Raw genomic sequence first — 120,557 nt, forward strand, 5'->3', positions numbered from 1 at the left:
GCTTTTATTTCAATAGCAATCTTTTTAATGTCTAGAAAGCTCTATTTTGGTTCTTTTCCTAAGTTTGCCTGCTCCCTTTCTAAACATCCTATTCTTTCTTCATGGTTTTTCTTTTTCATATTTGTAATCACTTCAAACATAGCTCTTTTGAAGTCTCTTTCAAAACAGGTGGTTATGTTACGTTACTAGGATGCTAAACTAGTTTGATATGTTTGCTGACTTCCCCCAATGGCATATCATTCCCTCATATGGTTCGTAATTTTTTTTTATTGTTGGTACCACTTCAAAGAAGATTATATTGTGCTGTGAGAAAGTGTTGCTCTGGGGCACATTCCTCCAGAATAGCCTTGTACTTCCTTCTCTTGATACCCCTGGAGTTTAACTGGTCGGGGGTCTATTTTTACATTAATTTCTCAGCTTGGGAATTCCAAACAGTGGAAATTCAGACACTGTAGTTACATGTGACTTAGACCTGGAGCTTCTACTAGTATTTCTCACGGGAGACCTATTTCTAGGCAGAGCCACGGTAAGGACAAGCTTACTTGTCACGACCCTAAGGCTGAGAGTGATATTTTTCAGTCCTGGTTTCTCTGAGGACGCATTCCTTACAGAGTTCCAGATGTTGGAGAGGTCACAGTTTCAGCTGTCTGCCTCTTACAAAATAGAGCTCGTGTCCCCTGTCCCCATGGCGGCGGCAAGACCACCATTCCCAGCACCAAGCGCTATCTCCAATCTGACAACCCCATGGGGCCATCGTCATGGCTTCCGCTTGTGGGATTTACCATTGAGACTTTAAGAGCTAGTTGAGCCCTAACCGATTTGGCTCAGTGGATAGAGCGTTGGCCTGCAGACTCAAGGGTCCCAGGTTCGATTCTGGTCAAGGGCATGTACCTTGGTTGCGGGCACATCCCCAGTAGGGAGTGTGCAGGAGGCAGCTGATTGATGTTTCTCTCTCATCGATGTTTCTAACTCTCTCTCCCTCTCCCTTCCTCTCTGTAAAAAAATCAATAAGATATATATATATATTTTTTTAAAGAGCTAGTTGACCTACTGGTAACCTTTCACAGGGCTTTGCAGTCTAGTTCATGAGTTTTTTCAAATAGACTAAGTACTTCCTGAAAAGCAGGTCTGATCATCTTTGTTTCTCCTGACGTGCCTAGCACAGTGCTCTGTCCCAAGGCCCCTCCTTACGTATCCACTCAAACCTATGAAAACCTTCGACACCCACACATGACCCTTTCATCTGTGCAGAACCCCACCAACCAGGGGGCATGCAGGGCAACCGAAGGCAGAGGGTGGCAGAAGGAAGCCATGGCTCTGGAGTCCTACTCGGACACGTCCTGCTTCTTCCAAGTTACGGCTTCTTTCTTAGGATGCAGTGAAGGTCATACATAAGTGAACATTTGCACCAGTTAGGCCTGGCTCTCACCTGATCTCAGGCACTTAGGAGCTGGGGGAACTTATAAAAGTCACTTCAACTATCTGGGCCGTCAGATTTTGCACATGTAACGTGGCGGGGGGGGGGGGGGGGGGTGGCCTGGGTGATCTCCAAGATTTTTTCCAAGCCCAACAGCCTCTGAACCTGCAAGGTAAAACATCCAGGCTCTCACTCAGGTGTCCGCAGGTTTCCCCCACCCCAAATCACCCCTGGAGTTTCTCTTCCCTCTGCCCCCACCTCTCCTTTCTTCAGCACCGAAGCCTCGTCTTTCCACTCAGCTCCCTTTCACCCTCACCGGCTGCTCCTCCAAGTGCCCTCCCTGCTGAGGACTTCGTCTATGTCTGTGTCAGAGGCTGTGGTGGCAGTGAGCGTCCCCTCCAGTGGTGGGGTGATGAGCCTGCGGGGGATCAGAGGGAAAAGCAGATGACAGTGACCCGGTGCCCCATCTGCCCCCAGCTTGAGGGGTTTCCTGAGCCTTAGACTGGGGACCCTGCAGCTTAATGAGCCTCTTGAGCTGGTTCAGAAACAATGAATCAAAACCACCTGGAAGCTGCCCTCCGACCCAGCTAATGACTTGTTTATTGTCAGAGCAGCAGTGCGTCATATAAGGGAATTTCAAAGTGTCACTAATTGGCAGAGGGCCAGTAAATAGCACCATATAAATCTGAAGGCTCTTCCACTCGGGCTGAAGGCTGTGGACCAGACACAGCAGAGGGGAAGTGGGGAGGTACCGCCAGCCCAGGGCAGGGGTGCAGCTGAGCACGTACCTTCTCGTTCAGCAGAGGCAGAGGGAGCAGGGACGGCTAGCAGCATCTCCTCAGCTGTTGCTGCGGCTGCCCTGTGGAGAGTGGGGCGTTTGTTCTGTGATTGGGGGAAGGAAGGAAGGAAGGAGCCCTATGATGACTTAGTCCCACCCTTGGTGACATTGTACTGCATGTCCCAAACCCCAAGATGCCCAACTTCTGACTGTGCTATGGGAGAAAGTGCCCTCTTTCTGAGGAAAACCCTGAGGATCTCATTTGTGGTAGGATCAATGGATTCTGCAGACAGAATTGAAAGCCTTGTTCTCCGTTACACAGACACGTTCTGCTTCCAGAAGGACCTTGGCGAGGCCCTAGCTCCCGTGGGCCTCCTAGGGACCAAGCTAGGAGGGCCAGGAAGGAATAACGTAGGACCAAAAGGAGCCTCTTCTCGTTCTGCATAACCCATGAGCTCCTACTGGGAGCAGGACCAGAAGATGGGCCAGAGGTGGGTGATCAATGCAAGGAAGGGATGGTCCTCCCATGCCCGCCCCAACTCCTCTCATGCACACATCCCTGCTGCCTGACCCTCACTCATCTGCAGATTCGAGCCAGTGATTTATCTGGACAAGAGAAAAGCAAGAATGAAGGAGAAAGGAGGAAAGCATAAAGTGGGAAGTGAAAGGTGGGTAGGAAGAGAAGACGTGAGGTCAGAGGGGCAGTCACCTGCTCACAAGTGGGTGCTCCAGATGGCATCCTCATGCCAGACCTCCAAGCACTGCCCCTGAGCAAACTTGGAGATCACCCAGGCCACCACCCCCGCCTCCCCTCAGCAGGTGGGGAAGCACCAGGAAGGTTTGCCTCCGAGAGCGATGGGGGAGAAGGGCCAAGGGCTGATTCCTGGGGTGATACTCCATGTCTGGGTCTAGGAGCTAAGCTCAGGCCCTTGTGACATCAAAGAGCCCAGCTAGTGTGGCTCAGTGGTTGAGTGTCGACCTGTGAACCAGGAGGTCAGGGTTCTATTCCCGGTCAGGGCACATGCCTGAGTTGTGGGCTCCATCCCCAGTAGGGGGTGTGCAAGAGGCAGCCGATCAATAATTCTCTCTCAGCATTGATGTTTCTATTTCTCTCTCTCTCTCTCCCCCTTCCTCTCTGAAATCAATAAAAATATTTTTTTAGAAAAATTATTTAAAAAACAACAACAAAAGAAGCTAGTGGGGAATAGTAGGAAGGCAAAATCTCTACACAGTAGAGCTGACAGAAAGTTCCAGGACACCTGTGGTCTCAATGAGAGCTGGTACTGCCCAAATTGATTAGGCATCCACCAGGGCCAACGGTACACCCGAGTCTCCTAGCACCCCCAGCTGATCTCCCACCGCTGGGCTCCACTATTGCCATCCCCATTTTACAGATAGAAAACTGAGGTTCAAAGGGTCAGAGCCCGTCTAGGAGGTCGGTCCTAAGGCCTAAAAGCTCCTCTCTCACGCACCCACTCACTCACTCACTCGTGCATTCACAAGCGTGGATGGAGAGCTTACCATGGGCACTGGGCTAGAGAGTGAGCTGGTCCTCAAGGGGCTTTCAATGACTGGCCTGCAAATGACTAAGGATGACGTCAACACGGTGGAGGACAGACGTAGAGAGAATAATGAGCAAACACCATGGGAGAGGATGGTGGGGGGATTCTCATTTGTAGAAACCAGGCGGGCTTCACAGAGGGGTGGGATCTGGGCTAAGCCTTGAAGAGAAGACTGGCTTTTAACAAGCGCAGGGGAGAAGGCTCAGTGAGGTGACCTCCGGAGGCGGGGCTGCCTCCTCTGGCCCAGCCAGCACAGAGCACTCCCCGCCCATGGGCAGTGAGGGCTCGTTCCAGCTTGTAAAAGGAGGTGCTGGGCCCAGTTGGTGTGGCTCAGGGGTTGAGCATTGACCTATGAACCAGGAGGTCACGGTTCGATTCTGGGTCAGGTTGTGGGCACATGTCCAGGGTTGCGGGCTCAATCCCCAGTGTGAGACATGCAGGAGGCAGCTGATCAATGATTCTCTCTCATCATTGATGTTTCTATCTCTCTCTCCCTCTCCCTTCCTCTCTGAAACCAATAAAAAACATGTATTTTTAAATATACCTCCTGCAAAACTGGACAGATAAATGCAAAAAATCCACAAAATTAGACCACCTCCTTACACCACATACAAGAATAAACTCAAAATGGATTAAATAAAAGACCTGAAACCACAAAACTTTGAGGATTTTTTAAAAATATGCTTTTATTGATTTGAGAGAGAGAGGCAGGGAGAGGGAGAGAGCAATAGAAACATCAATGAGAGAGAAACATCGATCCGCTGCCTCCTGCACACCCCCTACTGGGGATGAAGCCACCACCCAGGCATGTGCCATGACCAGGAATCAAACAAGGGACCTCTTGGTGCACCCCTTGATGCTGAGCCACACCTGCCGGGCTAGGAAGGAGATTTTGAGAGACCCACCATCCCTGGAGGCCTGGGCAATCCCCCCACACCCACAGCCACGTCGCACTACAATCCCAGGGGACACGCCCTGGTCTCTCCGAGGTCACAAGGCCGGGTTTTCCCATGTCTCGGAGAGGCCTCGATGCAGACAGGCTTCCGGGAGGAGCCGGGCCATCACGCCAGACAGAAATGATTGTGCTAATAAGGAGAGAGGTGGCCTGCAAGAGCCTCCAATTAATGAGACTTCACAGGGAGGGAGCACGGCTGGGGAGTGGGAGTGGGCCGGAGGGGCCAGAGCAGCTGGACGCCAGGAACCCGAGGCTGTTTATTAGGAGACAAAGAAAGGACTTTGCTCCCTGCACCGAGGTCACACTCAAGGTATCCCAGGGAAGTGGCAGGGGAATTTATGAAGTGAGGAGGCAGCAGTTTGACAGCTGTCTGCTGGCCCTGCTCCAACACAGGGCTGCCTCAACCCCAACCGTCCTGAGAGCATCCACCTGGAGAAGCAAGATGCCGTCCAGCAACTGATTCCAGATTCCAGCTCCCTCCTCTGTTTCTATCCATAATCATGAAGTTTAGATGTAAGTCCCCCTGGGCTTCTGGGAGAGGGTGCGCACGCAACAGCACAGGTCATAGGGTGGGTTGGAAAGAGCCTTGACCGTGACCTACTTCCTGGGTCTCCACAAAAGTCCCAAAGCACCTGCCTCACTTCCCAACTCCCTCAACTCAGATACATGCAGATTTTGCTCAGAGCTAGATGACCCTCCCCTGCGCCCCCCCCCCCCCGGAGAAACGGTACAGTGGTGGGCGTCTCTGAGGACAGGCAGCTGGGCCCCAGTTTTGTGACCACGAGGCAAGAACAGGCAGGACTGCCCCCCCCCGCCCCCGCCCCAATTCCATCCTGCAATTCTCAGACATATAAGGAAGCGCGGAGCCTCTGTGGAGAGGGTGGGCTCCCGGGAGTGAGCAGGAGCAAGTTCGAGCATTGCATCTTAGGATCCTGGAGAATCGGGAGGGAGGAGAGACATTATACACACCCAAGAATGTAAATTTGGACACTTTGGTTATATAAGTGGCCAGGTTTCCATGGAAATCAGATTCCTCTTTTTTTTTTTTTTTTAAGAAAGGGCGGTATTTGCGTGTGCATGTAGGTCTGGGATGGGGCAAGGATGCTGACAAGACGGACGGCTGCCTTACAAGCACACTGCACTTGGACCCCATTCCTCCCAACACAGCACCCACACAACTCCAGGCACTTTGTAAGACTAAAACACAGCTCCAGACTGTCCTCGCTGGCCGTGTTTCCCCAAGGGTAACGTAGTCCCCTCCCCGCATGGGACCTGCTTTTTCTCCCTCTGTCCCAGATTCTCAGCTGGGAAAAACGCGGACACCCTCCTCCCATCCCCAGCCTCTCCTAACCGCCTCTCCGCCACCCCCTCCACGTTTCAGCTATCAGGAGCCCCTTCGCCCTCAGCCTGACCTTACCCTGCAGAGCCAGGGCCCCAGACCCCCAGCAGGGTGGCTGGAGCGGCTGCCAAGGCCCATCCATCAGGCCCTACGCAACCCTCCCTCCCCGCCAGCCCCCGACTCCCACCCCAGCCTGTAAATGACAGCGCCGCCATCCGAGGGCCATCGAGGAGCGACTCCCGGGGTCTATCTGCCGCCAGTCCCCCCTGGCAGCCCCTTCCGCCTGACAGCTACTGGGCAGGGGAAAGTGAGGAGCCCTCCCCTCCCACCCCATCCTAGCGCTTCTGAGGCCGACAGCCCCCCTCCCACCTGGTGACCTGCTGGGACCTGCGGAGACCAAAGCCTCCAGTCAGAGATAAAAAAAAAATGCCCGGCTATTGACAAAAACACAATAAAGGGCCAATTTGCATGTTATTTACATAACCAGTTAATGCCAACACGGTCTGGGTGTGCCCAGCCCCTCCGCCGCCGCCTTCCTCAGGGACCTGCTCCCCAGCCTTTTCTCCCCAGGGTTGCCCCCACTTTCCCCACCTGCAGCGTGGGCTCCGGCCCCCCCGGGGCAGGGCTCTGTTCTTGGCATCCCGCCTCCTCCCATACGTTTTCACAGCGCCCCCCCAAAAGCCAAGCCCCGCGTGCCCACCTCTCACCCCTGCAGACCCGCAGTTCGTGCAGTACCCCGTAATGAGAGGCTGGTGTCCTGCCGCTGGGCTGGGCTGAGGGTGTGGGGAGGGGGGCGGCAGGGCAGGCCCAGAGAGTGGAGCGGGGCCAGGAGGACAGCAGTCACAGCTCACACAGGACTTTTCTCCCCACAGGGCTCTCTGCTCCAAGCCTGTGGGCCCAGAGTCGGAAGCCAGGACTGTAACAAGCCTTAGTTTATACACAAACAGCTGCGTTTTCCTACTACTGTTTACTGCCCAGGGAGCGTCCCGGCATCCTCCCACGCCACGTGGTCTCAGCAGTGGGTTTAAGCTCGCTTGGCTGGCCTGGGAGAGCAAGGGCAGCAGAGCCCAGGAATGGGGAGCATCCAGGTGGGGCACCAAACTCCAGGGTCCATCTCCTCATCCCTCCGGACCTCAGGCTCTCTCCAATGTCCCTCGCCTCATGCACTTCCAGACGCACACATGAGGGATAAAGAGCTTAGGAGCGGAGACCCGTCATTTCAGACTCGGTGACATCATCTGTCAGGCGAAGAGACCACATGGATGGACGCTATGCCTCAGTGTGTTGTCACCTCCGTGCGAGGTCACATATGTACCCCTCCACACCAGCTATCACCGGGGCCCCACAAATGCCTGTGCCCGGGGGCACCTAGAATGCCCTGGGGCAGCTGTAAGCCGGTGGGAATCAGTGCCTGTAGCGATGAGCTAAGGAGGCTCATGGCCCAGGACTCCTGGCCACCCAGTCCCCCTGCTGCAGGAGGCCCAGAGGGGCACAAGGCGGGCTCACCTTACCCTGATCTCAGGGCTGCCAGCAGCCAAGGGGGTGATGCTGCGCCCGGGGACCAGAGAACGATGACCCTCTCACTCCCTCCCCCTCCACCCATAGCAGAGATGCCTTTGGAGAGACAGGGAGGTGGCCTTGGAGGTGGCAGGAAGCGTGCCCCTCTGGGTTGCGTTGCTCAGTGGTTAGTGCGCGGCCCCTGGAGGCAGAGTGAGTGAACCAGTTACGTAGTGGTGCCAGCTCCAGCCTCCCTCTTAAAATCGGGTGAGGACCCCCTCCTGTGCTTGTGGCCAGACTGAATGTGTTACCCATGTGAAGCACGTAGAATGGGCCTGACCCATAGTAGGTGCTCAGCGATGGTAGCTGCTGATACCTGCACCCAGGCCAGGCATCGGGGGTGCCCAGGAGGAGGGGACTTGGAGGCTCAAGATGGCACTGCTGCTTCTGGCTTCACACTGCTGGTGACCAAGAGTCACTTTCAGGAATTTCTTGTCTCTCTTTACTACCTCGTTCAGAAAAAAGGTGGGAGAGCCGAATGTCCTCATCTCTCACCTGGTCCCAAAGCCCGTCTCCCTTAATCCCGTGAATCTTCCGCCTGTGGCGTAAGGGGTCGTGCAGCCTAGGAGCAGACCACCTGGGCTGAAGCCCCAGTTCTGACTGGAGCCGGCTGTGTGGCCCTAAGAAAGGGACTTTCATGACCGCACTGTCCTTGGCGATAACGTCATGGCCCGTGGTACCTGTCTCACCGGGCGAGACCCCGCACATGAGGGGGGCACCTGACGCCAGCAGGCTCTGTGATGCCCTGCAAGGACCTTGGCCTCTTGAACCTGGGACCCCACTCAGGTAATAAGCACTAATGTTCACAGGGACCTCACATGGGAACAGGGACCACGCCGGGCCTCGGATTCACACAGCTTTTACCTTGGAGAGGTTGAGAGCCATCAATCCCCGGCTCCCAGGCCCACTCTTCCAAAGGTGACCTGGGCCAAGACTGCAGGTTCTCATGGCTCACGGGAATGGCGTCTGTGCCTCCCAGGGAGAGAGAGATCAACAGCATTTCTCAGGCCGCAGTAAATCACACTCCCACCTGCCCACTCAGCCACCTGGCAGGTGGGCTCCCCCATCACAATGTCCTGACATAGTATCTCTCACGTGCCCAGAGGCGCTCGTGACCCTGCACGGGACCTGCACACCCTGAACCAGCTCCTAAGACCCAGGCTGGGGCCCCAGAGCGCCGCGTGCCCAATGGACTGGAGCTGGGACAGTCTCCGAGCCAGTTCCCCTCCCGCCTCCCCTCAGGGAGCGTGGAAAGAGGGAGGGGCAGCTCAGAGAAAACAAACTTCAGACTCATTATCCCACAGGCCCCCGCTCTGCTCTCGGCACAATGAAAGCTCTCTAATCCAGAATGAAAAGCAAAGCCAGCGCCCCTCTTGTCCCGCTTCCTCTAATCAGGGCCCTGGGCCCTGGCTCCTGTTTTCAATACAAATATTCAATTAAACTTTCCTGGAGGTTCAAGTAATTGGGTCGCAAAGGGGGAGGTTCCCACAGAGAGAGCAAGACCCAGAGCCAGTGAGAGGCAGGAGGTGCAGACAGCCTGAGGCAGAGGAGATGGGGTGGGAAAGGGGCCTCCGGGGGCTTCAGGTCTGCCCTAATGGCAAAACCCACTTTTCTAGAATTCTGTGCCCACAGACTCCAGTTTCCTCCAAGTTGATCTCCAAGAGCTGGCTGAAGCCTGCCTGGACCCGCCTTGGACCCGCCTGGACCCACCTTGGACCAGCCGTAGACTCTTGACTTCCTGTTGGTCCCTGTCTATCACAGCAGCTTCTCCAATCAGCAGCTCTCGACCCCAAGAACCAACATCCTCCTGTGTTTAAATAAAAACACGATGGTCCAGCTCCACCACTAAGACCCCCTCACCTTTGACACAAATTGCTGCAAGTGACAATCACTCCTTTTTCCCGTGGGCACTGGGAGACCTTTCAAAAGCCAAGTGTTCTCCTATTCCTATGAAGAAAATGAGACCCAGCCCGGCCAGCTGCCCAGCGTGGCTCAGCGGTTTAGCGTCGACCTATGAACCAGGAGGTCACAGTTCGATTCCCTGTCAGGGCACATGCCTGGGTTTCCAGCTTGATCCTCAGTAGGGGGCAGGCAGGAGGCAGCCGTTCAATGATTCTCTGTCATCATTGATGTTTCTCTCTCTCTCCCTCTCCCCTCCTCTCTGAAATCAATAATATATATATGTTGTTTTTTTTTTTTTTAAGAAGAAAGAAAATGAGACCCAGAGAGGAGGACAGTCTGGACCAAGGTCACCCTGCAAGTTGGGGCCTAAGCCTGACCAGCCCCCAGGTGTGAGGATGGGTGGGCTCCAGCCCAGCCCCACGGCTGACCTGCTGTAACACAAAGGGAAGAAACTTCCACCTCTGACAACTCCTAGGACTCAGTTTCCCCCTCGGAAACTTTCTCCGCAAATCCTAAGGATGCCAGAGCGCCAAGAAGCCAGGATCCAAGCAGAAAGAAGTAGGGCCTGGCACATGGCAATTGTGAGAACACAGGGGAGGAGGTGGGGTTAGCCGTTTGGCTCCCTTTTCATTTTTGGTTCCATGTAAGAAGTCAAGTTACCAGACAGGCTGGGGGTAGGGAGGGGAGAGTAAAGAAGGACCCCAGCTGGTTCTCCTAATTATAAACCCCAAAGCCCTCTTGACAGATCTGCCTGACAGTGTGGGACTGACCCCTCTTATCCCACACAGGCTGCACCTGGAGGTCTCTGCGCGTGACCTCCAGACGAAGGACAAGGTTGACTGGAAAAGGAAGAGGCAAGGGGAGGGGCTGGGGCCCCCTCATCAGAATGGGAGAGAGACAGACAGCTGGCTGGAAAGGGGTGGGGGGGGCGGGACGGGGGACTAGCAACCTGAGATTGGGCCACAGAAGGAAGGGATGAACTTGGGTGCTGGGGCCTCCACTTGTGGAAAGGAAACTGTAGGTAGATTTCACCTTCACTTTTCCTGGTTTTCCTCCTTTCTTATCCCCCATGGGTTGGGCCGATGCCCGGCTGGGACCTCTCCAAAACCTGGTCTGTCGGACTTGAGGCCTACAGTTCAGCCCAGAGGTGTTCTGCCGTCATAACCGGAGCAGGCCGGAGGCCTCGGCCAGGCGGGTGGGGCTGCCCGGCCAGAGCCACAAGTCAGTGTGTAAAGCCCATGGGGAGCGAGGGAGAGCAGCCTGGGAGGTGTTCCCCGTGGCAGGGAGCCCAGGAGGCGAGTGCCGCGCCAGGACCTTCCGAGGGCGTCTGGCTTGGGATTTATGAGCCTCTTGTTCCTATTTAAAACGACTCTAGGCCTCAAGTGCTCTGGAGAGGATCGTCCCTCGGAGCCAAGACATGGGCGGAGGAAAGCTGGCTTTCCTGAGAGGCACCATCCCGTCCCCACGAAGGCCACAGCCAGGGCTCCCTGATTCGCTTGTCCCGGGCTGGGGCTTGGAACTTCTCTGTCTATGACTTAGGACTAAAGACCCGCTGAAGCGTGGGACAGGGTCTTGGGCCCAGGGAGGAGTCAAGTTCTGGAAGAGTCAAGTTCAAGGGAGCCCAGGAGGCAAGTGCTGCGCCAACCCCTCCCCATCAGAGTGGGAGAGATCAGATTCGCCAAGATTCTCAGGCTCAAGCTTGGAAAAAGTCACCATTTGTCACCTCACTGTCTGTCCAGGGTCACTGTCCTCAAGTCGTTCCAGAAGTATCTCCTCTGTGACCCAACTGTGCTGGCCGGTCCCCTCCCTCCACAACTCCTTCTGTCACTCCGCACACTGAGATTCTGGTGCCATGGAAGTCCTTTGGCTTAGATTCCCCATGAATCCTGATCGGGAGATGTCATTGTCAGAAGACACTGGCCTCTCTGGTGTCCAAGCACGGGCCATGCATAGACAGATGCTGATTGGTTCATCTTGTATTTGTGGGAGTCTTGGCTATTGATTCTGCTTAGAGACCATCTCAGGACGACTGGGACTTGAGAGAAGAGACGACTGAGGCCCTACTGACCAGTTCTATCAGGAATAAGCAATGTTAGTGGAGGAAAAAGAGCAATCCTAGGAGGCTCTGGACCAAAAGTGAGAAGAACACTTTGGGGATCCGTTTATGGGAGCAGGGGGAGGAGCAAAAATGAGGGAAATGAAGACAGTGGGGGTGAGCAGATTAACAGGCTCCCAGCCATGGCCTGTTGGGTAAAGGGAAAATCCAGCAAGAGACCAGAGCAATGGCAGGAGGTTGTTTCCAATGAGATAAAAATGCCTGGAGGTGCTTGGAATTCATCTTACAATTAACAGGTATTACTGACTCCAAGATATGTGCAGGAGTCTTTCTGTCTGTGACAGAGAAAAAGAACTGCAGGTTTGGCTCAATGGATAAAGCGTCGGCCTGCAGACTGAAGGGTCCCAGGTTCGATTCCGGTCAAGGGCACGTACCTCGGATTTGGGCTCCTCTCTGGCCTAGGCCCTGGTCAGGGCTCGAGCAGGAGGCAACCAATCGATGTGTTTCTTTCACACCGATGTTTCTCTCTGTCTTTCCCTCTCTTGCACTCTCTCTAAAAAAAAAATCAATGGAAATATATCCTTGGATGAGGATTAACAACAAAAACAATTTTTAAAAAATAATAAAAAGAACTGCAGGAAGAGGCATATAGATGCCCAAACTCAACTTGGGCCCTGTGCTTCCTCACCTTTGCACATGCCATTCCACCTGCCGGGAGTGCCCTCACCTCCCTTATGTACCTGTTCCTCCTTACCACTCCCGCTAAGTTAGGTGGTCTTTCTCTATGCTCATGAGCTGAAGGTGAGAATTAAGTGAGTTGATTCATATAAAATCCTTAGATGGAATCTGCAACATAACACTCAAAGATTAGCTGTTATTGTTACTATTATTCTACCACAGTGCCCTTGAGAGACCTCTGCATTGATCACGTGGGTGGGTGGTCATGTGCTTGTCTGAGCGCCCACCTGGCTGAGTTCTCTGCCAGCAGGAACCATTCACTAAATGCTTTCGTGGTCTAAGAACCTGGGATATGGGATAGTTTAGCGCCTGGTATATGCTAAGTGATCATTAAATGTGGAATGAGTATGTAAATGAGAAAATGCTTATGCACTTTGAGATGTGTTATGAGCCAAACATGTGTCTGCCTCCAGAGGTGGTCAGATTCCCCCGGACGTGTGCTCCTTCACCCCTCATCCACTGGTACAGGCCCTCGGCCAACAGCCTGCGGTCCATTCTCTTAGGAGAGAGTTCGCTTTGCTCTTTTCCAAGGCACCCGACGTCAACAACAACGTGGAGATGGAAAACAGACCAGGACCAATGAAAGCTGTTCCTTCTCCAGCTGATGTTCCGACTGTTTTAATTCTGCGGATGAGACTCAGCTAGGAGTAATCGGGAAACGTCTAAAATTAACTGTTTTAATTTGAGCAAAAGGGAAAGGGACTAACAGCGTCTAGTGGAAAGAGCAGGATCCCAGAAGACTCCATGAAAACCAGAGCAACATCTGGCACCAAGACAATGCCCAGGAGGGACTCAGGATCCCTGTGCTCCACACGTGGTCACAGATTAGAACAATCCAGTTGTCACTTGTCCCAGAATCCACTGTGTTTCCAGTGGGAGGCCGTGGCTACCACCTGGAAAATGTTAGCTGGAGTTGGATTATGGGAGACCTTTCTCCTAACCCAACTAACCACTTTCTAACTTCATTATTTGGGTTCTCATTTCTCACCACTGAGTTAAGCATAGGGTAGGTGCTTCGCTGCCTTTGTCACATTTTTCTGGACCATTCTGGCCCACAGGCACCCCTACATCCTCTGAACTAGGAGAAATTTACAGTCTTTCCCATTCGTTTACTAATCCATCCAACATTTATTGAGCACCTAGTGCAAGCTAGAGACTGAGGTAGGGAGGAGGGATTTACAGGAAGAGGGAAGAGACACAGTTCTGCTTTGAGGAGTTCAGTTGGCTGAGGAGACAGAATGGAAACAAACAACTTCATATCTCCAGATAATTGCTGTGTGGAGTGACAGTGTGCCGGGAGCAAGGGGGTGCAGGCAGAGAACAAAGATTCTATTTGGCACTGAGCATATATTGCCTTCTGTTACTGGTTTCCTTTTTTATTTCCTTACTCCCCAGATATGAGCAACTTGCAGCCAACGAATGTGTTCTAAGTTTTTGGTCTCCTGATCTGCACAGAACTTTTCACATAGTAGGAGTCCAATCAATGTTTTCCATTGGTGATTGCCCAGCTATGTGGAAATCTTTCATTGCAGTAAATGGAGGCTGTTTTCATTCCTATGAGAATCTACAAAAATAAGTTGAAACCGTAGAGAAAAAGAACTGGGAGGAGGCCCTGGACCAACCAATGGCTCAGGATCTCCTGTAAATGTTTCAAAACCAGGGAGGTCCCTCCTGTGTCCTGGGTAATTAGGACGGGTGCCCCCGAAGGACATGGAGTGGATTAGATGAACTTCCACGGGCCTATTGGCCCCAAGGATTCTCTTGGGTACAGGGACCCCCCAACAAAAGGCAAAAGACCAAGTCCTGTGAGGAGAATTTACAAGTTAGGGGGTGATTCCAAGGATAAGATTCAAGTCCTTCACTCGGCTTCCACAGCCCTTCCCTGCTGGTCCCTCCCGTCTCTCAAGTCTCACCCTGGTCATGGCTGCCACGCTGAACTTCCCACTGTTTCCCGTGCTCAGTGGCCCTTCACATCCTGTGCCCGCTCATGCCCAGGGCACCCTCTTCCTTCACCTGCGAACATCTACTCCTCCTTTCAGCGTTCCCCGATGCTCCCCGCGTAATTGGTCACTCAGTTCTCTCAGCAGCTCTAGCATTTTATTTACATCCATGTTGAATAGGCCAATAAGCTGGACAACGTGGATGAAATGGACAAATTCCTAGAAAAATACAACCTCCCCAAACTGAATCAGGATGAATCAGAAAACCTGAATAGGCCAATAACAACTGAGGAAATAGAAGCAGGAATCAAAGAACTCTCAGCAAATAAAAGCCCAGGTCCAAATGGCTTCACAGGGGAGTTTTACCAAACATTCAAAGAAGAACTAATACAGATACTCCTCAAACTATCCCCCCCCCCTCCGCGAAAAAAAAATCCAAGAGGAAGAAACACTTCCAAACTCTTTTTATGAGGCCAGCATGATCCCAATTCCAAAACCAGATAAAGACACGACAAAGAGCCCTAACTGGTTTGGCTCAGTGAATAGAGAGTCGGCCTGCTGACTGAAAGGTCCCAAGTTCGATTCCGGTCAAGGGCACACATCCTCGGTAGGGGGTGTGCAGGAGGCAGCTGATCGATGTCTCTCTCATCTCTCATCGATATTTTTAACTCTCTATCCCTCTCCCTTACTCTCTGTAAAAAAATCAATAAAATATATATTTTTAAAAAGACACGACAAAGAAAGAGAATTACAGGCCAATATCCCTGATGAGCATAGATGCTAAAATCTTCGACAAAATATTAGCAAAGCCGATCCAGCAATATATTAAAAAGATCATACACTGTGACCAAGTGGGATTTACTTATATCCCGGTTGTGACACTGGCCACATTGTGTTGTGAACGAACCTATTACTTAAGCTGCTTGGGGCATGGGGACAAAAGTGATCTAGACTTTGAAACCTGGACAGTCTTCAGGCCGCAGCTGAGCTCACATACTCAGACAGAAACTCTGACGCCGCCTAACAGTTTCTCCTAAAACTCAGAAGTCCCTAGACCCCTTATCTGCGGACTCACCCCTAACATCTCTTGCTGCTCCCTCTTCATTCTCAACTCCTCCCTTCCCCCTCCAGACCAGTTGGCTGCGTAGGTAACTGAGCACAGCGACCTTTCTGAGCCACAGTTTCTTCTCAGAAGGTGACTTTGAGCAGAGAGGTCCACTCCTAGAGAGTGGCACGGGCATTTAGATGCCTGTCTTCCCACCTTTCACGAATGCTTACGGAAGAGGATCATGATTTGTTTACCTGGTACCAATCCCTATGCCTGATACCAAGTGATCAATGTACTTAAATTTTTTTTTCTTTTAATATGTCTTTATTGATTTTAGAGAGAGGAAGGAAGAGGGGTAGAGAGATAGAAACACCACAGAGAGAGAAACGTCGATCGGCCGCCTCCTGCATGCCACCTACCGGGGATCGAGCCTGCAACCCGGGCATGTGCCCTGACCGGGAATCGAACCAGTGATCTCTTGGTTCATGGGTTGACACTCAACCACTGAGCCACAGCAGCCACAGCCATTTACTTTTTTAAAAAATGGGATTGGATGTCCTTTCCGGATTCCTACGCAGACCCCTGCCTGGAGCTCCATTCTTCTGGTATTTGGGGGACTGGATCACCTCCAGCTTTCCCCAAACTGAGCAGTTACAGCTAAAGAATTGTGACTTTCTCTCTCTTCCCCTCATTAAAAAAAAAAAGCAGAAAGCGAGTTGGACATCAAAAGCCTCTTTAAAACCAACATTTTGATGACTTAAGAGTAAATGAATGAGAAACATACGGCTTAGATTTCCTTTATGATACACAAGGGCTCCTTCTGGACTCACTTTCTGTGGCTGCCAAACTAATGATGAGCGGAGAAGTTGCCCAATTCTCACATCAACAGATGGCTCCCCATATTTGGAAATTTTTCATGTGGCCGAGGAAGAAAAATGCCAGCTCCTCACACCAATGATATGCCTGGTGGTGCTTTTGCCCGCTTTACGTCCCATCCCAGTTAGAAAGAAACGCCTCGCCCGCCTGGCACTTAGGGAACCGCCTTCCTGCAGCCGGCAGCGGGCGGGGCAGGAGGGGCACTGGGCCCAGCACAGACGGGGAGGCCTGGATGCTGGTACTGATTGCCACTAGCAAAGCCACGTGTCCTCCTGAGCGTCGGTTTTCTCGTTGGCAGGATGGAGATATCGATCCCCATTCTCTCTATGACCGAGCTGTAAGGGTCAGTGAGATGACGTAATGTAATGTCTGTCACGCAACAGGGTCAGCACGAATGGGCTCAGAAAGGACACAGATGTCAGGCCCCAGGAGTCCTAACATTCTGTGAGTGTATGAACAGCTGGCAAGCCCGGGCTGGTTTGGTTCAGTGGATAGAGCGTTGACCTGTGGACTGAAGGGTCCCAGGTTCGATTCTGGTCAAGGGCAGGTACCTCAGTTGCAGGCCTGATCCCCGGCCCTGGTTGGGGCATGTGATGGGAGGCAACCCATCAATGTCTCTCTCTCACATCGATGTTTCTCTCTGTGTCTCTCCCCCTCCCTTCCACTTTCTCTAAAAATCAATGGATGAGGATTAACATAAAAATAAATAAACCGCTGGCAGCCTAGCTCCCTTCTGCAGGGGATTGAGAAGGCCTTCGTGGGAAGGAAGGGGAACCAGGACACGTGGCCCTGGTTTTGGTATCAGAACAGAACGGCTGTGCGGAGGCAGAGTTTGGGTAGTGACTCCCAGGAGTCTCAATGCAGTGACATCCCCCATGTCCCCGAGGCCCACCCCACATTCAGAGTCATTTGTGAGTGGCTGTGGTTTCAGGGTCATTTTAAAACCTTCCCAGCGCTGACTTGTGCTGGCAGAACAACCAAAGTGCTAGCCAGACCAGGCGGACAGGGCTCGGCGAAAAGCACTAGACACCCCCACCCCAGCTGAAGGCCGGCTGCATTTTCACACGGGCCACGCCCAGGCAACACTGACCTGAACTCTGTGGGCCCTCCCTCCCGCTGGTATTTGTTGATAGTGAAACCATTCCGATGAACGTCAAGCAGTACTCAAGCAAGGGGGTGCAGGAGAGCTGGGGAGAGCTGGGGAAAGGTGGGGAGAGCTGGGGAGATGTGGGGAGAGCTGGGGAGAGCTGGCATAAAAGAGCTGAGCAGCTGGGTGTCAGGAGGCGTAGGAAAGACTTGACAGTGGCCTCCTTCCTCCTGCCTCCTCCTACTGCTTTCAAGCCTATTCATTAATTTCCTTTTTTAATTAAAAAAATTTTTTCTTAATCCTCACCTGAGGTCATTTTGTCCATTGATTTCTAGAGAGCGTGGAAGGGAGAAGGAGAGACACACATAGAGAAACGTCAATGTGCGAGAGATGCATCGATTGGTTGCCTCCTGAACACACCCTGACCAGGGCTAGGGGTCGAGCCTACAACCGACATATGTGCTCTTGGCCGGAATCAAACCCAGGACCCTTCCGGCTGCGGGCCGATGCTCTATCCACTGAGCCAAACTGGCTAGAGCCACTCATTGGTTTTCTAAGAAGAGCCTGCTGTGGGCCAGGCTACGCGCTGGGTCAGAGTGGAGACCATGACAGCTGAGGTCCCTGCCTTGATGGAAACTGTGGTCTAGCAGGAGCCGGACCAGATGAGTCACTAGGAGGGCGCTGAGCATTTAGGGGCTGGGAAGCTGCTCCAGGAACACATACCGACTGGACTGGGTAATCGGGGCAGCTTCCTGTTAAGAGTGATATTTAAGCTGAGACTAAAGGGTCAACGGGCATTGGCTAGGCAACAGGAAGGAGGGCTGGGAAGAGTGTTAAGAGATGCCCAGGTAAAGAGAACTGTGTGTGGAGCGTCCTGGTGAATACATTCCTGTGAGAGATTTTTTGTAAATATATTTTTATTGATATCAGAGAGGAAAGGGGAGGAAGAGAGAGATAGAAACATCAATGATGACAGTTAATCATGGATTGGCTACCTCCTGCACGCCCCGCACTGGGGATCGAGCCCACAGCCCAGGCATGTGCCCTTACCCGGAATCAAACCTGGGACCCTTCAGTCCACAGGCCAACGCTTTATCCACTGAGCCACACCAGCCAGGGCTGTGAGAGGTTTTTTAAAGTTCTATTTCGCCTCCTGCGTTTACAGATTTGCAGGTGGATATAGGTATCTGGGAAGATGTCTGAGTTCTTCTGCCTGGGGTTCCTAGGTCCCTTGCAAACCGGCATATGCGGCAAGAAGCAGCTGGACAGACAATGTCACCTCACCTCACATGCTAGTTAATGTGTTAGAATTCTCACTCCGAAACAGGGAGAGCCCTACTTATGCAAGCTTTTCCACGTTTGCTTTTCGACAGTCTGTACTTTCCATCATTTCAGTGAGTCATTTGAATGAAAACATGGGTTTCATGTCTCTGTAGCAGTTAGGAGCCTGTGTGGGAATGAGGCAGACCAGTTCACATCCCTGCTCCACAATTCGTTAACTCTTGTAACCTTGGGGAAATGAATTCGTCTCTCTAATCCTCAGTTTCTTTATCTGTAAAATGGGGCTAATAGAAGTGCCTGCTTCATAGGCTGCTGTGAGGCTTAAGGGAGGAAAAAGTCCATGTAAAGTGGTTAATTCAGTCCTGGCACATGCTAAGTACACGGTACTCGGTGGCTGTGCGGGAGAAGGGGTCAGAGACGGGCATGAGGCTGGCAGCAGCTGAACACGCCTCGGTCAGGAAAATCCAGGTCTCAGTGGGTTTCCATCATTGATGTTTCTCTCTCTCTTTCCCTCTCCCTTTCTCTCTGAAATCAATAAAAAAATGTTTTAAAAAATGAAAATAAATAAAAAGTCTTGTCTTCAAAGTAAAACTGTGGTGTTGGCCCAGGCTCCGCCTTCAAGGCTGACAGACCCACCGCCCAGGTGCTGGGAACACGGGGGGGCTCTCACCCTCTCCCTCACTAGGACGGCCTCACCCAAGGCCTCTCCTCTAGCCAGGATGACCTGATGTGGGGAAGAAAGGCCTGGCCTCCTGGCCACGTCTGGGACAACTCTGAAGAATCTGATGGGATCAGATGAGGCCTCAGTTGCAGCCACAGTAGGCCCATAGTTCTCATCTTCTTACAGGATGTCTCCCCAACAGAGTCTGGCCAGTGGGTGGATGCAGAACAGGAAGCGGGCAGCTACTACAACGGTTGCCGGGGCTACAAATGGGGGCAGCACAGGTGCTGTGGGTGTACCTGACAGGCACCTAACCCAGAGTTGGGGCGTCCAGGAGGCTTCCCAGAAGAGGTCATCTGAAATGACATTGACACGGGACATGGCTGGGGCGGGGAGAATGATTTTTAACCTCCAGCTTGTCCTAAATGGAAGAGGAAAGACCAGGGTCTTCATCAAGGTCAGACAGACCGCCACAGGGGGGCAGCGGGCAGGGGGCAGGGGGCAGGGGGCAGGGGGCAGGGGGAGGCTCTGCACAGCCTCTGCTCCTCCAGGCCTCTCGGATCTCCACCCAGAGCCCAGGTGAACAGGGCCCCTGGTTTTTAACTTCCGGATGCCACCCGCCCATCCGCGTGCCCCAGGGCAGGGAGAAGGGATCTACTTTTGGGGATTCAGTTTTCCTGCTCTAAACCCTCACCCCACCCTAAATGAGGTTGAGCTCAAAGATTAGAAACTCATTTCCTTATAGGAAATGAAGAGCTATTGCCAGGACCGCCCAGCCGGGAAAATACAAACAAGATGCCTGGTGCTGCTGCTGCTGCTCTCCCAACGCAGGGCCTCCGGGAAGGCAGAGAGATGGGCCGCTGTCCCAGGCACTCCCATCGTTGTTTCCAACTGGGCTTCATCCGAGTGGGGGAAGTCCCTGGCCGTGGTCACATCCGCAGCCATGAAATGTCCTGGCTCCCGTGGCTGTCGTTGCCCCATGGGAAGGGGCAGAGAGACATGGCATCGACATGGAGAGGGCGCTGGTTCCTAGACCAGCCTTGCCACCAGCCTCGGGTGAGTCTGTTGATCTCTTTGGGCCCTGGTCTCTTTCTCTGTGCAATGGCAGATACATAGTTGGGCTTCTGGACTTCCGAGAGTTCTTCCATCTAGTCCTGATCTCTGAGGGAGGGAATGGAAACATTTACCAATGGGGCTGAATCTCACTGCCCAGAGGCTGAGCTCTCTAACCCTCCAGTGCAATTTCTACTCCCCTTTCTCTGAGGAGAGGGAGGGCCCGAGGAAATCAGTGTGATGTCTCTTCAAAACCACGCGGGTGAGTCCCTCAGGCCTGCAGGTCCAGGTGAAGGCCGGTGAGAAGGCGGATTTTTCCATGCAGGCTCGGAAGCCAACTTGGACCATCTCCCACCTGGTTCCTCTTGCCTCGACTCCTCTCTCCCCATTCTCAGCACCACGAGCACCCTTTGCACCAACATTGGCCCCACCCTTTATGTCAGATGAACTGTCCCAAAATGTAGGTAACAGGTGTCCTTAATGGGGTCTGGAACTTCTTCATCAGCCCCGATCTTAACTTCAGGAATGACGGCACCAAATGAACATTAATATTTATTGAGTAACTACTAACCACAAAGCTCTGTACCAGAGACTGTGGGGATAGCAAAGATTAGGAAACAGTCCGTACTCTGATTGGGGGCATAGGGAACTCTGAGGTTGAGTTTTCCCTTGCCCTTCACTGTATGCCCATTGCCAACTATCAATCCCTCGGTGTTTCTCCCTCTGCTGGGGCCATCCAGGTGGCCACCTTTTCCAGGATGCCTGGGTAGCTCAGCCAGGACAAGGGTCCCTCAGACAGGTGCTCCCAGGCCAGGGTGCATACTTCTGCAGATGGTAACTGACAGCATTATAGCTACGAACAACTGGGAACATGCTCCATTGTCAGGGAAGAACGTCCTTTTCGAAAGACCGAGACAGCGTCAAGAAGGACTAACATGAGAGGTGTATTCGTTATCCTTTGCTATATAGCAAGTTACTATAAACTTATGGCTTAAAGCAACACACATTTATTATCTCACTAGAGGCCCTGTGCACTCAGGTTGGGGGGATGTTCCTCAGCCCGGCCTGCGCCTTTTTGCAGTCCAGAAGTCCTCAGGGGATGTCTGACTGATGGCTTAGGCCTGCTCCCAAAGCAGTCTGGCCTTCCTCTGTGGGAGGTGACCAGGTGGCCAATCAGGGGACAGCACCAGCCCCGCCCCCCTCTGCTGCAGCTGGTCACCGCTGCCCCGTCCCCCCCATCTCTGTCCTCGCCCTCTGCCCACTGGCACACGCCTTGGCTGGCCTGGTGCCGCCAGCTCACCAGCCCTCCTTCCCCCCCTCCCCGCCCCCCACTGACCAGTCGTTCCACTGTTTGGTTGGTCAATTTGCATATTATACTTTTATTGTATAGGATGGTTTCTGTGGGTCAGGAATTTAGGCACAGGTTAATTGGGTCCTCTGGTTCAGGGGCTCTCACAAAGATTCAATCAAATTGTTGGCCAGGGTTGGGGTCTCATCTGAAACTCGACTGGGGAAGGATTCACACCCAAGAAAGATTGTTGTCGGGATTCAGTTCCTTGTGGGCTGTTATCTGAAGCAGCCCTCAGTTCCTTGCCATGGGGGTCCCCCCAACATGGCCACTTGCTTCTGTGCGAGCCAAGAAGGCAATAGGGAGGCTGCTAGCAAGAGGAAAGCTACCATCCTGGGTAATATAAGCAAGGCAGTGACGTCCCATCACCTCTGCTGCATTCTATATGTTAGAAGTTAGGTCACAGGTCCTGACCACACTCAAGGGGAAGGGACTACACAAGGTGTGGACACCGGGAGGTGGAAGTGACTGGGAGTCATCTTCAAGCCTGTCTCCCACAAGGAGGAGGCAGAAAACACACACCAGCACTGAGCTTTCGTCAGAATCCACCCTGCAGACAGTCTTGGTTTAAGCCTGTTGTCCTGGGTGATTATTGAGTGCCACCTTTTGTTCTCAAAAGTGTCCTGGTTTGTAGGAGACATTTAGTCATCCCCGTACCTGATGGGGGAATGGCCATGGTGCACTCTTCAAAACCACGTGCAAGCACTTCAGTGGTCCCGAGGCCACCATCTGCCGGAAGGAGGGATTCCCAGCAACCTTGCTCAGCAATTATACATGAATATTCGACTGTTCAGGGGCCGGTACCCTAACCCCTGCATTGTGCAAGGCTCAACTGTATTGGCTGCCTATTTGAAAGGTGTTTTATTAAGCCCTTCCTGTGAACAGGCCTGCGCAAGGTGCTGGGGATGCAGTCACGAGCAGCACAGGTGTCTCTACCTGTGGGGCCATCTTTAATCATAAGCCTACAGCCGGCCCAGACTACAGATCACAGTGAGGCAATGATTTCTTGGTTCCTATATATGGATGCTCGGTGCTGATGGTGACCTTTACACAGGTCAGTAAGGTGATGGACGGCATCTGCTTAACCACAAGCTTTTCCACAGCTCAGGTCTGTGTCTCCCCGGGCAAGTTATTCCATTTCCGTCCCACCTGTGAAATGTAGGCCATGCCCTCTGCCAGCAGGACCATGTGGAGGGCCCGAAGGGACAATGGCTGTAAGCACTCGACATGGGGCCTGATGCATGGGGACACTCGGTCAGCAGGACCGATGACCATCCCAAGGGTTGGAGTTTTCCTATGCCCAGTGAGCTGATGATTCACTGCCAGCTGGCAATGCCATGTGTTGGCAGACAGTGGTTGTTCAATTTCTTAGTTTAAGAATCACCACGGAGCCCGGCCAGTGTGGCTCAGTGGTTGAGTGTCAATCTATGAACCAGGAGGTCACAGTTCAATTCCCAATCAGGGCACGTGCCCAGGTTGCAGGCTTGATCCCCAGTCTGGGGCGTGCAGGAGGCAGCCGATGGATGATTCTCTCTCCTCATTGATGTTTCTCTCTCTCTCTCCCTCTCCCTTCCTCTCTGAAATCAATAAAAACATATTTTTTTAAAAAAAAAAAGAATCACCATGGCCCTAACCAGTTTGGCTCAGTGGATAGAGTGTCATTCCATAGACTGAAGGGTCCCGGGTTCGATTCCGGTCAAGGGCACATACCTTGGTTGCGGGCTCGAACTCCAGTGGGGAGGGAGGGGGGTGCAGGAGGCAGCTGATTGATGTTTCTCTCTCATCGATATTTCTAGCTCTCTATCCCGCTCCCTTCCTCTCTCTAAAAAAGTCAATAAAAGTATTTATTTTAAAAAAGAATCACCATGAAAACTTTTTAAAAACACAGATTTCTGTGTCCCCTAAACCTAACATGCAGAAACCCCCAGGACCGAATGGGGCTGGGGAATTTGTATTTTTAGAAGTTTCAGGTTTGGAATCAATGCCTCCTAAATCCAACCCTTCCCCTTGCGCGCGCGCCCCGCCCCCCCCCCCCCCCCCCCCCGGCTTCTGTTTTCCAAAGCTCTTGCTAGGGAGACTGGAGGTACAGGGCTCCAAGGAACCCCAGGACCAGCCTTCCTCTCTCCTCTCCAGGGCTGAGTGACCCCCAGCCAGCCTTGCCTGCCAGGCTGTGGGGGGTCCCTTCTGAGAGAGGCAACTGCTGGAGCGTCCGATGAAAGGCCAGACAGACAGGAGGTCAGAGTTCACACAAGATGCTCCGCCTTCTGTTTCACTTACAAGTGGCAGTAACCTCATTAAATCCAGTCCCCCACCCGCACCCCTCACCCACAGCCCACCCCACACAAGCCCACGCCGGCCCCTCCTCCCTGCAGCCTGGCCAGGCGTCTACCCAGACACTCGGCTGGAGAGCAAGGCAGATGGGCACCGTCCTGGAGGTGCCCACCGGACCCCTTTGGCAAGTCCAGACCCCAAGATGCCCAGCACCTGGTGGGACAGTGTGCTCCACAGAGATGGTTAAACGCAGGCATCACACATGCATCCACCTGCCACTGCAGCCGCCAGAGCACAGCTGGGCAGGGAGATGGTGCTGATGCCACCAGGCCGAGTTGTGAGAAGAGGGGGGGCGTCCTGAGAAGAGGAGGCTGTGCAGGAGGCAATGCAGAGAGCTGTTGTGTGCCCTGGCGGACCTGTTCCCTCTCTGATCTCCTCCGTAAAAGGCAGGCTAACTGAGATGATCCAACGAGGTCAGCCATAAGAAATTCCCAAGTTTCATGACCACACACGGTAGATTTTCAGCAAACGGTCCTTCCCTGAACCCACAGAGGGCAGAGTCTAATGGGGACATACACACCACACAGTTAACTTTTTTAAAAAATTGATTTCAGAGAGAGGAAGGGAGAGGAAGAGAGAGATAGAAACATCAATGATGAGAGAGAAACATTGATCGGCTGCCTCCGGCCCACCTCCTACTGGGGATCCAGCCCACAACCCGGGCATGTGCACTGACCGGGAATCAAACCCTGACCTCCTGGTTCACAAGTTGATGCTCAACCACTGAGCCACACTGGCCTGGCAGTTAACTTCATTTCTGATGGCTGCATCACGGGGAGCCCAGGCCGTCAGGCCATGTAGAAGGACCGAGTCATGCAAGGATGGGGCGGAGGGGGGTGGGGTTCCCCCGAGATAGGACGTTCAAACAGAGACCTGAAGGAGGGGCTTTAGCCAAGCAATGGGGCTGCAGAGCAACGCCAGAGGGAAGGTGAGTGAGGCCTTGAGTAGGGACAGGGCCAGGCCACGGTCTGGGGAGAAGGAAAGTGGAGTGAGGAGTGAGTGAAGGGAGATGGTGCGGGCCTGAAGGAGGTGAGCTGGAGGCCCCTCTAGGGCAGAGCGAGGGGACAGGTCTGGGGACATTTGCAGAGCCTGCGTTTGTTCTTAGATTGTCTACCTGGTGGGGAGTGGGTGGGGATTATCACTAAAGGCTCCGCCCCCCTCCCCACCTCCACCACAGAGCCCCAGGTTCGGGTACCAGCGAAGAGAGCAGCATTCCCGCTGCCCCTCTGGGAAGGTGTCTGGCTGGGACCCCGAGCCACCACGGGGCCTCTCCCAGGGAAAGGGGCAGCGTAGAGGATGCGCAGAAGCTGCCACCCAGCGGAGAGCAGGGGCATGGACACAGGGAAGGCAGACTCAGGACTGAGAGGATGGGGAGGGGAGAGGGCAGAGAGAGAGTGACGGGGTCGAGTGGGGGTGGGTCTACAGTCTAAGCAGAAAAGAAAAGGCATGAGAAAACAGCAGAGGGCTGGACACATATGAACCCAGAGGGACACGCTGAGACAGAGACAGGGCGAGAGAGTGAGAGAGAGAGACCACAGAAGTGGCCACAGAACGCAGATGACCGGCAGCGGTGGCATTTGGGAGCGTGACTCAGGAGAATGCCTGGCCCGGATCCTGGGGGCAGGTCAGGAGTGTGCCTGTCAGCAAATGCCTTCCTCTCCCATTTCCCTGCCGGAGCCTGAGGCAGCTCCGTGCCTCCCATCCTCCCTGTGAGGTTCCAGCGGCAAGCCCACCCCTGGGACAGGCTGGCTGCGCCCCTGGGTCTGTGAGCGGCCCACCCAGAGCCACCTGGGAGCACCAGAGAGACCCTCCAGGGTCCTTCCTCCCAGGCCTGCCGGGGACACAGCATGGCTGAGTGGGAACTTTGGCTTAAGAGAAGCCCAAGATGGGAATTTCTGGATGCTGGACACTGAGCGGTGGTTTGCTGCTGCTGCTGCTGCTGCTGCTGCGAGTGTGGCTATAAAACTCCCAGTTCGGGAAACACGCCCTTTAGTCTCCAGCCGAGAGGCCGATCCAGGGGCCTCGGGCTCCTGGTCCCCAGTCCTGACCGCAGCAGCCTCAGCTCTACGGCAGCGCTGGGCTGCGTGGCTTCCTCTCCCGCTCCCTGGCCTGCAGGTTGGATCAAGCTCTCTCTCCCTCTTCCGGCTGCCCCTCCCATCCCAAGCTCTGAGCTCCGGGTACACCCGGCCACCTGTGGACCTGCGGGTGGACCTGCCACTCTTTCCTTGGGCAGGGGGTCCTTTCCCTTCCTTCCTCTGGCAACACCCCACTCAGGCCCCTCGTGGCCTCTTCCTCCTGGCCTCACATTGCCTGTTCACGTCTGAGACATGGGCTCGAGGTGGGGTTGCAGCCTCGCCTGCAGTCACCACGCCCAACGCAGAGCCTGGTCTTGTCGGCATCAGCGCATGGATGATGGGCGAACGAGGAGCCACAGCCCCTTAGACGCCACAGCTCAGCAGCTGCTCGTGTCTTGCTCACTAGATTGCACGCCCCTCCGTGCAGGGACTGTATCTCGGCTCCTGATGCCTCTGTTGCGCCTCACACATTTGTTGACATGAAGACTGTGTCCCCGGGGACTTGCCTGAATTCTCTGAGGTGTCCCCAGGGCCCCGGGCTTCTGGGGGCCAGGCAGGCGCCAGGTCCACCTGGGGCCTCATCCCTTTGCAGGACCGCAAGGTAAGAGATGCCCTCTCCTGGACCTCAGGCCCTGGCCTGGCGCCCCTCCTGGGTGATTTCAGGACGGGCCGGAGGAAGGTGGAATCGGAGACTGGTGATGGGGGCCCTTCTCTTTGAAAATTCCTGCAGTGATCAGGGGAGGCAGAGAGCCATGCACATGTGTGCTTCCCGCTGAGATGAACCCCGCATACCACCCCACATACCAGTGAGGGGCCATTGGCAGCTGTGGCCTGTCACCCACCCTGTCACCTGCCCACCCGCAGTGGCAGTTACCCGGCCTTATGGTTTAGAAATGAGCTGGCTGGGCCCAGGGCCTCGAACCTTGGTCCCCAGTGCTTCTCAGGAGACAGAAACCCGAGCTCAGTGAGGCCACTTCTTGATGCGGGTTGGCAGGCCAGCCCCCCCGCCCCCCACCTCCTGCAGGACTTGGCTGGTGACCCCGAGGTGTTTGCTGTTCTCTCTGGCTGGGCTCAGCTCCCACCGCTGCCAGGATCCCTCCCAAGACGGGCGGGCAGGGCCCTGGGTGCCGCCTGGGCATCCTACCCATGAAAACATCTCCCACCCGTTCGCACCTGCCTGCCTCAGCCTCTGGCACCTGGCAGATGGTTGGCACCTGCCCCACAGAGGCTGGGAGGATGGGGAGGACGGGACCAGACCCAAGGCACCTGGTGTCTCCTTGAAGCTCACCCCTGTCCCGTAACCCAGGACAGCTCTCCAGAGAAGCTCAGTGTCTGGCCCTGAGGGAGGGCGAGGGGTGAGGGGAGGGGCAGCGGGTGTGGGGGGGTGTCACAATGTTCAAAGTCCAAGTGTGGGGGTGCAGAACAGGGACAGAGCCCCCGCCAGGAAACAGCTCGGGCCAGTGCTGGTCAGGGGCACACAAAGGCTGCTGTGTCCCAGCTGTCCCCTCCCGGCAGGCCCTGCACCCCCCTGTTCATGCTGTCTTCCCAGGTGTCCTGGCTGCCCGCGTGCCAGCGATGCTGGGACAGGACGCCAGCACTGACAGCTCCCGTCACAGCCCCCGGGCCTCGTTCCTGCCGGAGGTGAAGACAGCTTAATTCCCTGGCCCAGACATGGGGCGCTTGCCGGATCGGGTGGGGGCCACCGCCAACCTCTCCTTCCCTAAACGGTGGGCGAGGGGGAACAAAGCTGCTGGTGTCGCCCAGGCCCAGGGCTCTCCCTCCGCTCTCCTTCCTGCTCGCCCCCCGCCCCAGCCCCTGCATCGAATAGCAGCCACACTGTGGCCGCTAAATTGCCCCGGGTGAGTGACGCGGGCGCTGAGTGAACCTGCTTGGGTTGACAGAGCCACCTCAGCCCTCCAATTTGAGGACAGGGAAAGGAATTGATGCCAGATCTTGGGGTTCCCTTAGCCCCGGTGTCCTGGGATTTTTCAAATCAGGAACCAAAGAATCCTGGCTTCATGGCCGCACCTTCAAACCAGCCCACGCTCCCCAGGAAAGCTGGCCCCTCCGGGCTGCTCGATGCTGTCTCCATAGCTGCTCACGTCCAGGCCAGGCCACGGCTGGGCCGGCCACGTTTCTCCCTCCCACGTCCTGGGCTCCAGCGCCATCCCGCGTGTACAAGCCAGTCTGGGGAATACCTGCCTTCCCACCCTGCTCTCAGGGCGATCTCCTAGGCGACCTTGGGAGCTCCTCAAGGTCACTCCTGGGCCTCTAGCCACTCAGGCATTGCCCCGCAACTCCCAGTACGGCCACCACACATCCAGCTGGGAACTCCAGGCTGACACGCAGTGGGGAGGACCCGATCCTTCCCTTTCCCACTTCACCCTCAACTGCAGTGAGGATACCACAGTCGGGGCCATTCTTCATCCCTGGGGACTCTGGGAAAACGGCCTCAAGGCCCAAAGAGCTCAACCTGAGACCTGCCTCCCCTCTAGAGAAACCAGTGGGAATCTGAGACGGCACCGACATGGGCAGCACCCTCGTGTGAGGGATAAGGATGTGCGCTCAGACCTCAGCCCCGCCCTTCCTAGCTGCGGGCCACCAGGCACATTGCGGCACCCCCCTTCCCTGTTCTCCGAACACCTTCTCTGCGGAGCTGCTGGGAATCAAACCATGACCTCCTGGTTCATAGGTCAAGGCTCAACCACTGAGCCATGCCAGCCAGGCTCATCCCAAACATTTACAGGCGGGGACTCCGAGGCCTAGAGACCGGGGCACAGCTGGCTAGCCAGCAGCAGAATGAACATGCAGCCTTCCTCTGTGAGGTGCTTCCCTCTGTGAGATGTTCCAGGCACACACCTCGCTCTCCTTTCAGGGCCGCGGTGTGATCTGGGACGGCTGCATGAGGACACCTGAGCCACACGGGGGGGGGGGGGGGGGGGGGAGCAGGGGAGGTAACAGAAAGGCTGCAAAGATAGCCAGGCTTGGGTCACAACCTCGTTCTGCTGCCAGGAGGTTCCTGGAACCCCAGTGCAGGAGGGGGAAGGGAAGGGTCAGCTTTGGGTATGCTCAGAGGCCCTCTGTCCTGCCCTGTCTTTCTCTCTTTGCCTTTCCTTCCCTAGGTCAGAAAAGGGGGTGGAGTGGGGGTGGGGGGAGACAGGGGAAATCTGGTTTATAACTCCAGAAAAAGAAAACCAAACAGGGAAATTTCTGGAAAATTCTGTAATTTTAGACAGGAAAAAGGCCAGACTCCCGGCTGGGGCAGGATGGGCTGGCAGCCTCTCAGGCCTGGCTGAAGGAGGTCCTGGTGTGTGTGTGTGTGTGTGTGTGTGTGTGTGTGTGTGTGTGTGTGTCCCCGTCCGTCCTCGTCCTCCATCTCCTCTCCCTCCACCAGCGAGGTTGCACCCCAGGAGATGCTGGGTCCTTGCTGTGAGTGTTGGCAGCTGCCTGTTAGCAGCAAAGGCAGAGACAGCCCCGCGACCTCCACGGCCCCTCCCCACACTGAGATCCCTGATTGCACAGGGACAGTTCTCCCGACTCTCAGATCTGGGAGTCTCCTGAATGAAGTAGTTACCGCACACCCCTTAGAATGAAGTCGATGGTTTGGCCCCCGCCCCGGGGGGCTCTCTTGCCAGCACCCCTGGTCCCCAGCCACCCCTCCACCATGTCCCTCATTCCCCCTCCAAAGAGGTGTGTGAGCGGGTGATGGGTCCACAGTCAGCACACAGGCTGGAGTTTTGGGACAAGGGCCCGGAGCAGCCTGGATGCGGGGGGAAGATCAGAGGCCCCAGGAAGGGGCAGGGACAGAGGGGAGAGGACAGGCTGGCGTCTTCGCTCCTGGAAGCCTGTGATGGGAGAGGAGATTGTCTGGGCAACCCGCCCCCTGGCCCTCACCTCCTGCTCCCGCTCCGCAGATCTCTGCTGACATCAAAGTGGGGACCCGCTCCCCACGCTCTGCTCCCTGAATGGGGCCAGGTCATCACTCCTGGCTCCTGGAAGCTGCTGATGGACGGATGGGAACAGCTCCCAAGTGCTGAAAGACAGGCTAGCAGAGCCTCCTCGCTCAGCGCTGGCCTGGCCTGGATCTCTGCGTGGGGGTGGGGAGGCTGACCCCTGCTGCCCCTTCCCTGCCCCCACCCTCACAGCTCCCAGGGCAGGCTGGGTAGTTGTGTCAGGAGAGGGTGTGTGCAGTTCGCTCTGTCCCTGGGGTTCAGAGGCCCACACATGCAGTGGGAGGTGGGTGAGAGGTGAGGGTCTGAGGACGCCTAAATCCTCGTCAGAAAGGCGGTGGGAGCAGCAGAGTCCTGTGGGAGGACGGGTGCGCTTGCCCTGGGTGAGCACCATCCAGGAGGGACGGAGAAGGGCAGGGCGCCAACAGACGCAAGTTGCTGCAACTCTAACACGTTATTGTGGCTTCCAAACTTGTCACCCTTATTTTCCTCCATTATTTATTCAGTAACATTTCGACCTGTAAATTAGTCAAAATCACTTCAACTATCCATCAGTGCTTCTGATCAACAGAGGAATGGACCTTTTTACTACACTGAGCCCAAATAAGACCAGCCCAGAGCTAAGAACTCTTGGCATTTTAGCGAAGCTGTGGTAGGTAAGTGCATCTGTTCATGAGGCTTTTTGATAGTTGAGCAGCCTGATTAGGTGTCCACATTCCTGTCATGAACGTGTAGTACTTCTACAGCTGAGTGTTTGTGAATCACGTTCTATTTCAAATCCACTCGGGTGGGGAGTCCAAACCACAACCGGAAGCCCTCCTCTCTCATTCCACCAGAGAACAGAAAACGACAAGTTTTCTACTAAAAAAGCAGGGACCGAAATGGACTTCGCTGGGGTAGCCGAAGTCAGGGTCATGAGGAGGTTAGAGAAAGACAGCACAATCCTTTTGTGTAGGTACCCTATACTTGCTAAAACCTGGTCCCACTTAGATTAGCTCCCCAGGAAAGGGGATCAAACCTAGGAGGTTGCTGCCATCTCATGGCCAAACTAGGAACTACCGTTATTTCCTGTTTTGCTTCATTCACATTAATAATACTCAGAAACTAAAATATGCCCTATAAAACTATTTATATTAGACCCAGCACAACCCTAAAAAATGTCAGCTTGCCCTCGCTGGTTTGGCTCAGTGGATAGAGCGTCTGCGGACTGAAGGGTCGCAGGTTCGATTCTGGTCAAGGGCACATGCCAGGGTTGTTGGCTCGGTCCCTAGTGTGGGGCATGCAGGAGGCAGCCGATCAATGATTCTCTCATCATTGAGGTTTCTCTCTCTCTCTCCCTTCCTCTCTGAAATCAATAAAAATTTATTTAGCTGGGACCGGGTGGGACCACGGTCCTCTTCTTTTTTTTTTTTTTTTTTTTTAAATATATTTTTATTGATTTTTTACAGAGAGGAAGGAAGAGTGATAGATAGTCAGAAACATCGATGAGAGAGAAACATCGACCAGCTGCCTCCTGCACACCTCCCACTGGGGATGTGCCCGCAACCAAGTTACATGCCCTTGACCGGAATCGAACCTGGGACCTTTCAGTCCGCAGGCTGACGCTCTATCCACTGAGCCAAACCGGTTTTGGCTCAATAAAAATTTATTTAAAAAAAATAAAAACAAAACAAAAACCTAGCTCTAGATAGAGAGAATAGATTGGTGGGTTGTGGGGTGAGGGTTGGGCAAATGGTGAAAGTGTCCAAAAGTACTAACTGCCTGTTATAAAATAAGTAAGACATGGGGATATAATGTACATCATGATGATTACAATTGATAATACTGTATTTATTACATATTTTAAAGTTGCTAAGAGAATGGATCTTATAAGTTCTCATTATGAGAAAAAAACATTTGTAACTGTATGGTGATGGATGTTAACTTATGTGGTGATCATTTTACAACAGACAAATATTATGTTGTACACCTGTAACTAATGTTTTATGTCAATTATTCCTCAATGTAATAAAAATATAATGAGAAAGCACTTCACATCCACCAAGATGGCTTTAATCAGAAAGATGGGTGATAACAAGTGTTGATGATAAACTGAACCGTGATGCATTGTTGCTGGTAAGGAAAATAGTGCAACTGCTTTGGAAAAATCTGGAATTCTACAAAGTGTTAAGCAAGAACTATTGTATGACTAAGAGTTACCATATGGCCCAGCAATTGCACTCCTAGGAGTGTACTCAAGAGAAACGAAAACATGCATCTACATAAAAATTTATATATGGCCCAGTCGGCGTGGCTCAGTGGTTGAGCGTCAACCCATGAACCAGGAGGTCACAGTTCGATTCTCGGTCAGGGCACATGCCCGGGTTGTGGGCTCGATCCCCAGTGTGGGGCATGCAGGAGGCAGCTCATTAATATTTCTCTCTCATCATTGATATTTCTGTCTCTGAAATCAATAAAAATATTTTTTAATTGCTTTAGTTAGCAACATATGGGGAGATTTCACATAAACATCTGGATTTCCTGACTCTGAAATAATTGTAACAGCTGTTCCCACACAGCCACACCCAGATGGAGCCATCAAACACCCTCTTCAGACAGCGTGTGCCCTCACCACGTGTACACCTGCCCGTGCCACTCCTCCGTTACCTGCCTGCGTCTCTATCAGCTTTCCTGCTGTCACACAGCCATCCCGGGTCCCGGACCACAGGCGACGCATGGCTCACAGGCTGGAGCTGGAGGGAATCCCTGAACTGTGTGTCTACAAAACCTGAGACGGAAAACGAAGCAGAAGGGCTTGCTCATGGTCCCGCAGCTCCACGAAGACAGTGACGGGCTGCTTCTGACGTTCTCGTCCGTCAGTACCAACCACGCGCGTCCCAACCACAGGAGCCTTCCTGGTGGACCAAGAACTTTATTGTTGGGTGAAAAGTGCCTGCTCACAGGTTCTGTGCTGCAGCTCTCCGTTTCCAGTCACTGATCCCCACCTGCCTGGTCCTGGGCTCTCTTCCATTTTGGCAAGATGACCCCGAGGCCGGGAGACTTCCCACGGGCTTTCCCAGGATGTGGCCCAGTATCAGAAAATACACTTCAGTTTCCAGTAAAAGCCCTGAGCAGCTGGGGTCCTTCAACTCCTCGCTTGGCTCTTCTGGAGTCTGTCCCACAGGAGAAGTTAGCCGCGTCCATTCAACAAAGGTTAGAATTCAAGGCCAGTGCGCACTGTCCAGCCGTCTCCCCTGAGCTCCCAGGGGCCCCGGTGTCTCCCCTGAGTTCCCAGGGGCTCAGCTTTGTTGCTCGTCTGGATCCTGACTCGGCAGCTCTAAGCCCAGGCGGCTCACGGAGCGTACAAAGTAGCGAGGGAGCCTGCAGACCAGGTTGAGCTCCTCCTTCCTGGACCCCAGGGCAGGCAGGACGAGCTGGCGGGCATGCAGGTGCAGAGGGAGGTGGCGGGCCTTCGACTGTGGCAGCCCCAGCTTCCGCAGAATGCCGGCAGACAGCTTCTGCACAAAGAACAGACGCCTTGTGAGAGCGGCGCCAGCAGCAGTGCACCCTTGACCAAATGCACGTCAGAAGCCTGGCATGGAGGCCCCGGACACGAGCACCCCCGGGAGAGGCAGCATGGCAGCCTCCCACAGAAGCATGAACAGGAAGGGCTGGGGACCCAAGGGGGAGCACCCCGCCACAGCAGGGAGGCCCAAGTGGCCAGTTCTCTGCCCTCCAAGGAATGGGCTGGGGCACCAGGACCAGAAGTGCCCAGCACGGCTCTTCAGCAGCATGAAAGGTGACTATGAGCCTTCAGAGAGCCTCCTTTCCCCACAGCCTCCTGACAAAACCGGAGACCTGCCCAGCCGGCGTGGCTCAGGGGTTGAGCGTTGACCTAAGAACCAAGAGGTCACGTTTCGATTCCTGGTCAGGGCATATGACTGGGCTGCAAGTTGGATCTCCAGTGTGGGGCGTGGGGGAGACAGCCAATCGATGATTCTCTCTCATCATTGATGTTTCTATCTCTCTCCCCCTCTTCCTTCCTCTCCCAATAAAAAAATATATATATATATTTTTAAAAACCCCAAAGTCTAAGACCAATCACACAGCAGAAAGGTTTGCTGAGGCCCTGCAGGGGCATGAGGGCAACAGCGGGCTGCTCCTGTTCTCCCTACACTGGTAACTGGTGCTGCTGCGTCTGGCGCCCCTCAGCACGTCCTGCTGTGTCTCACTAGGGGCTCACATGGGGAGGCCCAAGTTCTGCCCCATAGTCGGCTGCATTTCGGGTCAAACCCAGTTACCTGGGGGGCCAACTTATTCCAGTCCGAGTACTTGTGATCGCCAAGGATTGGGCAATCCAATCCAAAAGACAGGTGAACGCGAAGCTGATGTTTTACCCCTTTAAGAAAAAGAGAGAGAAGACTTGTGAGTGGTTACAGAAACAGTGCCACTGGCAGCATCTGCTTCTAACCCATTAACTCAAAGCACAGTAAGCTGGCAAAGCCCCAACTACTAGTACATTCAAGTATAAAGGACAATATAACAACCTAAAAGCTATTAGGGAGTAAACATTATAAATACTGTTACACCCCCAATTTCCCCTCCCCCTCACAGTCCCCTCTCCACCATAGATAACCATTAGCATCAACTTGGTGTCTATTTCTGCCATGCTGGGTTTTCAAAAAACAATTTTATTATATAACACAATAGTATTGTTTTACATTTCTTTTACATTTACTTTTTATTGTGGCAAAATATATATAACATAAAGAGTTACCATTTGAACCCTTTTAAGTGTACAGCTTAGTGGCCATAAATACATTCATACTGTTGTGCAGCCAGCACTACCATCCATCTCAGAAATTTTGCATCGTCCTGAACTATAACTGTACCCATTAAACACCAGCTCCCCGCCGCTAACTGGTTTGGCTCAGTGGATGGCGTGTTGGCCTGCAGACTCAAGGGTCCTGGATTCGATTCCGGTCAGGGGCATAAGCTATGGGTTGCGGACTCGATCCCCAGTGCGGGGCGTGCAGGAGACAGCCGATCAATGATTCTCTCTCATCATTGATGTTTCTCTCTCTCTCCCTCTCCCTTTCTCTCTGAAATTAATAAAAATATATTAAAAATAAAAAAGAGCCGAAACCGGTTTGGCTCAGTGGATAGAGCGTCAGCCTGCGGACTGAAGGGTCCCAGGTTCGATTCCGGTCAAGGGCATGTACCTTGGTTGCGGGCACATCCCCAGTGGGAGGTATGTAGGAGGCAGCTGATCGATGTTTCTCTCTCATCATTGATGTTTCTATCTCTCTCTCCCTCTCCCTTTCTCTCTGAAATTAATAAAAATATATTAAAAATAAAAAAGAAATAACAGCTTTATAAAAAAAACTAGAGGCCCGGTGCACGGATTTGTGCACCAGTGGGGTCCCCCAGCCTGGCCAGCGGGGATCAGTGGACCTCTGCACCACTGCAGCACGGCCTTGCCTGCCAGCTCTTTGGGCTCCAGCCTGCTGCCTGCATTGATCCCACACAGCACAAAGTAGTGTGAGGAGGAGCCCAAGCCCCGGCTAGGCACTGTGCCGCTCCCGCTCATCCAGGCCAGGCTGCGCCTGCCGCCGCCACCCCTGGGACGCGCAGGGGGAGGGTCTGCGGGAGAGGTTCATGCCACCGCAGCTGCGCTTGCCAGCTGTGAACCCAGCGTCTGTCAGCTGAGCAGCGCTCCTGCTGTGGGAGCCCACTGACCACCAGGGGGCAGCTCCTGCATTACGTGTCTGCCCCCTGGTGGTCAGTATGCGTCATAGCGACCGGCTGGTCATCCAGTCACTTAGGCTTTTATATATAGAGATAGCCTCCCATCTCCTTCCCCCTCTAGCCCTTGGGACCACCAGGACTCTATTAGGTCGACTCTAGGCATCTCATATCCCTGGACTCATACAATATTTGCCCTTTTGTGTCTGGCTTATTTCACTCAGCATAATGCCCTCAAGGTCCCTCCTTGTTGCAGCACGTGTCAGAATTTCCTCCCTTTTTAAGGCTGCGTGGATATACCACATTGCTCATCCATTCGTCTGTCAGTGGACACCTGGGAGGTTTTCATTTTGGCTATTGTGAATAGTGCTGCTAGGAACATTGGTGTGCAGGCATCTTTTTGAATCCCTGCTTTCAATTCTTTTGGATGCATACCCAGGGGTAGAATTGCTGGATCACATGGTAATTCTATGCTTAATTTTTTTGAGAAACCACTTGGCACTATTTTAAATAAGTATAAACAAACTATATCTTTCTGCTACCTACTGTTTCTTTTTGTTGTTTGTTTTTTAATATATACTTTTATTGGTTTCCAAGAGGAAGGGAGAGGGAGAGATAGAAACATCAATGAAAGAAAATCACTGATGGGCTGCCTCCTGCATGCCCCACAATGGGTATCGAGCCCACAACCCAGGCATGTGCCCTTGACCGGCAATCGAACTTTGATCTCCTGACTCATAGGTCGACGCTCAACCACTGAGCCACGCCGGCCGGACAGCTACCTACTGTTTTTAACTATTATCCCTCCTGGAGCTCCCCGCCTCTCCAACAAGTCAGCTGCAATTCCGCCCCCACCATACCAGCTGCTCAGAAGGGCAGAGCCCAGCAGCACTGGGCACCCTGCGGGACAGTGGTGCCTCCCACCGTGGAGTGGCAGCACCCTCACCAGTAACAGGATGGAGCTCCAAGAGGGCGGAGGAGACGGTGCTGCTCAGCACCCGGTACTGAGTCACAGCCACGTGCGCGCTCCGGTTGGTCCGCACTCTCACCATCTTCCCATTGTCCATGCGGTAGCTCGGGGACAGCGTCATCTGAAGCCAAAGAAATCCAGATGTGATTCCGACGGACAAGCAGAAAACCTGTCCCCCCGGGAGGCGGCTCACCCACCTTGTGGTGCTTCTGCCCTTGCGCCTCCTTCTCCACGATGGGGATATCCACGACGCCTGCTGAGGGCATGGGGACGCGCACAGTGATGGCCCTGCGGGGGGGGGGGGGGGGGAGGGGAGGAGACACAGACCCTGCTTAGGCCACAAGAGTGAGGCATTCCTCGGATTTGGCTGCTTGGAGGTTTTCACAGCGGACCTGCTGTGGTCCCTTCCTAAGATCAGAGGGTCCCAAATGATCTCTTGGTAGAGTGCTTGGCCTGAGGGCTTGATACGATTCTTACAACCCTAGCTCTTCTACTCCTCGAGCAATATATGTCCATTGCAGAATATTTGGGGAGGGGAAACAGAAAAAAATTATATCGATAACATGGTCTTTCATTCCAGCCTTTAAAAATGAGTATGGCCCTAACCGGTTTGGCTCAGTGGATACAGCGTCAGCCTGCAGACTGAAGGGACCCAGGTTCGATTGCGGTCAAGGGTATGTACCTTGGTTGTGGGCACATCCCAGTAGGGAGTGTGCAGGAGGCAGCTAATTGATGTTTCTCTCTCTCATCGATGTTTCTAACTCTCTATCCCTCTCCCTTCCTCTCTGTAAAAAAATCAATAAAATATATTTAAAAAAATAAAAATAAAAATGAGTATGTACAGTTTAAAGTAAAATTAGAGTAGTGTGGTTTTCATATCCTCTTTTCTTTTCATAAAGATGGTAAATCCTGATTGCATATGAAACAAATAAATGAGCTGAATGAAAAATTCGCAGGCCCATTCCTGCCCTATTTGCCAGGCAGATAAGATGGGGAGGAACTGTGTTCAAAGAAGTCGCGGAAACCACAGCCACAATTCAGTAAGTCGTCCTGAATCAGTTCTGCCAGAGGCCGCCCCCTGTCACGTCACAGTCACAGTCACAGTCGGACAGAGGGCTATTTAATCTGTCCTTACGCTCAAGCCTCTTCCAGGTCAATCACAGGAGTCCCCTGGTTCTAGGTGGCCTACCCCAAAGTCGCTGACCAAGGGAGGCAAAGCCCACTCAGACACAACATTTCACATCCTGGACGCCCACTTCAGGCTGCCAGCCGTCTGGGCTGCTGTGACACATGTCATCCTACTTACACCCGAGTTGTAACTACCAGAGCATCCTTCCTGATGACCTAACATCACTGCTCAAAAACATCCCCTCCACATTCCCTGAATGTGAACAGGCCCTGATTCAGATGGGTACGAATCTATGCAGATGGACAAGACAGAAGTCCCTGCTCCCAAGGAATTCACAGTCTAGTAAGAGGAGTCAAACAAGTAACTATAACATAACAAGTTGCTATTGGCAAAAGCCAGCCAATAGTTCCTACTATGGTCTACTTGCAACTTCTGCTTCCTGCACCTTCTGGCCTACCTTCCCAGCTCTATCTGCCACCACCCACCACCCACCACCCGACTGGACTGTATGCCTCACTCCTTTGTGCCTGCCAGTCCCACAGTCTAGAACACATTTCTTCACCTCGTCGATCAAATCCTATTCATTCATCAAGGCCCAAGTAATTGATTTCAATTCTTCTATAAAGCCTATTACTGAGAATGGTTACCCATTCTGAACTTTCGTGGAGGATTTTCACAAATAATACAGCAATTTTTTATAGACTTACATTTTGATTACTTGCATACATAATAATAGTCTTCGCTTTCCATCTTTCAGCTTTTCCCATGAGCTCGGTACTGTGTTAAACACTTCACATGCATTATCTCACCCAAAAAGAATACTTACAAATCAAGTAGAAAATAATAAACAACCCAACAGAAAGCGAGCAAAAAGAAAATAAAGTCTGTTTACAGAAAGGGAAACTCAAAATAGACAATAATAACACGAGAGACAGTCAACAGACAATAGGGTGGTGAAGGCCTGGGGTGGGGTGGGGTGGGGCCTGGGTGGACGGGGTCCACGTGGGAGAAATGGGGGCTTTCTGTAATACTGCCAACACTAAAAAAAAAGTACACAGGCAAACTGAAAATAAAACACCTTTTAAAAAATTTTTTGTTTTTTTACCATCTGAGTGGTAATCCTTTTAAAAACACTTCGGTCAGACATGAGAGGAGCTGAACACTCACTCCTGGGGGAGAGAGTAAAAACTGACAAACCCAATTTGGAGAGCAATTTGGGCAGTTAAGTCTTCGAATTTTAAACTGTATGTACTTTCAACTCAGCAATCCCATTTCTAGGAATTTGTCCTGAAGATATACTCACATATTCTCCGCAAAAGGTCTGAAGAGTGGGATATTCCTAAACATCTGTCAATGAGGAAAGGATGGTATGCCCACACCATGGAATACGATAGAGCCATAGAGGTGCCGGGTCTAAATGCACACCACAGATCGCTCTCTGAGATATACTGTCCCAGTGGAAAGGGCAGGATGCAAGCAATGCGAAATACGCTGCCACACAGTAACATGCTTCTCCATGCCAGTGTAACTCGGGAAGTCCATACGGGACTCTAGTAATAGAGGCTGCCTCTGGAAAGGGAACAGGAGTAGATGGGGGACAGGAGTAGTCTTCATTTTTGCTCCTGTTATCTTCCTTCTAATAAAAACTGAGGTGACCCTATATGCACTAACAAGGAAAGATCCCAAGACACAGAGTTAAGTGGGTAAAGAAAGTACAATGTGATATACATATGCGCACATACATGTGTGTGTGTGTGTAGATACACATACATACATACTGTACATATTACATATATATATGTGTGTGTGTATATATATATATCCATAAATATGTTGACACAGGACGGGAGGAATAAAAAGCAAACTGCCCCGAGGGAAGGGACAAAAATGACAGAGTGGATGGATTCTCCAGGAGTTCTGTGCTTTATTTCTGTCATTTGACTATTTGATCACAGAAATCATGTATTACTTGTATAAATTAATTTTCAATGGTCTTCATGTATAGCCATTATTAAGAGCGACTACCCTATTAGACTCTAATGCTCAAAGCACTAAATCTGCTTCCTACACCTTTCCAGTGCACCCGGGTCCTAGCACACGGCCTCCTGTTAACAGGAGTGGCCGCTGTACGAATGCACGAATAGAAGAAAGGGATGCCTTCACGCCGACCACCGCTGCCACGGCGGGCTCCATACCAGTACTTCTTCACCACCTGACGGGTCCTGAACAGCTCTTGGACCTGGTGTGCCACCTCCTTGTCCCGAGCCAACACCATGACGCCCGTAGTCTCCTTGTCGAGCCGGTGGCACAGATGCAGGGGCTCTGCCTTGTGGCCGTGAAGCACCTTTGCCAGGATAGGGAGGACGTCACTGATGCAGAGCTGGACCCCAGGGCCCCCTACGATGGGAAAAGACAGAGGCTTGAGTGGCCAGGAAAAGCCCCACCAAAGAACGCTGCTTGGGAAAGAAAGCCCTCACTGGATTAACTGCCAACGCTTTCCAGGGCCTTATCCGGGGATTCCCAACATCCTTACGCCAAGGAGCTCGCTAGAAAGGAACCTCAGGCCCCCAGCTATTCACCAAAATCTGCATGTTAACAAGATGTCCAGCCCTAGCTGGTGTGGCTCTGTGGACAGATTGTCGACCTGCAGACTGAAGGGTCCCAGGTTCGATTCCGATCAAGGGCACATGCCTGGGTTGTGGGCTCGGTCCCCCGTGGGGGGCCTGCAGGAGGCAGCCAGTCAATGATTCTCTCTCATCATTGATGTGTCTATGTCTCTCTCCCTCTCTCTTCCTCTTTAAAATCAATAAAAAATATATTTTTTTAAAAAATAAAAGGTGTCCAAATAACTCATATGCATATTAAAGTTTGAGAAGTACTATCTTAGAGCATGAAGCTTTCTCCACGGACACAAATATTCTTTAATCCTCTAGTATATGTACTCACACTAAAATCAGCAACTAAAACGAGGAGGCCTGATCTTTTACCATATAAACAAAGGCTTGAGAATTTGCTAAGTAGGGCCTGGTGAGAAATATAAGATCATGAGGCCCTCCCGAAGCATCACAGGAGAGCTGAGAGTTGCTGGGGTGAGACATTCTTAGTTTCCACCCTATGTCCTCTCCTAACTACCATGACCTTGGACAGGTTGCTTAACCTTCCTAACTTTCAGTCTTCTCATCTACAAAATGTAAATGTCCAAATTATAATTATCTCATGGGAGATGAGGAGATAAGAAACTGCTGTGAAAGTCAACAGAGAAAAAAATCCACACAAAGCACCTGGCAAGGTTTAATTCCTTCCCTTTATGTACAACCTTCTCCATACCTTCCAAAAATCATTCTTCTTCCCACTAAAAGAGGCCTCCCCCTCTCCCGCAAACTCGTGGGTTTTTTTTCTATCTTTCCTGACTCACTCCAGCTGTCTGACACATTCAACATTTACTCAAAAACATTTGCGTGTCCATGAAGTTCTAGGTCCCCTGGGGTTTTGTTTTGTTGGGTATCCCGCCCCCCAACACACACACACCATATAATTTTTTCTTATATGTTATTTCCTCTTACCCCGTTTTGGTGGAAAATAACCTGAAGACAAGAATCACACAGCCTTTATATTCTTCTACACAATCCCTGTGGAGGTCTGCACAGGGATTCCATAAATCACTGCTGACAGCCAGTTGTTTGGAAGCTGGGAACTGTCTTATTGATCTGTTTCCTCAATAGTGCCTTATATAGGACAGTACTCGACAAAAATTTAAATTACTTTGAATGCAAGGCTGCTGAGAGCCCCCGAAGTGATGTCTGAGTGTTGCCCCTAATTGTAGCAGAAAGCAGCAGCGGCCTTCCTCCCTTTCCCACGTGGTCCTTACCATGCACAGGGAGACCATAGGGCTTATTGATGACCACAAGGTCCTTGTCCTGGTGGAGAATCCCTCGGCTCAGTGCCTTAGCGAGCACGTTGGGGTGGACTCGTTGCAGCTGCTGCGTGAACCGCACTAGTTCGTGCACTCTCCGCTGGACAGGGTTTCTGAGCTCCTACGGGGAGAGAAAAAGCGATGAGAACATGCCTGATGGAGAAGATCTTCAAGAAGTCTGGGTGAGCATCTGGGCAGGGAGGGCATCACTGTATCTTTGCAGGAGACTCGCGCCTTCCCCAGTAAATTGAGAGCGGGGATGCTTAGCACCGAGCCCGCAGGGCCCAAGGACCAGCCCACAGGAAGGCACCGCAAGCTGCAGACCTCTCCCTCCGCTTTCTCCCCATTCTCCACCACCGACCAGGACCTTCACTTGCATTCTCTCAGAGGACCCTCGCCCGCCTGGGGACCCAGAGCGCACTGCCTCTTGGGAACTGTAGTTTTTCCCTCCGGACTCACCGGCTCCTTCTTCGCCTTTTGTTCCTGTTTCTGGGCTCGGAGCCTCTCCGCTAACTGTTGGGCGTCCAGGGGCTTAGAGGCAGCAGCGGCGGTACAAAATGGCTTTGGGACGAGACAGAGGAGACTGCCCACACCCGGCCCGGAACCCCGAACCCGGAGGCGCAGCACGCCCCAGCTGGGCGCCGCCATCTTGCCGAGGAGGGCGGGGCGAGTCGAGACCCACTGACTAGGGAGGTGGGTTGGGCGGGCTGTGCGGGTCACGTGGGGCGGAGGGGGCGGGGGAAACCCGGGCCGAGTCACGTGAGCGTGCACGCTGAGTGCTCCTGCGCTGGCCGTTAACTGCAGTTAGAGCAGCCGGCGTTTGGAGAGGACGCGGTGAGTACGCGCGGAAGCTCGGCCGGGGCTGGGAAATGCCGGCTCCTCAAGCGTTAACTTCGCGTCGCAGGATCTTTGTCTCGGAGAGCACTGCCTTGGGAGACCACGTCTCCCTGCGGGAGACGATACCACCCCAAACCCTGTCCGCCTCCGCGGAGCGATGCTCCCAGACGCTCTCCGCGGAGCCTCCTTAGGCGCCGGCTCGTTCGTCCTGGCAACCGCGTCCGCGGGGCTTGGCTGTTCTCCCGGGGCGCGTCCTGCCCCTTACCGTCCATTTCCTTACCGCTCGACCTGCGGAGATGCCCGGCTGTGTCTGTCACCTCCCGGCTCCCAAGCCTCTTGGTCATACGTAGTAACCTGTTCTCTCCCTGGGATGATGGGGGGTGGGGGAGCCCTCGCGTTATCCTGGGGCCCCAGACCGATTTCCTCCCTAGGGAACCCCTTGAGTTTCTTCTGTTCTCCCTCAAGAATGCATTTCTTGCAGCCTCCTCTCGCCCTACCCTTTCCCTGCTCCTTCCGAAGAAGAGGCTGAGACTGTCCCCTTTCCGTTCCCTTCATTTTTTCCTTCCATATTTCGCAACCGCCCCAAACCCTCTTCTGTCCCCCTCTTCCTTAAGTGTAATGTGGGGTTCTCGTGGCCAAACTGTGCGCGACTTTCTCTGACTTCGCTACGGGGTGGCCGGGAAGATGAACGGTTGGTGGGGATGGTGATGTGAAAAATACCTTGGGACCCACCTGCCGCTGGGTAGGGCGCAAGCGAATGCCGAGTTCTGAGAAAGGGGGGGGATCCGCCCCGACGACCGAGGGAGCCGTGCGTGAAGATGGCTTCGAGTGGAGGCCGCCCGAGGAGTTGGGGTGAGTCGTGGAATCGGGTTCGCGCCCTACCTACCCCTCCAAAAGGGATTGGCAGAAGGGAGCCATATTGAGCTAGAAATAAACCTGAGCAGGTCAGTGGGGCCAGCCCGTGGACGACTTGAAGTGGGAGAGTTTGAGCGACAGGTGATAAGTAGGGAGGAGTCTGCAGCTTCTTGAGCAGGACAGAGACTCCGTGCAAGGGGAATTGTAGAAATTAATCTGGACAGGTTGGAAAGGAAAGGGCTTGGGTGGCGGGGAAATCAGCGGGGAATGCTGCAGTCTGGGCGGTCGGTAGCAGCAGACCCTTAAGCTTCTTCATTCAGTGGCCTTCTCTCCCTACACTGTCCTGTCCTCTGAGTTTGAGTTGGGGTTGAGTTGTACAAGTCAAGATGTACCATTGGCCGCTGCTGTTGAACTGTGAGTCCCTTAAGGACTCATTCAGTTTTTTATTCCCACATCTGGCACAAGGGTAACCTCGAAGATTCATTAGATGAAGTACATCATAGACATGTGTGGGGTGTGTCTGAACATTTTGATTTGTCTTCGTTCTGTCATTTTTTTGATTTGCAGAATGGAGGTATCTGTAATGAGTAGGAAAGAAGGTGTGTGTGTGTGTGTGTGTGTGTGTGTGTGTGTGTGTGTGTGTGTGTGTGTTTCTGTAATAAGACAGGGGATTGGGATCGAAATGCAAAGAATTAGGAGGGAGTTTGGGAAGCAACTTCTCTCTCTCCTTCTGCCCGCCCCTTCCCCTCTGCAAATTCACAGGTAAGACATGATCTGTGAAAGTTGAGACGTTCCACCCTACAAGAAATATTATGTTTTACTGATATGCTCCAGACCCGATTCTAATTTCACTGAAAGGTTGCACATCACATATTATTTAGGTACGTGAAGACTTTTTTCCCCCGAAGGACTCTGAAATTTGGACGTCAGGACTTTAATTCACATCACTATACTAATTACCATGACCCCTTTGGGTATAGGACTTTTATGGGGGCTGGGAAAAACTATTTCTACCTTAATTTGTCCTTGATGGCATTAAAGAAATGATACCTGTTCTTGCAGAATTGGCCTTCTGTGGCAGGAAACAAAATGAAGAACCAACTCAGATGTCATTGCTGGTGACACAGAGCTGGTGTTCTTGGGTTTCAGTTTAACGCAAGACAACACTAGCACCCAAGAATAAAAACACTGGTCACTTTTTTCTGGAGAAGGAACTTCTAGATTTCTTTTGTTGAAACATCGTAAGAAAACTTTGAAGAATTCACAGTCCTTGTTTGCTTGTTACCAGTCTTACTTAGCCAATATGGGTACAGAAATTACAACTTCCCTAATGTTTCTCCTATGAGTCTAGGCCTCTGGTGATTTAAAGTAGAGTTGCTAAGTGCAGAAGAATTTATGCAAATATGATGTCTATCTTTTGTTTTTTAAAGCTATTTTGCCTCCTTCCTCAATCAGCTGATCCTGCCTTAGGCAGTTTATTTGTTCCACTTCTGCAGCAATCTCACATTCTGTTTTTGGTTGACTCATCTGGACTGTTTTCTCAGTACAAGGAAGAAAATTCTATTTGTGCTGTTTTCATTCTTATAGAGTTCAAAGATGGCATATTTACATATATTTTCAAATTTTATTTATTGGGGTAACATTGGTTAACAACAAGTTTCAGCTGTACAATTGTTTTTTAAAGCAATGGAGTTTATTGATTTTTCTTAAGGGAGAGGAAGGGGGAGAGAGAGAGAAAGAGAGACATCGATTTGTTGTTTCACTTATTGCTACATTCATTGGTTGCTTCTTGTATGTGCCCTGATCAGAGATCAAACCCGAAATCTTGGCTCATTGGGATGATGCTCCAACCAACTGAGCTACCTGGCTATGGCAGGTGTGCCACTTTTTAAAATGACATCTGTGGACTCCATTTTGTGCTCATCACTCAAAGTCCAGTCTCCTTGCATCACCATATATTTGTCCTCCTTTATCCTCTTCCCCTCTGGCAACCACTACTTACAGATTTTGCTATATCATAATATATCGAGTGCCCCCAAAATAACAATATATAGAACTTAATTCATTTTTTTCCTTTTTTTTTAAACATTTTTATTGATTTCAGAGAGGGAGGGAGAGGGAGAGAGAGATAGAAACATCAATGATGAGAGAGAATCATTGATTGGCTGCCTTCTGCACACCCCTTATTGGGGATCAAGCCCACAACCCAGGCATGTGCCCTTGACCGGAATCGAACCTGGGACCCTTCAGTCTGCAGAATGATGCTTTATCCACTGAGCCAAGTGGGCCAGGGCCTTAATTCATTTTTAAGGATATTTCCTGATCTATGCAAAAACAAAGCTGCCTTTTTATTTCACAGATATAAATAAGGACTACTAATAAAGGAACTTGTATTTAAATATCACAAATTTAAGTTTAATTAGTGGCATAAGGTTAAATGCTGGCTTCTCAAACAGTGATTTGCTAGTTGCATATTAACCAACAATTCAGTTTCGCTGAGGAGCAGGAAGTACTTGGACATTGTTTTATGGTTTTAGAGAGAGTCAGAGAAGCATTAGCGGGAGCTCTGGAGGTGTCCTAGAAAGTGCATTTGTTGGGCGGGGACGGTGTGGCTCAGTGTTGAGCATTCACCTACGAACCAGGAAGTCACCGGCTGATTCCCGGTCATGCCCAGGTGGCGGGCTCAATCCCCAGGACTGGAGATTGAGCCTGCAGGAGGCAGCAGATCAGTGATTCTCTCTCATCATTGATTTTTCTATCTCTCCCTTTTTCTCTGAAATCAACAAAAATATATTACTAAAAAAAAAAAAAAAAAAAGTGCAGTTGGGAGCCGGAGATCTGGGAATTGGTACCAGTTCAGCTGCTTGGGAACTTAAATAATTTGGGCTTCAGTTTTTTGTCTTTTAAAAGATCCTTATAGCTCTAAGCTTGATTCTATAAAGCTTTTCCACTGACATTTAAGTACTTCTCTTTCTTAACAAGTGGAATTTATTTCAGACTTATCTTGAGTACATTTAGCATTGGCATAGAGAACCATGATTGCTCTTTACCCCAGAATTTAAACTTATGCCAGTGAGCTAACATTTATATTTGGAGGTTACTTTATTGAGGGTTGTTGGAATACACCTTAAGATTTCCTAAGTGGGGCATGACAGAGGGAGTGCAGACAGAAATAAAATATATGAGAGCCCTGGCCTGGTAGCTGTTGGTTACAGCATCGTTCTGATATGCCAAGGTTGTAGGTTCGATCCCTAGTCAGGGCACATACAATGAATGCATAAATAAGTGGAACAACAAATCGATGTCTCTGTATCTTTCTCTCCCCAGAAATAAATAATAATTAAAAGAATATTAGAAATCGGTAGTATGAACCTATACATGGCTGTTGGTGTTTTTTTCCATACCAGCATTTTAAAGAAATTCTGTTGTACTGATTCTGTTACCCCTACATATTTTTAATCTTTTGATTGATGATCAAAGCAGGTCTGGCTTAAACCAGTACTTCCTGAACTTCTTCATATCATGACACATGTGGAAATAATTGTTGCTTCAAACAGGAAAACTGGAGGCAGCCCACAGAAGACAGCTGGCCTGGAAGCGGTGGCTGTGCCCAGTCCCCACATGACCAACCTCAGCCTGTTTCTTCATATGAGCAGTGGCATTAATAATCCGTATCTAGTAAGATGGCTTTGACGAGCCACGAGATAAATATACGTGGTGTCCATATACTCAAAGTATTAATAACATTTCCTGATTATAAGTTAAAAAAAGATCATTACATTAGAGCATTTTCAAAACTGCAAAGAGCTGTTTGTTTTATGGCATTTACATAAATGAAGATGACCAAGGTATCTTATGGGAAAAGGAATATACACGGGAAGGGTGAACATGGAGATGATGCTTCCAGAACATGAACAGTGATACTCACCAAGTACACAGTCAAAAGCCAGAGGATATCAGGATCCTAGAGAAATTCAAGAAGGTATGTGCAACATACAGTTGCTTAAGTTGAATAAACCTATTCTTTGATTACTTGAAAATTTAAACAGGAAATTATCCATGTGGATTGTTGTGTTTTCATCGTTAATGATTGGAACATGCTCTGTTGGCTCTAAGGATCCTGTTAATTTAATGAAAATAATTTCCAGTAGCTGGTACAAGCAGAGCTGAGCTGTCAGCTGATTTAGAAAACCAGATCCACACTGAGTTTACTGGTCCATGCTAAGACTGTGCTGTGGTACCAAGCAAACTGAAGCTCCTTCTCCAGAAAAAAATTGACCAGGGTTTTTTTCTTAGGCACCAAGCAAACTGAAGCTCCTTCTCCAGAAAAAAAAGTGACCAGGGTTTTTTTCTTAGGCACCAAGCAAACTGAAGCTCCTTCTCCAGAAAAAAAAGTGACCAGGGTTTTTTTCTTAGGCACTGTAGTGTATATGTTGGGTTAACCTACTTGTCAGCATTTCCCCAACTTGCTTGATGGTAAGACTCACCTGAGGTACTTTTAAATGTACAGAGCACTTCTCTAGAAATGTTGAATCTGTAAATTCTGAGTGGGCCCAGGGATCAGTTTCCCTTGGTCTTTCCTGCCTAGCAAGCACTCTGGGGGCCTGGGCTAAAAGTTCTCTTGTTTATGAATATACTACACAAAGGTAAGGTTACTTGAAAATGTAGAGAGAAACATGGCAAATTTTAAATGTTGCCATTTTCCCCCCTTTTTTTTGGTTAGTCCTCACCCGAGGATATTTTTCCACTGACTCAGAGAGAGTGGAAGGGACGGGGAAGGACGGAGAAATATTGATGTGAGAGACACCTTGATTGATTGAGTGCTTCCTGCACGCACCAGGGATCGAGCCTGCAACCTAGGTATGTGCCCTTGACAGGAATCAAACCCAGAACCCTTCAGTCCCCAGGCTGATGCTCTATCCACTGAGCCAAATGGGCTAGGGCAGGGTCAGTAAACTCAGTCAACAGAGCGGCAAACTGCGGCTCACCACTGGGCTAGGGCTTTCCCTTTTTTAATTTTTTTATTTTTTATCAAAATAATTCATGCATATGTTTTAAAGTCAGATAGTATTAAAAAGGAATAAAACAAAAACCATGCCCTCCATTTTCCTCACCTCATAGTCGTCTCATTTCTTAGAGGCAACCACTCAATTATTTCCTTCTTTCTGCAGGTGTTAGCCTCATATTTCACTATCATTTGCTATGTTATTATTTCTCGTCTTTCCCCCCAGTGTTTGGCTTGTTGATTTCTGGCTGTGGTAGATTAGGACTTCATTCTTCCACTCCCCCATTTTCCACATCCTCCACCCCTGTCACAGCTATATTGTAATTTTTTATTAAAACAAGCAGTTTTCCTGTGTTTATACCTCTGCCAATACCATTCAACCATTGAGGCAGGTGACCGATCTCAGCTCCGCTCTTTCTTGTGTTTAGGTTTACCTTTGCCTGCTTTTCTCACATTTCTACTGTTGTTGTTTTTCCAACACTTCAAAATATTTGTCACATTCTTATCAGTAACGTTTCCTGCAAAATATTTGTCACATTCTTATCAGTAACATTTCCTGTGAACTGAGATGTATCACTTCCATTTTTTTTTTTTTTTATTTGAGCTCTGCATCTTCCTCCTGTTCCTCTCTCTACTCTTTTCTATCAGGAACTACTGCCCAAATATAGTTTGGGAACTGCCCTTCACTCTCCTGGGCTGGCACCAGGCCGTCCCACTTCTTGGTATACACCCTTATTTACTAAGAAGTATTTGAGTAACTTTGTCTTACCCACAGACTTGCTTGATTGTTTGGAAATGTTATAGAATTCTAGGTGGGAAACAATTTTCCCTCCGAATTTTGAAGGCATTATGTACCGCCTGGTATCTGTAATTGCTCTAGAGGCACAGGGATTCAGATCCTTTTTATGTGACCTTATTTTGTTGTTTTTTTCTTTTCTTTTCTTCCTTGCTGGAAGCTTTGGGTGCATTCTCTCTATCCCTGGTGCTAGGGCATATCATGATGATGTACCGTGGTGTGGTCTCGCCTCATTTACTGTTCTGGGTACTCAGTGGATCCTGTCATTCTTAGAAATGTGTGTCCTTCAGTTCTGGGACATTTTCTTCTATTATTTCTCTGATTTTTTCATCCCATTTTTTCTTTTTCTTTGATCCTTTTTCATAATATCTATTTTTATTATGTGGATATGATAGCTTCAAAGAAAGCCCATTACGGTGTTTTAGTTTTCTGCTCTGCATTGGAGCAGGTTTGAGTGTCAGCCATTAAGTAAAGGCAAAGCCTTATTTATGTGTGGTGAGAACTTAGTGCTTTGTCACAGTGTTATAGGCCCCATTAGGTCATGTCTACGCGGCCAGGGGTGGACCTGGGCCTCTGCTCACTCCGGGTGCTCTGGCTCCTTCCCTGCCCTTTATGTATTTCCTGCACTGCCTGCATGGACCCGTTTCTTTTCCAATCTGTGAGGATAGGTTGGTCCCTTGGGCCCAGGCCAGCCCCTGTTGCTGGTCCTGGTCTCACCCTTGGTCTTGTACTCACCTCCTTCGTTCTTTTTTAAAAAAGTGTGTTAGTAGGTCTCCTTAACCTGTTTTGCTCTTCACCTATTTTTTTCCCTCAATTATTTTTACTGGTCACTTTTTAAGACTGGTGCTATCTGTTCAGCAAAGCAATGTTTATTAATTAATTAATTAATTTATTTATTTATTTATTTATTTTTTGAACTTCCAGATTCTTGTTTCAGGTCTAAACATTGCTTTTATCTCTCAGTTCATTTACAGATCAAAGAGAATACTTTTCAGTTTTTATTTTTAAAAATATCCTGAATAGAATGTGAAACTAAGTAAAGGTTTCAAGCTTAAATTAACCACTTTCCTAAATTTCCTTTGGTCCAACATTCTCCTGCTCTTCAAGGAATTGTTGGAATTGATGCGAGGAATGTGCTTACAAGTACAAGTGCATTGCTAAAGTACCCGACAGTCTTTCAAAGTCAATAAGTACTTGTGTTGGTGCTTGAAACTGAAAGAGGGAAATAACCACCTGTAAACCTCTCACCCAGAGATTATTTCTGCCCTGCGGAGGCCTATATAATATATGATAAGGAACTGGTTGTGGAGCTGTTTTTTGACCTTTAAGTTTGAAGTAGTATCTTGAAGTCCCTTTGCATGTGAGGTGCTGTGTAACCAACACTTTTGAGCAGGTGTCTCCTGGGTCTGAAACACAGCAGAGATCTGAGCTGAAGATACAGATTTGGGAGTCATTGACGTTTAGTTGGTATTTGAATCATTTGGAGTAGATGGGGTGGGCAGGGGAGGGAATGTGTAAAGTGAGTAGAGTGGAGCGCCTAAAGTAGACTGGACTCTCAACATTTAAGGGATGGACAGAGGAAGAGCTTTCACTAGAGGGATGGGAGGAAAACAGAATCCAAATGAGATGAGGATGAATTAAATGTCAGATGCTTCCAACAGGTAAAGGAAGATAAGTACTAAGGATTTCATTGAATTTTGCCTTAAAGGTGTCCATCTCCCGTAACACTTTCCTTGATCTTCCTCAAGCAAAATTGTTAATCTTCTCTGTACCTCATATATACATGTTAAACTTAGCACAAATATGCAATAAATATTTGGTTATAAGTTCTATTTCCCCTAAAAAGTAGAGACTTTTTAAGAATATGCGCCTTATGGGTATACTTACAGTCTTAGTCATCTTTGGTGAGACAGTATTGCATTATGTCTTCACAACATGGACTCAAGTGAGCATCCTATGTCTACTGTGTAATAGCTGTGTGATCTTTAGCAAGACACTTAACATCTCTGTGCTTGCATTCTAATATCTGTGATATGAGATGATAATAGTTTCTACTTCAGAGAAGAATGAACACTTGTAAAGTACAGAAAACAGTGCCTGCCTCATTATAAATGTTAAATGGTGTTTGGTGGATATGGTAATAGGAGTATTCTTAAGACAGTGTCTGACACTTAACAGATACTTGAACATGAAAACTCAACAACTTTTTGGGACTAATACAGTTCCTGTCATTTTACTCTACAAGCATATCCTATCTAATAAAAGCATAATATGCAAATTGACCGTACCTCTGCTCTACCCACAAGCCATGCCCACCAGCCAATCAGGAGTGAGTATGCAAATTAACCCAACCAAGATGACTGCGGCCACGGAGAGAGCAGGAGGCTTGTGTTGCCCCCGGCGATGGAGGAAGCCAAGCTTTCCGCCTGCCCTGGCCTGCCTTGGCCTCTGCTCAAGGCTACAAAGTTTCAATTATAGAGAATAAGTAAATCCCAACAAAAATGGCTGCGGCCATGGAGCAAGCAGGAGGCTTGGCTCTGCTCAAGGCTACAAAGTTTCAATTATAGAAGAAATAAATCCCAGATACCAGGGCCACTGCTTGGGGGCGGGGGTGGGGAGGCGGCCTGCAAACCACCACAGGCCCTGCACCCAGGCCACCCCACGCCCGAAGGGGACCCCCACCCTGATCCGGACACCCTTCAGGGCAAACCAGTTGGCCCCCACCCATGCACCAGACCTCTATCCTATCTAATCCTAGCTAATAAAAGAATAATATGCAAATTGACCATCACTCCAACACACAAGATGGCTGCCCCCATGTGATCAAAAATGACTGCCCCCATGTGGACACAAGATGGCCGCCACAAGATGGCCAGCAAAGGAGGGTAGTTGGGAGGGACCAGGTCTGCAAGGGAGGGCAGTTGTGGGTGATCAGGCCAGCAGGGGAGGGCAGTTGGGAGGGACCAGGCCTGCAAGGGAGGGCAGTTGGGGGCAATCAAGCCTCAGGGGAGGGCAGTTGGGGGGGACCAGGCTGGCAGAGGAGGGATGTTGTGGGCAACTGGGCCTGCAGGGAAGGGCAGTTGGGGGGGACCCAGGCCTGCAGGGGAGGGCAGTTAGGGGAGACCAGGCCTGCAGGGAAGGGCAGTTAGGGGCAAACAGGCTGGCAGGGAAGCATTTAGGCATCAATCAGGCTGGCAGGGGAGTGGTTAGGGAGTGATCAGGCTGGCAGGCAGAAGCAGGGGCAATCAGGAAGGCAGGCAGGTGAACAGTTGGGAGCCAGCAGTCCTGGATTGTGAGAGGGATGTCCGACTGCCCATTTAGGCCCGATCCTACCTGGATCGGGCCTAAACGGGCAGTTGGACATCCCTTGAGGGGTCCCAGATTGGAGAGGGTGCAGGCTGGGCTGAGGGACTCTCCCCTCCCCCCCTCCCCCGTGCACAAATTTCGTGCACCGGGCCTCTAGTATGGAATATAATCATGGCCAGGCCATAGGGAAATTACAGAATAGAAGTGGACTGAGTTAAATGCATGCAGCTCTGTTTTATAAAACAAATCTGTGGACTTACCACAAAGTACTTTGTGATCTTAGTTTCTTTTCATGTAGTTGGGAAGGAGAAAGCAAAAAGCCAAAGCAGACTGCTCCAAAGCAGATGAGAATTTTTATGTGTAGAGATAAACAGCCTTAAGTAGGTAAGTGGTGGCTGAAAGTCGCAGCGCCTATTTGTTTGACTTAAAAGAAACAATACTACAACGTCACCCATTTATCCTGGTTCTTTTCTTCCCTTAAAAAAATTTCTAGTACAGCCCTAGCCGGTTTGGCTCAGTGGATAGAGCATCAGCCTGAGGACCGAAGGGTCCCGGGTTCAGTTCCGGTCAAGGGCATATGCCTGGGTTGCGGGCTCGATCCCCATTAGGGGGCGTGCAGGAGGCAGCCGATTAGTGATTCTCTCTCATCATTGATGTTTCTAGTTTCTATCTCTCCCTCTGCCTTCCTCTTTGAGGTCAATAAAAATATATTAATAAAAAATAAAAAATATTTAAAAATTTTTTCTAGTACAGTTAACAGACAATATTATATTAGTTTCAGGTGTACAACATAATGATGAAACATTTATGTAGTTTACAAAGTGGTCACCCTGATAGGTTTAGTACCCATTAGACATCATACATAGTTATCACAACAATATCAACTATATTCCCTATGCTGTACTCTGCATCCCGTGGTTATTTTTATAGCTGGCAATTTGTACTTTAATCCCTTCACCTTTTTCACCCGTCTCCAACCTTGCTCTCACCTGGCAACCATCAATTTATTCTCTGTATCAGTTTGTTCCTGTTATGTTTGTTATTTAGCCTCCACATTTGTGTGTTTTTCAAGTTTTTTTCTTGTAATTGATTTGTAGTTTATAACATTGTGGTTGGAGAAGATGCTTCATGTGATTTCAAATTTAAAATTTTCTTTTTAAATTTAGAGACTTGTTTTGTGGTCTAACTTGTGGCCTATCCTGGAAAATGTTCTATGTGCACTTGAAAAGGACGTATATTCTGCTGCTTTGGGGTAAAATGCTTTGAAAATGTCAATCAGATCCGTCTTATGTGTCCTTCAAGCCCTCTGTTTCCTTGTTGATTTTCTGTCAGATGATTCAGCCATTGATTTTCTGTTCAACTGGCCAAGGGCTCCCAGGGTTGCTTATGTGGGATGTGTGTGCTCTCCTGTTGTAATTGATCCTTGATTGCTGTTGTCACATCTGAGGGTGGAGTTGACCCTCAAGCTTATCGGCTGTCCCGGCTGGCCATGGCTACAATGAATGAGCTGTTGTATAGGGGCTGAACCTATAAAGATGAGTCACTTTAGTGGGGCTCTGGTGCCATTCAAGTCTGCTCAGGTGTGATAATTGTGGAGTTGGTTGGGTGGTGGTCTGGTGTGGTCTGAAGCTGGCCACCATCTGTACTGGGTCTGGGGCCTCTTGGGAGAGGCTCTGGTGCAAGCCAAGGTTCGCTGCCACTTGTGTCTGGCGTGGGGCTGCCTAGTAGGATCTGGAAAGTGATCTGCAGTAGGTTGCCGCTTAGTCTGAGTTTGGAGAAGCTTGGCAGAGGCTGTGCTGTGAAATGAGGCCAGCTTGCCACTAGCTGCAGGCTTGGGACCATTTGGTGGGCCCCACGATATGAGCAAGGCCAGCTGCCGCTTGTACTAGGGTTGTGACCGCTTAGTTGAAGCTACATGGCAAGCCAAGACTGGTCACTGTTTATGCCAGAATTGTGGCCACCCGATGTTAGTGCAAGTAGAGACCTATCACCGTTTGTTTTACTGAACTCAAGTTCGCCAGTTGGGGTGTTCTATTCAGGAACCAGCCTTGGTTGTTGTTAGGTAGTTTTATTACTTGCAGCAAGTAAAGAAGATGGGATTCACACCCAAAGCTCTGTCTCCTCAAGGAAGGCTTAGCCATTGCTGGTATACACTAGTTCAGTGGTCGGCAAACTCATTAGTCAACAGAGCGGCAAATTGCGGCTTGCGAGCCTACTATACCCAACTTATAGTAGTAGAGTTCCACGTGGGATCCACATTGGACTAATGGACTATAATGAACTGAATGCTGAACTGGACCCGCCTCAGCAGGGAACGGAAGCTCTGGACACTGGCCTTGCTTTTGGCTCTGCTGGAACCCCAGCTGCCCCTCTTTCAGGACTGGCTTAAGGGAAATGGTACTTTACAACTCAAGGAATGTTACTCCACGCAGATAAAGCCGTTTTCCACTTCTTATTTTCCCATGGGAATCTTAGAAAATTCATTTTCTCAAAAATATCTTTAAGAGCCAACCCACACCCACAAGTGATAGAGAAATCTGGCCCGCTAATTCCTCCGGCAACAATATTACTGGATACATGGAAAATATACTTTTTTTTTTTTTTCTTTCTAGTATTTTTAAAATCTCCTTTCTTAGCAACATGTGTCATTGTTTTGGGGATATACCTTCTCAAAAGTTTCACAGGAGGGAAAGCAGTGGCAAGGAACTTCTCATTCTTTGCATGGTAAAATCATCACCAGCTTCTAGTTCAAATCACATTTTAATTCAGTGTCCCATTATTCCTTTTTGAAACAGTTTTGTTTTCCTATACACGATGTGTTACTTTGATTTTATGATTGAAAATCACTAATATAAGTACATCTGAGCCCTGGAGCCTGGAATAATGGGAAGTTCGTTTTATACACCGTTAGAAAGGCTGCCGTCTGCATGATAGAACTGAATTGATGAGCTACCTGAGTAAAGCAGCTTATTTATTACTGGTCCACGCCCTTGTTGGATGCTCTTCTGTAGATATTATGCCGAGTACCTCTTCCTTCCTCCCTTCCTTAAAAACCAGATGTATTGGAATTAGGCCAAATGCCCCCATTTGATTTCTTCCACGTCAGAGGATGACTGTCTTTCCCCTTAGAAAATGAAGTTAACCCTTTTCTATGTTTAGGCTAGAGAAATAGCCAGTCTTTATTCCTGTCACTGTTTTATTTTTTCAAATAGACGTAGGGGAGGGAGGCTTTTAAAACAAGAAATGTACCGCCTTCTTAACTAGTCATTTTTTGTTTGTTTGTTTAATCCTCACCCAAGGATGTGTTTTCACTTGAAGATATGCTTATTTGTTTGTTTTTAATCCTCACCTGAGGATATTTTTTCCATTGATTTCTAGAGAGAGAATGGAAGGAAGGGAGGAAGGGGAGAAAGAGAGAGAAACATCAAAGTGAGAGAGACACATTGTTTGGTTGCCTCCCACATTCACCCCCATCGGGGCTGGGGAACAAGCAACTGAGGTGCGTGCCCTTGACCAGAAATTGAACCCACGAGTCTTCGGTCCACAGGCTGACGTTCTAACCACTGTTCAGGGCTAAGTAGTCATTTTTTGCCTTTTACATCCAGGCAAAAATGCCATTATTAGCACTTTTTTCTCCCTGTCTATTTATTGCATCCACCCATATGCCAAAGTGAATTTTTCTGAGTTCCTTCTGGCCTCCCTGTTGAGCTGAAGACTACATACTGGAAGCAGAGAGAGAGATACTGTACATAGATCAGCCACAGGGAGAGATACATGGATCAGCACGAGGAACTCAGGCTGGGAGACCTCACTCTGATCCTTAAATGGAAAATGGCATCAGGTTTTACCATCTTAGCTGCACCAAGATACCACGAAAGCAAGAGCTACTGGCCGCCTCTGATGTGTCAAATCCCCAAGTCCTCTCGTTTGTGCAACCGGCATTTCATTCATAGGCCAGTCCCTTCTCTCTTGTCCTTTTTTCGTGTTTCTTAATGGATTGTTCCCAGAACACCTGCCTTGACTTTTCCCTTTTCCATCTACCAGACACAAACATTGTATTTCCTGCCAGTCTGACAGGTTTTAAAGTATGTGTCCTCTCTTACATGAAAACTTAGGTCTTAAAAAACGTGTCAGTGAGGTGGCTGTCACTTTTCTCAGCATTTACCAGGAATCTGACTGTTATTTTGCTGAATTCTATTGGCCTTGAAGGATTTCTCAGGGCTTAACAGTAATTGGAGTAGTGAAGACATTGCCAGAGGTAACTCTATTAGTGATCACATAGAGAAATTAATGTGTGAACTAGTTGATGCATGTTAGGAATTCCCAATTAGCCTGGCAGCTCTTTAGCAGTAACTGTATATTTAGAGTAAAACGCTAAAACGAATTTTTTCCCTCTAAAAAGTACTCTAGAAGGAATAAGATATGCCTCATGCTTAGATGCCACTGGGGCGTACATGTGAGATTGTATCATGTGAGACACCGTTTAGACTGAAGAAATGATGGTAGCCTGTTAGAAAACAGAATGACTATATGATCAGATATAATGTGGGCATATTACAGTACTTCTCATTCAGTTCCTAAGTAAGAGGACCCAAAGCATTTTAGTAACAACTTGTCAGGAGCTGTTAGCCATATTTATTCCTTTAAATTAATGTGGGTGAAGTGGACCTTCAGAACAGTTGACTCTGTGAAGAAAAAAAAGAAAAAAGCTTGTACTCAGGTGTAGATACCAAGAATTGACCACCAACAATCCAGCAAAGCCCGGCCGGCATGGCTCAGTGGTTGAGCATCGACCTGTGAGCCAGGAGGCCACGGTTTGATTCCCGGTCGGGCACATGCCCAGGTTGCGGGCTCGATCCCTAGTGTAGGGCAGGTGGGAGGTGGCTGTTTAGTGATGCTCTCTCATCATTGACGTTTCTTTCTCTCTCTCCCTCTTCCTTTCTCTCTGAAATCAATAAAAATATATTTTAAAAAAAAAAGAATCCAGCAAAAATGCATGTTTTCCAGGAGAAAATGGTAGAACGGATCTAGGGTTCTAGTAGGTTAGTGGTGCTGGGAGGTAGTAGCAAATAGTGCTTGTCACCAGAAGAAGGTGCTGTTTCAGCTTCTGAATGCGGGTGAGTGCCTGGTCATCATGAAGCAGCTATTAAGCATTACACAGGATTATTTCAAGTAAATCTGCTTTCCAGAATGGCAGAGCTTCCTTATTTGATAGTTTGGGATGCAAATTAAAAATGAAAAGCTGAGAGGCTAATCCTTGAAGAATGCTTTTAGGTGGTAATAGTGTGGTTAAGAGTATGGCCTTGGGAGGCAGACAGGCCACCTTGGTTTGAATTCTGACTCCCAGCTTTCCTATGCCTTACTTTTCTCATCTCTGAAATAGGGTAATAAGAGTACTTAATAAGGTTATGGAAATTACATGAGTTAATATTTATAATTACTGCATGGCATGTGGTAAGTACTATATAAGAGTTTGTAAATAAAACTGGTCTAGTAGCTAAATGGAGCATTTCTGAAGATGTCTGTCTTCAAACCTGAATAAACATTAAATTACTTTCCTTTATACTTTATTTTCATCTTTCTCAATTCATGGTATTTTTGACATGGGTGTAATTTGTTCAGACAGTGAGTTTACAGAATGATATTTAAGGAAAGAACATAAGCACATACACTTTTCGTTGTATACTTTTAAAAATCTCTCTGATGGGTTGTCCTGTATGTGGTAGAAATAATCCCTTTTCTCCCACTGTTTCTCTAATCTAGAGCATAGACTTTAGAGTAGGGATGGAAATAGTTTAATGGCAGTCAATTCCTGACTCTTGGTGTTAGCACACTGGGAGGCTGTGTAATAAATGATGTGTACACTTAACAGGAGGGGAGATGACATAAATGTAGGGTGCTTAGAGTGCGCCCTACATTTAGCAAAAGGGTTGAATTGCAGAAAATTTGATGTCACTTAGGTGTTTCCTGTTTGCCTTATCATAAGAATCTCCTGAAGGCCCTGGCTGGTATGGCTTATTTGGTCCGGTGTTGTCCTGTGCTCTGAAAGGTGGTTAGTTCCATTCGCAGTCGGGACACATGCCTGGGTTTCATGCTCAGCAGCCAATCTATGTTCGCTCTCACAGCAATGTTTCTCTTTCTCTTTCCCTCTCCCTTCCTCTCTCTCTAAAAATTCGTAAAAAGAATCCCCCCAAAGATTATGGAGATTCTGGTTCAGTAATTTGGGATTGGAGTCTGGGAACACACACAGTCTTTAAAATTAACAGACTTTTTTTTATTGCTTTTAGAGAGAGATAGAAACATCGATGAGAGAGAAACATCAAACATCAATCGGCTGCCTCCTGCACACACACCTCCCACCAGGGATCGAGCCCGAAACCCGGGCATGTGCCCTGACCGGGAATCAGACCAGCGACCTCTTGGTGCATGGGTCAACGCTCAACCACTGAGCCACACCGGCTGGGATAATAGACCATTTTTAAGACCATGTATGTACTTTTAACAAGCATCTCAGATGATTATTATGTTAAGGCAAGATTAAGTGACTTAGGTAATTCAACTGTCTTCTCTGAGCCCCACCTTTCTCACTAATAGAATCAAAGATTTGACAAGACAGTTTGCATCCTAACTCACTTCTGTGATTTTATAATTCCTATTTTCCTAATGATTTATGATATCAAAGAAGAATTCCATTATGTGTGATCAATATGGGTGAGGAACTGAGCCTTGTATTTAACAGAAAAATTAAATCAGTGAACTTTTAAAAAATGTTTTCATGTAAAATCTTTCTAATAAAACATTAAACGTAATTACTAGTAATTCCATTCTTTCTAAATAGTGACAATGAAAGATAATAAAGCACCCGAAACTCTGGTAATACATATTGTCTTCTTATTGCGTGTTTGTGTGTACACACATACTATTTAAAATATTGCTGTTTTAGAATTAATGGTTAGCAAGTTTACTAAAACTTATAGCAATTAAAACTTCTCTATATTGTTCTCACTGTAATCCACGTTAATTCTTTTACTTTGGCTAGTTATCTCATCACCTGAATATAATTGGTCTTTTGTCATATATTTTTTGCTTGCTAATGCCTTTCCCATTTATCATGGCGTGTTTAGCTAGAGAGACATGTCTCACTGCCTGTGAGGACATAGTCGTCCAGCAACAAGGAATGTCTGGCAGCAAATGAGTACTGATTGCTTCGTTCTCAACCCAGTGATTTACTTTTATTTTTTATTTTTATTTTTATCTTTATTTTTTGTTAATCTTTATCCAAGGATATTTTTTCCCATTGACTTTTAGAGAGAGTGGAAGGGAGTGGGAGTGACAGAGAGAGAGAAACATCAATGTGAGAGAGAGACATAGATTGGTTGCCTCCCGCACTCGCCCCACAACGGAGCCCTAAACCAGAATCAGACCTGGGACCCTTCAGTCCACAGGCAGACTCTCTATCCACTGAGCCAAACCAGCCAGGTGACCCAGTGATGTCTTTTTTTTTTTTTTTTTTTTTTTTTTTTCAGCTGTTAGGAAATGGATAATTGGGAGCTATTAGCACACTTATTTGTGGGTTGTTTTATTCCAAGTCTTCCCCAAGCCTGTTTCATGGGAAAATAAAGGTATTTCTTAGGCCCCACAAAATGATGGCCAGTAATTGACATGAGTTGACATTGGTCTTGGGGTTTTTCCAGGGTGGGGTGGGAGGAGCCTTCAAGAACAGAAGCAAGATGGCAGCATGGAATACAGGAGTCATCATTTCAAGGTTACTTTCTTTTAGATGAATTCTTTAAGTTTTGGTCACTCATTAATTAATACATTTCTGTTAAGCAGGGATTGCCTTTAGAACACCTTCAGGGTATATAGCTTATTAAAACTGTTTAATGTATGTGCTATTTTGAATGGTACGCTTTCCAGATCTAATTGTGGTCCATGGTGTTTAATGTATTTTAGAAACTCGATGGCTTCTACAGGGAGCCAGTCCTCTGATACAGACAACATTTTTGGATTCCTCAGTGATGGCGCACCCCCAACCAAGAAGCCCAGGTAAAGGGGAAGGGAATCTGAGAAGCAAAGTCATTACCAGTAATGGTAGTCAACGAAAAATAATGAACTTGCTCTATATCCTGGTTTTCACTAATTAATATTTTTTTAAATATATTTTTATTGATATTTTACAGAGAGGAAGAGAGAGGGATAGAGAGCTAGAAACATCGATGAGAGAGAAACATCGATCAGCTGCCTCCTGCACACCTCCCACTGGGGATGTGCCCGCAACCAAGGTACATGCCCTTGACCGGAATCAAACCCGGTACCCTTCAGTCCGCAGGCTGACGCTCTATCCACTGAGCCAAACCGGTTTCGGCTTCACTAATTAATATTAACCTTTACGTAAAATTACATTTCTTTTTTGGGTCTAATTTTATTTTTTATCAAGGTCATAAATGTACATAGTTTTATAAGTTAGTACTTCATGATGCCTTACTTCTTCCCCCTCAAAGATAGTCACTTTCAACTTTTTTTATTTCTCTAATATTTACATCCATATTTTTTAATACTGTGTGTACTGCTGTATTTTAGTGTTTTGGTTTTATCTCTTTCTTATTATGGAAGATGAGGATTAGGTTTGCTCTCATGGATCTTCTCCCACACTGTATACACACACACCATACACATGCCCCACAATCTCCCAGTATATCAAATTCTGGGGTTAAATTACTTTTTAATATGTACATTACATGACTGTAAATGGTACTCATAGTTGAGTCTATTAATAGATTATGATTACATTTCTTTTCTTGTCCATCTATCCCTCAAAGTTATTAAAGATTCTCTCTCTCTTGCTTTCGTTCACTTTGTTTTCTGTGTACCCATCAGTTTACCTTCAACTCCGTGACAGAAGAGTCAATCTCCTAGGCATACTTAGGCATACTGACACATCACTACTGCACGAGTTATATTTGCTTCTGGATTCTTCCTCTGGACTTTCTGCTCTGACGGTTGCTCTCCATGCTGCCCCACTGCTGATTGTGCCATTTTCCTCTCCCATCGCCCTGGGAATTCCTCTTACGCCTCTCCGTATTGGATCCTGTTTCCTGGATCACAAGTCTTTTTCTTTGGTTATTCCTTCATCTTGCTAAAGAATGTCCTCATTCATTTCCTCACTAAGGGTGCAGAGGAGAAGTTTCTGGAGACATTGGAAAATGTCTTTATATACACTTACATTTATTTGATGATTTGGCCGGGTGTAGAGTATTAGGTAGGAAATTGTTTTCCTTGAACTGAAAATTATTTTTCACCATTTGCTTCTAATATCTATTAACATCTTTTCCAGTAGACTGAACTTTTGAGGTTAGGACCTCCATTTTGTTCATAAATATATCACTAATGCTTACCGTAGTATCTGGTACTTCATAGATTTTTCATATTCATTGAAGGGCTGAATGCCGGAGTTGGGGATAGGGAAGGTGATTCTCGAGGTTGTTTTTCCAAAGCCAGGTTTCCCAAAGCTTAAAGTATTGTTGTTTCTTGGGTTATGCCCAAATGCTGATCCTGTTTCTGTTTAGTTTATTATTTGGACAAAAGGTTGAGAAAGACAATTTCTTGGGGGAAAAACATGCCCTCAGCAAAAATTAAATTGCAAAATATATTTCAAGCAGATTTTATTATAGTCTCCAGAATGAAAGGGGGTGGAGAACAAAGGCCAAAACTTGTGCCCACCTTGTATCGCATAGAAACGTCAGGACAGAACTCTGTCTTCTGCTTATCCTGGTGAGAAAGCGGTGGTTTTCACTTTCTGTCATATCCATTGAATAGTTATTTGTTTGTGTTGATCCTTGAAGCTCCTCCTGTGCTCTCAGAATTCTGTTGGCCACTTTTTCTTTGTTTTTGGCTTGAGGATATCTAGAACAAACTGGTTCCCATGTTTGACCGTCTCAGCCGTGGGCAAACTACGGCCCGCGGACCGGATCCGGCCCGTTCGGCTGTTCTATCCGGCCCGCGGAGCCGAAAGAGCGGAGGGTCCTCTTGCTCTCCCCTCCGCTCCTTTACTTTGAATTTATATTAGTTCACACAAACACTCCATCCATGCTTTTGTTCCGGCCCTCCGGTCCAGTTTAAGAACCCATTGTGGCCCTCGAGCCAAAAAGTTTGCCCACCCCTGCTAGCTCCTGCTCAATTTTAGTCATGCTCAGTTTTCTCTTCATAACATTCACAAAATTTGGGCCTAAATTTTTTATTGGCTGCCTTTCATCTCCTGGTTTTGTTTGTTCGTTTGTTTGTTTTAAATATATCTTTATTGATTTCAGAGAGGAAGGGACAGGGAGAGAGAGATAGAAACATCAATGATGAGAGAGAATAATTGATCGACTGCCTCCTGCACGCCCCCTACTGGGGACCGAGCCCGCAACCCAGGCATGTGCCCTTGACCCGATCAAACCCAGGACCCTTGAGTCCGAAGTCCGACGCTCTGTCCAATGAGCCAAACCAGCTAGGGCTGTTAGTTTGTTTTAATGTATTTTTATTGATTTCAGAGAGGAAGGGAGAGAGAGAGAAACATCAATGATGAGAGAGAATCCTTGATTGGCTGCCTCCTGCATGCCTCCCACCGAGGATTGAGTCTGAAACCCAAGCATGTGCCCTGGCTGGGAATAGAAACAGCAACCTCTCAGTTCCTGGATCAGTGCTCAACCACTGAGCCACACCCAGCCGGGCATCTCCTGTTTTGTTTCTCAACAACAGCAGTTTAACTTGTATGGGGTTCTGTCCCCTCAGGAATCTAAATCAAACATGTCCTTTGAAATTGCATGTTGGTTTAAAATATAACTTAGAACTCAGCTGAGCTGTAATATAATCGGAACTTTTCCTACTATTAGTGGGTTTTCTTAGATTGAGAGGACTATGAAGGAGAATATTGATTTTAAGATTGCTTTTTAGAATTCCTGAAATAGGTCTATGACTGTTTTCCAGCAAGCACTGGCACAATATTCTGGTCTTTTGCATAAGCTTTGGAGAGGTGTCAGAAACGGTCACTTGTCATCTTTGCAAGCTGTCAAATTTATAGCTGAAGCCCATGGTTTTAGACCGTCTCGCCATGTGTCCTGTATCTCTTGGCTGTTCTCCATCCTCTCCTTTGTTGAACTTTTCTAGGAAACTGCTTCCAAGCTTAAAAAGTAAGAAGCCGCGGGAACTTGTGCTGGTGATTGGAACGGGCATTAGTGCTGCAGTTGCACCTCAGGTTCCAGCTCTGAAATCCTGGAAGGGGTTAATCCAGGCTCTACTGGATGCTGCCAATGATTTTGATCTTCTAGAAGATGAGGAGAGCAAAAAATTTCAGAAATGTCTCCACGAAGACAAGAATCTTGTTCATGTTGCCCATGACCTTATTCAGAAACTCTCCCCTGTGAGTAACCGGCCATTTGAAATTTCCCAGCCCCGCGTCCTCTCCCCCCACCCCCAAACGCATGCTGAATGTAGTCAGGATGTTCATTTCTAGCTTGTGGATTCACATAGCAGTTGCCTCTCCTGTGGAATGTCTGTTTATGGACCTTATTCAGGGTACTTATCTCTTGACCCCATTTCAGTGTGTGTGTTTGCTGTTGATGATGATGATGGTGACGATGCCTTTATGTGTACAAAAATGAGACAACTGTTCCATTGTTGCTGTATTTTGAATTTACTTTTTCTGTACTCACTGCTATAAAAGCTGTGTTCACTGGTATCCATGCCCTTTAGGGAACCTCAGAAAGATTAGAGATGATTCTTATCTTTTTATGCATGGAACAATACAAGTTTTTTAAAAATATATTTTTATTGATTTCAGAGAAGAAGGGAGAGGGAGAGAGAGGTAGAAACATCAATGATGAGAGAGAATCATTGATTGCTGCCTTCTGCATGCCCCACACTGGGAATAGAGCCCGCAATCCAGGCATGTGCCCTGATCAGGAATTGAACCATGACCTCCTGGTTCATAGATTGATGCTCAACCACTGAGCAACACTGGCCAGGCTCTCTGCTTCTTTTTCTGATTCTTCCTCTGCACTTCTCAATCTCTGCCCCCTTCTCCGCCTTGTCTCTCTCCCATGTAGGTCTCTGCCTGCCATCCTTTCTGTAAGTTCTCTGTGTGCCTTTCTGCGTCTGCTCCCGTCTCCCTGTCTCTCTCCCTCTCTCAGTTCCCCATCTCCTCACCTCCCTCCACTTTCAGAAACTTAGAGCCTTTTTCACTTAGTCTTTCCATTTCCTTGTCTTTAATTGTGATAAATTACTAATGTAGAACAATGTAAAGAATTAACAGGATTTAAAGAGCTCATGGGCCCTAGCTGGTTTGGCTCAGTGGATAGAGCGTCAGCCTGGGGACTGAAGGGTCCCCGGTTCGATTCCAGTCAAGGGAACATGCCCGGGTTATAGGCTCGATCCCCGGTAGGAGATGTGCATCTCTCATCATTGATGTTTCTATCTTTCCCTCTTCCTTCCTCTCTGAAATCAATATATATATATATATATATATATATATATATATATATATATATATATATAAAATAAATTAATAAATAAAAGAAGAGCTCATGGAACCTTCACCTTATACCATATACAAAAATTATCTTAAAATGGATTAAAGACAAATATAAGAGAGAAAACTCATAGCAAAAAAAACAGGTTTAAAGCTTCGTGAGTTGGCAGATCATTTTATGTGTGTGTGTTTTTTTTAAAATGTGTCTTTATTCATTTTAGAGAGAGGAAAGGAGAGAGGGAGTAAGAGATAGAAACATCAATGAGAGAGAATCATCAATCAGCTGCCTCCTGCACACTTCTTACTGGGGATCAAGCCCTGACCAGGAATCGGACTGGGGACCTCTTGGTGCATGGTTCGATGCTCAGCCGCTGTGCCCACCAGCCAGGCTGTGTGGTTACTTTTGATCACTGAGCTTGTCAGGTTTATTGCACAGCCCCATTTCCCTTCTCATTACCCACCATTGCCTTTGCATCATCAGTGCAAATACAAACAGTTTAGACAAAGTATCACCTTAATATTACTATGAGAGTATTTTTGACATTGCATACTCCTTTAGAATCTCAGGAATTCAAAAGGTCTGAGGGCTTTGTTTTGAGAAACATACCAACAGAGGATATGTAAAAAAAAAAAATCCAGGCAACCAAAAGCTTGTGAGAAAGAGGGGGAGCACTGGGGAAATTTGAACACTAGCTGAGTATTTGGTATTAAGTGTCGATGAAAGAACATCCAGTCTAAGAATAAGTCTTACAAGAGTTTATTTGAGCCAAACTGATGACAGTTACCAGGAAACATAATCTCAACGGATTGAGAAAATACTTTGGAGAATAATAGTTTTATGTAGCTTATTTTATGTGTTAGAATCAAAGGAGGACACGGGAGGGTGGGTTATGTAAAATCTGTTGATGGTAGATTAGGGAGGCAGGAGAAAGCAAAGCAGGGAAATCTCTGTGATTGGATAAAAAAATAAAATGGACACACTTCTTTTACTTTGATGGGTACAGGATAGTTAACATGTACAGCACACAGAGTTGGTATGGGGGCAACAAGATAACAATGAGGGGTTCTGTGGTCTCATACTCTGCTGGGAGGTTGTGCCCTAAAGGGCTTAAAAGGGGGGTTTCTTTGACCTTCCAAAAAGACAATAGACAGGCTCACTGAAGGCAGTAAAGATTGACTTTTGTCCAGGAAGCTACAGGAATGACTACCCACCATGACTCACTTTCAATTAGGAATCTTGATGTTCAGACCATCCTCTGTGGTTACTTTCAATCTCTGAGTTTGTAATGCCCATCATGAGCCTCCCTGAGCTGGTCAGATTTAGTGTGTGGCCCCTTTTTGTCCACATAAGGAATTAATAGGATTGCTTTTTTTTAGGTCTGATAGTGGTGTTGCAGTTGTTTTATGTTTTACTAGAGGCCCAGTGCGCAAATTCACGCACCGGTGGGGTCCCTTGGGGTGGCCTGCGGAGATTGGGCCCCAGCTCGTGCCCCCAGCCTCGCAGCCCTAGCTCGCGCCCCCAGCCTTGTAGCCCCGCAGCCCCAGCTGGCACCCTGCCTTGGCCTGGTGCCGCCCCCTCACCTGCTCCACCGTCCCGCCTGCGGGGCAATCGATTGGGGCCGGGCTCCCCACATGGCTCCTTTAGCGCCTGGGAGCCGGGTGGTGACCCCGCCCCCGCCACCACTGCTGGTTGCCATGTGCAAGGCGATTGGGCCTCCACTCACACCCGCCTTGGCCTGGCACGGCCTGCTCACCTGCTCCACCATCCCGCCGCGGTCCCACTCTCGTCGGGGCCAGCAGTGCCACCCGCTGCCAGTGCTGCATCGCCGACGCCCGCCATGTTCCGCGCCGCCCCCTGGTGGTCAGCGCATGTCATGGCGAGTGGTCAAACTCCTGGTCTCCCTGTCAAACGACTACCCGAGGGGACAATTTACATATTAGGCTTTTATTATATAGGAGCATATGCAAAGGGCAGTCCTTGTATTTTAGGGAACCTACTGAAGGATCGAATGAAATGATATGATGTCTAGGAATCACTTCAAAAAAATTCAGTGAAGTGGAGAAGCAATGTGGTGGATGGGGAGTTTAGGTTAAATAAGGTCAGCTTTGTGTGATCATTGTTCAAACTGGATGATGGGTTTTTTTAATGCTCTTCTTTTTGCTATTGTGTATGTTTGAAAATGTCTATATTAAAAAAGAATCTTGCCTGGCTGGTGTGGCTCTGGTTGAGTGTTGACCTATGAACCAGGAGGTCACAGTTCGATTCCTGGTCAGGGCACATGCCTGGATTGTGGGCTCGATCCCCAGTAGGAGGTGTGGAGGCAGCTGATCAATGATTCTCTCTCATCATTAATGTTTCTATGTCTCTCTCCCTTTCCCTTCCTCTCTGAAATCAATAAAAATATATTTAAGAAAAGGAAAAAGACAGAGAAACACTGAGAAGCAGAGAGATGGAGAAAGACACAGAGAGAGACTAACATACACAGAGACACGTAATCAGCTGATTTATGATTCTCTCACCATTGATGTTTCTATCTCCCCCTCTTCCTTCCTCTCTGTGAAATAAAAACATATTTTAAAAAAGGAATCTTAGCAAATAACAGTAACATGACAGGGTTAACAGGTCCCCATCTACTTAGCCAGTTTCTTACAGCAGGGAAGTGACATTGTCTTCAGTGCAGAGAGCATTCAGAATCAGAGCCCAAGAAAAGCCATTTAAATGCACGGAGACCCTGGGCAAATCACTTAACGCCTCTGATCTCTGCCCCTATAAAACTGGGATAATGCTCCTTAGCTCAGGGGGTTCTCTGAAGAGTAAGTGAGATAAAATAAAGTGTCTGGCACATAGTAAAGGCACTGCACATGCGAGGCACCTCAGGGAAAGAATCAGGATTGTGTCTGTGTTCGCTCTATCCGATCAGAACGATGAGAGGCACAGACAGGGTGGAAGGAAACGAAGTAGCATTGGGATCAGTTCACAGTTTGAAATGAATGAAAAAATGTCCGTGGAAGTTGTGTGGGAGTTCGGCATTTCCTTCTGACCATGGAACTTCCTTTTGTTTGCATTCCTTTGTCCTGATTCAGAGGCCCTGGTGGGAAATTTAGGCCCAGAGTCACCTGCTTCATATTTAAGTCTGAAGAAATCAGTGCAGCAATGAGAGCCCCTTTCCTTCCTCTCTATGTTGATCCACAAAATGTACTAAATGAAAGAAATAGGGCTAACCCTGCTGACGTGGCTCAGTGGTTGAGCATCATCTATGAACCAGATGTCATGGTCTGATTCTCAGTCAGGGCACATGCCCAGGTTGCAGGCTTGATCCCCAGTAAGGGGTATGCAGGAGGCAGCTGACCAATGCTTTCTCTCATCATTGATGATTCTATCTTTCTCTCTCCCTCTCCTTTCCTCTCTGAAATCTATTTTTAAAAAAGAAATAGGGCTAAAAGATATACCTAGCTAAAATAAGTGGCTCCTGTCATTTATTTCCAGGATTTAACATTTTTATATTTCTTTTCCTAGAAGCAAGAAAATACATTCCACACCCCTGATTAGCTGATTGTATACCCAGGCATTTTTATCTGTGTGCGTAATGATTAAACTGGTATTTGAAGGTAGTGTTATATAACTGTGTGCATGAATCAGTACAAAATGAAGTTATAAAACACAGGGAAGTTTTTAAAATAACCATATTCTTTGCTTAATTTTAAACTTAATTTTGCTTTTCTGAAGAGTTGCTGTTAACACACATTGTAGAAGTAAATGAAAGGGATGTAAAAAGGATTATGTACATACCAGCATCTCACTCCTACACGTGCCTTTGTCTGCCTCCTCTCCGAGACCACCATGGGTGACCACTCTTCCTAGCTTTTTTTTTTAATGTATTTTTATTTATTTTAGAGAGGAAGGGAGAGGGAGAGAGATAGAAACATCATGTTGAGAGAGAATCACTGATCAGCTGCCTCCTGCACACCCCACACTGGGGATCGAGCACGCAACCTGTACATGTACCCTGACCAGGAATCGAACCGTGACTTCCTGGTTCATAGGTTGATGCTTAACCACTGAGCCATGCTGGCTGGGCTCTTCCTAGCTTTGTGAGCATCCTCCCAATGTACTTTTTTGCACACAGGACTATCTTGCTACCTTCACCCCCCGTGTCAACAGTTGGTAGCATCCTAGACACACTGTTCCGCACCTCATTTGTTTACCTAGCAGCATATCCTGGAGGTCTTTTCAGGCCCGTCTCCTGTATGTGTATACCGGGCTTGTTTCCAGTCCTCTACTGTTACAACAGAACACTAATAACCTTGTATATGTCATTTGTTTGCAGTTATATCTGTGGGACATATTCCCAGAAATGGAAGTTTAAGATCGTAGGATAAATAATTGTATTTTGATAGATGTCAAAGGGGCACTATATTTTTCATAACAAATCTAGAAACGTGCCTGGTGTTCGTTAGTGGTCGACTCTTGTATGCAGTGAAATTCAGTAACTGAGGTTATAAATTCTTCACCGTGTTTCTGAGCAGATTGTTCATTCTTTTTAAGTGTTAGAGTCCCCTGTGGGCTGCCTGTGGGCTGCTACAATATGTGATGGAATTATTTATGCCCTTATGCAATGAGAATGGACAAAATATTACATTCTTAGCCACACAGATATGGGCCATCCCACCTATTTAGCGCCAGAAAAGAACCTTGGAGCCCCCACTCCCCCCACAACAGGGTGCAGCGAGGAGCCTGTCTAGTCATAGAGGTAGCCTGGACTAGGGACTGACTGACAAAAGCAGACAAACCTCTGAGTGGGTCACCACCAGGGAGGGGGACTATTCCACCTCTGCTCGAATTTTTCTACTGTGAAAATATTTACCGTTTAATTGGTAGGCATATATAATTGATAATCTTATAAAATACTTTGAAAAATTAGGGCAAGAACTTGGCAAATTAAGTGTGTTCCGTGAATCTGTGTCCCTGGTTCCAAGGGAACAGATCTTTATCTGAGCGTTGAGCTCTTAGAAAGATGTACAGAGGAAACCAGAAAGGTGGGGGCCTCTTTGAGGGAAAACAGCAGCTGTTAACTTATGACCCAGCAGCTAAGTGCAGTTACATGGAGTTTGAATGGGAAATATTGGGGCTTTTAAAAACGAATTCTTGCTCTGGCATTATCTAAAGGAATGGGATAGGGATCAGAAATATGTTAGAGCATATTATGGTTACTTTCCCTTTCAAATTCCTTTTGTCTCGGGGCCCACTTTCCACTTGAGGTTAGTATTGTATTTCCTTTTTAGTTCTCCGAGATATTTGCATAATTAAAATAAATCTGGGAAAACAGTTATGTAAATAAACCGTATGTTAAAAGATAGGGAGTCTGTTTAGAACTGACTAATGTTTAGTTTTTAACAGTTGCAAATTGATAGCCTTCATTAAGTACTAAGTATTCTTCCTAATAAACATGTAAACAAGTTGCAGAACTATGCAAGAGAAAAAAACAGGCAGGGAGAAGGCAAGCAGTTTTCCCACAGCATCCATAGCATCAGCATCCAAATCCAGTGCATCTGTAAAAAGCCCAGGATTAGAAAAAGAAATGCTAACCCACATTAGATGTCTTTTATTAGTTATTCCCTCATCAAAGAAAGTGTACGAAAGTACTCATTGTCTCCTTGCCTAAGGCCACATTGGAGGGTAGTTGGCACCGTGCTTTGCCCCCAGCATTCCTTTATCCTGGCAATGACTTCCATCTCCTGGCCATGCCCATGTTTTCCATTCTGTCAGCGTGCCATTTACAGAGCTGTGATGTTTGCATGTGATGATAGTGCTGATCCCTTGCTACCTACCAGGCATCGTGCTAAGCCAGTGGTTCCCAGCGTGGGACACATGCCCTACTGGGAGGTAATTTGATTTTTACGGGGGGAAATTTGAAAATGAGTTATTTACAGTGAATTTTTTTGCATTTCTAATAGTCCTAGGGGACTCATATACAGTATCCTATATAATAAAGCAGTAATATGCAAATTGACCGTCACACCATCACAAGGTGGCGGGGCCCACAGCGGGTGCGGGGCTGGCTGCTCCACGCACCTGCCACCAGAGTCCCCTTAGCCCCACCAGGGGTGGCAGGTGCATAGAGCGGCCTCAGCCCCGCCAGGGGCCTTGGGTCCTCCTGCACCCCCCACTGACTGACAGCTCGCCCAGGCTCCTCCAACAAGCTGCCCATCCCTCTCTTCCTCCCTCCCCCGAAGTTGAAGCCTAACTGTGATGTCCAACAAATTGGATGTTATAACTCATGTCGTTGAGAATATCCTCCATTCTTCAGCCGGGGCCAGCTACTTCGCGCGCCTGTTGCCGGAGTCCCCTCAGCCCCGCCAGGGGCCTCTGGTCCTCCTGCACCCTCCACTGACTGAGGCTCAGGTCGGCTGAGGCACAGGCAAGCCTTGGATGGCAGCTGCCAAGTCACCCAGGGCCAGCCCAAGGCTCAGGTAACCAGGGCCGGCTGAGGCTTGCGCTGCCGGCAGTGGCAGCAGCAGAGGTGTGATGGGGGCGTCACCTTCCCCTGATCGCCTGGGTCGTCTCCTGCCCCTGAGGGCTCCCAGACTGTGAGAGGGTGCAGGCCAGGCTGAGGGACCCCCCCCTCCGGCACATGAATTTTCATGCACCGGGCTTCTAGTATAAATATATTGTGACATATTTATGCATTTCAGTTCTCTATTATATGTTTTGAAACTTCATTTGCTGTTTTTTCATATCACTTCATATTGTTGTTGGTTGTTTTTTTTTAATATCTTTTATTGATATTTTACAGAGAGGAAGGGAGAGGGATAGTTAGAAACATCGATGAGAGAGAAACATCGATCAGCTGCCTCCTGCACACCTCCCACTGGGGATGTGCCCACAACCAAGGTACGTGCCCTTGACCGGAATCGAACCTGGGACCCCTCAGTCCGCAGGCCGATGCTCTATCCACTGAGCCAAACCAGTTTCGGCAATATCACTTCATATTGTTATTTAATAATTTCTTAGTCATTTTTTCCTCAGTACTTCAACTGTCCTTTCATTCTTTTATTTTTCTCTTTCATGGATGCCATGTTCTTTGGAAGCTTGTTTAGACCAAGTTAATGGCCTTTAAGGCTTCCTCCACGTGAATAGGAGTTCACTTTTTTAATAATAAAAATTCTATGTCATGGGGGGAGCATCAGGATTTTAGAGATGCTTAGGTGGGGCATGGCCAAAAAAAAGGTTGGGAACCACTGTGCTAAGCACTTGGCGTGCATCCTCTGTGTTTTCCTATAACCCTGGGAGGTAAACAATATGTTACCCTTATTTTAGGTACAAAGTATATTTTTAAAAAATGCTATTAGTATTATTAAGGCAGGTGACCCAAGAAATACCTAGCATTAATTTTTTCTCTTTCAAATCCCTCTCCAGCGTACTAGTAATGTTCGATCCACGTTTTTTAAGGACTGTTTATATGAAGTATTCGATGACTTGGAGTCAAAGATTGAAGACTCTGGAAAACAGCTACTTCAGTCAGTTCTCCACCTGATGGAGAACGGGGCCCTGGTATTGACTACAAATTTCGACAACCTCCTGGAACTGTACGCAGCAGACCAGGGCAAGCAGCTTGAATCCCTTGACCTCACTGATGAAAAAAAGGTAAAAAGTAAAGCAGGAGCCTGCTTCCGGTTAGTGGAGAGAACTTGTTTTCGTTGGGCGGTTGGGTGGTGCTGGTATTTGTGTAGACAGGGAGCTGCTCCTCCCTGTGGGGATATTTTTGAGATGAAAAGCAATATACGTAAAATGCACAGACCTTAAAAGTGCTCAGTTCTGTGAGTTTTGACAATTTCACCCAATTTTAAAGCCAGAACATAGGAAGTCATTTGAACTGTAAGATCTCCTTAATATCTGATAATGTCAGGTGGTTGCAATATTTATTTAGAATTCTCTCTTTGCCCTGGCTGGTGTTGTTAAGTGGTTAGAGTGTTGGCCTGCATAGAAAGGGTCCTGGGTTCGATTCCCAGTAGAGGGCATGTACCTCAGTTGTGGATTCACGCCCCACTCCCTGTTGGGACACGTGTGGGAGGCAACCAGTGTCTTTCTCACATTGATGTTTCTCTCTCTCTCTCCCTCCCTCCCTCCCTCCCTCCCTCCCTCCCTCCCTCCCTCTCTCTCTCTCTCTCTCTCTCTTTCCCTCACTTCCCTCCCTCTCCCTCTTCCTTTCCCCTCTCCACCCTCCCTTCTATTCACTCTGAAAAACAATGGAAAAAGTATTCTCAGGTGAGGATTCACAAAAAAAGAATTATCTCAGAATATATTGTGTGTGCCAACTCCATCTGGAAATGAATGAAAACTACTTTCGGATATTTGGCAGACCATCTTCCAGGCCAAGTGAATGCTGGGTTGAGGTTAATGTTCAGTAGAAACCTCAGCAGACTTTTTTATTGTAGCCCATAGTATACCTAAGCTATCTACTTAATAGTGAATTCTAGGTGTTGATCTGTGTCAGCTAACGAGATGAGGCTATTAGAATGGTCACCTGAGTTTGTAATTTGAAATCTAGCATCAATAGGACATTCTATAGCTGCACCAATATATATTTAATTGGTGAAATTCAATGAAGCCATAAAAGGCAAAATGTTTTCATTGCCATAAAAAGATGTCAGAGACATAATAAGTGAGAAAAAAGAAAACAAGTTGCAAACTGCCACCTGGTCTCATTTGTCCTGCTCTGTAGTTTTTGTCATTTTCCTTCTACACTTTGTTTTCCCAGGAGCCTGCCTCTGTGTCCAGCCTAGAACCCAGCTAAGTAGTTTGAATAGCGAGAGATTCACCCACTGGCTTCATTGCCTCAGTACTGCCTCTGCCAGAGGAGCAGCTGTGCTGCCACTCTGTAACTTTGCTGACCTCGAAGCCAGCTTTTAAAAGGAAATCACTCAGGACATGGTGCCAGGAAGACTGATTTCCTCTGTCTGGAGTGTTTCCACCTGCTACTCTTAGGTTTTCTGTGGCCAGTTCCTTCTTCATCTATTAAATCTCAAATAGTACCTCCTCTGAGAGGTCTTCTCTGACCGTCCTATTTAAGAAGGGACACACCCTGGCCAGGTAGCTCATTTGGTTAGAGAATCATCCCTAACACAAGAATCAACCAATGAATGCATAAATAAGTGGCACAACAAATCAATGTTTCTTCTCTCGCTCTCTCTTTTCCCCTCCCTCCCTCACTTCCTCACTCTCTAAAAATGAATTTAACAATTAACAAAAGAAAGAATCCTAGCCATCTTGCCTGCCGGGATGTTGAAGCAAGTGTTCAGCCTGCCCGCCTGGTTGAGCTCTCTTTGTGTTGTGCAGGTCCTAGAGTGGGCTCAGGAGAAGCGGAAGCTGAGCGTGCTGCACATCCATGGGGTCTACACCAACCCTAGTGGCATTGTCCTTCATCCCGCCGGGTACCAGAACGTGCTCAGGAACACCGAAGTTATGGTGAGTGCTGCTCATCTCGCTGGGCTTGGGAAAGCCTTCCTGGAAACCTCTAAGCGTACCATTGGTCTCCAAGGGCTAACATGTTCTTTTCATTCACTCAAAGTCGGAAGGTCCAACATTCTTTCCCGTGCTCCTCAGCCTTATGGGTGTGCGTGCCATCTTGAAAAATGTACTCGAGGTATCAAACTGCAGGGTTTCCCTTTGTTCTTTTTTTTTCATTTTATCTTTTTATTTTTTATTTTTATTGATTTCAGAGAGGAAGCGAGAGAAAGGGAGAGAGAGAAATATCAATGATAAGAATCATTTGTCAGCTGCCTTCTACACTCCCACACTGGTTATGGCGCCCACAACCTGGCATGTGCCCCAACTGGGAATGGAACCATGACCTCCTGGTTCATAGGTCCACATTCAACCACTGAACCACGCCGGCTGGGTTACCTTTGTTCTTGATGGACAGCCAGCTGGTTGCCATTACCTTCACATGTGAAGAATACATCATTATCTCTTTTTATTGTTCAGTTTATTGCAGTATTAATAACCCTCTCTATGCCAATAATAACTGGTGTAGCTTTTTATTGACCAATCACTACTAGAATGTACATCCTAAAGTAATTTGCTGTAAATGATGATGGGCTTGTATTAATTACCACACTTATTCAGACTTATTGCTCAATGGAAAAAATGGAAAAACTTTTGGTGATAGAGGTTTTTTCTTTGTGAAAAAAATATCTTTGTTGATCTTTAAAGATCCAAGTTTTAGACTTGCTCACACATGCATGTTCAAACCAAAAAATCTACCTCGCCAGTGATATGTGGGAGTAATTCACTGGCCCCCAATTCTGAAAAGTGTATAACAGGACTGGGTCACTTAGAGTGATCGTATCTACATGATGCAGCAAAAGAAAGACCCAAGAAAATGTGATGTTTTCTAAAGCATAAGAGCCTTTTCTCCCACATATTCTTTCCCTGGCATCTGTTGGAACTCCATTCATTGCTGACATTGCGTGATCCCTTAAGCAAAAATGTTTCTAATGTTTCTATATTTACATACTAGAGGCCCAGTGCATGAAATATGTGCACCGGGGCAGGTGGGGCGGGTGGGGCGGGGGGTTCAGCCTGGATTGCGAGAGGGCGCAGGCCAGGCTGAGAGACTCCACCAGTGCACGATTGGAGCTGGGGAGGGACTGCTGGAGGGCTCTAGGGCATGTCCGGCCCATCTTGCTCAGTCCTGGTTGGCCAGACCTCAGCAGCAAGCTAACCTACCGGTCAGAGCGTCTGCCTCCTGGTGGTCAGTCTACATCATAGCAAGTGGTTGAGCAGCCTTAGCATATCATTAGCATACTACACTTTGATTGGTTGAATGGCCGACCGGACAACTGGACACTTAGCATATTAGGCTTTTATTATATAGGATGTGTATGTAAAGATACATACACATATAGATATATATTGATCTAAGTATTGAGGAAATCTGGTGATGAAATTATCTTTATTGCTGGTCCATGGTTCCCTTTGTAAGGCAAAAAAAGGCAAATACGTCCAAAAAGTGGAAAGAGTAAGATATATTAAAGATATATTAAAGGTCTTATGGCTTCTGGGTACATAGATCTCAAAAATAAACTGCAAGGTCAGTAGACCCATGGTAACCCCGAGAAACCATGAATAGAGAACCTATGACAACAATATTAGACATAGGTCTAATATTGGTACAGATCAATATTAGACCAATAATCAAGTTATAGTGATAAGTCCTCCTGGTGTGGCTCAGTGGTTGAGCGTCAACCCATGAACCAAGAGGTCACTGGTTCGATTCCCAGTCAGGACACAAACAAGATCAGCTTTAGGGGCTCATCTACCCTCTTTTTTTTTTTTAATATATTTTATTGATTTTTTTACGGAGAGGAAGGGAGAGGGACAGAGAGTTAGAAACATCGATGAGAGAGAAACATTGATCAGCTGCCTCCTGCACACTCCCTACCGGGTATGTGCCCGCAACCAAGGTACATGCCCTTGACTGGAATCGAACCCAGGACCCTTGAGTCCGCAGGCCCCTTGAGATACTCTATCCACTGAGCCAAACCAGTTAGGGCCTCATCTACCCTCTTAACCCTGGTTCAGTGGCAGCCTCAGTCTGTTAAGAGCAGCAGTGATGATGAGCCTGCGGCTTTTGTGTCTCAGACACGCCTTGTGTGTGTCTTCACCGTGTCACTTTGTTTCTTTTCCTGCAAGAGAGAGATTCAGAAACTCTATGAAAACAAGTCATTTCTTTTCCTGGGTTGCGGCCAGACGGTGGATGACACCACTTTCCAAGCCCTTTTTCTGGAGGCCGTCAAGCATAAATCTGATTTAGAACATTTCATGCTGGTTCGGAAAGGAGATATAGACGAGTTCATGAAGCTTCGAGAAAATATGCTGGACAAAGGGATCAAGGTCATCTCCTATGGAAATGAATATGCTGATCTTCCAGAGTATTTCAAGCGGCTGACCTGTGAGATCTCCACGCGGGGTAGGTCAGGTAAGATGCAGCTCTTCAGCCTTGTGTGTGTTGGTTATGGGTAAAGTCATTACCAAGATGAGGACTATCACCCTAACCAGATTAGGAAGGAGGGCGTGTCTGGTCTTCATATTGGATGGAAATGGCATTTGGATAGGAGAAAAATGCACAAAGGCAAATCCATTGCAGAAGTGGGAAAAAGAAAGGAACTCAGCCTTATTAGTTATCAGTGAAGTGCAAATTAGGATTTAGATTTCAAAATAGAAAAGAATGATAACTCAGTTTTGGCTAAGCTGTGAGGAAAGAAATATATTCATGTTGGAATATGTTAAAATTTTTAAACCTTTGACCCAGAAATTTCACCTAAAGAGATTATTGGACAATTGCATAAAGATATATGTGTGGGAATGTTACCAGTTTTGTATAAATGAAAAAATTGGAAGCAACTTAAAATGTTTCACTTAATAGGGAATTTTGTAAATACTGTTTCACTTAATAGGGAATTTTGTAAATATTTATTTGATAAAATACAATGAAGCTATAAAAGGGGAAATGTTTTTATTGTCCAAAAAGATGTCAGAGACATAATATTGTGAGTGAAGGGGGGAAAAAATCAGTCCCATTCATACAATATTATAGAGATTCTGTTTTTGTTTGTGTGTATGTATAGAGAAATATCTGCAATGATAGTTACTAAACTGTGGTTATGTTTATGCTATTGGACTTACAGGTTTTTAAAAGATATTTTATTTCTATGTTAGCATTTTTTACAGTGATTATGCATTATCTTTATAAAAAACAAAAAGCACACCTTAAAATGGTCTTTGGAAATTAACATGGTATTAAAGTCAGAGTTTGGGGCACCCCTCACTCACTTGACATTTTACCTCCAGTTTTAATGAGAAAGCCAGATGGGGATAAAAGGTTGTTTATTAATGGCTCGAGGCAAGTTCCCAATAACCCTACAAGATACAAAACTTTATGGTGTCAATTAAATTGAACTTTGCTTTTTAAAACCTTGCTTGGAATAAAGCCAAGCCCCAGGGTATGGCCACTCTGACTCACCACCCAGTTCCCAACAAACTTTGCTGTTGTACGTAGAATATGTTCTTGAAAAGTTTTATGTTAATGTGGATTTTCATTGTCAATCTCAGTGCTTCTGAGGGGGCCTATTAAAGTACAGGTAATTTAATGTAGAGAGAACTTTTCCTAAATCAAATAATCATTCCCAGCGTTTTCTCCTGAATCAGATTGCTTTGAGTGGAATTCTTTGTAATGAGAAATCCCACAAGCTCTTCTCACCATAACTGAGCACAGAAAACCATGTCTGCCCTTCTTCAGTAGACAGACCTTTCGGATTCTCGCGTGTGAAAACAGCTTGCTGTTCTTTCTTGGGGATGTGTTTTCTGCTGTCCTGCTGTGTTTGATTCTTTTGCTGTTCACCCACACTGAGGCCTTTCAGTCACTTTTACTACTGGACACATTCTGTTTTCATTAGACAAGAGATACATACCCAAACTCTACATATTTATTGTGGTCTACATTCTGAGAGCTTCTACCCAGGGAAGACGCTAAAATTGAAGATAACAAAATCCCCCCTGGACAGCTGTTCCTATTACACTAATTTTTTTTAAAATAAATATCTCTGAAGTGACACAAAAGCTTTTATTAACTGCATAGGATTCCTGTTAGCATAGGTAGTTAACCAGTTATTAATAAGGAGGATACAAAGGGAATCAGACATTGTGAAGCATGGTCAGCTGGGGAGCATGCGCCTGTTTGTTTCATCAGAAAGCTAGTTTCACCCAATCCAGGGGATCATAGCATTGCCTGGCCAAGGATCGACACCCCTCCTTCCCCCTTCTGGTACTGGTAGGGATTTTGGGGTGTGAGGAGAGCAAGGGGAGATAAGTACATGTGCAATAGAAGTCAAAATGGTTCAGGGGGAAGTGCTTGGCCATAGAGGCCTGTCAGTCTAGCCCGGGAAAGTGGGCAGTGGCTAGGGAGTGGATCCATCAGAAGCCTGTGGAAACTTGGGAAATTGGTCGGTTATTTTGAAAAAGCACCTGGTCCTTCCCAAGCCCCAGATGATATAATCCCAGGGGAACAGAGTTCTCTCTCACGCCCACTAATGGGAGCTCGCCCAGTTTGTTTAAGCATTTTCTCTCTATAGTACCATGTGGCCTTAGCTCCAAATACAGGTGCCACGGCGGGAGTGGGGAGGGGGCTGGATACTGCAGCACAGCAGCAATCGCAGCCCTGAACACAAGCTAAGCTGGCGGTGGTGGGAAAGGCTGGACTGGACTAGCTTTACTGTGGCACAGAATCTCTGGGCATTGGCCCTATTTGTGGCCCTGATTTTCTTTTTTTTTTTTTTTTTAATATTGTTTATTTATTTTTTACAGAGAGGAAGGGAGAAGGACAGAGAGTTAGAAACATCGATGAGAGGGAAACATTGATCAGCTGCCTCCTGCAACACCCCCCACTGGGGATGTGCCCACAACCAAGGTACATGCCCTTGACCGGAATCGAACCTGGGACCCTTCAGTCCGCAGGCCGACGCTCTATCCACTAAGCCAAACCAGCCAGGGCTGTGGCCCTGATTTTCTATGGAGGGACAGAGATGGGAAATTGGGAACCCAGGCCTCTTCTATTTTCACCCAGATAAATCTTCCCACCAGACCTCATCCTCTCTTGCGGATCCCCGAAAATGCTTTTCTCACAACACTGCAAGAACCACACTTCCACCAGCAACACTACTAGAGTCGCTTTCCCCACAGTTAGCACTAGTTATGTATTTGGAATTTTTAAAAATCAAGGCTTTCCTATAAGGCAAGGGGGCTTTATTAGAATGGTCAGCTAAGTTAGTTTGTGATTTGAAATCTGGCAGAGCAGTTTTGGGTTAAAAACATCTCATTTCGAGACAAGTGAAACTTACCTGTCATCCTTGGTTATGTTTTGAGTTTCCGTAGATGTGTACTGATGTTGGTTGGTTTAACACTGAGCATTTGCTATGTACCTGGCATTGTGCTGTGTACTCACTTTTGCATAGTGAAAACTATTTGGGTTCACAACAGTGGAAGATCTCATACCTTATTTCAGAAAAATCAAGTAATAAGGAAAAGAAAAATAATTCTTTCATGATTCATTACCATTGCACAAGCAATCATTTGGGTATATTTCCAATTAACAATTTTTCATAGATGTAAAAAAAAAGTATACACACAGTCTTGGTACTTTTTCTTTTTATTCAGTGGTATCATATAAATTCCTATGAGGCTGCAGGTTTTGTTACTGGTTCAAGGTTTGTGTGCCTGATGCTTCAAAGGCCAATAATCAAAAACGTCAGAGTTTGGAGTAAGGAAAGGTTTATTGATCAAGAAGGTGCCAGCTTGGGACTCTTTCCCCCTCCCCATGTAGGAATCTGTGCTGTGAGATTCTTTCCCCGTCCCCACGTGGGAGTCTGCACTTGCTCTTCAATAAAATTTCCACCTTTGCTATTAAAAAGAAAAGAAAAAAAAAATGGTGCCAGCTTGAGAAGATGGGGGATTAGGGTTAGAGGTAATCTTATAGCTTCCGCAAATCCATTTTAAGAGAGCTCAGAATTCAGGCATCTTTTATGTCAATGGAAGGGAGGAGGGGCAAGGCAAGAGGTAGCTGAGGAGCCTAGACAGCTAGTTGGACAGGGATCCAAGGAAGAGCATGAAATCTCTGCATCTCTTTGTTCCTAGTTGGTCCATTGAACACCGCCCGCCCCACCACCACCGCCACCCCATTCCTGCCATCTGAGTCCACGCTGGAGGCTCCTGTAAAAATTTGATAAGCAGTTATTATTTTGTAGATATTTCCCCATCTCTTTACGGGAAGATGTCTTCTGACAAGAGGCTGTTCTTGCCAAAGCTCAAGCCTCAAGCAGAATTCCTTAGCTAATTAGCATATCCATAGCAGGATCTATAAGCTTGAAGGCCATGGGAGAAATGCTTGCTAGAATTAAAAGTCAGGGATTGCCCTAACCGGTTTGGCTCAGTGGATAGAGCATCGGCCTGCGGACTGAAGGGTCCCGGGTTCGATTCCGGTCAAGGGCATGTACCTTGGTTGCGGGCACATCCCCAGTGGGGAGTGTGTAGGATGCAGCTGATCGATGTTTCTCTCTCATGGATGCTTCTAACTCTCTCTCTTCCTCTCCCTTCCTCTCTGTAAAAAATCAATAAAATATATTTAAAAAAAATAAAATAGTCAGGGATTGTAACATTTTCATAACCACTATTTTAACATTTTTTTAAATTTCTTTATTAAGGTGTTACATATGTGTCCTTCTTCCCCCATTACCCCTCCATCCCCCCCACTCATGCCCTCACCCCCCTGTTGTCTGTGCCCATTGGTTAGGCCCATATGCATGCATACAAGTCCTTTGGTTGATCTCTGTCTCTGGAACTGTTTTTGTTCATCAGTTTATGTTGTTCGTTATATAATATTTTTAAAAAATTTATTTTAGAAACATCAATTTGTTGTCCCACTTATTTATGCATTCATTGTCATAACCACTGTTTTGTTTAAAATAGGTTTTTGTTGATTTGAGAAAGGGAGAGGGAAACATTGATGATAGAGAAACATCAATTCCTGCCTCCTGCACGCTCCCCACTGGGGATCGAACTGCACTTCGGTGCACATGTATGTGCACAGGATGATACCCAACAGAGCCACACTGGCCAGGGCCATAACCACTGTCTTTAATGACTGTGTTATAACCCAGTGTGGCTGTTAGTTTCCCTAATTATTTTCCTATTAGGCAGCTTCTAATTTTTTTCTTTTATTGTAAGAACTATTGCAATGAATGTTATTTTCATCCACACAGTTTTTCCTTTTGCAAGTAATTTCCTTAGGATAAGTTCTCAGGGTAATTACTAGGTCAAAAGGCATGAACACTTTAGATTGATAAATGTTGCTAAAGTGTTTCTAAGAGGAAAGTAGCATGTATGTTTTAGTGCTGTCTCTTATTTTTACTCTAATTGCCCATATCCTTTTCTCCCATGTGTTCACTTCTATACTTTTCCCAACACCATTTTCTATCCCAGTGCTGGCCAATAGAATCTTCTGCAATGTTAGAAATACTCTATACTTTTTGCTGTCCAGTACCATAACCACAAGTCACATGTAGCTGTTGAATATTTGAAATGTGGTTAGTGTGACAGAGGAACAGAATTTTTAATGTGAAATTCAGCCACCTGTGGCTAATGGCATCATATTAGTGCAGATCTAACCCAGTTTATACTGTGGGAGTATCTGCTACTTAGCACTCTTATACTTGGTTGAATTAGCTCATTTGCATGCTGCTCCCCACCCCTGGTCAGACTTTTCCCCCTGAACTTGGCCTTCTATACTAGTTAGGGACAGTAGATACACTCTGTCCTTGTAAACGTTTTGTTTACAAGCAGTGCCAGTGCGTACACTCAGGGGCCTTACTGTTCCTGTTATTTAATACCACCATTTGAAGACTAACCTAGTTTATTCTCCCCGCCTCCTTGTCTCCTGCTATGTGTGTTCATTACTAAGTAATGCCATCCTTTAGAACACGTGCTTTCATCTCCTTCTGGATGGTTGGTCTCTAACAGCTGACATTGATGTTCACTCTGTTTAGCAGGTGTGATGAGAGAAGGTCACCTAAATGGCTCATCTGCAGCGCACAGTGAAATAAGAGGTATACTATTTCCTGTTCTACTGTCTGCCTATTTGTCAACAGAAAATGCTCCTCAGACCTTGGGGCGTAATGACTTACCTCTGCTACCTGGGAAAGATTTTTTTTCTTTCTTTTTTTAAAATATAATTTTATTTTTTAATTCTTTATTGTTTAAAGTATTACATAAGATTATTTTTCTACCAAGTCTGTTACAAGATGCCTGTCTCTTATGTCTTGTCTTCTGCAATAGGTTGAGCTGGACTTAAGTACCTGCAGCTTTAGATGTGTAAACCTGTTTTATGAACCTCCCGTTTATTCTCTCCCTTCTCTCTCCACAGACCTCAGTACATGAGGGCTGCAGAAGTCACTGACATCAGACCAAGCTGTAAGGCCCTACCGTGGACAGTTTAATAGTAAACTTACAAGAACCCCACACAACTCCGAACGAAGAACCAAAACCCAGAAGTTGAAGGCTGGGGCTACGTAGAGTGGTGGCGAACTTCCCACCTTAATCCTTCGTGCCGACTGGTTCTTGGTCTTTTGTTGTTTTCCAGTTCTTGGTCGTATATGGCCTGTTCCAGTTTGAGAATACCCAAGTGACAATGGGACCCAGTGCAGCTCCCCACCCACCCCTGGGCTGGACGTGCCCGTGTCCACGCACAGATCGGGGTGGTGCCCACTGAGCAGGCTGCGCCCTGCATGGACTCGGGCTGTGGGTGCTGTGGACTCGCCGTGGCCGCTGCAGTTTTGTACTCTAGACTTGGTTTTTCACTTCCGCTCAATGGCTTTTTCTAAGACAAGACTTGAAGCTCTAGTTTTCCAGATCTCTCACAGTGTACAGTATTTTACATACCTGAGCTGTATTAAAAGCTTGTTCATTTATCTCCCAGGGCCCTGGTTCTACTTTGTCACTTTTGAAAATTAACCTGCAAAGGTACCAACAAGCCTAATTTTTGTCACTCAATTTAGATTTAAAAAACCTGTTCCTTTCCAGGGGAGGGGATCTCATTCTCAGGAAAGCAATTTTCCCAGATTCTTCAGAGCATCAATTCCCGCTGCTTCCCTTCTTATCATAAACACTAGTTAGGGTGATGTGGGGTTGTAGTTTTGAATCCTATACAAAGTAATTCCGAGACTAAAAGGCGATTTACTTATGAAATTTATTTTCTTATATATAAATTATGCATTTCTCTGGGCAGACAGCCTTCACCTTATTGCACTAAGCACGTCTGTAATACAAGCTACAGGACAAGTCTCAACAAGAGGTTTGTATTTAATGTAGCACTTGTCTACCAGGCACTGTAGAGAGGAGGCGGAGGAGCTAGGGTCCCTCGGGGTGAAGAACGGGGAGGGGCACCGTGATACCTCCTGACAGGCAGTTTTCTCCCAGGAAGGGGAACATGCAAAGCTTACACCTGGGTTCTGGGCATGGGGAAGAGCTGGAAGGCTGAGAAGCCCAATGCAATACTGCAGCTCGCCCCCTCTTCTCAGGGATGAGGCAAAGGGAGGACTCACCTTTTGCTCATTGTAACAAATCCCTCTGGCCTGACACTTTGGGGAAACAGGATGGGATCATCATCAGAATTAGCAGCAATTAAGAACAGGCTATACAATGCCACAGTGTGGTTGATGGGTGTCACCCAGGCCCAGGGACCTGAAAGCTATGTAGCCTAGGGAGAGGTGCCACTCAAGACCCAGAGCTGGTTCTGGAAGTCTCTTAATCTAATGGAGCTGGGGCTTCAAACTGCTTATGAGGTTCAGATGTCCCTATGACCACCGACTAATGAGCCAAGTTCTGGTGTTGGATCTCCTGACCATTGGTCAAAGCTGTAATGAGACCAAGTCCATAGGCAGAGTGATGGGTAGAACCACAGTGGCGGTGGGCATGGGCAGTGGGCAGTGACTGTAACATGATTAGGCCCTCCTTGTAGATGGAGGCTGGACTGAACAGGGAGTGGGGCTAGAGGAGCTGCACGCCAGGAGCTGCCTCACACGGCCTCTGCACTACACTGAAGACAAGTTGCTCACACTCTAATGCACATTCTTGATCCAGGAACGGGGACTTTGGGGGAAGCGGTGATTTGGTTTTGGGCAAGAGCATGTTAAGCCTTCATGAGGGCAGCCACCACAGCCTTGGCGTTGAGACTGCGTAGGTCGCAGTAGGTCTGGCCAGTGCCCACAAACACGATGGGTTTGCTTGTGATGTAGGTCATAGAAATAGCAGCTCCCACCTGAAGAGGAAAAAGGGGTACCCAGTCAACTCAAGGACCCTTCTTTGTACCCCAAGTAACAGGAAGCTTCGCAGCTAATGCAGCCTCAGCTACCTTGTGAAAGATGGCCACCCCCTGCCCTCCCAGTCCCACTGTGTCCTGTGTCATTCGTATTTACCTTGTCATCAATGGTATCAAATTTGGTAAGGACAATGCCATCAATGAGCCGAGGGGTTTGAGCCATAGAATGGTCAGCCAAGGCTCTGTTGAACTTGACCTGGAAAGAAGAAATGGCATGTAAGTGTAAAAAATCACCTTTCTACCCAAATCTGAGGCTGGAAAGAACCACGCCCTCACCAGCTGATCCACGGCCTCGTTGCCTACTAAGGCCTCGCCCACAAACAGCACCAAGTCGGGGGTGTTGACAGTAATGAGCTTGGCCAGGGCAGTCATCAGAGGGGCATTGTCTTGCATGCGACCAGCTGTGTCCACCAGCACGACGTCAAAGCCTTGGTTACGTGCTACAGACAGAAAAGTGGTCAGCTCAGAACTCCTGGGTTGTCACACTTATTTCCAGCGTCCTCTCAGGAAGTCCTAGCCTGGCTATGTTAAAGGTCTGTTTCCTTCCTTGGGCTCTGGATCCAGTTACAAGGTAGCGTGAGAAGAAAATCTATACCTGGCCCTCCACGCATAGTCATGAAAAGGATGGCAGTGCCACAAAGGTGACCAATTAGAGGTTTCTTCAGTTGGGCCATACCAGCTGTGGTTGCAACTACACCCATTACCCAAAGCGGAGCATGCCAAGTCACAAATCCTTAAGTTGAGCATAAGTTGGTAGTCGGGTGACCCTGATCCTCAGGATATTTTAAGGGAATCCAAGGAAAGGGGCCCAGACCAGCTCCCACACTCTGTGCGCCGTACCAAAGGCAATGGCTTCCATGGCGATGCCGGCAGCATCTTTGCCGTAGCCCTTCTCAAACAGCTGCACCATGGTGCGGCCGCCGTGATTCTCCGGGGGGTGTAGGGCACTCAAGCGGCGTGTGTGTGTGCGCAGCTGCTCCACAGCCCCGGCACGAAATGTGTCACAGGCAGCGATGAGGACACTGAAGCCATTCTCCAGCAGCCAGAAGGAAATCTGCAAAAGAGGCAGGGAAGACTGTCACCTAGAACCCAAGTTGCTGAGATAGTGAAGAAAGGTCAGACAGATGGGGAGCTGCACTGACCTTGGCAAGATTCGTAGACTTCCCCACTCCATTAACCCCACAGAAGGTGACAACGTAAGGGCGCTGATGACGCTGGGCATCCATGATGTCCCGGAGCATGTCCACACGACGCTGTGGCTGCAGGATCTGTACCAGGGACTCTTGCAGAGCTTGCTTTACTGTGGAAGTCACCGCTGAAAGGGAGGAGGTGGTGTACTCATGAATCCCAAGGAATGTACTCCAAGAACGCCCAACACCTTTCTGAGCTGAGGGAACTAGGATCCTGCCCCAGGAATCCACACCATACCTGATACTGTCCTAATGAACACTTCCCAAGTATTAACTCATTTAATCCTTAGTAACTCTTAAAGTCTAAGTTATGTAATAGAGATTTAGAGCTTAAGAGATATGCCAAAAGTCACGGAGGCCAACGCACTGGTATGCATAATGCCCTGAGCACACTGGTTGAGGCCAATACTTACTGCTGAATGTCCCCATCACCTTCCCTTCCAACTTGTTGGCCACGGATTCACAGAGTTGGACTGCGATGTCTGCTGCAACATTCTTAGCTGGGCAGGGAGGGGGGGGGGGGGTGCGGAGTATGAGTGCCAAGTCAAGTCACCAACTCTTAACGGTACAGCTAGGAAACTAGATGGTTCTACCCTCCGCCATCCCTACCCCCTAAACACAAGCCCGCCTGTTCCTAGAACTTACCAATGAGATGATCACGCATCTTGTCCAGCACAGATTCCATGTCTTCACGACTCAAGCTCTTGGAACCCACAAGGCCCTTCAGCATCCCAAACATGCCACCCAGAGTCCCCTTGGCAGCACTGCAGGCACAGGAGATTACGGGTTCACATAAAGCCGGTGGGCAGGAGTCAAGCCTCATCCGCTCGGGAGCCACACACCCTGCACCCCCTGAAATTCCCTACCTAGGTTTGGTAGGGTTTTGAGCAGCCCCTTCATCATCGGAGCTGCTGCAGTCCAGATCCTGAAGCTGCCCCCCAGGCCCAGTCCCTCGAATCTGCAGGGTTTGGGGAAAGAAAGGAGAGGATTAGGAATTCTAAAGGTTCTGAAGGGGACAAGCCCAGGATTCGCCCTGTCTACACTGCTCAGTCTCTTGGATTTGGGAAGAGACTCATCCTCTCAAAGAAATCCAAGGTACTACCCTCCTCTCTACTTCCAATTTTTTTTAAAAACTTCTTTTATTTAAGAGAGAGGGATAGAAAGATGGAAACATCAATGAGTGAGGAACATCATCAATCGGCTGCCTCCTGCACTCCCCCTACTGGGGATCAAGCCTACAACCAGGGCACATGCCCTGACCGGGAATCAAACCAGCGACCTCTAGGTACATGGGTCAACGCTCAACCGCTGAGCCACACCGGCCGGGCCCTCCCATTCTCTGAAATGGTAACCTTCACTCAGGCCCCTGTTGACTCTCACCAAGTTGATGTCCTCAGGCGGGGCAACCTCTGGGGCCCCATTGGTGGTAGGAGCGCTATAATCCAGGTCTTCCTTGTTAGCACAGCCACCCAGCGCCCACACTCGAGGCGCTTTTTTGCCCTTCTCCTTTGGAGCATCTGACTTCGTGGACTTGCTGAAAGGGTTACGGCATAGGTTTATGGTGGAGAAGCAGGAGGAGAAACATCCCCCCAAGATCCAGAGACAAAAAGGCCCTTGCCCCCAACACGGCTAGATTATGGCAAAGGTTAGAATGCTCACCTGGACTTGTCTGCAGCCTTCCCATGTTTCTGAATGAACTCCTCTCGCTTCCTCCGGATCAGCTCCTCTTTGGAAAGTTCTACCCCATTGTCAGCCCCCACTGACTTTTCTGCAGGGGCTGTTTTGCTGGCAGTCAAAGGGACATCAAAACCTGTTAGGAGAAATCTCACTGGAGAAAAAGGACCAGATTCCAACAAAATAGGAAATAGGGGGGAATTTCCAAGCCCTTAAAGAGAAAACTAGGAGCAAACATTTTGGGGCTCACAAGCACTGGGAATGACAGCGAGGGTGGGGGGCATTTGAGGGAGGGAGACAAGCAATGACAAAAAGAGAGGGGACCACTTCAGTACTTAGGACCACATTGAACTTTTCATGCCCCATATGTCCAAGGAGCTCACACCAACCTTCCTTCTTGGACCCCTTGTTTTTTTTATTCTTTGCTTTTTCCTTGGGCTTTTCACCCCGGGTCTCAATCATGGATCTCACAGGTTTCTTGGCCTTTTCAGAATCTTCAAACTTCTTCATGGCGGTTGGAGCCCGGACCTTACTGCTCTCCTCCGCTTCACTAAAGCAGGAGAGAATGGTTCAAGTCCAGAGAAAGGGTCCTCACCGCAAGAGGATCATTTAGAACTGGGCAGCAAATTCAGAAGCATCTTTCAATAAACACTTTACACCCCGGATCGGGCCTCAGGAAGGGAGGGAGCTCAGCAAGCCGTGGAAATTGATTTGGGGGAGTGGAGGCCTCTCACCGGAGGAGCCGCAGAAAGTCATTTTGGAAATCAAAAGTGCCATTCAATAGACTTAGAGCACTTTGCTGTTGGATCTCTGTGCGGTACTTGTCCCGAAAGAGCCGGTGCACGTCATCTATCAACTTGTCTACGTATGTCAGCGTTAGGATCTTCTGAAAACCAACCTGTTTAGGGAAAGAAACAGAGCCAACAGATCTGCTTACGTGCCATCCCAGAACAGAGGGAAGCCAACTCAACCCAGGCCTCCAGATTGGCTAAGCCGCCTGGCAGGTGTCCCTGACCTGAGGGGTGGCCAAGCTCTCTAACTGAGCCCCAGAGCTTCTTCCCTTTCCCCCGACCCTTCTTGTCTTCTCATATAACACCGTCTGCAATTAATGAGGGTTCGGTTCTCTTAATAATCAGGACTGTGTTGAGAATGCACTGGTCCCTCCAGAATACCACCACTTACCACAAACACCAGCTCAAACTGGTTGTCCAGTTTATACTTGAGTGTGAGGGCTTCATGGGTGAAGGAGTTGTTGCCTCCCCTTTCCTGGAAAGAGAGTATGTCTCCGAGTTCAGACTATTCCCCAGAAAACCCAGTCTTGGGCCCCTCAACGATTACCTTTGGGAAAGAACCAAACATTCCCCCAAAGTCAAACGTGTCCCAGGACAAGAGGATGCTGGGGCACTGTCTGTAACATCCCACCGGGGAGAAAAGGAGATACCGTGGGGTGGGGGGAAGAGTGAGAGAGTGACAAGACACCTGGGAGCCCCAAGGGAAGTAGTCGTCATAGAAACAGTCAGGTCTACTAGCAGCTGTACACTATTTACAGATTTAAAGGTGTTTTTCCATCCCTTATCTCACCCATCCTTCGAAACAAGGGAAAACCAAGCTGGCAGGAGCGAACGGAGGGAACGATGGTTAGTTTGAAGAGGCGCCTAATCCAGCTGGAGTCCCAGAAAGCGCAGGGGGAGGGGGCGCCGCAAAGTTGCAGGACGGTCTGCCGCGGGCGGGAGGAAGAAGTGGAGTCCCGGCTACCGGCGAGCGGCCAGATTCGGGGCGGACAGGGTGGGAGCGAGGCGCGGGGCCGGTCGAGGGAGACTATGGGTCAGATCGGGGGCGTGGGGGGGAACGAACCCGAAGTCCTGACCCCGCGGGGGCGGTACCTGCAGCAGCACGGAACGAATCAACGCGTTGACGGGCCCGGTGCAGGAGTCGCTCACGCCCTGGAAGCACCAGAGCACGAGCCCGCCCTTCGAGAAAATGGTGAAGAAGTCGAGCATGGCGGCAGCAGGAAAGGAGCCCGGCCGGCGCCGGGAGCTGAGGCCACGATCGCCCCGACTTCCTGCTGCGCCAAGCGCGGGACACGTCACACCAGCGGCCCCGGAAACCAGATCAGCCGCACTTCCGCTCAGAGCTCTGGGATCCCCACCCGTCTCCGCTTGAGGGCGCGCTGCAATGACGTAAGCAGGCTGGCCCATGGCGGGGCTGGGCGGGACTCTTGGGAGGTCCCGAGGAGACGGGAGGCCTATAGCGCGCAGAGGCGGGGCCCAAAGGGGCCGCTGGCCAATGGGTGAGCTCGTCTGAATGGCCGGCGGCGCGGAGCAATGACGGTTTGAGGGCGGGGCCAGGTTTAAGGGTCGCGCTCAGTGGCCGCGATCCAAAGGACCATGTTTCGAGGGGCGGTGTGGCTCTTGGCAGGTCGAGGCTCTTTGGGCCGGGGGCTAAGCACACGCAGTGGAGGCTGGACTCCGGGTAAAGTTGAGGACACCGGAGGGTGTCGTGGTTCTGGGGTACCCCCAGTCTCCGGCTATGTGACCTTCAGGACGTGGGACCCCGGTTCAGGCTGGGAAGACAGTGGGTCAGCTATGAGAAGGGGCTAAGCTTGCCCCCTGGAGCTCGTAAGGCCAGGACAGGAGTACGGATCCCCGGGTTGCCCTTCTCAGGTGACAAATCCTAGACCGCACTCTACGTCAGCTCAACACCAGAATAGGAGACCGGGCTGATCCACTGGGCGCACGAATGTGCATTAAGTCCTGCTCGCGTGCTGCATGCGGTGCTGGGTGTGGTGGCCCGGGAAAGAGGGAAGAAGAAGAGAGGATTCACTATATATGTCCTGGAGGTGCCTGAAGTGAAGCCAGAGAGGGAAGACTTTCTAGACCAGTTCAAGACTGGGTAGTCTCCAGCTAGTGTCATGGTAGACGTACAGGGAGCAGGTGGCTACCGAGATCAGCCCTGAAGGATGTTTACTGGTTCTGGGAAGGTGTGTGTTCCAGGTTCTGGAAAACTGAGCAAAGGTTAGGAGGAGAAAAGTATTGTTCCTGTGCAAGGAACTAGCCAAAGCCGTCCAAACAGTCTGAGTAGTAGTAGGAAATATGTGGGAAGGGAAGGGAAGCCCAGATCAAAGAAAGATTCTAATGCTGCTGAACTTTGTATTGGAAACAGTAAGAAGATTTGGAGATTTGTGAGTTAGGGGTTAATGACAAAGGATTCATTTATTCAAGACTAGAGGCCTGGTGCATGACATTCATGCACTTGGGGGGGGGGGGCGGGGGGAAGGGGGTCCTCAGCCTGGCCTGCACCCTCTCACAGTCCAGAAGCCCTCAGCCGATGTCCAACGGATGGCTTAGCGCTGCTGCCACCGCCGCTGCACTCGCCAGCCATCGGCCTGGCTTCTGGCTGAGCGGTGCTCCCTCTGTGGGAGCACACTGACCAGGGGGCAGCTCCTGCATGGAGCGTCTGCTCCCTGGTGGTCAGTGTGCATCATAGTGACCAGTCATTCCACGGTTCGGTTGATTTGCATATTAGCCTTTTATTATATAGGATATTTATTGAGCATTTAGGATGTGCCAGGTACTCTGGTAGGGTGGAGATTGGGTGGTGAAGAAGGTACACATCGTACAGTATGAAGCTATCACTAATAAACTCAAAGTTGCAAATGCGTTGCATGCTGCAGAAGAGGTTCACAGAGCTAATGAGATAATGTGGCAGGAGAATTCAACATAGTCCAGGGCAGCGGTCACCAACCTTTCGGACCTCACAGACCACCAGTGGTCCACGGACCACCGGTTGGCGACCGCTGGGCTAGGGCCGTGGTCGGCAAACTGCGGCTCGCGAGCCACATGCGGCTCTTTGGCCCCTTGAGTGTGGCTCTTCCACAAAATACCATGGCCTGGGCGAGTCTATTTTGAAGAAGTGGCGTTAGAAGAAGTTTAAGTTTAAAAAATTTGGCTCTCAAAAGAAATTTCAATCGTTGTACTGTTGATATTTGGCTCTGTTGACTAATGAGTTTGCCGACCGCTGGTCTAGGGGGTCAGAAAAGGCTTCCCTAAGAATATGTTAACTGAGCTGAGACCTAAGGGAAGCAGAGTTAACTCGGCAAAGTGGACCCAGAGTTTCAAAACAGAGAGAACACTTGTGTCGGTTCCCTGTGATGGGAGGAAGTAAGGTGCCATCAAGGAGACAAAGGGGCTGGGAGTGCGGGGAGAGGAGAAGGACTAGGCGAGCAGGAACCAGATGGTGTGTTGTCTGCCTGGCAATGTTTATGGATTTTGGATTTGGTCCTTAGAGTAATGGAAAGCCATTGGAGGGTTTTAAGCAAGAGGGTGTGTGATTACATTAGTGTTCAGACAAGGTCCGTCAGGCTACCATGTAGAAAAGAACTGGGGGAGGATGAGGGTGACAAGAGGGGAATTAGTGGGAGCAGTTAGGAGGCTTTTGCATTAGTCTAGGTGAGAGATTATGGGGGTTCAGTCTAGGGCAGTGGTGGCAGAGATAGAAAAAAAGGGGACAGATTGGGGAGATAGGAGGCAAAGTCATCAGAACTTTGTAACGTATGGGACATGAATGGAAGTCTGCTGGTGGTGACGGATATCCAGGGTTAGGTGCCACTCAGAGGTACCATGCTTCAGAGGTTGCAGCTCGGAGTGTGCGGGGACCTCTTGGTCTAGGAGCCTGGGACTTCCAAGTGGCGATGACAATGCAGTTGAGTATATGAGCCTCTGGCTCACCAGAAAGATAGGTGTGCACAGGAGATGTATATATGTGTAAGTCACCTATCCTAGGGAGAGAGTATAGACTGTTAATTTTAGGAGGTGGAATCTTGAGCAGAGCATGATGCATGAAAAGGAAGAGAGGCTGACGGCATGCAGAACCTATAGCAAAGCTGTGGAATCCTGCTGGCTGCACGTTGACCTTATGGGAGGGGCTGACAGTGGGGACTGCCAACTCAGTGTCAATTTAGCCCACCTTTTCCTGTGCCCATTTCCTAACCCCCTACCGCCTGAAAAGAAAATGAATGGCTCTCTTTGACCGTAACTGCATCCCACAGACTGGACTGAAAAGGTGTCTGAAATTAAGAAGAAGATCCAGTCAGCTCTTCCTGGAGGGGCCTGGAATCCACTGTATGACACCAGCCACCTGCCCCCTGAACACTCGGATGTCGTGATTGTGGGGGGTGGGGTGCTTGGCCTGTCCGTAGCCTATTGGCTGAAGAGGTTGGAGAAGCGACGAGGTGCCATTAAGGTGCTGGTGGTGGATCGGGACCACACGGTGAGGTCTGGGGTAGGGCAGAGTCATGAGTGGGGCTTGGACTTGGATTTTACTAAGGACTCTCGGGACAAGGGAAGGGGAGAAAAGACCTCAATCTTTGGAGGTCTGCAGGGCGGGGACTGTGCTTTGGACCATGTGGAGAATTAGTCCCAGGTTCATCCTCCTTCAAACTAGGGGCCTTGGCAATAGGTTTTTGCTTTTGAAAGCACATTTCAGTGTTGCATCTTTTGAGATCTCACAGGTCTGGCCAAGAGAGCCTACATTCAAGTTATAATTAATACAAACAGCTACCTCAACCCCCTTTACAGGGGTCCTCAAACTTTTTAAACAGGGGGCCAGTTCACTGTCCCTCAGACCGTTGGAGGGCCGGACTATAGTTTAAAAAAAAAACTATGAACAAATTCCTATGCGCACTGCGGGCCCTGGACCAGTCGGCTGCTAAGCAGGACAGGCAGCGGCACCCGGCGGACCGGATAAATGTCCTCGGTGGGCCGCATGTGGCCCGCGGGCCGTAGTTTGAGGACCCCTGCGGGCCTTTTAGGTTCCATCACGCCTCAGGTTTTACACTTAGCTGTTCCTGTTCCCACTGCCAGCCAGCCACGAATCTTTTTTTTTTTTTTAAATATATTTCTATTGATTTCAGAGAGGAAGGGAGAGAGATACATCAATGAGAGAGAATCATTGATCGGCTGCCTCCTGCTCGCCCCCCACTGGGGATTGATCCCGCAACCTGGGCATGTGCCCTTGACCGGAATCGAACCCGGGACCTTTCAGTCCGCAGGCCAACGCTCTACTCACTGAGCCAACCCAGCCAGGGCCCAGCCACGAATCTTGCTACTTTGGCCATATCCCTCTATTTTCCAATTAGAAGATCGAAAGCCCTGCCCTTGGACTTCCGGGCCATTAACATTTTGTACGACTGTGCCTGGCCCTTGGTTGATGACTGACTCTCTTTGCCGTGCATATCTGCTAATGAGGACTTTTATACCCGTTGTCCTCTCTGGGCTGCTGGGGGACTTGCATATGGGTTTATCCATGCAGCTCCTCTTAGATCGCAAACCTGCAAGAGGAACTCCCCTTTCACTTAAGGTTCAGGGCTCACAGAATCCATGACAGTCTCTTCTCCTGTGTAGCAGGGTGCTGGTCTACCTCAGCCTTCCTTGTCTTCCCACAGTATTCCCAGGCCTCTACCGGGCTTTCCGTGGGCGGGATCCGCCAGCAGTTCTCGCTGCCTGAGAACATCCAGCTCTCCCTCTTTTCAGTGGACTTTCTACGGAACATCAATGTACGTGCAGTGAGATTTGGGGGTTGGGGTGGTGTCCCTCCTTCAGCCCAGAGAGAGGAGGGAAAAGAAGAAGCAGGAGCAGTCGGGCAAGTAGGAATCGGATCCTGGTTTTCTTCCCAGTGTGGTGCCTAGAGGAGGCTTAGATCTGGGTGAGGGCCCTGAGCCCTGAGGTTGTCAGTGAGGAGGCCAGGAGCGCTCGCCATCCCTTCTCTAAATCAGCTTCTCTGAGGAGCTTTTTTTTGCACATAGGAGTACCTGGCGGTAGTCAATGACCCTCCCCTGGACGTCCAGTTCAACCCCTCAGGGTACCTTTTGCTGGCCTCAGAAAAGGGTGCTGCAATCATGGAGAACAACGTGAAAGTGCAGAGGTGGGTGCCTGGCACGGCCTCGGAATCGCCTCCCAGCCACATGCAGGCAGTAAGCCCTAAGCCACGTCCGGGCTGGGATGACGGAGCTGATGAGACAGGTCCCTGCCCCTTGGGAACTCAGTCAGGAAAGGCAGGCCGGTGCAGAACTTCAAGGCCCTGTGCTAGGGCTATGATACAGACAAAGTGCTGCTGGCGGATCCTGCATTGCCAGATAAGAACCACCTAGGACACGCCCCAGACCTGATAAATCAGAATCTCTAGCGAGGGGTCCAGGAATCCGCAGGCATTCCCTGTAAGAGCCAGATAGTAAGTATTTTAGGGTTTGTGGGCCATACAGTCTATTGCAATTACTCAACTTGCAATCGAAGCACAAAAGCAGCGCTAAAAAAAAAAAATAAATGCATGAGTATGGCTCATGTACAGAAATAGGCTACAGGCCGGGTATGGCAGCTCTGCTCTCATTGATAACCATGGTCAGTCAAGAGCAGGCATCTCCAACAAACACGTCTCCAAGTCTCACGCGTGACATCAGGTAATGTCCTAACTGCTTCACAGATAATAACTCATTTGATCATCAGAACATCCCCATTTTACATGTGGGGAAATCGAGGCACAAGGCGCTAGTAAGTGGTGGCTGGGAGTGAAACAAGGCATTCTGGCTTAGGAGTGTGTTCTTGGAGCACCATGGTGTAGCCTTTGTAGGGTTTGCAAATCAATTCCAGAGGAGGTGGCGGATGACAAGGGATTCAGGCTGTGCAGCCAATGGACGCTAGGATGTAGGAAAGGAAGAAGGGGTCAGATGCTGAAGAGCCTAGGAGGCTTGTCCCTCATCCATTCAGCAAGGAGAGAAAATTGGGGAGTTTGGGACAGAGAAGGGGCATAGATGAGGTAGAATCCCCACTTGTGGAGTTGAGCCTGTACTGCTCCCTCTCTGCACGCTCATTCTCAATAACACACACACAGACACACGTGTTTCTCTCAGGCAGGAAGGAGCCAAAGTGTGTCTGATGTCTCCGGAGCAGCTGCGGAACAAGTTTCCCTGGATTAACACAGACGGCGTGGCCTTGGCGTCTTACGGTGAGGCTTGCTCGCAGAGGGCATCGGGCTGCGGGCACCTCCGGTGGGAAGCCTCAGCACCCTGCAGCCATGTCACTGAGCAACGCCTCCCTCTGGCCAGCAGGACCGCCCCAGGCCGTGCCAGCTCTGTTCTTCCGCAGGATTTGACTCAGTGCAGTCCGTCAGCCTGACTTTCCCCAGCTTAGGAGCCCAAAGAAGAGTTGGGGGTGCGGGAAACAAGAGGAGAGGAGGGCTCTCGTCCCTCTTCATCGTCCTCTTTTTCCCTCACAGGGTTGGAGGGTGAAGGTTGGTTTGACCCCTGGAGTCTGCTCCAGGGGCTTCGGCGAAAGGTCCAATCCCTAGGGGTCCTTTTCTCCCAGGGAGAGGTGACACGTGAGTCTGCCCCCCATGCCCACTGCTCATATCCTTTGCCATCCAGGGCGCAGGCCTAGACTATGTCTTATCCTCACTCACAGGCTGAGCAAGGGTTGGTGGGGGAAGGGCTTCTCCCCTGAGGGCTGGTCCTGGGCATCCTGACTCCAGCTGCTGACTAGGCTGCTTCTGACTCGTGATTGGCTAGAACCGTGGTCGGCCAACTGCGGCTCGTGAGCCACATGCGGCTCTTTGGCCCCTTGAGTGTGACTCTTCCACCAAATACCACGGCCTGGGCGAGTCTATTTTAAAGAAGTGGTGTTAGAAGAAGTTTAAGTTTAAAAAATTTGGCTCTCAAAAGAAATTTCAATCGTTGTACTGTTGATATTTGGCTCTGTTGACTAATGAGTTTGCCGACCACTGGCCTAGAAGGTTTCAGTGCTCTCCTGCCCTGAGTGCGGCCAAGTTCATCCCCATTACCCTGTTTGCTGCAGGGTCTGGGAAAGCGCCAGCCTTCCAGTTCCTTTCCCTAGGAAACCGGGACCCCCATCTCCTTCCTCTCCAAGGCCTCGAGGGCTTATTTAATTTTCTTTCTCCTGCAGGTTTCATCACTTCATCTAGCCGCATGCAGACCATGAGTGGGAAAGATGTGACTTTGAAAAGGATCCATGAAGTCCATGTAAGTTCCCAGCCTGCGTAACTTCCTCACCAGAGTGGAGGGAGGGATGAGAAAGGTAACGACTGTCACTTGGAACTTCAACCCACTTCCAGGAAGAAATGTTCCTCTCCTGGTGGCGCGTATGGGCCAGGCCCTGCCTCCCTCCCCCTCTGTGCCTGCAGGTGAAGGTGGACCACAGCCTGGAATACCAGCCTGTGGAATGTGCCATCGTGATCAATGCCGCAGGGGCCTGGTCGGGGCAAATAGCAGAGCTGGCTGGTATTGGGAAGGGGCCACCTGGCACCCTAGAGGGCACCAAGCTACCTGTGGAGCCGAGGAAAAGGTGACGTCCCCCAGGGCAGCTGAGGAGGTTGGTGAGAGGAGGAGAGAAACAATATAAAAGGTTGTTAAGCCCTAACTGGTTTGGCTCAGTGGATAGAGCGTCGGCCTGTGGACTCAAGGGTCCCAGGTTCGATTCCGGTCAAGGGCATGTACCTTGGTTGCAGGTACATCCCCAGTGGGGAGTGTGCAGGAGGCAGCTGATTGATGTATCTCTCTCATCGATGTTTCTGGCTCTCTATCCCTCTCCCTTCCTCTCTGTAAAAAAAAAAAATTAAAAAATAAAAAATAAAAGGTTGTTAAGACCGGCCAGCGTGGTTCAGTGGTTGAGCGTCAACCTATGAACCAGGAGGTCATGGTTCGATTCCTGGTTAGAGCACATGCCCGGGTTTCGGGTTCGATCCCTAGTGTGGGGCATGCAGGAGGCAGCTCGTCAGTGATTCTCTCTCATCATTGATGTTTCCATCTCTTACCCTCTCGCTCCCCTCTCTGAAATCAATAAAAATATATTAAAAAGAAAAAAATGGTTGTTTAGTCGGAGGAGGGAAGAGTTGCTATTCCCGCCACTTCCTAACCCACCTGGTTATGGCAGGTACGTGTACTTATGGCACTGCCCCGAGGGACCAGGCCTGGAGACTCCGTTCATGGCAGACACCAGTGGAGCCTATTTCCGCCGGGAAGGATTAGGCCACAACTACTTGGGTGGCTGTAGCCCCACTGAGGTAAGCTAAGTGGGGTCGGTGCTTGGAGTCAGGCTTTGGGGCGGGCCAGTGCTGTTACTGATGTGGCCGCACTTTCAGGTTTTGATTGGGATCTCTCGTCCCCATCCCCCACCCACCTAGGGGGTTGATTAAAGAGGCCAGTGAGCTCTGGCTCTGTCCCTGTGTCCCCACCTCTCACCCCAGGAGGAGGAACCGGACCCGGGGAACCTGGAAGTGGACCATGATTTCTTCCAGGACAAGGTGTGGCCCCGTTTGGCCCATAGAGTACCAGCTTTTCAGAGTCTAAAGGTAACTAGGAGACATGACATTGGAGCATCTCGGGCCCATCTATGTACCTCACAACTGCTAAGGACTCTGTGGGTCTAAGGACCCATGCTGTCAACCCCTTCAGCAGTGGTAGAGGGTGCTGGTGCCTGACCAGGAGCGGGGTGGCTGCCCTGGCAGCCTTCCTGAGAACCCCAGCATCTCGTGCACCTGCAGGTTCGGAGCGCTTGGGCCGGCTATTACGACTACAACACCTTTGACCAGAATGGCGTGGTGGGCCCCCACCCCCTGGTCGTCAACATGTACTTTGCCACAGGCTTCAGTGGCCATGGGCTCCAGCAGGCCCCCGCCGTGGGGCGAGCTGTGGCCGAGATGGTGCTCGAGGGCCAGTTCCAAACCATCGACCTGAAGTCCTTCCTCTTCAGCCGCTTTTACTTGGGAGAGAAGGTGGAAGAGCACAACATCATCTGAGCCTGTAAGCTCTTCTCAGGCCCCACTTCCCCATCTGTCACCCCTGGTCACATCCCGGCCCATGTTCACGTCCTCCTCCCCAGCATCATGCCAAGAGCTCCTCCATCCTCTTCTCACCCAGGTGATTCTGTCCCCATGTGGCCGGGCAGGTGGGCAGGCTACAGGCTCTGAGGTTCTGTGCCTGAGGCCCAGGCTGACAGAATGAGGGAGCAGGACCCTGGGATTGATCCCTGGCCCAGGCTGATGCTGCCCACCAAGGCGGTCCAGCTGGACAGAACTCCTTAGTGGTCCTGAGCCCCAGGCCCAGGCCTGGCTCCCTCCTGGCACCAATCAGAATGATCACTGCTGCCCCTCTTCACAGAGCCCAGGCAGGCAGCATTCCTGAGCAGCTGGCCCCAATTTATTATCAATCAATAAATGTGATGAACTGCTTCCTGTCAGTTTTCTGTCCCTTCCTCTTTTCACCTCATGGCAGGTGCCTTTGAAGTGCCCGCTAGCCTTTGACCACAGGTTGGGAGAAGCACAGCCTCTCCGACCTCCCAGGAGCATTCTTTTTTTTTTTTTTAATCATCACCCGAGGATATTTTCCCATTGCTTTTTAGAGATAGTGGAAGGGAGAGAAAGAGAAAAATATCAGTGTGAGAGAAGCACATCAATTGGTTGCCTTCTGCACACACCTGGACCAGGGCCCTGTGGGGGAGTCGGAGGTGGGTGGGGAGGAGCCTGCAATCGAGGTATGTGCCCTTGACCAGAATCAAACCCGGAATGCTTGGATTCACAGGCCGACGCTCTAGCCACTGAGCCAACCCAGCTAGGGCCCCAGGAGCATTCTTAAATCCTCGTTGGCAAGCTAGTGCCTCCTTTTCCCACCTTCCTGCAGGGTTGTGGTTGTAGAGGGAAGGGATGTGTTCATTCCTCTGCAGTATTTATTCAGCTTCAACTGCTGGCCGGGTCTAGGGCTACCTATTGGAGATACACCAGCAGGCAAACCTAAAGGATGAGCAGCTTCACAAAGTGAATGCAGGGGGAGTGGGGAGGAGAGTGGGAAGGGGGGTGGTTCTAGGCTGATGAAAAACCATATACAGAGGCCTGGGACCAAGAATTAGCAAGATTCCAGGGGCTGGCTGGATCATGGTTTGTCCTAACAGGATCACGGAGTGAGAGAAGAGGTACATCTGGGCCCGGGGCTGCAGAGCCATGCTGCGGAGCTCTGTCATTCTGTGGGCAGGGGACACTGGAGGGTTTTCAGCAGTGAAACCACATGATCCGGTTTTCTTTTTAGAAAAATCATCCTGCCCACCCTGATGTCAAAGCAAGAGGCCAGGTGGAAGGCTGCTATTACAGCCCACACCCCAGGAGCAGCTGTGGTCCATCCACGAAGCTACAGTAGCAACCAGAAATTGGGTCAAGTAAGGCTCCCTTCTCTTCCCTGGACAGCTGGGTGGATGTCATGCCGTTCATGGAGATGAGGAAGGCCAGGGAGGAGGTGCGAGGGGCAAAGGTTTGGGGCATGTTGAGCCAGGAGTGCCTGTAGGACACCTGTAGAGATGTCTGTCAGGGTTGAATTTACTGTGGCCTCAGATGGTCTGGGCTGAGGTAGAGATGTGGACACCATGGAAGAGGATGGTACCAGCACAGGACATGAGAAGGGTAGGGGATCGAGGGGTGAACCAGAGAAGAGGCCGCTGAGGAGGTGGCCAGAGGCAGAAGAAAAGCCAGGAGGGTGAGGGGTCTGGCAGAGGTGGGGCTGGATGCAGCCCAAGTAGGTCAGGGGAACCTCGAAGAGCCGTTCTGGAGGAAGTGCACCTCGGGGTCTGAGGTGTGGGGGTCTGAGGTGTGGGCGTGTTCAGAAGGGAGAAGTGAGTGGGAGTAGTGACAGCTAGTACAATGCCCTCACCCCCAGTGTTCTTTGGAGAGAAGAATGAAGCAAACGATGGTGGTGGGTCTCACGGATCATCAGGGTGAGGGAGGGAGGGGCAGGCAGATGTGCTGCCAGTGAGTAACATTAGAAGTCCCTGGGGGTGCGGGGTGAAGAGCCAGGAAGAGGAAGGACAAGAAGGAAATTGCCAGGGGCATGGGGACAAGGAGGAACTTGCCAGGAGTGTAGGGATAGGGGCCATCAGGTCAAAGCTGACACCCCGATTAACCCCGTGAGGTAGGGTCTTTAGGTGCCCTTCAGGACAGACACCCCCATCTATGGGTCAGGAAAAAGGCTCCTCACTACCAGCTACTTCCTTGGAGGGGACAAAGGAGCTTATTAAGGCGTTGGAGAAGGCTCTGTTCTCCCGCCCGGCTGTATTCAGGCGGCTGGGAGGACTGTGCTCACCACTGCATCGGTGTCACCAGTAAACTGCGAAGGATAGGGACTAAGCTTCCCCTCGCGCAGCACCGAGCCATCGAGATGCCGGCGAAGTACTTGGCTCAGTGTTCACCTGGGTGCCTCTCGGCTCTGTTTGGAGCCGGAAGACGGGCCCCCCGGCCTCAGGGAATCTTCAGTCTAATGCCAGGGCTGAGCCGTGGGCGCACTAGCTCCGAATAGCACCGGTGCAGCGGGAATTTGGGGAGGGAGGCGGGAAGGGAGGCGGGAAGGGAGGGTGAAGAAGGGTTTCCCTGCATAAGCTACCAGGGCGCTGCCGGCAGAGCTGGGAGGAGGCGGGCGGGTCTTCCTGGTGGGCCAAGGGCTCATCGGCAAGCTTCTGCCCAAGTGGTAACCCCGTGGGTGCCCGGGAGCCCACCTGCCTCGCACCGCTGGGCCCAGGGCGGGGCGCAGCCTGGCACTTCCGGGGGCGGGGCAGTGCCCTGGCGGCGCCTCACTTCCCCTCGGGCCGAGGCTGGCGGGCGCCAGAGCTCACACTGCACCGCCTGCACTGCCTGCACCGCAGCCCGGCCCCGCGTAGGTGAGCGCCCGGAGCAGGTGCGGGGGACGGTGGGGAGGCAGCCGGAGCAGGGCGGGGTCCAGGGAGAGAGGCAGCCATGGAGTGGGCAGGACCCGCGTCCCGCCCTCTGCCCCGCGCTCGACCCAGCCCCGGGCAGGGCACTCCTGCCGATCCAGCGCCTCCCTCCCTCCTGCCCCTCCACCTGCTGCCTCGGGCTCCCAGAGCGAGAGCCGAGTGGGATGAAAAGGGCCTCCGAGACAGCTGTCACTCACCATCCCGTCGCGAAGAGGCTGGTCCAGGGAGCCCGCCCTGCTGGAGCCGGGGAGGCGGGCCGGCTGGGCGGTTTCTCCCTCTAACCCCACAGCCTCTCCCTCTGCTCTCCCCAGGGCCTTTATGGCCGCGTTTCAGCAGCAACATGGCTTTCTTAGGGTAGCGACCTGTCAGGCGTTCCTTCCAGAGGCATTAAACCAACATCTACCATGGGCTGGGCACCGTGAGAAGTGCTCGTGACACCATTGACCTCCTGGACAGATTCAGTCCTCCTCCTGGAAATTAGAAATCAAAGCCCACCCTTAGGGAGGGGACGTTCTGCAGCTCACCCAGGGGTAACCCAGGGTCAGGAATCACCCACCGTCACAGGAAGTCACGTCTAGTTGTTTTTTAAGCTTTTGAAAAATTGCACAGATTGTAAGCGTACGTCTTACCCAGTTTCCACACTGAACTTTTCCTGTGCAACTTGCATCCAGAATAAATAAAAGTGCTCGCTCTCCAGAGGCCTCTCACATCCGCTTCCAATCTCTACTTCCGCCTGGCATCACCACTGACCTGCCTGCCAACCCCATAAAGTAGTTTCACTTGCTTTTGAACTTTTGGTAACTGGAATCCCATGTCATGTCCTTTTTCTGTATGGCATGTGAGATTCACCCACGTTTCCTGGGGCAGTAATCCATTGGTTCTCACTGATGTGCAATGCTGCACTGTACAGATAGACCACAGTTTTTCTACAACCGGACACTTGGATTGATGGACATGGGTTCCCCCCCTGGGTATCCCTACCAATACTTGACATTGTCTCTCTTTCATAGAAGCCATTAGTGGGGTTGCTTTGAGGGTGTTTTAGTTTTCTTAATATATTTTTATTGATTTCAAAGAGGAAGGGAGAGGGAGAGAGAGATAGAAACATCAATGATGAGAGGGAATCATTGATCAGCTGCCTCCTGCAGGCCTCACCCTGGGAATAGAGCCCGCAACCCTGGCATGCGCTCTGACTGGGAATTGAACCGTGGCTTGGTGGTCCCTAGGCTGAGGCTCAACCACTGAGCTACACCTGCGGGGCTGCATTGAGATTTGAATTTGCATTTCACTGATGACTGGTGCCTTGTGCATATTTTCATATGTCTGGTGGCCATTTGGAGTTCCTTTTTGTGAAGTGTCTGTTCAATTCTTCCACCCATTTTTCTAATAGATTTTCTCTCTTTTTCTTACTAGTTCGTAAGAGTTCTTAAATATTCTGAATGTGAGATATTTATTGGCTATGTAATTTTAAAATATCATTTTTGCTCTCAAAAGATTGCCTTTTCACTCTCGTAATAATGTCTTTTGATGAACAGAAGTTTTTCATTTTAATGTTGTCCAATTTGTTGTTTTTCTCTATGGTTGAATTATTTAAGTCCAATTTGAAAAGATATTTTGCTTCTGGGGTAGGTGTGGAGCATGAAATGGGTGAAGGGGGTCAAAAGGTACAAACTTCTAGTTGTAAATTAAATAAATCATGAGGCTATAATGTATAGCTTGAGGACATAATGTACAATATAGTTAACAATACTGTATTATATATTTGAAAGTTGCTAAGAGAATAGACCTTAAAAGTTCTAATCACAAGAAAGCAAAATTGTAACTATGTGTGGTGATATAAGTAGACTTACTGTGACAATCATTTCACAATACATGGATACGGAAAGGGTATGTCAGAAAAAATATTGCTAAGAAAAATGTCATAGATTTTACTGCCTATGTTTTCCTCCGGGAGTTTTATGTTTTCAAATCTTACATAGAAGTCTTTAATTCATTTTGAGTTTATTCTTGTGTATGGTGTAAGAATGTGGCTTAGTTTTATTTTTAAAATGTATCTGTCCAATTTTCCCAGCACCATTTATTGAATAGACTGTCTTTACCCCATTGCATGTTCTTGCCTCTGTTGTCATATATTAATTGACCATATAGGCATGGGTCTATTTATGGGCTCTCTGTTCTGTTCCACTGATCTATGTGTCTGTGTTTATGCCAGTACCATGCTGTTTTCATTGAAGTATAGTTTGATATTAGATAGCATAATGCTTCCAACTTTGTTCTTCTTTCTCAAGATTGCTCTGGCTATTTGGAGTCTTTTTCGGTTCAATATAAATTTTTGGATTATTCTAGTTCTGTGAAAAATTCTATTGGTATTCTCATTGGAGTTTCATTGAATCTATTGATTGCTTTGGGTAGTATGGACATTTTAATTATGTTAATTCTCCCTATTCATGAACATGGTATATGCTCCCATTTATTTGTATCATCTTCAATTTCTTTCTTCAGTGTCCTATAATTTTTTTGAGTAGAGGTTTTTTTACTGCCTTGTTAGATTTATTCCTAGATATTTTATTTTATTTCATTTTTGATGGGAATGTTTCTTAGTTCCTCTTTCTGTTAGTTCATTATTGGTGTATAAAAATGCAACCAAATTCTGAATATTTTGTATCCTGCTACTCTACTGAATCAGTTTATTAATTCTAGTAGGTTGTTTGTTTGTGTTTTTTTTTTTTTGGCATCTTAAGAGTTCTCTCTACATATAATATCATGTCAATTGCAAATAAAGGCAGTTTCACCTCCTCTTTTCCAATCTGGATACATTTTATTTCTTTTTCTTATCTCATTGCTGTGGCTAGGATTTCCAGTACTGTGTTGAATAAGAGTGGTAAAAGTGGACATCCCTGTGTACTTCCTAATCTTAAGTGAAATGCTTTTAGTTTTCCCCCATTGAGTATGATGTTAGCTGTGGGTGTGACATATATGGCCTTTATTATGTTCAGGTATGTTCCATTCCCACATTGTTGAGAGTTTTTATTATAAGTGGGTGCTGGATCTTGTGAAATTCTTTTTCTTCATCTATTGACATGATCATATGAATTTTATCCTTCATATTGTTTATGTGGTATAATATATTAATTGATATGCATCCCAGGAATAAATCCCACTTGATCATGGTGTATGATATAAAAAATTGGGTTTATTGATTTTAGAGAGAAAGAACGATGAGGAGGGCGAGACAAACATCAATTTGTGGTGTGATCTTTTTAATGTATTACTGAATTCAGTTTGCTAATATTTTGTTGAGGATTTTTGCATCTGTGTTCATCAGGAATATTGGACTATCATTTTCTTTCTTTGCAGTGTCTTTATCTGGTTTTAGAATCAGGATAATGCTGGCCTCATAAAAGGAGACTGGGAATCTTCCCTCCTCTTGAATTTTTTGGAATAGTTTAAGAAGGATAGGTGTTAATTCTTCTTTGAATATTTGGTAAAATTCACCTGTGAATCCACTTAGTCCAGGATTTTTTGTTTGTTGGGAGTTTATGACAACTGTTTAAATTTCATTGGTTGAAATTGGTCTGTTTAGATTTCCTGTTTCTTCTTGATTCAGTCTTTGAAGATTGTATGTTTTTAAGAATTTGTTCATTTCTCCCAGATTGTCCAATTGTTGACATCCTATATAATAGAAGGGTAATATGCAAATAGACCGAACAGCAGAACAACCGAACAACCAATCAAAGCATAATATGCTAATGATATGCTAAGGCTGCTCAACCGTTTGCTATGACATGCATTGACCACCAGGGGGCAGATGCTCCGACCGGTAGGTTAGCTTGCTATTGGGGTCCGGCCGATCGGGACTGAGAGAGATGAGCTGGACAGACCCTGGAGCTGTCCCGAGGTCCCTCCTGGCCCAATCATGCACTGGTGGGGTCCTTCAGCCTGGCCTGCTACCCTCTCGCAATCCGGGACCCCTCGGGGGATGTTGGAGAGCTGTTTTCAGCCCGATCCTGCAGGCCACTCCCCGTGGGAGGGCGCCAGATGCAGGGCTCATGGCTGGCGAGCACTGCAGTGGCAGCGCAAGCCTCTCCCGATCGGGACTGATTGGGTACGAGCCTGTGGCAGGTAGGAGCTGCAGGGGGCGTTGGACTGCGGGGTTTCGGCCCAATCCCTGCAGGCCACCCAGATGGCCCCCACCCGTGCATGAATTCGTGCACCAGGCCTCTAGTATAATATAATCCTTTGTATTTCTGTGGTGTCATTTCTGATTTTATTTGAGTTCTCTCTCTCTCTCTCTCTCTCTCTCTCTCTCTCTCTCTCTCTCTAAGTCCGGTTAAAGATTTATTAACCTTGTTATCTTGTTTATCTCTGCAACAAACCAACTCTTGGTTTCATTTATCTTTTTTTGTTGTTGTTTCATTGAGCTTTTGTAATTTTTAATTTAGACTATTTCATTTGTTCCCACTCTGATCTTTATTATTTTCTTCCATCTACTCACTTTGAAATTTGTTTTTTTTAAGTTCCTTTAGGTGTAAGGTTAGATTGTTTATTTGTAAATTTTCTTGTTTCTTGAAGTAGGCCTGTATTGCTATGAATTTCCCTCTTAGGACTGCTTTTGCTGTGTCCCATAGATTTTGGGTTGTTGTGTTATCATTTTCATTTGTCTCAAGGTATCTTTTGATTTTTCTTGATTTCGTTAACCAATTCATTGTTTAGTAGCATGTTATTTAGCCTCAATGTGTTTCTGTTTTTCAGATTTTTTCTTGTAATTAATTTGTAGTTTCATACTATTCTTGTTGGAGAAGATGCCTGATATGATTTCAGTCTTTTTAGATTTATTGAGACTTGTTTTGTTTCCTAACATCTGGTCTGTCCTAAAAAATGTTCCATGTGCACTTGTAAAGAATGTATATTCTGCTTCTTTGGGGTGAAATGTTCTGAAAATATCAATTAAACTCATCTGGTATAATGTGTCATCTAAGGTCTCGGTTTCCTTGTTGATTTTCTGTCTGGAAGATCTAGCCATTGATGTCAATGCAGTGTTGAAATCCCCTACTATGACTCTATTACTGTCCATCTCTCCCTTTATGTCTATCAAGATTTGCTTTATATATTTAGATGCTCCTATGTTGGGTGCATAAAATATCTTCTTCTCTGCTTGGAAATTATGTCTCCCACATCTCAATATGTGATTATTACTAAATCTTGTACAGATTAAAGCATATTTGAGAGTAATAAATAGCTTTACAGCCTCAGCTGCACAAGAACTGAAAAGTAACAAGGAAGGTGTTGTGGGGTTTTAGGCTCCAGGAAGTAGCCAGTGTGTATGGCTAATGGAACTTAACTTGCTGCCTTGCCCAATTATCCTCTGTCAAAGATGGTGTTATTTCCTGTGTTTAAACTTTTCCATAATGTTAGTCACCAGGGCTTCTACCAACCCACTTCCAGTGGCCTATGCTGTTGGGCAACTGGATTTTTTCTTAACCGAGTGATGAAAAAAGGCAATTACCCCAGCAAGTCGTTTTTATAAAATGAAACACTGAAACTTTTAAATCTACATCTATTGAGTAGATTAGAGTGTTAGATTAATTTTTAACCTTTAGGCTATCATTAAAATATCAAATGACTCTCCAGTTTAAGTATATGATGGCCAAATAACACATTTTAAATTCCAACAAAAGCCCTGACCGTTTTGGCTCAGTGGATAGAGCATCGGCCTGCAGACTGAAGGGTCCCAGGTTCGATTCCGGTCAAGGGCATGTACCTTGGTTGCAGGCACATCCCCAGTAGGAGGTGTGCAAGAGGCAGCTCATCGATGTTTCTCTCCCATCGATGTTTCTAACTCTCTATCCCTCTCCCTTCCTCTCTGTAAAAAATCAATAAAATACATTTTTAAAAATAAAATAAATTCCAACAAAACTGAAAAAAAAACTTGAATACTATAAAACCAAATGACCATAGTTTACTGCTGGGGGAAAAGGGATATACTGGCTGATTGAACTGAAGATGTCGACAGACAGTAACCCGTAAGCAGGAAAAGGATTTCAAAACCTGACAGTGGTTATCAGGTGTCAGCCCAGCACTAGACTGAAACCCAGAGAATGTTAGCAGGGGAGGAAACACATAAAGATGTTTATCTGTCCGTGTCCTTTTTGTCGGGCTTAGCAGCTAACTGCTTTTCTCTTTCAGGTATGTCTCTGATTCCTGCACCCATGCCAACTTCTCTTTCTGCCCCCTTGTTGCTGCAGTTCAAGTTCTTTTTTTTTTTTTTTTTTTTTGGAACATTGATATATTTTCATGAATCAACAGTCCCTGTTATCTTACAGTCATCAGCTTCACGTAGGGGTGTTTAGCATTTAACAATGGACAAAGCATTATTGTCCAACGTGGAATGGCGTCCTTTACATTTTGAAACCCCTTATTTCAGTGTGTCTAATACAAGTTGCTTCTATGTAAGGTCCCAGAGAGTTTGTTTTGACCTTTGCAGATTCAGCAAAGAGTGAGGCGAGGAAGCATCCCTCATCCTGTTGCTCCATAGCTGTAGGGCCAAGCTCTCCACCAGCCCTCATCTCTGGCTCTGGCTCGGACCCAGGCAGGCTCTGCCCCACAGGGACTCCTCCCAGAAACCTAGGCTGAGAAAACCTCTGCCATCAGGGACATCCTGGGCATTGTGGTGGGAAGAGAACGTGGCAAGTCGCCCATCTAAGGTATTGTTGGTCCTTTGCATTTCCATATAAATTTAGAAGCAGTTTGACAATCCCTCCGCCACCCCACCCCCAAAACCACAACCCTTCAGGAATGAGGGACAGCATTTTTCTAAATATTAGTTTGGCAAAAACTGATGACACTATTGAGTCTTCTAAACCATGAACATAGTATATCTCTCCAGTATCTAGATGATTTTAAATACATACTATCCCACTGTTTTCTGAGCACAATGTGCCATATACCATCAGTCCTTTACATAAATTATCTCATAAATGTCCCAGCAATGCTGAGAAGCAGGTTCTGGTATCATCGCCAAAGGCCACAGTGAATAAAAGGTGGGAACCCAGGCACTGGGCCTACACATGTGGCCTTGCTTCCCTGAGCTGACAGCTGAGGGAGGGAGGAAGGGAGGATGAGAAGGAGGGAGAGCGGGCGTGGTGGTGGGTGGATGGAAGAAGTTATCCAAGGGAAGGCTGACTTAGAGGAAAACTTTCTCAAGGCTTCTTACATGTGCTCCCTCTCTTCTGCTCAGCATCTGCCTACCTGGATACAAAATGATTTGTCCACATAGCAATTGTGCTTCTCCCATTTCAGCATTTACACCGGAAGTCCCTATAAAGAGCTACCTGCCAGCTTGCCTTCCCCAGCTGCCGGATGCACTCCAGGCCAGGTGGAGCGGCGAGCAGTCCCTGCTGGTCATGCCGAACCCATCTGTGAGTCTAACCACACCACACAGACTTGGGTTTATCTAATCAGCCCCAATCACAGTGGCATCTCTCCCATGTGGGTTGAGGGACCATCTGGAGACTGAAACTCTGTCAGGCATCAGGAGAGAAAGACCATCAGAGCCCACCCGCTGGGGCTGAGAATAAGGTGAGTGACCCTCTCTCTCCGTCTCTTGCAGGATGGCTGTCTCATGAGGTCAAGACTGGGTCTCCTCCCTTCTCCCACCTTACCAATGCCTGGTCTCATGGGGTTAGTTTTGAGCCTAACACTATGGCCTCATCCACCCCCTTCCCAGCTTCTGGCTCCAGGTCTAAGAAGCCTTTGGGCAAGATGGCTGGTGAGTGAAAGCAGACTGCTAATGCTCTTGTCCCTCCTGTGAGTGGTCCTCAGTATCTCTAGTGGTGAGGTGGGGGCCTGCCTGGCCAAGAGCAGGGGAGAGGTGCAGGGAGGCTGGCGATGGGGGCTCCTGCCTTGGTTCTGGTGCCTGAGGAGAGGAGGCATGCATCACTGGGACCTTCAGTCCTTCTGGCTCAGCTAATTTTCCAAGTTCGAAAACCATGGTGCTGAGTGCTTCACCTGTCTCTCTCTCTCTTTTTTTTTTTAATTTAAGAAATCTTTATTGCCGAAACCGGTTTGGCTCAGTGGATAGAGCGTCGGCCTGCGGACTGAGGGGTCCCGGGTTCGATTCCGGTCAAGGGCATGTACCTTGGTTGCAGGCACATCCCCAGTAGGAGGTGTGCAGGAGGCAGCTGATCGATGTTTCTCTCTCATCGATGTTTCTAGCTCTCTATCCCTCTCCCTTCCTCTCTGTAAAATATCAATAAAATATATTAAAAAAAAAAAAAAAAAAAAAAAAAAAAAAGAAATCTTTATTGTTCAGATTATTACAATTGTTCCTCTTCTCCCCGCCCCATAGCTCCCCTCCACCTGGTTCCCACCCTACCCTCTGCCCTTACCTCCCCCCAACTGTCCTCAGCCATAGGTATACGATTTTTGCCAGTCTCTTCTCGCACCCCCCACACCCCTTTCCCCCTGAGAATTGTCAGTCCACTCCCTTTCTATGCCCCTGATTCTATTATATTCAACAAGTTTATTCTGTTCATCAGATTTTTTATTCACTTGATTTTTAGATTCACTTGTTGTTAGATATGTATTTGTAGTTCATAATTTTTATCTTTACATTTTTCTTCTTCTTCCTCTTCTTAAAGAGTACCTTTTAGCATTTCATATAATACTGGTTTGGTGTTGATGAACTCCTTTAGCTTTTTCTTGTCTGTGAAGCTCTTTATCTGACCTTCAACTCTGAATGATAGCTTTGCTGGGTAGAGTAATCTTGGTTGTAGGTTCTTGCTATTCATCACTTTAAATATTTCTTGCCACTCCCTTCTGGCCTGCATAGTTTCTGTTGAGAAATCAGCTGACAATCGTATGGGTGCTCCCTTGTAGGTAATTAACTGTTTTTCTCTTGCTGCTTTTAATATTCTCTCTTTGTCTTTTGCTCTTGGCATTTTAATTATGATGTGTCTTGGTGTGGTCCTCTTTTTTTTATTTTTTTGTTTGGGGTTCTGTGCGCTTCCTGGACTTGTAAGTCTATTTCTTTCACCAGGTGGGGAAAGTTTTCTGTCATTATTTCTTCTAATAGGTTTTCAATATTTTGCTCTCTCTCTTCTGGTACCCCCATAATTCGGATGTTGGTATGCTTAAAGTTGTCCCAGAGGCTCCTTACACTATCTTCATATTTTTGGATTCTTTTTTTATTTTTGTTTTTCTGTTTGGGTGTTTTTTGTTTCCTCATATTTCAAATCTTTGGTTTGATTCTTGGGGTCCTTTGGTCTACTGTTGAATTTCTGTATATTCTTAATTTCAGACAATGTATGCTTAATTTCTGACTGGTCCTTTTCCATTTTTATGGCATTCTCATTAAGATCCTTAAAGGTCTCACTAAGTTCCTCAGAGGTTTCTAGAAGATTCTTGAGTAACCTTTTAACTGTGGTTTTGAACTCTATGTCCAGTAGTTTGCTTTCCTCCATTTCTTTCATTCGTGACATGTTTCTTTGTCTCCACATTTTGGCTGCTCCCCTGTGTTGATGGAGTGGTTTTCTGTGGTAGGAGACCTATAGGACCCAGTGGTTTAGCCTCCCCAATCACCTAAGGTGGACACTCTTGGTGCACCCCTTTGTGGGCTGAGTGCACAGTCTTGTTCTGTTTAAGCCTTGATTGTTGTTGGTACACTGGGAGGAACTGACCTCCAGGCCAATTGGCTGTGAGGACCCTCTGTGTCTATAATGGAAGAACTGCTGTGCTGGAGACACCCTTATGGGGCAGGACTTGTTTCAGTGGGGCTTTGGTGCTCACTGAGTCTGCTTCTTGAATGTGTCACTTATGGATGTGAGGAGTTGAAATCTGGTGTCATTTCACACTGACCACTAGGTACACTGGCTTCTGGATCTCCAATGGGGTGCAGGTCAGCTACTGTCTGAGGCCACCCAGCAGGAGCTACAGCGAGATCTGCAGATTTCTCCTCTTTGCTTGGGGTTTGGAAGTTTTGGAGCTGTCTGACCAGAGCTGCAGTTTGTTAGGTTAAGCTGCGATAGGGCAAGCCATTCATATGCAAAAGCTGCTGCACACAGTTTGGGTGCGTTTGCAAATTGGGCAGGACAGGGTCTCAGGGAATCACTAGGGCGTGGCAAACAGCGATGGATGCCAGTCAGCTGTCTCTGCATCTCCGTGTCCCTAAGTCCCGCGCCCCAGCACAGTAAACAATGATTCCTGCGTGCACCTCTGCAAGAAAGCCACCCTCACTTTCCGACCCGATGGCAGACAGTCCAGCTTCTCCCCGTAGGAGTCTGGGTCCCCAGAGTCTCGCCGGAAACTGGAGTTCAGAGCAGTTGGGAGCTTGTGTCTCCCTTCGGATTGAAAAAAAACAGCACACCCAGTCGCCAGCCACCAGCCCGATTCGTGCACCTCCGTACCTCTGCTTTTCCGCACTTGTGCATGTCATACCCAGTCTCAATGCTCTTTTCTCTTTCTTTCTAGTTGTAGAATTTCTACTCATCCAGCTTTCCCATGGTTCTGGGTGATAGATGTTTTGTCTTTTAGTTGTAGTTTTGGTGTGGTTGTGAGAGGCAGCACGTACAGGTATATACCTTATGCCGCCATGTTGGTATGTTTTTTTTAGTGTAGAGAACTTTTAAAATCTATTCTCTCAGCAACTTTCAAATCTGCAATGCAGTATTATTAACTACAGTCACTTGCTGCACATTGCATCCCAGGACTCACAAAACAGTCAGAGTTCTTATGTCTTCCCAAAAACATTTTTTAAAGAAGTATCTTTTTATTGATTTTAGAGAGGAAGAGAGAGACAGGGAGGGATAGAAACATCAATGATGAGAAAGAATCATTAATCAGCTGCCTCCTGCACATCCCCTGTTGGGGATTGAGCTTGCAATCTGGGCATGAGCCCTGACCGGGAATCAGGGCGGGACCCCCTGGTTCATAGGTCCATGCTCAACCACTGGGCCACACCAGCCAGGTGGAAAACTTGTAAGATAGTGGGAACTTCGGGCAGGTCCTGAGGATGTGCAAATAGCTGGGCAGTAGGTCTGAGAGTCGGGTGGTATTGGCCAGTGCAGGAAGGTGGGCAGGTGTGGGAAGGCCGGCGGGATTCCTGGCCTGATCACCCCTCTGTCACTGGGAGGAGGGTGCCTGGTGAGAATTAGGTCTGAGCAGAGTTCCTCCTGCAGGCTGGCTCAGGCAGGTGCTGTCGAAGAAGCCCAAGGAGATGCCTTTGTCCCAGGAAACCACTTCCAGTGATGCTCCACCACAGTGCTCAGATGATCCCCCATCCCCAGGCCTCAGCTCCGCTGCACCGGCTGAGTCTCCCACTGCCCCGCCACCTGCACTGGAGGGCGCCTCTGGCAGCAGCAGTGGTGGGGGCGCCACCAGCAGCAGCAGCAGTGGTCGCTGGAGCAGGGACTACGACGTGTGCCTGTGCCACAGCGAGGAGGACCTGGCGGCTGTGCAGGAGTTGGTGGCCTACCTGGAGGACAGCCCTGCCAGCCTGCGCTGCTTCCTGCAGCTGCGGGACTCTGCCCCGGGCGGCGCCATCGTGTCCGAGCTGTGCCAGGCGCTGGACAGCAGCCACTGCCGCGTGCTGTTCATCACTCCCGGCTTCCTGCGTGACCCGTGGTGCAGGTACCAGATGCTGCAGGCCCTGAGCCAGGCTCCGGGGGCCGAGGGCCGCACCATCCCCCTGCTCGCCGCCAGCCTGGCCAGGGCTGCCTACCCGGCCGAGCTCCGCTTCATGTACTTCGTGGATGGCCGGGGACCCGATCAAGGCTTCCGCCAAGTCAAGGAGGCCATCCTGCGCTGTAAGCTCTGTGAGGAGGGGATGAGGACGGGGAAGGGGTCAGCACTGATCTGCTTGGGCCTTCAGGAGACAGCCCTGTAGCCCAGGAGTTCAACACGTAGAATCTGAAAGCAGTGTGTTTCTTGGGCAGTAACTTAACCCCTCTGTGCCTGGGTGTCCTCATCGGAACATGAGAATGATACCATGTACCACAATCAGTATACACACTATGTACGTGTTCAGATCAGGGCCTGGCACATGGAAAGCACTCATAACAGGCACCTATCAAGTCCTCAATTAGTCTTAGCCATTGTTAGCATTCCTAGTGTGAGTTTCTCTCACGCAGGTCAGGTTGGAGGAACAGCTACACTAATAAAAAAGAAAGATGCAAATTGACTGTACCTTTGCGACGCCCACCAGCCAATCAGGAGTGAGTATGCAAATTAACCTAACAAAGATGGAAAGTTAATTTGCATGCTCAGGCGCTGAGCAGCCGGGGCGCAGGATGCTTGTGTTGTTGGCGTTCCGCACCCCCCTAGCAGCTCTGGGCCTCTGGGCAGCGTGGGAAGGTGGAAAGGCGGCTCCAGGCCAGAGCAAAGGCGGTGCCAGCAGCCAGGAGAAGGAAGGCCCATTCTTGCACGAATCTTCGTGCATCAGGCCTCTAGTGGTTTAATAAGGCAAAAAGAGGTGTAAAATAATGGGGAAGAATTGCCTCTGATAAGGGGAGGATATTATCTTACAGGAGGAAGTAAACTAGATAAAAAGTTACAGGAGCCCTGGCCTGTGTGGCTCAGTTGGGTGAGTGTCCTTCCGGGCACCAAAAGGTTGTGGGTGTGATTCCCTGTCAGGGCACACACCTAGGTTGCAGGTTCAGTCCTGGTCAGGGTGCACATGGCCAATTGGTTTCTCTCTCACATCGACATTCCTCTCTCTTAAAAAAAAAAAAGTGCCAATAAAAACAGATTTTTTTAAAAAAAGAAGAGGTGGAGACTGTAGGGAGTGCCTTGGAAAGGCCCCTGAAAGAGAAATATTTAGAGGAGATGTGTTGGGGGAGGGTGACAAGCCCTGTGATTCTGTTTGGTCTCTTTCAGATCTGCAGAACCTCAGCTGACACTTCTGACTCTACCGAGGGACCCAGGAAGCTGGAAATCAAGCGAGAGATTGCGGGGCCTGGACCCCGCAGTGAGACAAGGCCCAAGGAGCCAGAGGTGGTAGCGCTTTGTATGTGATGCCGGGATTAGATTGCCCAGTGGGCTTGCCCAGTGGGCTTCCATTATTGTGGGCTCCCCAAGAAGGCCCTGGGGAAGCTGGGGACTCCCCCAGGAAGGCCATGAGAAAGCTGGGGACTCCCCCAGGAAGGCCATGGGGAAGCTGGGGACTCCCCAGGAAGGCCATGGGGAAGCCGGAAAGAGTTGGTAGGAGGTGCTGATACCAAGATGACCACCCGTGTTTTGTCTCCTCCTTATGGGACGTGAGTCTGGCACATCCCTATGTCTTCTTCCCCGGGATCGGGCTCTGGTGTAGAGATGCCTTCCTCCTGAACAGGTGACTCACCTGGTGAATCAGCTAGAAGCCTGGGGGCATGTCTCAGCATGGGTGGTTTTTCCTGTTGCCGTGGAAATCCTGGGACAGATGTCAAGAGGAAGACACAGGTGTCAGGTCTCGCACCCTCACACTGCTGCCCTTCTCTTTCCCTTCACTCACTTCAGAAAGCTACATGGGACATGCACTCAGCACCGTGCTGTATTTATTTTACTGCCTGCAGGTCCATGAAACACTCAACTCTAGAAACCATTCTGAATAGACTAGAGAGGTCAGAGGGCAGGTGGGGTAAAGGGAAGGAAAGCTCGGACCTTTGATGTGGGATCAAAAGCCTGCCCACCCATGCTTTGACATGTGGGGCCACATTAGGGGTCTGGCTGGAGCTCATGCTTTGCAGTAGCTTCTTCGCCTCTGCACCGAGAGAAACCAGCATTTTTCTTCTGCCAAAGGACTGTGTGCCTAGTAGGATAGGCAAGGGTCCTTCATCAGTTCTCAGTAAAAGTTGATTGTTAAACCGAAATCAATTTCTCATTCCCCCAATGTGTACTATTGTGCCTCTTCTCTCACTTCCCCGTCCTTTTACTGAAACATATTTATACATATATTTTATATATTTGTAATCGGCATATAACATTATGTTTCACGTGTATGAATCGATATTTGTATATATTGTGAAAATGTTTTATATTGTTAACTATGAATTATTTTATTACATACAAAAGGGCGAAAGCATACTGTCGTGTACACTCACGTACCTTCCACCCAGCTTAAGAAGTAAAACATTACAATCCCTAGGGTGTTCCCTTTGTGACCTTAATTATTTCCCTCCCATCTCCCACCAGAAGTCACCACTGTTCTGAATTTTGAATTTATCATTCTTAGCTTTTGTCTAGAAATTTACTATATATCTATGTATCCCTGACAACATATTTACTTTTACATGGTTTTATACTTTACATAAATAGTATTATGATTTGTATGCTGCAAATTCCTTTTGTTTATCATGTTTGTAAGATTTAGCCACATTGAGGCATGTAACTGCAGTAAATTCACTTTCGATCCATCATGTAAACATACCACTATTTAGTCACGCATTTTTTTTACAAATGGACATTGGGTTGTTTCTAGATTTTTTGCTATTATAGTAAAAGCAGTAAGCCTATGAACATTTTTGTACATGTTTCCACGAACAAGATTTTCTAGGATTTAGTCTTGATGGGGAACAGCTGGGTAATAAAGAATACACACATTTAGTTTTGGTAAGAAGATAACAAATTTTCTTCCAAATTAGTTGTGTCAATTTATGTTCCTACCACTTGTGTATGAGTTCCCACTGTTTAATGTTCTTGTTAACACTTAGAATTATCAGATTTGAAAATGTTTGCTAATCTGGTGGGTGAAACCTGGTATCCTATTATTATAATACTAGAGGCCCAATGCACGAAGAATGGGCCTTCCTTCCCCTGGCTGCTGGCACCGCCTTCGCTCTGGCCAGAGCCACCTTTTCGCTCTGGCCCGGAGCTGCCTTTCTGCCTTCCCATGCTGCCCAGAGGCCCAGAGTGGCTGGGGCAGTACGGAACACTTGCGTCGTCACGACGTAAGCATCCTGCCATGCCCCCGGCTGCTTGGCACCTGAGTATGCAAATTAACCCACCATCTTTGTTGAGCTAATTTGCATACTCACTCCTGATTGGCTGGTGGGTGTCACGACGGTATGGTCAATTTGCATCTTATTCTTTTATTAGCGTAGATTCTTGTTTTCCTTTTTACCTTTTTTTTTTTTTTAAATACATTTTATTGATATTTTACAGAGAGGAAGGGAGAGGGATAGAGAGCTAGAAACATCGATGAGAGAGGAACATCGATCAGCTGCCTCCTGCACACCTTCCACTGGGGATGCGCCCGCAACCAAGGTACATGCCCTTGACCGGAATCGAACCTGGGACCCTTCAGTCCGCAGGCCGACGCTCTATCCACTGAGCCAAACCGGTTTCGGCTTACCTTTTTTTAAAAAATATATATATTTTATTGGTTTTTTTACAGGGAGGAAGGGAGAAGGATAGAGAGTTAGAAAGATCGATGAGAGAGAAACATCGATCAGCTGCCTCCTGCACACCTCCTACTGGGGATGTGCCTGCAACCAAGGTACATGCCCTTGACCGGAATTGAACCTGGGACCCTTCAGTCCGCAGGCTGACGCTCTATCCACTGAGCCAAACCGGTTAGGGCCCTTCTTACCTTTTTTACAAAGATTTGGTGAATCCCCATATGCCCAATGCCCAGCTTCAACAATTACCAACTCAGAGCTAAGCTTATATCAACATTAACCCTACTCATTCCTGGGCTGCCGACTGTCCAATCTTCTGAAGCCAATCCCAGGCTTTATTTTATTCCTCCATATTTAAGTCTATATCTCTAAATCATTATAAGGTTTTAAAAAATGACAATATAGCTATCTTTTAAAGAACAGAGGTTTTATTTTTTAAATATAAAAATTTTACCTATTGCTGTGCAGTCTGTGTTTTTGTGTCTTATTTAGTCCTTCCTTACTCCTGCGCTTTTCTCTGGGAGTAATTCACACGCAGGTCTTTAACGCACCTGGATGGTCTCTTTGGGGTAGTTTTTGTTGTTGTCCTTGGCTTATAAGTCAGATCCGTTCCCGCCTCACCCCCTTTTGAACAGCTTTTATTTGCTGATTAGCCCATCCTCTCTCCCACTGACTATAACGTCACTGCTTGTCTTATGTGGGGGTCTAGTCCTGAGTTCTCCAGTCTCCTCAACTTGTGTGTTTGTGTCTCCCTGTATTAGTGGCACACTGGCTTACTATGGTGTGTGGTTTTTTAAAAAAGAATATTTTTATTGATTTCAGAGAGGAAGGGAGAGGGAAAGATAGAAACATCAATGATGAGAGAGAATCATTCATCAGCTGCCTCCTGCACGCCCCACACTGGGGATAGAGCCCGCGACCCGGGCATGGGGCTGACGGGAAATCGAACTGCGATCATGTGTCGATGCTCAACCACTGAGCCACACTGGCCGGGCCTTACTATGGTTTTTAATAACCTTGATAATTTATAGGTCAGTCCTTTCTATTCTGCTTATTCATCAAAAATCACTTGGACTTATTCCTTTCTTCTTTTATAGAAATTATTTAATTTGTCAAGTTTTAGGAAAATGCCTGGTTTTTGTTTGTTTGTTTTGTTTCTCTATTGGGCTGACATAGAGTTGAGAGATTCATTTTGGAAGAATATATTTTTTTATGATATTGAATCTTCATGAAAGTGATATGTGTCCCTTTTTTGATGCCTTTAAATGTATTTCAATAAAGCTTTATAATCATAATCATTCTCCATGTTAGTCAGTCGAATCTTTTATTCAGTTTATTCCTTAGTACTTCATATTTTCTGTTGCTAGTGTAAATATTTTTACATTATATATTTTTTATCTATTACTGGTAGAAAGGATTGCAATTCATTTTGCACACTGATCTGATATTAAGCAAACCACTGAATTATTTATTCCCTAAGACCACAGACTTTGTTGTTTCTACAAAGACGATCATAAAATTCGAAAACAGAAACTTCCTTGTTTCCTGGGCTGCTGAGGACCGCCAGTAAAATGCTGACAGTGGCCACAGCAGCCATCTTTGTCTCCTTCATCATTTTAAAGGGAATACTTCAAACATTTCTCCATGAAATGTGATATTCGTTGTAGGTTTTTGGTTTGGTACATATTTTTTAACAAGTTGTAACTATCCTGCTGTTTCTAATTACTTGAGCGGGCTTTACATTTAATCTAAAATGTCCACATTTCATTTCAGAGAGGAAGTGAGAGGGAGAGAGAGAGAGAAACATCAATGATGAGAGAGAATCATTGACCAGCTGCCTTCTGCACATCTCCTACTGGGGATGTGCCCACAACCAAGGTAGATGCCCTTGACCGGAATCAAACCTGGGACCTTTCAGTCTGCAGGCCGACGCTCTATCCACTGAGCCAAACCGGTTAGGGCTATGGATATTTTAATCAGAATTATAACTGCGTTGATGAATTTGCCACTAATGAATAAATTTCTCCACAATATCTCTGCTGTGCTCACCCTAAGGGCCACTCCTGTTTCTAAATAATGTCAAGCTCATTACTGCTTTAGGGTCTTTAGGATCTGGTTATCTACTCTGCCTGAAACACATTTTCCTGGCTGTTTCCTTCTTATCATTCAAGTCTTAGCTCAATGTCACCTGCTGAGAGAGCACCCACCTGTGACCACCTTATCTAAAGTCCTCCCTATACCCAAAGTCTATCGCATTGCTGTTTATTCTATAAATAACACGTTAATCGTTACCTAAAATGATTATATTTGTTTACCTCATCTCTATTTGAATATGAATTCTATGAAAGTAGAGGTCTTTCCTGTCTTTTTCAGGATGGACAGTGTCTGGCAAATAGAAATGGAGGCCCAAGAGGGTAAGTGACTTCCCCAAAGTTGCACAGCTAGTCAGTGTTGGAGGCAGACTTCATGGCTCCGAATTCAGAGCTTTTTGTTAAAACATAGCTACTCTTTCCAGGTTCAGGAAGAGAAAAGGAAAGAAAAGAAAAAGGAAAAAACATGGGTGGAGGGAGGAGACAGAAAAAGAAAAGAGAAAGGAAGCAAGAAAGGGGCGGAAGGAAAAGGAAGAATGAGTGTGCACACCTAGGCATTTTCAGACCAGGGCCTTGTCGTTTTAAGCAGGTTTTGCTGTTGTCATTTACCCTCAGGGCATTTTGCTTTCCAGTGCTGCTTACAGTTTGTAACCTCCTACTTGAATGGCCCCCGAAGGTGAGGGATGTACCCAGGAAACTTGTGAACAAACAGCAAATGTTTCTGGTTGAAGATAACTACTCCAGATCCTAAGCTTCCCCTACTAAGGTGCTCTGCTTCGGGAAACAATTAGCCTTTTATCCAACTCAATATATAGGGTGTCCTAAAAAAAATGTATACACACTGCCCCGCCGGCATGGCTCCGTGGCTGAGTGTCCACTAGGAACCAGGAGGTCGCGGTTGGATTCCCAGTCAGGGCATGGGTTTCAGGCCCCAGTTGTGGGGCATGCAGGAGGCAGCCCATCGGTGATTCTCATCATTGATATTTATCTCCCTCTCCCTCTCTGAAATCAATAAAAACATATATTTTTTAAACAACTTATTGATTTTTTTAAAAAAATATATTTTATTGATATTTCGCAGAGAGGAAGGGAGAGGGATAGAGAGCTAGAAACATTGATGAGAGAGAAACATCGATCAGCTGCCTCCTGCACACCTCCCACTGGGGATGTGCCCGCAACCAAGGTACATGCCCTTGACCGGAATCGAACCCGGGACCTTTCAGTCCGCAGGCCTACGCTCTATCCACTGAGCCAAACCGGTTTCGGCCAACTTATTGATTTTTTTTACAGAGAGGAAGGGAGAGGGGTAGAGAGTTAGAAACATCAATGAGAGAGAAACATGATCAGCTGCCTCCTGCACACCCCCTACTGGGGATGTGCCAGCAGCCAAGGTGCATGCCCTTGACCGGAATCTAACCTGGGACCCTTCAGTCCGCAGGTCAACGCTCTATCCACTGAGCCAAACCGGTCAGGGCAAAACATATATATATATATATGTGTATATATGTATATATGTATATATGTATATATGTGTGTGTATATATATATATGTGTGT

General features: G+C 48.4%; 5 protein-coding genes across 32 annotated transcripts; 3 read left to right on the forward strand and 2 right to left on the reverse strand.

The window, feature by feature from the left end:
• Positions 1 to 31,765: 31,765 nt before the first annotated feature.
• On the reverse strand, positions 31,766 to 42,350 carry RPUSD4 (RNA pseudouridine synthase D4). The gene is made up of 7 exons (XM_080649991.1): positions 42,150 to 42,350; positions 41,646 to 41,811; positions 39,973 to 40,174; positions 36,846 to 36,936; positions 36,625 to 36,769; positions 34,235 to 34,332; positions 31,766 to 33,451 (listed from the first exon to the last, which is right to left on the reverse strand). The coding sequence occupies exons 1-7, from the start codon at positions 42,336 to 42,338 to the stop codon at positions 33,233 to 33,235; spliced, it is 1,110 nt and encodes a 369-aa protein (XP_080506117.1). The 5' UTR covers positions 42,339 to 42,350; the 3' UTR covers positions 31,766 to 33,232.
• Positions 42,351 to 42,422: 72 nt separating this feature from the next.
• Positions 42,423 to 83,525, forward strand: FAM118B (family with sequence similarity 118 member B). Of its 24 annotated transcripts, none has more exons than XM_080650715.1 (9): positions 42,475 to 42,524; positions 58,777 to 58,977; positions 60,443 to 60,535; positions 63,638 to 63,890; positions 72,415 to 72,642; positions 74,335 to 74,463; positions 76,693 to 76,978; positions 82,596 to 82,655; positions 82,973 to 83,525. In XM_080650715.1, exons 3-9 carry the CDS (start codon positions 60,450 to 60,452, stop codon positions 82,984 to 82,986), a joined length of 1,056 nt encoding a protein of 351 aa, XP_080506841.1. In that variant the 5' UTR covers positions 42,475 to 42,524; positions 58,777 to 58,977; positions 60,443 to 60,449; the 3' UTR covers positions 82,987 to 83,525. The 24 variants fall into 24 exon arrangements, with proteins under 24 accessions (XP_080506840.1, XP_080506843.1, XP_080506844.1 ...); XM_080650722.1 differs by having other exon boundaries at positions 42,497 to 42,524; positions 76,750 to 76,978; XM_080650714.1 differs by lacking the exon at positions 58,777 to 58,977 and having other exon boundaries at positions 42,423 to 42,524.
• A 255-nt stretch (positions 83,526 to 83,780) lies between these two features.
• Positions 83,781 to 89,940, reverse strand: SRPRA (SRP receptor subunit alpha). The gene is made up of 14 exons (XM_080650736.1): positions 89,673 to 89,940; positions 88,972 to 89,055; positions 88,524 to 88,687; positions 88,179 to 88,339; positions 87,775 to 87,925; positions 87,496 to 87,649; positions 86,982 to 87,073; positions 86,761 to 86,879; positions 86,529 to 86,615; positions 86,068 to 86,240; positions 85,766 to 85,979; positions 85,202 to 85,365; positions 85,023 to 85,121; positions 83,781 to 84,865 (listed from the first exon to the last, which is right to left on the reverse strand). Exons 1-14 carry the CDS (start codon positions 89,787 to 89,789, stop codon positions 84,737 to 84,739), a joined length of 1,908 nt encoding a protein of 635 aa, XP_080506862.1. The 5' UTR covers positions 89,790 to 89,940; the 3' UTR covers positions 83,781 to 84,736.
• A 175-nt stretch (positions 89,941 to 90,115) lies between these two features.
• FOXRED1 (FAD dependent oxidoreductase domain containing 1) lies at positions 90,116 to 99,031 on the forward strand. 5 transcript variants are annotated; one of them, XM_080650690.1, is made up of 12 exons: positions 90,126 to 90,261; positions 92,837 to 93,057; positions 94,232 to 94,342; positions 94,592 to 94,710; positions 95,693 to 95,787; positions 96,058 to 96,159; positions 96,741 to 96,817; positions 96,979 to 97,139; positions 97,728 to 97,857; positions 98,041 to 98,145; positions 98,338 to 98,596; positions 98,714 to 99,031. In XM_080650690.1, the coding sequence occupies exons 1-11, from the start codon at positions 90,177 to 90,179 to the stop codon at positions 98,590 to 98,592; spliced, it is 1,461 nt and encodes a 486-aa protein (XP_080506816.1). In that variant the 5' UTR covers positions 90,126 to 90,176; the 3' UTR covers positions 98,593 to 98,596; positions 98,714 to 99,031. The 5 variants fall into 5 exon arrangements, with proteins under 5 accessions (XP_080506815.1, XP_080506816.1, XP_080506818.1 ...); XM_080650689.1 differs by having other exon boundaries at positions 90,116 to 90,261; positions 98,338 to 99,031; XM_080650692.1 differs by lacking the exon at positions 96,058 to 96,159.
• A 2,388-nt stretch (positions 99,032 to 101,419) lies between these two features.
• On the forward strand, positions 101,420 to 118,212 carry TIRAP (TIR domain containing adaptor protein). Its single transcript, XM_080649821.1, has 6 exons — positions 101,420 to 101,489; positions 108,028 to 108,247; positions 108,843 to 108,961; positions 109,153 to 109,311; positions 112,718 to 113,344; positions 114,414 to 118,212. The coding sequence occupies exons 4-6, from the start codon at positions 109,245 to 109,247 to the stop codon at positions 114,431 to 114,433; spliced, it is 714 nt and encodes a 237-aa protein (XP_080505947.1). The 5' UTR covers positions 101,420 to 101,489; positions 108,028 to 108,247; positions 108,843 to 108,961; positions 109,153 to 109,244; the 3' UTR covers positions 114,434 to 118,212.
• The last annotated feature ends 2,345 nt before the right edge of the window (positions 118,213 to 120,557 follow it).

The sequence above is a fragment of the Plecotus auritus genome, assembly GCF_963455305.1.
Source record: "Plecotus auritus genome assembly, chromosome: 13".
Classification (NCBI taxonomy): domain Eukaryota; kingdom Metazoa; phylum Chordata; class Mammalia; order Chiroptera; family Vespertilionidae; genus Plecotus; species Plecotus auritus.

Bases quoted from the DNA above. Each gene is read 5' to 3' on its own strand.
- SRPRA (XM_080650736.1), bottom strand. From the start codon at position 89,789: ATGCTCGACTTCTTCACCATTTTCTCGAAGGGCGGGCTCGTGCTCTGG. The intron at 87,650-87,774 runs GTGAGCATTCTA...TAACCCTTTCAG, and splicing joins AAGGCTGCAGACAAGTCCAG to CAAGTCCACGAAGTCAGATG. The intron at 86,880-86,981 runs GTAGGGAATTTC...CTGTGCCTGCAG, and splicing joins CAAAACCCTACCAAACCTAG to TGCTGCCAAGGGGACTCTGG.
- FAM118B (XM_080650712.1), top strand. From the start codon at position 43,285: ATGCCGAGTTCTGAGAAAGGGGGGGGATCCGCCCCGACGACCGAGGGA. The intron at 60,536-63,637 runs GTAAAGGGGAAG...GAACTTTTCTAG, and splicing joins CCCCCAACCAAGAAGCCCAG to GAAACTGCTTCCAAGCTTAA. The intron at 76,979-82,595 runs GTAAGATGCAGC...CACTCTGTTTAG, and splicing joins CTCCACGCGGGGTAGGTCAG to CAGGTGTGATGAGAGAAGGT.
- RPUSD4 (XM_080649991.1), bottom strand. From the start codon at position 42,338: ATGGCGGCGCCCAGCTGGGGCGTGCTGCGCCTCCGGGTTCGGGGTTCC. The intron at 41,812-42,149 runs GTGAGTCCGGAG...CTCTCCCCGTAG, and splicing joins AAAAGGCGAAGAAGGAGCCG to GAGCTCAGAAACCCTGTCCA. The intron at 34,333-36,624 runs GTGAGGGTGCTG...TTTTTCTTAAAG, and splicing joins GGAGCTCCATCCTGTTACTG to GGGTAAAACATCAGCTTCGC.
- FOXRED1 (XM_080650689.1), top strand. From the start codon at position 90,177: ATGTTTCGAGGGGCGGTGTGGCTCTTGGCAGGTCGAGGCTCTTTGGGC. The intron at 93,058-94,231 runs GTGAGGTCTGGG...GTCTTCCCACAG, and splicing joins TGGTGGATCGGGACCACACG to TATTCCCAGGCCTCTACCGG. The intron at 96,160-96,740 runs GTGAGTCTGCCC...TTTCTCCTGCAG, and splicing joins CTCCCAGGGAGAGGTGACAC to GTTTCATCACTTCATCTAGC.
- TIRAP (XM_080649821.1), top strand. From the start codon at position 109,245: ATGGCCTCATCCACCCCCTTCCCAGCTTCTGGCTCCAGGTCTAAGAAG. The intron at 109,312-112,717 runs GTGAGTGAAAGC...TTCCTCCTGCAG, and splicing joins GCCTTTGGGCAAGATGGCTG to GCTGGCTCAGGCAGGTGCTG. The intron at 113,345-114,413 runs GTAAGCTCTGTG...GGTCTCTTTCAG, and splicing joins CAAGGAGGCCATCCTGCGCT to ATCTGCAGAACCTCAGCTGA.